The sequence below is a fragment of the Propithecus coquereli genome, unplaced genomic scaffold, assembly GCF_000956105.1.
Source record: "Propithecus coquereli isolate 6110/MARCELLA unplaced genomic scaffold, Pcoq_1.0 Scaffold80, whole genome shotgun sequence".
In the NCBI taxonomy this organism is placed as follows: domain Eukaryota; kingdom Metazoa; phylum Chordata; class Mammalia; order Primates; family Indriidae; genus Propithecus; species Propithecus coquereli.
In genome coordinates, this window is record NW_012154174.1 from 2,284,441 (window position 1) to 2,392,428 (window position 107,988).

The following is a 107,988-nucleotide window of genomic DNA, read 5'->3' on the forward strand; positions in this document are numbered from 1 at the left end:
AAAATGATATCTTTTTTCAAAACACTTCTTCGAAAGGAAATGTCAGATGAACATTTTCCCCAGTTAGCAAATGTCATTGATGAGCAGGATGATATATGCAAATCATCTGAAGAATACACAGTTGTTATAGACCTATTAATTGGAAAATACAATGAAAGTTTCACTGGCTTTGAGAATCATGACCTCACAGCCAAATTAGCATTTCAGCCTCATGTAGTTGATACCACCAAAGCACCTATAGAACAGATGGAATTGATTGAGCTCTCAGTAGAAGGCATTTTAAAGTCATTGATGCTAAGAAAGATCCAACCGAAATATGGAAAAATGCAGTAGAACACCCACACCTTTGGCAACATGCCCCCAAAATGCTTTCTTGCTTTTCAACCACTTATTGCTGTGAATCTACATTCTCCTACCTAACTCAAATCAAGACGCCCTTAAGGTCACAAATGACTAATACCCATCTAGAGGATCAACTGAAACTGCGGACTTCCATGCTGCAACCAAACATTCAAATCCTTTCCAACAGAATTCATTAAAGAAATGAAGCAACAACAACAACAAAAAATCCTTTCCAACAAAAAAGCAGACACAACAAAGTCATTAAAAGGTTAGTTAACTTTAAAATTAACAGTTTTCATTTTTTGAAATTATTAAGTACATAGTAGCTAGATTTTTACAAAATAATGTACACTTTTAAGTATATCTAATTGAAGTTTCTTGAATGTGGCCTTATTTGATTACAGCTAAATTAATTTGGCCTTCCAACATGAAAAGGTCCCCCACTCCAGGGTTAGAGAGTGCCTTGGGAAGGTGGATATGAGGCTGGGGTGGCAAATAATTTGCATCTTCTGAGTCAACTCCAGCTTCTTGTGTGTGGCAACATGGGCACCGCGTGGAGGAGGAAACTGAAGTCTTGTCTGGGAAGGAGTTCTGCACTCACTGATGTCTGTCCCGGGCGGGGGTGGGGCAGTGGTGTATGCAAGGAGAGTATTTGCCATTTTGCCATCTCTGCTGTAAACTGACACCTTCTGTGTCGACACATAGTCTAAAGGAACTCAATGCCCTGGCCCCGAGGAGAGGCAAATCTTAGCTCTGCCAGCGCATACTTTTCTGTTCATTCCTGACACATGGAATGTGGGATGAGTTCGAGAGGTTCAGTGGTTCCTTTGCATGATAAATCATCATAGGGCATTTTTTATTTTTAGAGAAACAAGAAGCATCGGCTTGCCAGGATTGGGAAGCCCCATCTTCTACCCCTGTTCATCTCTGCTTGCCATTCCTACCCACATCAAAGGCTGACTCCCCTATAAAGACCCAGCCTTTCCTTGTCTTTCTGAAGTTTCTCCTGCTTCTCTGAGCTTCAAACTCTTGGTTTGAAACTCCATCAAACACCTATCAGACCTGTTGCCTGGGCAATGTTAGAAGCAGACATTTCCCTACCTGCTCCCTCCTCCCCCAATCTCTGCAGATAAAATGAATATTACTGTTATTGAAATTATCAATACCACCACCCCCCATATGGCTGCTTACCCACAGCTAGGAAAGGACTTTCCTGTTCTCATCCTCACTTGACCCTGTTAGTCTCTGTAGCAGTTGGTAGGGACGGGATCTACATTCCCATTGATAACTGGCAAACTGAGGTTTACAGAAGGGCGGAGACCTGCCCACGGTCACTAAGCCAGGCTTCTTTCCTCCAAATCCTGTCTTCTCTCCTCCAAATCCTGTCTTCTCTCCATCCTCCCATTCTGGAGACCATGGATGGCGTCAGCAGATAGGGAAGGGGGCGGGGACTTGAGCCTTCCCTGGGAGTTCTTGCCTACCTTCGGGTCTGAGGACAGTATATGGGGCCAGAGCTGCCACACCAGAAATCTTCTAGAGTGGGGCCAACAAAGGGAGAGCTAGGATTTGGCAGTGGGTTAGAAGCAGCTGGCTTAGCTAACAGGCTCACTGGGTGACCCTGGGCAAGTCCCTTTCCTTCTCTGGGCCATGGTCCCTCCTCCTTTGTAAAGTGACGCCTTGGGCTAGAACTTTTGACATTTTAAATGCAAGCCTTCTTGGCTAGGCATGGTGGCTCACACCTGTAATCCTAGCATTCTGGGAGGCCGAGGCGGGTGTATCGTTTGAGCTCAGGAGTTGGAGACCAGCCTGAGCCAGAGCAAGATCCTGTCTCTAAATAAATAAATAAATAAATGAAAGGCTTCTCAGCATGTATATGATAGGGTAGGGAGGCACAGATATTGGGCCTGTCCCAGTCTTCTGGCCTGGTACCTAGGCCTCTGATACCCACCTGGTCACTCACATACACTACCCCCAGGACATGTTGTCTCAGGGAACCCTGAAGCATACGTCCCCAGCAGCCGGCTAAGGAGCTAACATTAGGTCAATCCATGGCTATCCAAGCAAGCTGCCTATAAGTTGCTCAAATTATATTTATTGATCACCTACTGGGTACAGAATTCACATGTTGAAGGGGCAAGGGAAGAGAGAAAAGTACGAAACCAAGCAAGCCATTCAGGCTTCAAAGAGAAGCACAATTTGGCCATCTCCAACCATCCATCCATCCATCTTTCCATTCATCCATCCAATCATCAACCTAGCACATATTTCCCTGTCATCTATTATCTATGCACCAGGCTCTGTGCAGAAACTATGGGGGTGGGGGTGACGGAGGGAAGAAAGGGCAGGGACCATCAGTGTGGTCACTAGGTATGACAAGCACACTCACATCATCAAATCACTCTGTAGGACAGGGAAGGGCCAGAGAAGGTGTATCTCTAAGCAGGTGCCAGACTCAGTCTCAGGCTGAGAACATGACAGAGGTGTTTTGTTTGGCTAGCATTTTAGTTCTCCACAGGTCCCATCACTACCCGATTCTTGTTTTAAAAGTGGAAGGCAGAGACAGAGAGCTCTGGGCTGGAGTTGGGTGCCTCAGAGTCTCCTGTGGGTTCCCCGACCACCTGCTTGTACAATTGGAAGATACCCCCTCTCTGAACTGCAGTTTTCTCTCTAAAACGAGGGAAGGTCTAGATCAGTGGTTCCAGATCCTGCCCCTTACTCCTGGAAGCTCAAAGACAGTAGCAGAGTTCTAGAGATGACCAGTGAATATTTCTAAGAGTAAAATGGTTGTCAAATTTATTTCCATCAAATGTGCACCCTCTCTTTAAACAAATAGGCTTAACACTGTTTAAAAATATAAACAGTACTGTTTGGATGTGTCTTGGATGAATAAAAATATTAAGATATGATTGGTATATGTATTATCATTTGTATTAATCATTGCAAATTGTTTGATAGACAAAATCTTTGCAAACATGGAGATCAAAGGGGCTCTTGGTTGGTGGGAAGGGCAGCACTTGTTGATCACTGAAGGCCTTTCTGGTCCAAGATCCACAGGTGTGCTTGGGTGCCCTGCCTAGAACAGGTAATGGGAGAAATCCTCCTGGAAGGGTATGCTGGAAAGCTGTCCTTTGTGGAATATCTTCTGCTCAGCAAGCCCAGGCTGGTAAGCACACAAACATCCCTGGAAGTAGGGCGATGACGATTCCCATTTTACAGAAGAAAAAACAGGCTTGCTTGCAGAGGTTAGTTGCCACGCAAAGGTCACTCAGCTGGAAGGTGGCCCAGCTGGCACACGAACGCGGGGCGGAAAGGCTCCAGAGCCAGAATGGAGGTAAAGAGGTGACTGCTAGGTCCCGGTCTCTGCTGCAGCGCAGACTACCCCGAGACTGGGGGAGAGGGTGAAGGCTGGCAGCTTCGGGCGGGCGGGTGCTGGGGACATCAGGCGGAGGCGGAGGCGGGAGCTGGGCTCCCCCCAGGCAGACCTGAATTAGCTGGGTTGTCCCTGGGAGGTGGGTGACAGCCGCTTTTCCGAAATCCTCTGGCCCAGGCGGGGGTCCTGGCGACTCTCCAAGAATGGGGCTGGCCGGGGCCGAAGCTGGGACGGAGGAGAGGGGCGAGAAATAGGGCGGGCCCAGGGCAGAAATGAGAGAAGGGAGAGGGGAGGAGGAAACGGGGAGAAGGGGGCGGGGAGCCTTTCCTGGGGCAGGAACCCGGGCCCCCTTGGCGCAGCCGGCCAGCAAAGCGATTCTGCAGATGGAAGGCATTAAGTAGGAGGGGGAGGGTCCTACGGTGATAGCGAGGGAGGGAGTTAGAAGTGCGTGTGTGTGAGAGTGTGAGAGTGTGTGAGTGTGTGTGTGTGAGTGTGAGGGTGCGCGTCTGGGAGCGGCCGGGGTAGGGGAGACAGAGAAACATCAGACGAAACGAAAATAGAGGAAACCGAGAGAAAGAGAAGGAGAAAGGCACACGCAGAGAGAAACAGTCGCAGAGAAAGGGCCCCAGACCAACGGGGAGCCGAGGGACGCGGGAGATTTCAGTCTAAGACATAATAAGAAAGGAAGGAAAATAGGAAAGGAAAAGCGAGTGAAAAAGAAATAACTGGAGAGGATTTGGAAAGAACGAGGCAGAAGAGCCGACAACGGAGCAAGCCGAGATTGATTAGGCCGGGGAGACACCGAGCTCCCCGCAGGCTCGGGGAGCGCAGTTGACCCGGCGCGGGGGCGGGGACGGTGGCTGCGGTGGGCGGGCCCGCAGAGTGCTCCATATGTAGATAAGCCTTATTTCCCCCTCTCCCCGCCCCTTATTTTCCATATTCAATGACACAGCCAATGGAGGGCGAGCATGGTGTCGGGGGCGGGGAGTGGGCGGGGCCTCAGTGGACTCCACCCCCGGGCGGCAGCCTGAGGGGTCAGCGCTGAGGCAGATAGCGGATCGCGGGGCGGGGCGGTGGCGCGGAGGGGGCGGGGACAAAAGTTTCCTGCCCAACTTTCGCTGCCTCCTTCCTCCGCCCGCGCGCGCCGGGCTGCAGTCGGGGGGAGGCGGCGGCGGCGGCTGCAGCGGCTGCGGGCAGCGCGCAGGACGCAGGGCTCGGGGCGATCGCAGTCGGGGCTCGGCCGGCGGGCGGTGGGCGCAGGCTCCCCGGTGCCCGCCCCTCCGCTGGAGGGGGTCGCGAGCGGGCGGCCGGGGAGGGGCCGGCACCGCCGCGGCAAAATGAGCCTGCTGTCGGCCATCGACACTAGCGCCGCCTCGGTGTACCAGCCGGCCCAGCTGCTCAACTGGGTCTACCTGTCGCTGCAGGACACTCACCAGGCTAGCGCCTTCGATGCCTTCCGGCCGGAGCCGACCGCCGCCGCCGCGCCCCCGGAGCTGGCCTTTGGCAAGGGCCGCCCGGAGCAGCTGGGCTCGCCCCTGCACTCCAGCTATCTTAACAGCTTCTTCCAGCTGCAGCGCGGAGAGGTGGGTGCCCCCGCGCGCGTCCGCCCCGCCGCGCCGGGCCGTTTCCTATCTGCCCCGCTCTTCCTGGCCTGGCCCGGCCCGGCTCCGCATTGCCCGGCCCGGCTTGGCTTGGCTTCGTTCAGCTCTGCCAAACTCGCCGCACGAAGTCCCCCGGGCGCCGGGAACGCGTCACCTCCCGGCTGAGCCCGGCCCAGAGCAGCTCAGGCCCGGGCGGGGCCCCCCGCCCCCTCTCCCAGCCGGGGGAGCCCTTCTCGAAGGGGGCTGGGAGAGGGAGTTGGGGGGGGTTGTGTCCGGATTCTCTACAGACAGCTGGGGTGCGGCCAGGGCGGGGAGCCCCTTCCAAGTGTCCTTCCCACGCCCAATCCTATCAACCTCCTGGCCGCCGCTGGCTGAGACCGAGAGTGCAGATTCTGCCTGGAGCTCCTCTGGAAGGCCTAAGACCTTTTCTCCTCCGACTTCTGTGGTTCCCGACCCGAGGGGCACCCCGAAGAGCAGAGAGTGCCGAGAGGGCTTTTCCTGCTATTCTCACACGGGGACCCCCAGATACATCCTCCAGCTGCTCGCCCTCCCCCAGTCACATAGGAAGTGGTTTTTGAGGGCTTGACCCCGCAGACTGGCAGACTGCGCTGTCCCCTGCCCTCCCAGCCTGGAAGGAAATGAAAGGGAAATCCTCTTGAGCTCGTGGGAGGGGGACTAGATAGCGGGAGAGGTTCCAGCTGCCCAGCGCCTTCTGCAGAAACCTGGGCCGGCCGTGTTGCAAAGTCTGCCTGTTCGGTGGATTCAGTTACAAAGTCGACTGGGCAGTGCCTCTTTGCCAGCTACATAAATACAGATCGCCAACCCCTCCCAGACACTTTTGAGGAGTCCCCCCCAGAGCCTGCCCAGATACCACTCCTCTCTGGCGATAGGCTAGCTCACTGGGACACCCCCTCCTCCCCTGCCCCCACTCACTCCTGCCTCTTTTGGGAATCGCAGACGCCCATCTGTGGCCTTCATTTCCTCCCCTTGTGGGGGCTTTCTCTGCAAAGGTGCAGGAGGTGGGGCCAAGACCCACATGGGCGTCACTTTCCTTCTAGACCTGGGGACACAGGTTAGCTTTAGGAGAGTGAGAGTCCTGAATGGGTTGGGGGCAGGCCCAGGTGTGGGGATAAGAGAGGGAGGCCTCATGAACGTGTTCAGCTCTGCTGTTATTTAGTTATTTACTGGGAGAAACACCGGCATATAAAATGCTGCCCTAAGGCCAGCACCACCTGGGCTGACCTGTTGACCTGTGCAGGGGGCTGGGCACAGTGGAGGGAGATGGGTCTGGAAGGGCACCCTTTGGTGCCAGGCGAAAGCACTTGTATGCTGAAACTCCTGGTAAACTGTAAGGCGTTCTCTCCACATGAGGAATTGCTCTTGGCTGGGGATCTTTCTTTCTTGTAAGAGAATTTTCTGCCTCTTCAGGGAACTGGCTTCAGGTGACCACTGACTTTGGAGGACTGTTTGTGGGGTGTTTCTTCAATGGTTTGTTCTCTTACCAAACACTTGTTGAGCTCTGGGTCGGCCCCTGGGGATTCACAGCGCAGGCTAATGGGGGCCACAGATGAGCAGACAGATGAGCACAGTGTGAATGGTGGGCGATTTGAGGGGGGGCTGTGGGAGCCCCAGGTGAGCTTCTCCTCCAGGGCAGGAGGGTGACCATGACCCATAGGTCAAGTGGGGGTCCCTAATTCGCTTCTGCTAGCCTCCCCCTGCTCCCAACCCATGACAGCCTTGTTCCCTGCCTCTGGATCTGCACTGGGAGGGCCTGGGAGTTCTTGGCCATCATGTGTCCCCCGAGAGAGTACAATGTTATGCTTCTTCTTGAAAATTTCTGGCATCCAGGATCCCAGCCTCCTGTCTATTCTTGCTGCATACCTCAGTTTCCCCGTGAAGGGGCACAGTGTGGAAGGAGCAGTAAAAAGTTATGCCGTATAGTGCAATGATGGGAAAAGTCTCTCATGGCCTGACTTAAGGGAACGCCTTGTCTCTCTTGGACCTCAGTTTACCCATCTGTTAAATTTAGTCTCTGCTGTCCCCCAGGATGGTATGTCTGGGATTTAAGACCTGTTCGAATAAGGGAGGATGTGCCCGCAGACAGGCTGGGTTTGGGGAGGAGAGAGCAGGGGCTTCTCTTACGCTCACAGGCCAGTAGCCTCCTCGGAGGGGCTGGAGGGCTGTGCCTGCTGACTTCCGGAAGGCTCTCCTGGCTTCAGGCTCACTCGACCTCACCCTCCACCCACTTTGCCTCCTAAACACTCTCAGAGCCCCAGCTGTGCTCCTGGGGACAGGCCTTTCCTGCATCCAGGGCTTAGCTGGTGACCTAATATGGCTCCAAAATAGCAACTGGCTAAGAAGGCAAGAAAAAATACCCCCCACCTCAATGCCACCAAGGGGCTGGTCAGAGAGGAAGCAAGTCGTGTGTGGGCCGGAGGGGACTCTACGAAGGGACCCAGGGGGCCCAGGAACGTCGCCATTCTGTGCAAAGCCTGGCAGGCCCGGTGGCAGTGCCTGCGGATGTGACTTGCATGCTGACCGCTGACCACAGCCTGTCTGTGCCAGCCCCTGTGCCAAGAGCCCACCCCCTCCTGCACCACCCCCAGGCTGCTCCCACCACAATAGCAAAACACCATGAATGCAGCTGGGATTGGGTGGGGGGGTGGTGAGGACATGGGGGCACAGAAGCCCATTGTGCCCCTGGAACCTCGGCTCTGGAAGCTGAAGATAAGCCAAGGGTTCTGAGTGGCACACTGGCCCTGGGAGCAGAGAGGGAGATGGCAGAGTTCACATGCAAGTGCAGGAGCAAGCACCAGGAGGTGGCTTGGGTTCTTGGGGCTCCCCAGCTCATGGTGGGGGTGCTGGGCCAAAGCAGGCACATCTTGTGCAGTCTGGGTCTAGAAACTAGGCCCTGTGAACCCCAGTTTCAAAAACCTGATCTATGGCAACAACTATATGCCTTTGGAGAAGGATTCCTGTGGCCCTTGGCCGAGGCCCTCCTCTTTCTCCAGGTCCCCAAGGAAGGCAGTTCTTAGAAGTAGTGGGGGTTGGGCCACATGGGATCTTCCCTGCCAAGTTTTGTTTGGAATTTAAATCACAATGGTGTAGAGGCTGTAGGATTCCACCTCTGGAAAACTTGAATTATGTCCTTGTTAAGTATTACCTCTTGGGCCCCTTGGAGCGGTGCTAAGAGCCCCTCCTAGGTAGTTCCTGTAACCCCTTTCCCACCAAGGGGATGCGACTGTCTTGTTGCATTCGGGTTGGATTCTGAGGGCAGTTGTTTTCCTTCCCTCTTCCTCCAGGGTCACAGGTAGCTGGAAGGTATGACCCTACTGTCTAAAGACCCCTACTTTGTCGATGTTGAGGGAAAGACTTTGGAGTCAAGCACGATTGGAGAGCACAGTATACTGTGTTTCCCTTGGAGACACACAATGCCTGCTACTACAGTCAAGGCTCTGAGAAGGCCTGCAGTACAAAACCTATTAACCTTTCTTCAGGCAACATTTCCCATATCTATTTGACCAGAGAATGTTTTTGGCACAGAACACCTGCCGGTGTTCTTCCAAACATCCCTAGGACCAGGGATGCTCCACTGAGGCAGACGGCTCCCTTGTTAGAAGCTCTTAGAAAGCTCTTGCTAGAGCTGTTCCAACTTTTAGGAAGCTCTTCCTAGAGCTGTTAACTCAGGTGCCCTCCCCTAGGTCGAAGCATTATCTTCTGCAGCCCTGAACACCCCCTCCCCTTTGCTGCTAAGGTCCACCCACTGGAGATTTGAGAACAGCAGCAAGGGTGTCATGAGACAGCTTAACAGACGGCTCTCCCAGGGCGTTAGCCCTTCTGTACAGACTGGCTGTTAGAACCCATAAAGGAGCATCTGTAGCATCTTGCTTTAAAAGGCCCCAGTCTTGATAGTTTTCTGAGGGTTCAGATGTGTCACCTGTGCCCTTGATGGGTGTAAATGAGCCCAGGGGCTGCCTGATCAGTGTGGATGTGTAAAACAAAGCCATATTTCTGCCCAAGGATGGCATTTGCCTGGCTGGGGCTGAGAGTGGGCTTCAGGAGCTGAGGCTGGTTCCCAGCAGCCTTTATGGGCTGTGTGGGTTGGGTTGTCAGGGGCAGCTCCGGGGCCTGGAAGGAACAGTCAAGAGCTTGGGTGGATGCCCCAGCTCCCTTGGCCACCCTTGGAAAGCTGAGCTGTGACTCAGGCAAGGAAGACCGTCATTTGGGAGGCTGTTGGCTGAGGTGGCCTGACCCTCCCTCTGTCAAATTAAGTTGACGGGGCAGGCGTGGACTCAGAGAGAAGACCACACCTCACGGACCATCTGAGTCAGGTGGGAGGGAAGAAAGCAGGTGACCTTAGTAATTAGTAATTAGAAGCAGCAGAGAGCCAGGTGCTGTCAGCACCCAGAGGAGGGACCATGGAGAAGGTGGCCCTTGCATACGGTCCCTTACTCTCGAGTGGTGCTTTATTCTTGGCATCTCTTTCCTCGTAGCTCCCATCTTACAGATGAGAACACAGAGACCCGGCAAGTCACTGACAGGGCTAGATCTAGAACTCTTCTGTGTTCCAGCCATGAGTTGTTTCTGTGATTTGTCCTGCAGTAGGCCCCCAGGTTAGCTCTCACCTGGGTCAGTCTCTGGGCCCCAGCGCAGGGCAGGTGGTAACCTATCTTGACACGGGTGTCCTGTCAAACCTTACCTTAGTGGGTGACATTTTATCCCCGATCCCAAACCTTTCAAGGAGTGGTAGGCATTGATCATGGGTACTGGCTTTCCTGCCACGTGCCTGCTCCAGTCTCTCCCCAGAAAGCCAGCACGGGGCTCCATGAGACACGAGTCCAAGGCTGGCCTGGTCTAGGAGAAGCCAAGGAGATGGGCACTGAGCGCTTCCTACTGCTTTTGTACCCACATCCTAGCCTGTGTGCAGCATCCCCAGTGTCCAGATGGGGAAACTAAGGCTCTTCGAGTGGAAGATGATGGTTCAGGAAGTCAGTGGCAGGGCGAGGGCTGCAGCCTAAGTCTCAGGATACTCGATCCGTCTGTGTGCGCGCGTATGGCGGTGGTGTATAATCCTCTATTCAGTCCTCCTGTGGCCATACTGGTCTTCTCGAGGTTTCTGAAAGCACCAAACAGTCCCACTCCTCTAAGCTTTTGCACTTGCTATTGCTTTTACCTAAAATGCCATTCCCTGCCCTTGTACAATGGACAGATATGACACAACTGGATGTGATTCCTCCGAGAGGCTTTACCTGGCTGCCATGGGAGCAGACCTCCCTCCAGCTGCTGTGATCCTGTGACAGATAAGTTGTAGATGCCTCTGGTAAAGCGTGTTTAACAACCAGTCTTGTCCTGTATTATGCAAAGTGTGTCTGTCTCAATAGCTAGATTGTCAGCACTCTGAGAATAAGAATCGTATCTTTTCCCCATAGCAGACACAGCCTCTGATGCTTAGTCAGTACCCAGTATATGCGAGGTGCTCAGTTAAGGTTTACTAGATGGGTGGGTGGGTGGATGGCTGGCTGGCTTGACCCATGGGTGACACCTCTCTTCTTCTCTCCCATCTCTGGACTTGTGACTATTCTCTCCAATCTCTTAGCCTCTCGTTTTATCTCACAGAAAAGTGTATTGATTGCTTCATTCATTGGAATGAGCTGACTTGGGAGACAGTGAAACCTTGTCCCTTGAGGTGTCCCAGCAGAGGCTTAGGTATGCTAATGGTGCTTGGCTTTCTTTGGTTACGGACCTCTTCGTGAATCTGAAGACAGCTAGACTTCTTGTCGTCAGCACAATGCACAGAGCATAAGCATGTGTGCACATACATTTGCACGTGATTTGGGGAATCATGGACACACTCATGCTGACAGTGGATCCCAGATCAAGCCCTTGCCCCGCTATAGAGGCTGCGAGCTTCAGTGGTACCCCAGACTGGCTAAATATTAGGGTCCTTTCTGGCCCTGGGATTTTCATATTCATGCTTTTTGCTTTCATTTGAAAATAAGCTCTGGCAATGAGAGGCAGCCCTGTCCCCAGTGCTCATGTACTAGCTGGGCAGAGGTCACACAGCTGTGTAATGTGAGCACCTGTCAGGTGAGTGGTGACCCTGGGTGGGAGCTGGAGAAACCAGGAGGGAGGGGATCCCCCTGGGTCTTCTCTGCTTTGTCCTGATGCCACTGCCTGCTCCTCTTACCCACTCCCCCGCGCCGAAAAGAGTATGGACTTGTTATTTAAATTAAAATCTTTTACTGAGAACTGGCTGTGTACAGGGAACTGTGTTTTACATGTGCTGGGTGAGTGGGCCTCCAGGAGGCAGTGGTGCCCTGTGGGGTCCTGGGCGAAGGGGCACCGCCCCATCATGACAGCCCTGCACCTTCCTGGGCCACAGGTCAGCTTTAGACCTTAGGAACAGGAGCAGAGCCGGGGGCTGAGTGCTTTTGGGGAAACCTTGGTCAAGGCGTGGCCTCATTTTCCCATTGGCCTTCTTCCTGCCTTGTCCACAGTTGTGTCCATCTGTCTCTGGGCCCAGCTCGAGCCCACCATTGTGTGTACAGGGCATGCATGTGTTTGACTCCCGTGGACTGGAGCCCCAGATAGACCCTAGGGGTAGAAGAAGTCCAGATCCCCTTGGGAGAAGGGGTGGAGTCACTGTGGGATGAATGGTTTCTTGTCCCAACCAGAGGAGTGTGGGTGCGTGTGCATGCGCGTGTCTGTGGGGGGTGGGGTAGGGGTGGCTTTGGGATAAGAAAGCAGTTGTTCAGCTGATGAAAGGAGCCCCCACAGAGTTGGGGGTTAGCATCAGAGAGTTCCTCCTCCGGGGCCTTCTCGGGACTGGGGAGCAGGACTCAGTACTTGGCTTCTGCCATCGGACACTGCTTTTGCTATGGCCTCTTCCACTGCCATATCCTTCCCAGCGGATGCTGCTCCCCATCTCTGCCTGCTGTCCCGGCCTCTCTTGTCTGTCTCTTGTCCTGTCTCTCTGACCTCCCTTCTCTCTCTGGGCTGCCCTCAGAGGCTTCTACCCCCCTGCCCTAATTCCTGCCCACCCCTTACCTGCTGTGCCCTCTTACTGTCCCAGCGGGGAAGGGAGAGGGGGAGAAGCACTGCTTGGCAGGCTTGCCCTGGGGAGCACTGGAGTCACTCCTGGAGATCTCTGCCTTGTACCCCATATTCCATAGCAGAGCCACCATCCCCAGGGCCCAAACCGCTCATGCAGCCCAGAGAAACTGGTCCCTCATCTTTCCAGGGCTGAAGGGCTTAGCATATGACATCATAGGGCCTCTGTGCCAAGGAGAGTGGTCCACACCTGGCATTTTCCTCTGGCTCCCCTTCCTATAGGAGAAGCCAAGCCTAGGAGGCCGTGCAGAGGCTGAAACTTAATAGGCCAGCACACAACTGGCTGTGTTCCCTTGGGCAAGTTGCTCAGCTCTCTGAGCCTCAGTTTCTAGCTCTATAAAACGGCGCCGATGAAGCCAGTTTAAATAGTGTTTGTGGCCAGGAGGTGGCTCATGCCTATAATTTCAGCACTTTGGGAGGCCAAGGTGGGAGGATCACTTGAGGCCAGGAGTTTGAGACCAGCCTGAGCAACACAATGAGACCCCGTCTCTACAAAAAATTTAAAAATTATCCTCATGGGGTGATGTACGCCTATAGTCCTGGCTACTCAGGAGGCTAAGGTGGGAGGATTGTTTGTGCCCGGGAGTCCGAAGTTACAGTGAGCTGTGGTTGTGCCACTGCACTCCAGCCTGAGTGACAGAGAAAGACCCTGTCTCTAAAAACTAAAAAATCATGTTTTTGCCAGGTATAAGTGAACTAAGAAAAGCAAAGGATCTAGTCAAATATATAACACATGATACAATCGGGATAAACTTTCCCTAATAGCCAAGCGAGAACCTTGGAGAAGTTCCAGCAATGGGCAGGAGTCCGAGGCTCAGTCCCTCAAATATGGTGAGAGGGTCCCATGCTTCCTGCTAGCTCCTGGGGTCACTGAACCAGGGAGGAAGGAGAGGTAGCCTCTTCCCCAAGGCTGACGATTTGGGCCAGGATAGCCCAGGGGCTTCCACCCACCACGTAAGTGGGGTTGTCCTCCACTCGTGCCTGGAGCAGCCTAATCTGGTCAGAAAGTATCCTCCTACCATCCACCAACACTGAGACCCCAACCTGAATGCTTTAAGGTGTTAGGGCACCTGTCACCCTCTCTGTCACTGGGGCTCCCAGGCCCTGCCCTGCCTGTGGCTGTCTGCACCCAGGACAGGTATCAGTGCAGCCTGGGCTCTGGGCGATGGAAGGTTGCAGAATCTTTGTCTTCAGGGACGTTGAGCCTCGTGGGAGAGATGAGGAAGCATCACTCGTGTAAAGAGATTAGAGAGAGATGTCAGAACTGCACCAGGCAACTGCAGACACAGTCGCATGGTGGTCCCTGCCCCCTGCCAACCACATTGCTGGACTGACCCGCAGCCGGGGGTTAGGGAGGCCCCTGGAGGAGGCCTCTGTGGCCAGTGGGGCCTCGGGAGCACCTTAGACTTGTGCTTTTCACACCGTTCCTCGTTCCTCGGAGCCTGAGTAAGGGGAAGGGAGTGTTCAAGGCCACAACACTGCAGGTAGAGCTAGTCTGGACTCAGGTCCTGGAGGGGGTTCAGATGGAAACAAAGAGGGGTGCTCCATGGAGGGCAGCAAATGCAGAGACAAGCGGAGTTGCTCTGAGGGGACGGCAAGAGCAGCAAAGCTAGGCTGACCCAGAAAGGCTCCTGGGCCTGCCTCGCCCTCCAGCCGCCGAAGAGAGGACGAGGAACAGGTGGTGCCTGTGTGGACCGAGTGCCTTCTGCATGCCGGGCTTGGGGCGTCTCTCAGTACCTGGTGTCTGCGCCCCAAGAACGCATGACTGCGGGGATCATCAAGGGTGCCCTTCTTTTCTGCTCCATTCACGGTGTACAGATGGGAAACCCAAGAGGCCAGGCCCCGGCTCTGCACAGGGAGGGACGGAGCTCTGTGTCCTGGCCTCGGCTCTGGCCAGTCCCCACAGGCCGTGCAAACAGCCGGGAGGCCGACTCGCCTTTCACCTCCATGGCCCGAGCTCAAACAGGGCTTCAGAGAGGAAACAGCTTGCTGCCCCGCCCGCCCTCCGCGCCGGCCAGGCAAGCAGGACTCCTGGCTTTGAGGCCTGGCTGGGTGCCCTGGTCTGTGTCCCTGTGCCTCTCTGGGCCTCAGTTTCTCTATCTGTAACTTGGGAATGAGGCTGGATCAGCTGACAGTCTCTGCCCTTTCAGCTCAAAGGTGGTGTTCATCTTGAATTGGGGCTGCGGCAAGGGAGGAGGAACAGCCCTTGGGGACAGGCCAGAGGACATTGGAGGTGGGGAGGCACTGAGGAGGGGGATCTCTGGCCTTGCTTCTTTGAGCACGGAGCTGCCTGTGGGCAGGGGGGAAGCTGTGGCCTTCAAGAGGCTGTGGGTGGAGTATGCAGCTGCCTGCTCCGAGGCCTCTGGCTGTCCAGGGATGCCCATGGGGCCACCCGTGGGCAGGGGAGCGTGGCCACAAGACGGGAGAGAGGCTTTTCAGGGTGTAATTAGTGCACTTTTTGGCACCCACCAAACTTCCCCTTCCTCTTGACAATTTGCTGCCAAAACAGTCCTGATTCCTGTGGACTTGCTTAAATCTTATCCAGAAGAGAAAAAAAAAAAAGAAAGAAAGAAAGGAAGGAAAGAAAGAAAGAGAGAAAAAGAAAGAAAGGAAAGAAAGGAAAGGAAAGAGGGGGAAAATAAGAGGGTTGTTATTTGTGAAATTGCATTTCCCGGCCATGAGGGTGAGTCACACCATTTGGAGCTTCAAGTTTCTTGTTTGGATGAACTTTTCTCTGAGAAGCTGGGGCCGATTTGGGGGTAGGAGGGGTCTCCTGGTTTGGGGAGTGTCTTAGAGTCAAGATAAGAAGAGACCTTGCTGGTTGGAAAGTCTGAATGCTCTAAGGCGGGGTAGGGCCTGGCTGGTTGTACCTGAACTGCCCCCCAGGAGGTGGTGTGGGGGGGCTTGAAAAATACCCGCCAGGCTGGGGGAGGGGGAGGAGCTGTTGTTTAACGGGTACAGAGTTTCAGTTTGGGAAGATGAAAAGGTTCTGGGGGTAGACAGCGGAGATGGTCGCGCAACCTTGTGAATGCACTTAATGCCACTTAAAATTGTTAAAATGGTAAGTTTTGTGTACTTTACCACACACCAAGAAATGCAGATCTGGGGCCCTGGGGCCCAGGTAGCTGGCTGCTGGGGTAGGTCTGAGGTGGGGCCCAGAGAACTGTGTTTGTCGCAGACTTCCCAGGTCGTTGAATACAGGTTTGAACACACTCACATAATCCGTAAGATGGGGACAGTGACTCATAGGGTTGCGGTAAGAATCAGCTATCTTAACATGTGTAAAATTTCCAGTGCCGGAGACACAGTCGATGCTTGGGATATGTTACTGTTATCATCTAATCCGGTTTCCATCGGAACCCTCCCCCACGCCCCGTAAGGCCGACCCCCATTGGCTCACACACCTCCAGGGCTGGGGGACCCTCCGCCTCTCGGGTCGGACCCTCCATCTTGGGCTCCTCTGAGGGCAGAGCCCCCTCAGGCCGAGTGCGGGCTGGTGTGGACTGCTCCGCGGGTGCTGGGTCGCGTGGTGGGGCCGCGCAGCGGTGGAGCAGATACGGTCTGTGGGAGCCCCGTCACTGGAGCCCGACTGTGCGTTGGGCCTGGGGTGCCCCAGCTGTGGTGTCCGTACCTTCCCTTCCACGTCCCAGGCTCTAGTCCAAAAGTACCCAAAGGAGAACAGAAGCCCAGAGAGGGAAAGAGCTGTGGCCACACAGCAGTGCGTCCCGAGGGACCAAGCACGGTAGCCACGCCCGATGATGAGGGCTGTGTCTGCTAGGAGGGGAGTGGCAGACCCCTGAAGTTGGAAGCCGCAGGGAGGCCGCGGGACACAGATGTGAGGGATGGGCTCTGTCCCGGCTGGCGGAGGGGCCAGCTCTTAACCCACCTCCCTCCCCTCCCTACACTGAGGGGAGCCGGAAAAGCCTGCCCCACTCTGGGCCCGTCTACCCCGTCTGTCAGGGAGACTGAGGCCCTTCCGTTCAGGGGCCCTGCTTCCCCGACAGCCCGAGGGCTCCCAAGAACAAGGCCTCGTCTCCCGTCACACCCAAGGGCCCCAAGGGCCATTGCTTACTCCTGCAGGTTTGGGGCACCTGAGCTGGGCCGAGCATGCCCAAGCCTCACGCCCAGGTTTGTCGTTCACCCTCCTGGGGAAGCTGCCTCTTTCCAGCCTTGGCCTCGCCCCAGGAAAGGGGGACCCATGGCCGTTCCTCGCCAGCCTCATCGGAGGCCCCACCTTCGCTAAATTCCAGCACACCAGGCTGCTTGGAGCCCGTGACTCCTATAAATAGAGGCTGTGTACACCAGGAGGGGGCCTAGGCCACATCTGCTTTGAAGCTAAGTGAGATGTCTGGTTTCTGTCATCTGGAGGTGAGAGAGGTGGGCCACTGCCCTCCTCAGGCGCCCAGAGAGGTGGCTTGGGCCAGGCTGAGGGCTCCCCGGACACAGTCCACGCTGTCTCCTGTACAGGCCTCATGCCACAGGAGACCAGGCAGAGGTTGGACTTAAGTCTTCTCTTGTGTAAAATGGAGGCGATGCTGCCAGCTGATGTCCCCCTTCCTTCCAAGAGGGGAAACTGAGTCAGCAGTGGTTTTCCTAAAGTCACTCCATCAGTTAGTGACAGGTTGCTTTCTACCATACCTTCTTATGTCGTGGCAGTGCGTAAAGAAGAAATAAAGGTAATTAATAATAATACCCATTATCATCATCATCGTCACCATTTACTGAGTGGTTGCCAAGTGCCAGGCACAAAATAAAGTGCTTTACACTCATGACCTCATTTTAGCCTTAAAGAAACCCTAGTTATAGCAATCATTATTCCCATTTTACAGACAGGGCCACTGAGGCCCAGAGTCGTTAACTGGCTTGTCCATAGACACACAACCAGAGTTAGAATTTGAACTCAGGCTCCTGGAGGCCAGAGTCCTTGGGCAGCTGAAGGTTCAGTATGACTTTGTGTGTGTGTATGTGTGTGTGTGTGTGTGTGTGTGTCGGGGGGTGCATGGAAACTCCCCCAGGGCCGCAGCTGTAAGCACGCGTGCCTCTGTCTCCCGCAGGCGCTGAGCAGCAGTGTGTACAAGAGCGCCTCGCCGTATGGCTCCCTCAACAACATCGCCGATGGCCTCAGCTCCCTCACCGAGCACTTCTCTGACCTGACTCTCACGTCCGAGGCCCGCAAGCCCAGCAAGCGTCCCCCGCCCAATTATCTGTGCCACCTGTGCTTCAACAAAGGACACTACATCAAGGATTGCCCCCAGGTAAGGCAGCGTGGCCCGGGAGGGGCTGTCGGGCTCCCTTGCTGTCCTGCAGACTGGCTTCTGTGGGTGGGACGGATGCAGTGGCCTCCCCAGCAGCCTGTCCACCAGAAAGTGGCCCTGGCCTCTGGTCTCTACCTCTTGGTCCCCTCTGGGGTTTCGGAGGCCAGGCTGGCTGGTGTGGACAGGACAGAGGCCCAGCTCGGGCCCATGCTGGCTGGTCGGCAATCTGGGTGAAGGTTCTTTGGACCCAAACTGGGCCCCCAAATGGGATTCTGGGCCTTCAAGTCCCCACCAGTCTTTTTGGGGTGGGGCCCGTTATGAGGGGCAGCCTCTGCGCGGCTCTCGGCTCTGGCTCCCGGGAGGCCGCATCCCCTCACACTCACAGAGAAGGAATGTGGGCTCTGGGCCAGGAATCCAGATGTGCAGCCCCTCCCCCACCTCTGCTCCTCGGCCCCTGCCTCGAGGGAGGAGGTGACTTCGAGGGAGGAGGTGACTTCGTACCCCCAGGATAGGTCTTGGTGAAGGCCTCAGGCACTGCGGGGCTGGGCCTCTCTCTTGGGGTCGGGGGTGGGGCTGCTGGGTCATCCCACTCACAGATGCCCCCAGCTCACTCACAGACATGGCCGTGGGATCCGAGGTGTGCAGTCATGTTAAATACAGCGTGAGATGATCAGTGATTGTTTCTTTTTGCTATTAGTTTTTCTTATTTTCCAATTTTTTACAATGTGGTACTACTTTTATTTTATATATGTAATGGAAATGGAATCTTGGAAACTCTGAAAATCCATGTGGCATCACCCTCCAGATGGTGGAAGCCGAGGCACGGTTGGGTGGGGCTGCATCCTTCCAGGCCCGGTGGGAGGCTGAGGTGTGCGTGTCGCTCATTACCCGTCCGTGCGTCAGGGCCTTGCCGCTTCAAGTGTGGCCCAGCACAGCTGCGGCTGTGCCTCTGGGGAGGTTGTTAGGAATGGAGAACTGCGGCCACCCTGCACTGCATTTCAGTAAGATCCCCCGGTGAGTCGTGTGCCTCCCCCACCCCGGACCCTGAATGGTGGCGCTGACCCACTGGTATCTTTCCTCCAGACCCCACACCCCTCAATATATGCAGCGAGCAAAGGCCCTTGGCATGAGCAGATGCCAGCAGAGAGTGAGCCCCCTCCCCAGGGTTCTCTGGGTAGGAGGAGGGGCAGATGGGCAGCTAAGGATCTGATTGGGCCTCAAGGGCATGCCCATGCCCCCCAGTCCACAGCGCCATGTGTGCTGCCCAGCTGCGCCCCAGCACAGGGTCTCTCAGCTCCTGTCCACACTGTCGTCCACAACCACCCTCCAGCGTCCCCCGCCCACACAGCCTGGGGAGTGGGCAGAGCAGGCCTGAGCCCGGTAGGGAGGAGGCGGGCACTGTGCCAGATGCTCTCCAAGCAGTATTTCATTTAGCGAAACCACCCTATGCATTGGATGTTCTCGTTGGCCTCATTTTACATGAAGAAACAGATGCTTCTGGCAAGGAGGGAACTGGCACAGGATCATTGAGCTGGTCAGCGGGGGAGCTGGGATTCTAACCCAGGCAGGCAGGTGACACACAGACGCCAGCAGGGGCGATGGGGGTTTCAAGGATGTGCACTCACTCTGGGCTGGCAGCCGGGGAAGCTTCCAGGAGCAGGAGGGCTTGGGAGAAGGGTGACAGATCCTCCCACAGCGTGACAAGTGTCTAAGGGCAATGGATGGTGACCAGAGGTGGAGGGATGGTGGACGTGCGTGTGAGTGTGTGTCTGAGTGCGTGTGTACGTGTATGTGCAATCGCTGCCCTCTCTCCAGACAGGGCCAGAGCTCTTCTGAACGTTGGGCAAGCTGGGCACAGTGGTTCATGGGTGTAGCTCCAGCTACTCAGGAGGCTGAGGCAGAAGGATCATTTGAGACCAGGAGTTCAAAACCAGCCTGGGCAAGATAGTGAGACCCAGTCTCAAAAAGAAAAAAAATCTTGGGACAGAGAGTCCCTCCTGCTTTCCAGCACAGCATTTACACTGGTTCTTCCTTTATATGGATCATTGTCTTGTGTAGGGCTCTCAACTCTATGGCAGATGTAGGCGTAGTGGCCCCATTTTACAGTGGAAGAAACAGAATCTCAGGCACAGCGCGGAGGAGAGGGCAGGACATGCATGAGAGCTCCAGAATGGGACACAGTGTTCTTTGCCTCCTTGCGCATCCATGCCCCTCCAAGCTGAGAAGTGGTGTGGTCTGTGGAGCTTCAGTTTCTCCCTTGAGCTGAGTGAGGGCTTTTCCCAGCTCCATCCCAAACCTGCTTCTGTCCAGATCTCCAGAAGGCCCAAGGATCTCCCTCCTCCCCTGGGGAGTGCTGGGAGCACCGACTCATAGCATCGATTTCGTTGTCTGTCACATGAGGCTAATGGGAGCATTGACACACAGGGGCGTTGTGAGGATGCAATGGAACAATGCATGGAAAGTGCTTGGCACGGTGCCTGGCACACAGGAAGTGCTCAATAAATGTTGGCTAGTGTTATTTTTTTTTTTTTCCTTTGGATCACTGCAAAGAGTGCACCCACCTGGCAAGGTCCTAGGTGTTTTGGCAGGTTGGAATTTAAATTGGATGCTGCGTACCCACCACCTGACCAAAAGCTGGGCAGGGGCAGGAGCTGGGCTAGACTCACCCCTGTGTCCCTGGCTGTGTGAGCCTGTGCCAGCTTGAGCTGCCCCGCGCCGCGGGTACTCGGTGCAGGTCTTCTGCAGGAAGGCGCAGTCGGCAAGGCTTTTAGGAACCATGGGAAGAAGCCCGTGTCGCAAATGAAATATCATGTAAGAGCTTAACATATATATTGTTAAAAGCAGAATGATTTTTTTGGAACAGCTTTAATGACATATGATTCACTTGCCATATAATTCACCCATCGAAAGTGTACAATTCGGTGATTTCCAGTATATGCACGGAGTGGTGCAGCTGTCCCCACAATCGGAGAATACTTTCGTCACCTCAGAAAGGAACTTCATACTCTGCGTTCCACCTCTTGATCTTCCCTCCCCTGGCAGCCATAACCACTCACCTGCTTTCTCTCTACACAGATCTGCCTGTTCTGGACATTTCGTAGAAAGAGAATCATACAACACGTGGTCTTCTATGACTGGCTTCTTTCACTTAGTGTAATGTTTTCAAGGTTCGTTCATGGATCTTGGATCAATTCCCATGATTGTGGAAGTGTCCCGTCATGCTCTCTTTTCTGGAAGAGTGAAGCATTAGTATTCGTTCTTGTTTAGACGTTTGATAGAATTCCGCTGCGATGCCATCTGAGCCTGGGCTTTCCTGTGTGGATAGATGTTTGGTCACTAATTCTATCTCTTTACTTGTCATAGATCTGTTCTGGTTTTCCATTTCTTCTGAGTTAGGGATTGTAGTGCGTGTATTTCTAGGAATCAGTCCACTTCATCTAATTTACTGATTTATTGGCACATGGTTGTCCATAGTATTTTCTTGTAATCCTTTGTATTTCTGTCAGGTTGGTAATAACGTCCCATCTTTCATTTCTGGTTCTTGTAGTTTGAGTCTTTTCTCTTTTCTCGTGGTCAGTCCAACTAACGTTTTGTCAATTTTGTTAAACTTGTCAAAGAACCAATTTTGGTTGAGTTGATTTTCTCTATGCTTTTCTATTCTCCATTTCATTACTTTCCACTCTAATCTTTATTTTTAAATTGTGGTAAGATACACATGACGTAAAATTTACCATCTTAAGTATTTTCAGGTGTACAGTTCAGTGGCATTAAATGAATTCGCGTTACGCGAGCATCACCATCCTCTGTCCGCAGAACACTTTTCATCTTGCAAAACTGAAATTCTGTACTTACCAAACAATAATTTCCTCTCCTCCTCCTCCCCTCACAACTACCATTCTACTTTCTGTGCTGTGAGTTTGACTTCTCCAAACGCCTCAGATAAGTGGAATCACACAGTATTTGTCCTTTTGTGACTGGCCTAGTTCACTTAGCGTAGTGTCCTCAAGGCTCGTCTATTTTATAGCATGTGTGACAGTTTTGTTCCTTTTTCAGGCTGAATAATATTCCATTGTGTATATACACCGCACTTTGTTTATCCATTCATCCACCAGTGGACAACTGGCTGCTTCCACCTCTGGCTATTGTGAATGCCGCTGCTATGAACGCGGGTTTGTAAATATCTCTTCGCCGTCCCTGCTTCCGGTTCTCCGCTCTAACCTCCATTATTTCCTTCCATCTTCTTTTTCTAGTTTCTTGAAGTGGAAGGTTCAGTTACTGGCTTTACATCCTTCTTTTGCTTAACGTAGATGTTTATAGTTATGAATTTCCCTCTGAGCTATATCCCATAAGTTTTGGGGTCTGCTGTGTCTATATTTTTCTTTGTCACAGGGTATTTTCTCATTTCCCTTCTGATTTCTTCTTTGACCCACTGGTTGTTTAGAAGCGTGTTGTTTAATATCCACATATTTGTGAGTTTCCCAAACATCTTTTAATGATTTCTAACTTTATTCCGTTGTGGTCGTAGAACATACTTTGTATTGTTTCAGTCCTTCTAAATTGATTGTGGTTTGTTTCCGAGCCCAGCATGGGAGCTGTTCTGGAGACTGCTTCGTGTGCGCTGGAGAGGAATGTGTTCTGCTGATGTGGGGTGCTGTGAGGTCTAGCTGGTTTATAGCGATGCTTATCTGCCTAGTTCTTCTGTCCATTATGGAAGCAGGGATATGGATGTCTTCAACTATTATTGTTTAATTGTCTGTTTTTTCTTCAATTCTGTCAATTTCTGCTTCGTGTATTTTGGCCCTCTGTTATTAGGTATAACTATATTTATACTTGTATCTTCCTGATGGAATGATCCTTTTATCACAATAAAATGTCCTTCTCTAGTAATATTTTTTGTTTTAAAGTCAATTTTGTTTGATATTAGTATAGCTAGTTTTCTGATGGTTGCTGTTTGCATGATAGATATTTTTCCATCTGTTTACTTTCAATGGTGTTCGAATCTAAAGTGTGTCTCCTGTAGATAGCATATAGCTGGAACTTGTTTTTTGTTGCCCAATCTAAAAATCCCTGCCTTTTGATTGGATTACTTAATCCATTCACATTTAATGATACAGTTGGGTTTAGATCTGCCATTTTACTGCCATTTGTGCCTTTTTTTCCCTCTATTCCTTCTTTATTGCTTTCTTTTGCATTCATTTTCTAATGTAACATTTTAATTTCTTTGATGATTTTTTCACTGTATTTTTTTAGTTATTTCTCAGTGGTTGCTCTAGAGCTTGTCTTATACATCTTGTCTTACCAGAATGTGCTTCAGATTTGTAATAACTTAACTCCAATGAGATACAAAAATGTTCCTCCTGTATTGCTCTATTCTCTCCTTGTCTTGGCTTTCAGTACTTTTATTATCTTTTATTATCCTGTGTGTATTTGCAGATCTCTTTATGTTTATCCTCCTTGGAGTCTGTTGAGCTGCTTGGATGCATTGATTAAAATTCTTCATCGGATTTGGGAAGTTTTTAGTCATCATTTCTTCAAATATTCTTTCTGCTCTTTTATCTCCTCTCCTTCTGTGGAATGATTTTTAAATGATCTAAATGCTTTTAAAATCTTCAGTGGTCTAATGGGGGTGGAACGTGTAGAATCCTACTAGGTCAGCTCTGCCTGGGTCCTGAGGCGGCCCATGGAGCCCCAGGGGTCTGAGGAGGCAACCGTGGAAGTGAGGGGCAAGCCTTCAGTGCCGGTGGCCCTGGTGGTGGATGCAGGAGCTGGGGGTCGGTAATCTGGTAGTTGGTTCTTCTCCACCTTAAGGGTAGGATAGAGGCATCCAGAGCTCAGCTCAGCAGAGTGATGGGGCCTCTCACATGTCCCAGGGGCAGAACGAGGGGTGTTGCCCACTGGTAGGAAGGCTGGGAGCCCTAGAGCAGAGGCAGAAGGTGTGGAGAGCGATTCTGAATGTTGCGCAGAGGCGGTTCCGCCTTGCAGGGTAAGGCTGTGCCTGGGCCATGGTCCGTCTCCAGCCAATGTCAGCACTGGCCCGAGAAGGCTTAGGACCCAAGAGTGTCTATCACTTGGTTCTTGATAAAGCACCCTCTGTTGTCTCCCATAGTGTGCCAGCCATCCAGCCCGAGGGCAATAATAATATTAACAACAACAATAATAATAGCTGCCAAGTATCGAGTTTACCACTGAGTTCGGCATGCCGTATGCATTAGCTCATTTAATTCTCTCGACAACCCTCTCAGAGAGGTACTATATATATCTCTATATCTATATCTGTATCTACATCTACAACGATCCCAATTGCCAGATGATAAAACCAAGGCCCAGAGACATGAAGTGACTTGCCCAAGGTCACACAACTAATGACTATGGAAGCTGGAATTGGAACTCAGGTGTTCCTTATTCCAGAGCCCACGCGTTTTCAATTACGTCTGCCATCACCCTTAGCATCTGGACTTTGATCTCCACTCATTCCCAGGAAGTCAGGGTTCTTTGAAAAGATGGCTTTCTGGACAAACAGTGTGGGCAGAGGCCACACCGGGCCTGGTCTGGCCAAGTCTACGTGCCTGGTTACCCCGCCACCAGTCCAGCCTCGGGGTGTCTGCTGCCCCAGTGCAGTCAGGGAGGTTGTGGGTGGGTTGGGGCCGCCAGCTCCAGTGGCAGCCAGAAACCTGGCGACAGCAGGGGAGGCACGGCTGGTGTCTGCTGGGCCTGCCTGCAGGGTCGCCCGGGTATCGCGGTTGGCTTCTGCACACAGATGGGGCAGGACTGTGAGGGCCTGAGCAGCAGCGTCTCACTCGGAGCCGGCTGCAGCTGCCTGCATGGTTCTGTGTATTCGTGTGGGGACTTGGCGTGGCACCACATCTGTGCGCAAGAAACACCGTCTGCCCGGGACAGAGCAGGGCCCAGGACATACTCCCCTCACCCAGCCCTTCCCCAGTGCTTCCTGTGCGCCAGGCCCATGCTAGATAAGGCCCGACCCCTGTCCTCGGTGGGACGGACAGAAACAGTGTTGGCCACGCTGGGGGCCGAGGGCTGTAGCTGAGGTTTGCCATGACGGCCCAGCTCGGCCTGAGGCTTCGGGGGAGGCCTCAGAGAGGAGGAGGCTGGACTGGGGTGGGGAAGGCTTCCAAGCGAGCGTGTAAATAACAGGCGCATGATTTCCGGGCACCATGAGCCCTGGGTGACAGCGGGCGCTCCTAGGGGCGGAGCGGGGGTGCAGTGAAACAGGTGATGAAGGCCTGCGTGCCAGGCGGTGCAAATTGGGACTATCTGCAGGGCAGGGAGCAGGGTCATAGTGACAGGCTCAGACTGGCATTTTGAAAGGTCCTGCTAGTGGCAGGCTGGGCAAGCCTGCGGAGGAAGCCGGCCCCTGAGCCCGGATCGGCACTGATGAGACTGGATACAGGGCAGGGGTGAGCAGAGGTCAGAGGTAAGGGACGGATTCTGGAAACTGAGGAATTACCATCTGTGGGGCGTGGTATCCAGACAGGGGAAGAGGGAGAAGACAGCAAGCCGGGCGACCAGATCTTTGAGGCCACCTGGGCAAGTGGGTGCCACCAGCTGGGTTACAAATTCACCTACAGATAGGCTCGCCTCCATCCATCCATTCAGCAGATATTTACTGAGCACCTACTATGTGCCAAACATACAGTAGGCATTCGAGGACGCCACAATGCGCGAAACAGGACAGGTTCCCGCCCTCCTGGAGTCTACATGCCAGTTGGCGAAGTCAGGCCGCAAGCGCAAAACAGTAAGAAAACAGGGAAATATCGGATCAGGTGAAGAACATCAAAAAGGTGCTTTGACTGAGTGGCCAGGCCGCCTTCTCCGTGAGAAGAGGCTGGCATTCCACGAGGGCCCATGATACTTTAGGAATCTGCAGAAATGTTTCATTTTATTTATTTTAAAACCAGAAGAGAACATGAATATAATAATGATGAACATGTGATTATGAATCCAGCCTGGAGATCTGCCCTTATACTAATGCAGTCAGAAAATATAATTTTTAATCATTTTTTATGGAGGAAGGGCAAAGTGCCTAGGGCCCACGAAAGCCATAAGGTGGCCCTGAATAGTGTCTGGGGGCAGCTTGACATTGGGAGGCCACTGTAGACCTCGCTGGTGATAGCACATGAAAATGCCAGATAATACCGTCCTCTAAAGCTCAGGCAGGGGTGAGGGTCCACATGCCAACAGTGAGGACCCTGATGGTGGCAAGGGGGATATTTTGTGGAGGTCAAAGGAAATAGCCTGAAATTTATAAGTTCAAATTCCAGCTCTACCATTTTGCTGCTGTGCAGCCTTGGGCAAGTTGCTTAACTTCTCTTAGCCACCTTTCCTCATCAGTGATTTGGGATTGGCGCAGGGTTCCCTGCCTTGATGTACTCAGCACCTCTGTAGGAATGGAGGCTGGGGTGGGATGGGGGCCATACACCAGGACCCCATGTCCTTTCCCTAAACCCTCCCCTTACCCTCCTTGGCTGTGAGGCCCAACCGTGCCCAGCCTGGCATCCACCCCTCAGGCGCTGACCTGGGAGCAGAAATCCTCTGAGGACTCAGCCTCTATCACTCCCAAGACACTTCTGGGGAGTGCTGGTTCCTCTTTGAAGAAGGTCTGAGGGGTGTTGTCATCTGTGCCTCCTGTGTCCAGCTAAGCCGGGCACTGCGCAGGTCTGGGGAGGGGCTGAGCGCAGGGGAGCTGCCGTTCCGAGTCAGCATGCCCGGGGCTCCTAATGAAATCCAGATGTCAGACAGAAAACAATCATCGCCCCCACCCATCTGCAGCTCGGGTTTCGTGGAGATTGCAAAAGAAGAAGGGAAATAGAGCCAGAGAGAATGGAGTCCCAGAACAGCTGAGATCTTGGAGGTGGGATGTAGCTAGTTTCGGGGTCGTGCTGGGGGGAGGGGCAGGAGACCAGGGGAAAGAGGGGACTGGCCCAGTCTTCCTCCCTCACCCCGGGCTCTGCAGCTCTCAGACCCCAGCCCCTGTGCCCCTCCCCAGGCCAGAGCAGGCTGGTTGGTCCCTGGGGGTTGTAGGGTGTCAAAGGTGACAGACAGGGCTTAGGCCACCAGTCCATGTCTGACCCTTGCCTGGGGTTTCCAAACCCTATATTCCAATCCTGACCTCACTGCAGGTCTGGGCGTCCTCTGGGGCCAGAGTAGCTGGAGCCCAGGAGGGGTCAGGCAGAGAGGGACTAGAGTATGCAGAACTCTGGGCCTGGACCTAGAAGCTTCTCCTCCGAGGCCCAGAGCTGAGTGGTGTGGGGATAGAGGATGGGGGCTTTGGTGGGCCAGTCCGGGGACCTAGCACCTTCTTTCCCCCAGGGAAGCCCCACATAGCAGGGAACGTGCAAAGAAAAGATTCTCAGGCTGATAAGGTTTAAAATCATTGATCAGTTCAGACATCTATGTCTGGGGAAACTGAGGTTTTCTCAGAGCACCCGGGTTAAGGACTATGTGTTATAAAAAATCCATAGAGGGAGGGAGGGAGGAGAGGCAGAAAGATAACAGCACAGACAAAAAGCCCTTTTAATGTTGGACGCTGGAATTAGCAAAGCAGGCGTTGTGCCCCATCCTATACTCGTTATAAAACATCCAGAAGGAAGGAACGGCGGCAGCATCGTTGTGGGATCCCTTTGAGGAAGGGCTGGGCCCAGGGCAGTGCCTAGCAGGGGCTCCACGCTGCAGGCGATGTCGCAGCGCTTCCTCTGGAACCAAGGGGCCCGGGCCACGGTTTTCCAGCGCCCGGCACAGAACCTGGAATGTCGTGAGTGCTCGGAGAATGTTAGCGGGGATGGGCATTGCTGGGGGCGTTGTGCCTGCCATTTGGCAGGGGGTGACTCTGGCGGGGGTGCTGACGTGAGGGCAGTGCCCCAAACCCAGTGTCATGGCCTCAGGGCTTCCCCCCCTCCCCCCAGGCCCTGTCCCTGCCGTGCAGTGGCTTCGAGCGCAGCCCCGGAAGCCGGCCTACCTGCATTCGCCTCCCGACACTGCCTCTTCACGGCTGTGTGTCCTGGGAACAATTCATCCAATCTTTCTAGGCCTCAGTTTGCTCTCCTGTAAATTGAAGATGCTAAAACACCCTACTCGTGGGATGTCGTGAGGCTGAGTGAGTTATTTTATCCGAAGTGCTTATCAAAGTGCCCGTCAGCTTACGTGCCCTGCAAGCGCTCGCTGTTAGGAGTCTGTTAACTCCCGTCGTTATTATGATGCCTCAACTCAGCTCTTTCAAACTGGTTTGAGATGTCCCAGAGGTCAAAGAGAATGCTCAGGGCTGTGGGGTCCACAGAGGCTGTTGTGGTCCCCCTTCCCACCTCGTCCCCCGAGAGGGGGCTGCCTCTGGGATGAACGGCAGAGAGGCCGGTGACGAGGCTGTGCTTTCTCAGCAGCCTTGGGAGGGGGCAGGGAAAGCCTCTGCTGAATTTGGGTCACCCAGGTTGGCTTCAGGGACCGAGTCCTGGAGGCTCTGCCCTGCCCAAAGTGGGTGCTCTGGGAGGAGGGGTGGCGAGGCAAGGCTGGGAGTGCCCAGGGCCACCTGTGGGCTGTCAGCTCCCCTCTGGCCCAGGCAGACGGATGGACTTGCCAAGGGCTTGCCCTGGCTCAGAAGTGGGAGCAGCTGCCGAGGGAGGGGTGGGGGTGGGGTGACAGCAGGGTGGGGCGCCGGGCGTGGGGGTTCACGGGCAACCACTTTTACATCCTTCCTGCTGTCTTGCGCCTGGCAGGAAAGTGCCTAGGAGGGCCAGTTTCACATCCTCAGCTGCCAGTTCTCCTTTTAAAGGATCACAGATGGTGATGAGGAGTCCTCAGGAATCTAGATGTGTCAGTGGCCTCACCCTCTCAATCCTCTGCCCCTGGGCCCTGAGGGACAGGGATGCTGGCGGAGCCTGGGAGTCTGGAACTATGTGCAAGGCCTGGTGAATGCAGCGCTTGAGCAGAACAAGTGCGTCCTTGGGCTGAATACCTCCCGGTGTTGCCTCCTTCAGGAAGCCCTCTCTGATTTCTCCTGTCCTCCAAGCTCAGAGGGACTGCTCTCCTCTGAACGCTGAAAAGACTCACTCACTCACTCATTAACTCCTCACTGGCCGAGGACCTCCGGTGTGCCAGGCTCTTGGCCTGCCCCTCTCACATGGCTGCCTCTCGTTTTGGAGTAACTCAGGTCGGAGCTGGCTCTACGGGCCCTGTGGAAGGTTCTGGCTGGGTCATCCCTTGGTGCCCTCAACCCTGGTGAGGATGGGAGAGCCCGGGGCAGCTGAGTCTCACTGGGGTGGACTCAGACTTCACTTCTGCCCTTTCCCAGCTGTGTGACCTTGGCCACGTTGCCTACTTCTCCCGGGCATCTGTAAAATGGGTCCACCCACCTTGTGGGGTGTTTGTGGGGAAAGTGTGTGCGAAGCTGCTGATACAGTGCCTGGCGTCCCACAAGTGCCCAGTAAACGGCAGCTCTCGCGTTTAGTGTTCCGTGTTGGGCTGCGGGGCCCGCTGAGCCGGATCTGCCCTTCTTCGTAAAGTGGGGCTCACGTGCCTGCTGGGGGGTCGGTGGGAGGTAGATGAGAGGCAGCCTGGGGCAGCAGGGAGGTAGCAGACCAAACTCTCCCTCTCCTTTCCCTGCCCCACCCCTGCATCTGTGACCATGTGTGCACACACGCGTGCACACACGCGTACACACCTGCACACATGCACACACACCCCTGGGCTCATGCTGTCCCCGCGGGCCCACAGTGCTGTTCCCTGATCTCTTCCCTTCCTTCCCCCCTTCAGAGCCCAGCCTGAGCCTGTCTCCCTCGGGGCGTCTGCCCAGCTATCCCAGCCCGCGGGCTGTCCTCTCTGCACCCCACTTGTCACAACAACACCCCCGCCCTGGGACTTGGCTCTGAGGCCTGCAGTGGTTTCTCACCTGTCCTTCCCCCTCATCTAGTCCCTGGAGGACAGGGACGCCCCCTCCATGGGTAGGTAGGCTCTGCTCTGCCCTGGAGTGTGGCCCCTGCCTGGGTCCTAGGAGGTGGGCCCCAGTGCTTGCCCTTTGACCCCTGCTGAGCTTTCTCACCCCCTAGAACTCTGCCTGTGCTGTGGCCTCAGCCTGTCACCCACTTATTTTCTCCCTCTTCTCCTCCAAGCCCAGCCCAAATGTGCCCTTCTGTGCCCTGGGGCTGGCTCCTACCCCATCTTGCTGAGCCCTGCCCAGCCCAGGCCTGAACCTGCACGAGCCTCTCCTACTTCCTGGGGGATCCTTCCCAGGTGGGGTCTGTGTCTGCGAGGCTGGCAGAGGGAGCATGGCACTGGGGTCAGACCGCTGAACTCTTGCCCCAGGCCTGTCACTCAGTAGCTGTTCAACTTTGGCCAAGTCGACCTTGCCCTGGACCTGTACACCCTCAGGTATGAAGCAGGGTCACCCACGACGCCTGTCTCTCAGGGCTTCTGTGAGATTCAGAGGCGATCGGGCAGGCAGATGCGCTTTGAAAACTGTGAGGTTGGCCCGTTTGCTCCACTGGCCAGCAAGCAGCCACGTGTGCTGGGATGACCGGAGGGGAGCGGGTGAGGGTGTCTGGGCTTCTGCAGCAGGTGTGAGCCGGGGGCTGTCCTCCAGCGGCACTGCCCCTTCCCACCACATCTGGGGTGGCCACCTGCATCCCTCCTGCACCCTGTGGCTTTGTCTGGAGTCGGGGGCAAAGTAGCCGGGGCCCAGCTGCTGGGTTAGAGGACCTGGTACCCCTGCCCTGGCCTGCCTTGGAGACCTGGCTCCCCTCAGCACAGGCCCCCCCCATTCCAAGGTTAGGGCCTCGGAGAAATCAGGCAGCAGGTGCAGGGGAGAAATGCACACGGATGGGATGGGGGCCTGGAGAAACCAGACCTCCCTCCTGCCTGGCTTGCAAAGTGCCTTCGTCTCATTGCTCGCTGGGTTCCCACGCTGCCGGGATGTTGTCCACGGCCCATCTGCCCACCTTTCTTCTCTTTCTTCATCTGTCTATCCCGTTCTTCCTTCCCTTTTTTCTTTTGTAACAGAGTAGCACAGAGAGGCCCCTCAGCTGGTTAGGATAAGGCCAAGTCAGTCTGACCACAGGGCTCAGCCTTTCCCACGACCCCCCTGTGCCCACAAGAATTGGGATCCGTCCACCAGGACACGCTGTGGACCTGCTGTGCTTGGGCGCCGGCTGAAATCCGGCTGCGGGAGAAAATGTGCACCCCAGGCTGTGTGGGAGCCAGGTAGCTCTCTCCTCCCACAGGTTGAGGTGATGGTGAGGAGGAGGGGGTGACCCTGGGCCATGAACACGATGACAGGGGGTCAAACCCCGAGCTTCTTTGCTCCTTGTTCGGGAGTGTGAAGCTCAGACAGGGCCTTGCGTCCCCCCTCCCACAGGCCTCTGAGCCCTCCCTGTGCATTAGCCACTCCTGCCTCTGTGTCCCCAAAACACCCTGCACAACGAGCTTAGTATTTTGTGTTCTCTTTTGACTGTGATCTCCAGGGGAGTGGGGGCAGGAAGTCACTTAGCGTGGTGCCTGGCACAGAGCGGGTGCTCCAAGTGTGAACGATGGCTGCTGCTTCAACACTCCATCCCCAGCGTCTGCCGTGGTGCCCGCTGCTGAGCCAGGCCCCAGTCATAAGGGAGATGGCACGAACAGTGCGGTAGCTGGCACTCGCGGGAGCCTTCACGGTGGCCCAGGCCCTGCTCTGAGCGCTTGACACATATCAACTCCTCTGACCTTCATGTAGCCCTCTGTGCTGGGCACTCTCGTTTCCACTGCACAGAAGAAGAAACAGAGGCACAGAGGGGGTAAGTGACTTGCCCAGGGTCACGCAGCTTGGATGCATTTCCCAACAGTCTTGCGTCAGAGGCTGTGCTGTCATAAATGTGTGCAGAAGAAAGGAAGAAATGATTAAGCCATGGTTGGAATGTGGAGAGGGAAAAAAAGGGCAGGGTGCTGATGTTGATGGCACGTCGTCTGTGTACCAGGGGTGGCGCGCGTCATCGATAGCCCCAGAGACGGCGAAGGATTTGCCCCAGATTACACGGGAGCCCAGGGCACGGCTGCAATTTGAACCCGATGAGTGTGGCTCTGTGGCCTGCCGATTCCTAATCCCCCCAAGCCCGTCCCACTGGCTCAGGCCACAGGGAGCCAGAGCAGTCGCCAGCACCATTCATCCAGGGCTCCTGGAGGCCTCAGTCCCACACAGCTGAATCGGAAGCAGGACAGGGAGTCACTGGGTGTGGCCACTCATTGCCAAGGCTTTTGGTTCTAGCCAGCTACTCGGGAGGAGTTTGAGGAAGGAGCATAGCCAAGTGGGTGACCTTGAGTAAGCTCCTTGCCTTTGCTACACCTCAGTTTCCCCTGCTGTGCAGTGGACGCAGCAATATGCATCCTGTCCCTTAGGGCTGCCACGTGGGTCTCACAAGCTGACAGAGCTGGAGATGAATGGCAAGCAAAGCCGAGCAAAAAGTAAGGCGCTCTTAGGGATCAAAGGCTTTTATTTGTGAACATCTAAGGGTTTGCCTGAAAGTGTGGTCAGTGCACCGGCAGCAGTGGCCGCGCTGGGAGCTTATCGGAAATGCACAAGCTCAGGCCTTGGCCCACCCCGGACCTGCTGGGTCAGAATCTGCATTTTTCACAAGCTCCTCAGATCACTTGTGGGCACATGAAAGTTTGGGAAACGCTGGTCTAGGAATATCCAGGATCCGCTTCCCCATTCCTGGAGGCTGCGTCTTGGGCCTTCTTTCTATATCCTGCTAGGGGTTCTTGGCTGGAAATTCCCATCGTGTTGGAGGAGAGACCCCGGCCCAGCCAGACCCCTGCCCTGCCAGGCTGCTTAGGAGCCGGGAGTGCACGGGGGTAAAATTGAAATTGGGCAGAGGCTCTGATGGCCTCTAATGAGGCCACCCTCATTTGTTTGGGAGTGTGGCTGCCACCAGAGTCAGCAAGGCTGGCCAGACCTGGGGTGGGACGGGGACGAGGGGCACCCTCAGGCAGGGTTCAGGAGGGCTAGGGGGTTTCCTTTGAGCAAGCAAAAGGCGTTTGTGCCAGATAGTGTCCATCTTCATGCAGGAGGGCTAGGGCTGAAACTGCAGCTGGAATGTCTAAGGTTAGATGTGAGAAGCAACTTCCTCACTGACCACTGACCTGGAACAAGCCAGCAAAGGATGCTGAGGGCTCCGTCCCCTTGAATGTGTGGCTATTTTGTGTGAGGTCACAGGGCTTCTCCGTCCAGCCTCCTGCCTTGACATCATTTGATGCAGAGAGGCCAAGGGACTTGTCTAAGGACCCCAGCGAGCAGTGACAGCGAGGACCCTGGCTTCTGACTCCCTGTGCCTCTCTTCATTACCGGCCTCCCTGGAGGCTGGGGATTGACCTTGATGACTTTTGTGGCCTTCCCTTAAAGCAACCTAGAGGGGCCTGGGCATGGGCTGAGGGGTGGGGGTGAAGGGAGGGGCAGGCTCTGTGAGCTTAGCAGCTGTGCATGTCTCACTCTGTCCTGGCCTGTGTGGTACCCAAGACCATTAGGAACACCGTCGGGGCAGGGGTCCTCTAAGGCAGATGCAGTGAGTTGGGGACAGGACCACTAGAGCCAAAGGGGTCCAGGCAGAAGAAGCAAGTAGAAGCCTGGGGGCCCCGTCCTTAGTGTAGAAGCTAGGGACCACTACTGTGTGTCCTTGGGCCAGTTACTTGCAGTCTCTGTTTCCCCATCTGTAATATGGAGGAGAGGTTGGATCAGATCAGCGATTTTCAACTAGGGTGTCACATTAGGATCACATGGGGACTTTTGTTTTTGTTTTGTTGTTTGGTGGTAGAAATTCTGATTCAGTAGATCCAGGGTGGGCCTGGCCGTGGGCATTTGCTCAGCTCTCCAGGTGATTCTGACGTGCTGGGCAGAAGCATATTGCCGAGTCTGAAATGGCTGGGGGTGGGTGCAGGTGAGCATCACTGCGATTGTCCTGAGGCCCTGGGAGTGCGAGATTACAAGGTCCCATGAGACTCAGAAACGGATATTCCAGGGGTTCCCGTTTCTAACACTGTCCGATGTTTGGTCCCAAATGTCTTAGATCATGTGACTGCAGTTTTATTATTCTGGGAAGCTAGGCTTCCCACATTAGGTGATTCGGACACTTGGTTGTTCCGAATGTTGTGATTTTAAGAGTCTGTGGTTCTATAATCATTCCATACCTAAATTATGTGACTCTGAACGCTTCCCCATGTCTCTGTGTTCAGTGTGCTGTTATTGTTCTTTGAGATGAAGATTCTCCTTGTCTATGATTGTAACACATTATTATCCCGAATTCTAGAGATTCCAAGAATCTAAGCTATGGTGGCGCTAACATTTTTTTAAAAGTCTAAATTCAGCAACTCTGCGATCTGTCATTCCATCTGGGCAGTTGGCCACCAACGCCTGGGGCCTGGCCTTTGTCTCCCCCAGACAAGGTGGTGATTGTGTAAGCCTGGACATGTGCCCCTCCCCTCCTCGGCCTCGGGGGGCCTGTCCCGGGGGAAGCGGTGGAGTGGGGAGAGCAGAGACTCCATGGAGCTCTGTCTGCTCCAGCTCTTCCTCCAGTACTGCAACAGGGGAGCGGAAGGCGGGGCAAGAGTAAGGGGCACACGTGTCTGCGCAGTGAGAAGGGTGGCGTGTTAGATGCGCAGCAGCATCTCTCAAAGCCCCATGTCATGGCAGAGCCATCAGTTCCCAGAGTGTCAGATTTGGCTCAGACATTAGAGGCTATTGCATCTAAAGCACCTCCCTAAACATTCTCTCTCTCTCTCTCTCATACACACACACACACACACACACACACACACACACACTCACACACTCTCTCTCTCTCTCTCTCTCTCTCTCACACACACACACACTCATACCCCAATCCCAGATGGGAAAACTGAGGCCCAGAAGGAGGAGGTGACTTGCCTGATAGAGCTGGTGCTCAAACCTGGGGACTCCTACCTCCCAGCTATCATTGCCTGGTCCTTGCCAGCCTGTCCTTCCCAGGCCTGGCTTTTTGCACAGAATCATAAACTTTCTGTAGGAATAAGTCAACCTTCGGGTCCCTCCGAGGTGACAGAGACCAGCCCTGCGACTCGGGATGACACTTTTAAAGCCTGTAGCCTGGCAGATTTCACTAGGCCCAGGCTGGGCTCTCCCTGCCCCCATGTGGCCTTCCCAGGCTGCCTCCTGCCTGCCAGACCACACTGTCTTCTGTTCCACTGCCCCAGGCCTGGTGCCCACCATGTGCCAGCACACATCAGGCTTGGAGGCTGCAAAGAGTTAGGCTTCGGGTGGGGGGAGCTGCCACTCACTCACTGTGTGACCTTGAGAAAGCCCCTTCACCTCTCTGGCCCTTTCCATGCTGGGGGCCAGTAGAGCATAACTCACGGAGTTGCTGGGAGCGTTAAATGAGATCCTGCACGGGAAAACCGTGTGCCGGGTTTGGCAGAACTGGCCGCGTGCAAAGCCAGCTCATCACGCTCCGCACAGAGCCTGTCTTGGACGCGGGGCTTGTGTTTGTTGAAAGAGGCTGGGTGGACTTACTTACATTCACTCAGAAGGTGAAATGTTGGGTTTCAGAGACTTTCCTGGGTTTTCAGAAGATTGGGGGGATAGAGGAAAAAGAGTGTAGGGGCCTTGGACATCCGAGATTTTAGGCGAGCGTCCCTAGAATGATGATGATGGGGGCGATGATGGCTACCAGTATCGAATTCCAACTAAGCGGCAAGCACTTTACACTCATGAGCTCATCACATTTTCTCAACAACATGCCTGATAGATATTATTATCCCCACTTACACAATGGGAAACTGAGGCTCAGAGCATCTCAGAAACTTCTCCGAGCTCTTGCTGCCGGTAATGGCAAAGTCAGGATCAAGCCCAGGTCTCCAGGGCTGCGCAGCTGGAGCTCTCTCTCATTTGCACTCGGCTGGGTGAGGGGATGCAAGGCCACAGCCGGACAGTGACCAGTGCCCCACATGGCCACAAGCAGCCCACGGCCAGGGAAGTAGAAGGACATTTTCCAGACAAGATAAGAGTGGTTGGATTTTCTCCTCCTTCGGTGCGATGCTCCTAATTTTCCAAGCAGCTATTTTTATCATTTTGGGAAATCCAGAGCTTCCTGTGGCCGACCAGCCCTGGACCTGCCCCCAGCCCACCGTGGCCTGCGGAGGTGGGTACAGAGCAGGGGCTCTGCCCAGCCGCATGCACGTACACGCACGTACGCCCTCAGCGACACGCTGTGCACACTCACACAGAGGCTCCTGTGGGTGCTCGCTGCTGCCAAGCCCAGGGACCTGGGAGGTTAGCGGGAAACTCCGACAGCCACCTCCCTGGGGGGTCTGGAGCAGGTTCAAGGAGCTGCTATTCCGCCCTTGCCACTTGCTTGCCTGTCAGTGACTTAAAGCAGAGCTGGCAGGTCGGGCTACGGGGCATGCCTGGGGAAGCACGCTGCCGTAGCACGCTGCCATGTCACTCCCCATGTGCGTGCTCGCCTGCGCGTCTGGGGACCTGTGCCTGCCCAGGCCCAGAGCAGTGCGCAGGCTCACCGCCCCTGGGTGGCGGAGCAAGGAGACTTTGCTCCTGGGCTCGCACACGCCGACACTTCCCAGGTGGCTCCTTACGCTCCTGAGAGTCCGGCCGTCTGCGCTGCTGGGAGCAAGGCAAGGGCAGGAGAGGCAGTCAGGGCACTGTCAGGAGCACATGTGGGTGGGCTCCAGGGACCGGGGACGGTTGACTTGCTGCGGGTCCTGCCCTGGTGCCACCCTAGGAAGGAACATGGGCGCCTGGAGACGGTGCTGGGGGCAGGTTGGAAAACCCTCTCCTGTGGCATAGCACAGGCCTCTGGGGTCGAGGGGCCCTCTCGGAGTGGTATGGTAGGGTCTCAGGGCATGGCGGCTCCAGGGGGACTGGGAGCCCTGTCTGGAAGTTGCCTCCATCCCCACGGTGCGTCAGACTCTCCCGGAGCACTGGGCGGAGTGGGATCCAGGAGGTCTGAGCTCCAGGCCGTGTGGTGCGGGAGGCCACTCGGCCGCCCTGGAACTCAGCCTCCTGCCCCGTAAGGGAGGGCCCGGAAGTGAAGCGAGACCGTGCAGTCCCGCGCGGCTACGTGCCGTGCCTGCGCTGTGTGCGCACTGTGCAGCTGTGTCCCTCCAGACCCCAGGTTCATCCTCTCCCTCCTGGGTCTCCTTCCACTGTAGACTCGACACCTCTTCCGTAGATCCCTTCTTCTCGACTCTGAAGGACTGTTTTGGAACAGTGGGGAAAGCCCTGTGCCTGCCTCAGTGGCCTGCGCTCACGTGGCCTGCGCTCACTTGGCCTAGCCATTTCTAGCATGGCCCTTTTCCCTCTGAACTCTTTTGCTCGCCTACAGGGCAGTGTGTGTGTGTCTGTGTGTGTGTGTGTGTGTGTAAGTGTAATTACAGCACTGTGCCAGGGTGCCTGGCCCACCTCCAAATCAGCTTTGGGGTGGAACCTCCCCCAGGGGCACTTTATACAGGCTCAGGTGACAGGTTTATAGGTGACTCCTGATGACAGGAGCCAGGGCAGATAGTTATCACCTGTCTGCCCCATCCATCACTGTTGCCTGCTGCCCAGTTATGGCCAGGCACCCCCCCATCCATCACTGCCAATGCGGGACACAGCCATCACCTTCCCTGACCCCACCGGCCTTGTCCTAGTCAGGGCCAGGGCTGTCACGGGCCAAGAGGGGGGCGCCCGGCCCGCCCCACAGCTGTGTAGAATGTTTGTTGCCAGACACCTTGGGGTTGTTCCTGAGCCCTTGCTCTCCTCCCCCAGAGCTAGCCCAATCCTGTTGACTCTACCTTCTGCCTGTCTCGGAGTCCCTCACACTTCTGCTCTCTGCCACCCTTGCCAGACCACACCACCATTGCCTCTCCCCGGCCATGTGGCAGCATCCCCCATCTGGTGTCCTCACATCCGGTCCCTCGCTCCGACTCAATCCATTCTCCATGCCCAGCCAAAGAAATCTTCCCAAAATGCCAGGCTAACCTTGGCATCCCAACTCAAACCCTTCCCTGTGTCCCCATTACTGCTGGGCTGACATCCATCTCTGCAATGTGGTCCCAGGGCCCAGAGTGGCCTGGCCTCTGCTGGCCTCCAAGCCTCAAGCCCTCTGTGCTTCCTGCTGTCCGGCCCTTTGCATAAGCCGCCCCAGTCACACGGAGCCCTTTCCACTCTGACGGCACCTGGCTCTTCCTGCATGCCCACGACCTCCTCCCCAGCCACCCCGGCCAGATGCTCCCAGAACACGGGGCTCCGCACATCTCTCCGTGTGTAGGTCAATGTTCAAGTGTGCCACTTTTATCTGTTCATTCTGCATGTATTTATTGAACATCTGCTATGTGCCAGGCACTGCTCCAGGCACTGGGGATGTACCGTAGTGAACAAGAAAGACAAGGAAAGAAGGCGGCTCACATTCTTGTGGGGCAGCAAACAGTAAAGAAATAGCCACAAAGGGATATGCTATGGTGTTAGGTCAAGCTTAAGTAGGGTTGTCAGGGGTGGCGTCTCTGGGGACGTGACAACCTGAATAGAGATGAATGAAGCAGGGAGCAAACTGGGTGGAGATCTGGGGGAACAGTGTTCCTGGCAGAGGGAACAGTGAGTGCAAAGGCCCTGAGGTGAGGCACGGGTGTGCTTGGGTTGTTTGAGGAAGAGTAGGGGGGCCAGAGTGGCCCTCCTGACAGGTCCAGCTCAGGGGGAGAGCTAGTTGGGAGGGGAGGGGCTGAGACACAGGATTTAGCACGTCCCCAGCGCCACTCTCCCTTCTCCCGCCTCCTCCCCCAGCTGGGCAGCTCTTCTCTGGGGGACACAGATGGGTGCTTGTCCTGAGAGCCCCCCTCCTCCCCCAGCCCCTCCGAACACTCACAGTGGGGACAGGAAGTGTCGGCTCTCGCCTCCCAGCTGCCCGGCTGGGACACCACCGAGCTGGGCCGGCCTGCTCAGGGAGGGACAGAGGCCCTATTGAGCCTGCTCTCGGGACCATCAGAGACAATGGCCACACTGAGGACCAGGAGCATCGGCCGGCATGCTTGTCCAGGAAGTTGCCAGGCCGCTGCCCAGCCCCCTTCCTCATGAGCCAACCTCTCTGGCTTTCCTCCTCGGGTGCTTATCTCAGTCCGATAGGAAAGTCTGAATGGTCACTCTGTCCTTCACCTCCTCCCTAGAGGTTGTCTGCCCTGTGCCAGACCCATGCTGGGCCCAGGGCAGCAGAGGAGCATCCTCCATGGGTTTTCTTCCTGAGGAGTGCGGGGAGTTCCTGGGGAGGAGGGGACAGGCACACAAACCAAGTGGCGCGTCCTCAGAGCTTCTTGCAGAGACGCACAAAACACAGGTGGCCCCTGGAGCTGGGGAGATGTCTGCAGGGAGGGCTGGTAGGGAAGGCTTCCTGGAGGAAGAGTCATGGTTCTAAGGAGCTTCTGCAGCCAGGGGCATGTTTTGAAGGCACAGCACCCACGTGGCACCAGCAGGGCAAGAACTAGCCTCTGTTCCAGGCCCAGAGCGGGGAGGGAGGGCCCAGGCTGGGACTCGGACTCTGCCTCTCAAGCCTGTGTGCTGTCTGCTGGTGGAACATTTGCACCAGAAAGATCTTTAGTGATCACCCAGGCCAGGAATGCCAACACAAGTCACAGGTGCCTGCCACCCATGGCCACAGTGTGGCGGCACACCAAAATCCCACCATTCTTGCCTGTTGAGCTTGGATGCAGCCGCAGAGTCTTTCTGAACACAGTGCTCTGGAAGCAGGTAACTGGAGTGGACCAATGAGATGATGCATTTGATTTTTCTGGTTCTACCCCGTTCCCTCATTGACAGATGTGGAAACTGAGACCTGGGCAGGGGAGGGATTTATCCCAGGTCACAGGGCTTGTTGGTGGCAGTGCTTTGGGGTTGGGGCAGGGGCGGGAAGGAGGTAAGAAACACCCACCTTGAGGCAGTTTAAGTTGTGAGACGTCAGAGACTAGGCGGGTCCAGACTGCCCTGGACAGACCCTGCTGTGTGGCCCCACTCTGAGTAAGAGCTCGTGTCTGCCGTAGCACCCCATGCCTGCACAGCTCTCATTACAGCTGTGATTGTTTAAATGAGATACTTGCTTTTCTTCTCTTTCCCACCTGGCTGTAAGTGCATGGGGGCTGGGGTTACGTCTGTCTCGGTTGCCACCCTCCTCTAGAATATTTGTTGAGGGCGTGAATGGAGGAGCCGGTGGCAGGCAAAGTAAATGCTCACAGCCACTGTCACCCCAATGCCTTCCCCGCTCCATGGCTGGTTGTTTGGCCTGCAGAGGACAAGTGGGAGCCCTGCGCACAACTTGGATCCAGGCATCAAGCCACTCAGATACACAGAGAGCAGCAGGCCTAGCCAGGGTAGTCCCTGAGCTCCCTGCAGGGAAACTGAGGCCCAGGAAACTGAGCTAAAGTCATGAGCCGGGAGTCTTGTACACAGCGCAGGGAGCTAAGCTAGGGTTGCCTGGCTTCTGTCCAGGCTTCTGGGCACCCAACCTAACCCCCAGCCCTCATGCCTGTAGCTCAGGGGCTGACTTTTCCCGACAGCTGGGCCCGTTGGGAGCTGCGTGTGCCGGTGCCAAGGCAAACATCGTGGTGGAGGTGGGGGCGGGAGGTGCCTGCAGGCCCCATGTTCCTTTGCTTTCCCGAGCAGCCAGGCCTCCTGCTCCACGATCATTGTTCCCTGTGATGGTTTCCAGATGCCGAGGAGTCACAGGTTTGGGGCTGGGCCAGGAGAGCCAGGCCAGCCCTCCCCCAGCACCCTGCTGCCAGTGACACCACCAGTCCTGCTTGTAAAGAGATACCCCCCACCCCCATTCCAGGCTGTTGCCCTTCTCGAGTCTGGCGGCCTCACTGTCCTGCACTCAGCCAGCTCCTGGTGTGAGGAGCCCTGGGCTCCACTCCCAGCTCTGATCCTAACTTCCTGTATAACTCGAGCAAGTCCCTTGCGTTCTCTGTGCCTCAGTTTCCCGGGCTGTAGAATGGGCATGTGGGGGCAGTGTGGAGGAGACAGTATCTGAGAACCAACCCTCCTACTTTAACAGACTCTGACCAGGATCCTCTAGGGCAGTGGTTCCCAAAGTGCGTCCCCAGACCGGCAGCATCAACATCAACCAGGAATTTGCTAGAGATGCAGATTCTCGGGCCCACCTGGACCTATTGATTCAGAGACTTCAACCCTCACCCGGGGGGTGCGGGGCAGCAGTCTGTGTCACAGTGACGCCCCGGGCGGCCCTGATGCATACTGAAGTGTGAGTGAGGAGCAACCTGTGCTCTAGAACCAGGAGCTTGGGTGTCCGGAGTCAGAAAGACACACGCAGACTTCGCAGCTGTGTGGCTTGGGAATGGGCTTCCTTTCCTGGTGAGGAGAAGGCACCGATACTACCACCACATGCGCAGGTCGGCATCTGGCAGGCTCGCCACCGCGTCGGCACTTTAGAGGGGCTGGCTAGACCCCGGCAGAGGGCATGTGCGTGTACAGGCTGCAGGGCGTGTGCGTGGCTTTCCTTCTGCAAGTGTGGTGTGGGCCCGGGGGCTGCTGGAGGGGTCTATGGCAGAGAGTGACAAGATGAGCCTTGGAGGTGGGGGCAGAGGGGTGGGCACAGAGACCAGAGGGGTCTCTGCAAGCACGGCAGTGAAGGAAGTTTCCAGGAAGAGGTGCAGGTTGCACTGGATTCGGTTGGGAGACAAAGTCTGCTAAGTAGGGTGACTGGGGTGTGCAAAGGTGGGTGTGAGGACAAGCATCGCCGAACAGCCCCTACCCTGCAATGGCGCACGCTCCCTCTCCTCCCTTCCCAGGGCTCCAGCAGGACTGTCATCATGTGGGGGCTGTCCACAGACAAGGGCAAGGAGAAGGCCAGAGTTCAAGGCCATGCGGGAGGCCTGCAGTGCTGTGGGAGTCAGTCAGGCCTGGGTTTGGATCCCAGCTCTTGCTACTTCCTGGCTGTGTGACCTCAGGCAAATCTCCCAACCTCTCTGTGCCTTGGATTCCTCATCCGTAGGGGTTATAGGGAAGACGGAATGGCTGGTGGCAGTAACCCTGCACATGGCAGGGGCTGTGAGTGTTTTAGAGCTGGGGAACCTGGGGCCCAGGGAGGGGAACAGACCATTTGGGAACACTCCATCACCTGCCTCCTGCAGAGCTTCCTGCACTGAGTACCCTGGCCCTAGGGGACAGTGAAGGCTCAGTTTTGCAATGACTTTCCAGCCTCTGGGTGAAGAAGGAGGGTCAGCGGGATCGGAAAATGTCAGGCTTCCTTCCTCCCTGCGACCCCCTGGAAAAGTCGCCCTTCCTCTGCAGGGCCCCCACCCTGAAGGGGAAGAACACCGTGAGCTCTGTGCTGCACGTTGGTGCCCTGCAGTGACCACGAGAGCCACCAGCACATGCATGACATGCACAAACACACTCCTGTGCACACGTACCTTCCTCTGCACAGCCCGTTCTCCGATTTCCAGCACCAGGGAACCGTGGGAAGAGCTGGCAAACGCCCAGACTGGCCTCAGAAGCCTCTTAACCCCTGCTCTGCCTGACTGAAGTTGCCGCGGGTGACCTCGAACACAGTCCATGGCTTTCTGGACCTCTGATATCTCGCTCAGCAGTGAGGGGATTGGACAACAGCCATAATAAAGGCCAGGGTTCAAAGCCTGCCACTTATTTCCTGTTTGACCTTTGACAGGTGACTTAACCCCTTTGGGCCTCCATTTTTGCATCTGGAAACAGGATCACAGCAAAACTATTAATACCTCCAAGTCCAGCGTGTGGCCAGGCACCGAGAGCAGAGGTTGCTGTGGTCTCCTAAGTGCTGTGAGCTCCAGTGCTCACCCCGTGGACGCTCTCGGGGTGGAGAGCTTGCTTCTCTTTGTGCCCTCACTGGCCAGATGAGGAGATCGAAGCCCAGAGGGAGACGGTGATTTATGCGAGGACCGAGCGGGGCTGGAGGTCAGGCCCACAGCCTCTCACCAGGCAGTAGTGGGGGCCCCAGCCCCCCGGCTCCTGCCAGAGTGGCCCCGAACTGCTGACTTCAGCATTTCACCGGCCAGGGCAGATCAGATTTCTTTTCTGGCACTTGGCCACCCTCCACACCCTTCCCCCATTGCTATTTTTAGCTGAGAGCTCCCTGTCCCCTCCTCCCCGGGCTGTGGCCCTCACACCAAAGCCTCACTCCAGACTGAGGCCTTTCCACCTCTTAACCCGCCACCTTCCGGCCCCAGGATGTGTGCAGAGCCTCCCTCAAGCCAGGTAGGGCTGGGCTGGGCTGGTCACAGCCACGTCTAGCCAGGCCTCGCCAGGGACGGCCTCAGATGCAGAGCCAGGGGCCAGCTGGCCTGTAGAAATGGCACCACCGGCCTGAGACAGCCGTCCAGAGTGGTTAGCACAGCCCGAGAGGGGCGTCCTGGGAGTGGCCAGCCTCAGCATTGCCACCTCCTGCCTGCGTGACCTACGCCCTGTCCTTTACTGTCCACTTCACACCCACCTATCACCGGCACTGCCCACACCTGGGGTCCCCTCCTGCTGCCGATGGGTTCTGAGCCCAGACTGGGTCTGCCTGGTGCTCCCAGACAACTGAGAGAAATGGAGGGCCGGCGCGGCCAAAGCACACGGAGAGGCTTGTGGGAAACAAGAGGGCAGTTTGTGAAATTTCTTTAAATTCGAGATGAACTCTCTGATTCTTGCAAGTTGAAGGCCAGGTCAGAGCAGGACATGACCCAGAGCTAAGTGAGCGGTGCAAACCACAAAGTCCTCTGGAAGTTTGGGGAGCTGGGCCTTCTCCAGGAGAAGGTGGCGGGTGGCTTCTCAGCCAGGGCTCCAGGCAGCCTGGGACTCGGTGGCAGGGTGAACACCTGAGGAGGGCAGTTAGCCCTGTCTGTGCCCCTTGGACTTGCCCCGAAGGGGACATGGACTGTGACTGGGTGGAGAAGTGTCGGGGGCACAGGGAACAGCAAGAGAAAGGCCCAGAGGCGCAGCATGCCACTCACAAGCAATGGCTCTTCTTCGAGCGTGAGTTTTGTAGAAGGGGGTAGCGGCAGCTACGGTCAGAAGGTCAGCTGGGGCCAGATCGGGAAGGGGCCCGAATGTCCTGTGTGTTTTGTGGTGGTGGGGCGCCAAGCCTGAGTGGTCATCCGAGTACCGGGGAGACCCCACCTGGCCCACCTGGAGCTGTGGCTGTAGCAGGAGAGAGAGACACAGTCAGCAGAAAGGGCTTGCTGAGCAAATGGGACCCAAACTCCGACGCGCAGGGACCTGGAAACGCACTCAGGGGAGCAAATCGCCTCCGGCATCAGCAAACCGCAGGGCGCTTGCAGATCTCACATCCACCCGCTACGGGCGACCAGCAGTCCGCAGAGGAAAACCCGTGTCTTTAGCAATCCCTGCAATTCGGATGTTTTCCACCCCTCTGCACTGGCCCCTCTTCCCCTGCCCGCCCTGAGCTGTGCTCCATGTGGTTTGCTAAGGGAGGAAAGCAGGAAACAGATAACTTAGGGAGTGGCTGTCCATGTGATTAAAAAGTATTTTGCTTTCCAAAAAGTTTTGCCTGAGATTACTCCAGATCGCCTGGCCTCGGGGTGGGATTTGGAGAGGGGGTTTCTGTGGCCATGTGGGCGGGGGCTCCCCGGGCCCGGCACAGGGCCTGGAGCACGGCGTGGGGGATGTGTAGGGGTCTCAGCACCCCCTGGCTCCTGGGGGGCCTCTTGGTCTTTATTGGGCGCCGTCCCTCCGCATGTCCCTGTCTCCTCTTCCCTTTTGTTTCCCCATCACCCCTCTTGCCGCTCCTGTCACCTCATTGTCCCCACCCTGTCCCTTATTCTGACATCGGGGCTCTCTTTCCCGACTCTCTCGGGTCTCTGTCCCCCAGCTTGTTCTCTCCTCTCTATCTCAGCCCCTTCCCTCGTCTCCACACCCCCACCCTGTGCCCCCCTCCCCAGGGTTTTCCTGAGGCCTTTTCCTGTCACTGTGAAAGCTTTCATTGTTCCCTGCACTTTGACAAACCCTAGTGTTGTGGAGTCAGGATGGCATTTTTGTGGTGACTTTGGGCTGGGAACTGGGGTGGGCCTTCTGGGCCCATGCTGGGCTGCGGCAGGAACCCAGAAAAGGGGAGGGGGCCTGGCGAGGAGGCCAGGACGTCTGTGCTCAGACAAGGAGGCTCTTGAGGCTCCGGAGGAAGCCCCGGGTGGCCTCTTTCGGCATCCTTCCTCCCTCCCAGCATCCTGCAGGCCGCGGCCCAGCCCACCTGTCCCCCTGACCGCCCGCTTCCTCTGGGGCCTCCGTGGAGCCTGCAGCTGCCTGGCCCATGCTGCAGAGCGCGGCGGCCCTCCCGAGGCCTGCGAGGCCGTGTGTGCGGAAACGTGAGTGTGGGGTCTTCGGAGGGTCCCTAAAGCAGTGCGCAGAGCACAGAGGGGAAGGAAAAGCACGGGCTTGGGCCCTCGACAGACTTGACCTCAGATCCCAGCTCCTCTGCTGTGTGATGATGTGACCTTGCCCTGGCCCCGAGCCTCAGTTTCCTCACCTGTTGTTGGGGTTAAGAGTGCTGCTTTCGGGGCTGTTGCAGCAATTGAGCAGATAATTTCATGCGTCATGCACTGGCCCATGCCTGTCACCTGGGAGGCCTGTGTGGCCTCTGCCTGAGGACGTGGGTACAGCCATGTTTCCACAGGTGCGAGTCTGACTGGGGCTTGAGCCCGGGAGTGTGTGGCCAGGGGCGCTCGAGACTGGTGTGGGCCGTGATCGATGAAAGGGTCACGGAGCTGACCCCTTCGGAAGGCCCCACACTGTGAGCTCTGTGAAATCAGGGCATTCCTCATCTATTTCCCTATTCCTGGAATTTTCTACAGAGCCTAGTGCAGAGTGGGCGCTCAGTGTTAGGTGAATGAATGAATACTGAGGTGGTGGCCGGGGCTTAGAGGTCAGAGGTGGGGTTGTGCTCCCCGGAGCAGGCTTGTCCTCTCATTTTCTCACGGCCATTTCATGGAGAAGCCACGCATCCGGTGGAGAGTGTCGCTTTGGAGTCAGCAGATGGGGCCCCAGTCTCGGCTCTGTGCTGTGGGGCCCTGCACAGGTTGCTTGGCTTCTCTGGGCCTCAGTGTGCTCTCCCGTCAGAGGCAGGGGCTGTGCGGTGTCAGGTCAGGAAGTGCGTGGCACATAGTAGGTGCCCGTTGGATGTTAGCGTCCCTGGCTCCTCGAGAGCAGCCACCTTACGTCACAGATGCAGGAACTGAGGCTCCAGGATGGGCATGGGAGAGGCAGGGCTCACCCTGAGCCTCCGACCCCCAGCCCCTGTCCCTTCCCCAGGCTCAAGGAGAGACAGCAGGGGGAGCAAGGAGAGGGGGTTCAAGAGAGGAGCCTTCTGCCTCCTGCAGGAAGGGCCTCCAGGCAGGGCCAGCAAGGCCACAGAAAGAGCCCCAGGCCAGGCCGGGCCAGGAGTCCGTGATCAGTTCCCATGCCTCCTCTGCTGCCCGAGCGGCAGTGGACCGGTTGGCCCCCTCAGCCGATGGAAAGGCCATCTCAGACTCCTGAGACCAGGACTCTTCCTTCCTGGGAAGGTGGACTCGAGGCTGGGCCACCTCAGCGGCCAGGCTGCAGGGAAACGCGCAGACTGGGCAGAGCAGGCAGGACAGGGCCGGCAAGCGGCTCATCTGTGCTTTATTTCCTCCCCCTGCTCCTCCTGGCTCCAGCCCCAGCCTCTCAGCTGGCCGCGAGGTGGGGCTGGGCTCGCGCTCCGTGGGAGGGCGGAGTGAGTGGGCCGCCAGGCACACGCTGAGTTATGGGCCTCCTGGGAGGCCAGTGACCCTGCCCCACGGTCAGTCCCATTCCTCCTTCTCGAGATGGGAAAACCGAAGCCCAGGAGGGGAAGGGAAGCCCCGGTGTGCCAGGACCCATGACGGCCGCAGTCCCTTCCTGTCTCCCACCGTCCCAGCTTGGTGGGCTGTCTTCCTTGTGCAATGCTGGCACGTTGCACAGCGGTTGAGAAAGTGGGCCCACATCAGACGGCTGGGTTCAGAGCTGGACTCCCCCACTTCCTGGTGGAGCAGCCCTGGGCACGCTCCGTAACCTCTTAGTGCTCCACTGTTCTCATCTGGAACACGGGACCGATCGTGCTTAGCTCATAGGTGGTTGTCAGGACACAGAGAGGGCCTGGCGCTGATGAGACACCTAATGACGAATGACGGCAATTTCCCTAACCGACGGCTGGACAGGGCACAGGCCTGCTCTCGGGCAGGTGGAGGTGGTGAGGCCAGATCTGGGGGTCTCTAGACCCACAGCCGGAACCCCGTGTCTGCAGAGCAGAGGCCGTGGGTCCCGGGCAGAATCCGGCCTGGAGTCATGACAGGCAGGGCACTGCCACAGCCCCCAGCACTCCACTCTGCTGCCCTCCTGGCCCTGGGGTCCCTGCGATGCTCCACCTTGAGCTACCAAAGGACACAATGCCATCTCTGTGCAAAGGACTCAGTCTATAGGGTCCACAAGGGGACTGAAGGTCACCCTGAAGGATTACTCACTCATGGTGGGACTGAAGGCAGCAGGGGCGGGGACATGGACAGCCAGAGTGACCAGTCACACTCTGTGTCATGTGACAACGTGTGGGTTCTTCTGGTTTCCCCTAAAATTGAGGGAGCAGATGGGATCCAGGGGTGGGGAGTGGGTTCCATGGGTGGAGGCAGGTTGGCTCTGTGGTCCAACAGATCCAGCAGCCAGAGACCAGCCAGCGCCTGGTGGGCAGGCCCCAGGGTCCACACCTGCAGGGGCAAGGAGGGACAAGTATGGACAGAGCCGCCATCTCCCGTGGGTTCCCACAGCCGCGGGACAGCCCAGCGCGCCTCCTAATGGGCAGGAGGGGCCTGCAGGGAGGGAGTGGGCCGCTAGCCACCGTCTTCACCCGTCGTACCTGCTCCCTGCAGACAATTCATCAACTGGGACAGAACGCGAGAAGCAGAAATAAAAGCAGCAGCAGCCCTGCCTCTGAGCCCTTCTGGCTGACTTCCTGCCTGCCCTTTTCTTGCGCATTTTTCCGTTTCACAGCTGGAGCAGGGACTCTGCTCAGTTGTTTATCCTGCTTTCCTTGCAAGCATTTTCCCAAACCCTTAGCAAAAATCATCGTAACGATTTTAATGGCTTTGCTGTCATTCATCCAAAGGGTGGAACGTAATTTAGGGAACCGGGGTGTTGTTGGATGTTTAGCTTGTTCAGTTCTTCATTGTCTTAACCAATGTTGTGAACATCCTTGAACACCCTCTGGTCCACATCGCCGGTAATTTCCTTAGGACAGATGCCCAGAAATGGACTTGCCTGGGGGAAGGAGTGGACATTTTTTAAAGTTTGAAAGCTAATTGCCAAGTTGCCCTGTAGAAATATAGTAGAAAAATATACCTGTTCGGCCTCCCACCCCAGCAGCATCTGAGAGCACCTCCTCGCCACACCTGCCCAGTTGGCCTTCACCTGCTGCAAGGGTTGGGGGGGCTGTGGAGTTGGAAGTGCCCTCAGAGTCATCAGTTCCAACTGCCTGACCAAGGCAAAGGTCCTCTCAGCAGCTTCCCTGATAGCTGGTCACTCAGCCTCTGCTTGCATACGCCCAGTGACAGGAAGCTCACCACCTCTCAGCCAACCTCAAGAGATCTCATGACTTGATGGGAAGAAAACACTGAACCGTTCTGAACAAGTGCCCAGATAGTGTCAGCATCTTCTGTGTCTCTTCCCAGGCTGCTGACTTGCCCGGGTGACTCCTCCCACCTCCCCACCCAGCTCTGCCTTCTCTGCCCCTCAACTTGGGTCCTCCTTCCTGCCCCCATGCCAGCCATGGCCTCCCACTTCCCAGGCTGCCCTCCTGTGGCAATCCTACCCCAGTCTGGAAGTCCCTCCCCCAGCTCAGCGTGTGTCCCTGAGTAAGTCCCCTTGCCTTTCCCGTCCCCAGAGGGCTCGTATGTGCTTCAGAGGGTGGCTTCTGAGCTCTGCCCCAGCTCCTGGCAGATGGGATTCCCCAGAGGGGTGCGTGGCAGGGGCCTGGGTCAGGAGAGCTGGTCAGGCCTGGCGTCCTTCCCAGCCAGGCGGGTGGTGGCCCCTGCGGAGCTGTCGGCGATTACTGTCTGTTTCATGCTGAAGTTTATGAGAAGAGGCCAAGCCTTTCTGGGAGAAGGCAGGGGGAGTGTGGGGGTGTAGAGAAGCCTTTGTTCTGTTAGAAATTCCTTCTCTCTTTGGCCCTGCCCTCATTTGTAAGCATAAACAGTGCCGGGACTGAGCCCTTCCAGGAAGTGGCTCCTCACTGCTGAGACTGCCACTGGCCTGTCTTCCCTCTGTGCCCTGCCTCTGCACCCCTGCCCTGCAAGCCTAACCCTGGACTGGGCTGTGCAGGAGGCCCTAGGACTTTTCTCATATAATTCCTGCCGGGGGCTCTCTCTCCCGAAGCAGGGGCCTCAGCCTCACGGTGGGGACATGCTTGGGGGTGACAGACGGAAAGAGTGAGCCCCAAGTGTGCCCTTGTGGAGGAGCCGGCTGGGCCTAGCCCCCTGTCCCTCACATACTGGAAGCTCTTTGGCAAGTCCTGCTCCTTCCCTGTGCCTCAATTTCACCATCTGTTAAATGGGTTGGTGATGTTCCCTGCCAGCAGCATCCCCAGAGCTTTGCAGCTTGATCCTTCCTTGAGAATTCCAGAAGGTGAAGACGCTTAGTGCCTTGTTTTGCTTGCCACCCCCACCCCCAACCCAGGGATAGAGAGCCCACCCTCTACCCAGGCCTCCTTCCCATCTCTGGAACCTTCCTCTTATGATATGCCTGCTGGTCTCAGCCCCGGCCTCTGCACTGCCTTGAACACCTCTGCTCCCTCTGCCTTCGCAGGCCTGGGGACAGGATCGTGCGGAAGTGTGTGCAGCTAAAGGTTACTGAGCACGTGCGCTGTGCCAGTCACTGAGCTAAGGCCTTTATACGCGAGAGTGCATCAGATCCTTCCAACAGCTTAGGAGCCCGGCCCTTTGTCATCATCCTTGTGTCCAGATGAGGAAACTGAGGCACAGAGCGGATGAGCAGCTTCCCGCCCCACCCCCACGCCACTCACAGTCACAGGCAGAGCCAGATGTGACTGCAGGCATCGGCCCTGGAGTCCGCAGTCTGGCCGCGCCCCATGCACCGTGGTGTCAGAGCTGGGCTCCCCCAGCGCCGGCGCGACGCAGCCGTGGGAACCATGTGCTGAGGACGTCTCGTCCCGCAGGAGGCTGGAAGCCCTGTCCCCGGGCCCTGCCAAGCAGCTCACACGCCCTGACGGACAGCTCCAGACGGCTGCTTTTCTAATTACACGGTGCAGCCGCGCGTCCTGGCTCAGCCCTCGCTCTTCTCTCTCATCTTCCTGTTTCTCCCCTGGGCCTGCGCTCGGTGTCTCCTTTATCCCTGTGGTTTTCCTTCCCCCTTGTTTCCGAAGCAGCGACTCTTTGGGACCTGAATTCTCAGAGCCCATCTCCAGTCCGGCCCCAGCCCCCACACCTCTCTCTGACAAGTGTCCTGGGGTGACAGCACCCCTCCCCTCTGACACCTTGACCCCTGCCCTTTGCCCTGGCTGTGTGAGGCCGGCCGCCAGGTCCTGTCGGCTCTCTGAGCCAAGAGGCTTGCAGAGCGACACACCAGAGTGGGCCTGGCTGGTCCAGGTCCCCATATCCCCCACTTCAATCAAGGCGTCTCAGGTCCCACCACTGAGGAGGCCCCCGCGCCTACTCCCTTGTCCCCTCTTCCCATGTGGATGCTTCTAAGAACGGAGACGTGGGGGAATGAGTTGAACTGGTGCTTTACTTCAGGAAGATTGAGGAAGGGAGGCTGTGGTGGCCATGGCTGCTTGGAAGCCGTGGGCACCAGCTGGAGGTGACGGTGGCACCAGAAGGGGTCGTAGGGACACCCACTCGCTTGAGACCGACAGAGCTCAATGTGCCTTCAGAGGCACAAGCTGACCCCTCTACTGTGGATTGGCTGGACCCCAGGCTGTGACTGCAGGCCAAGTGGCCCCTGCTGTGACGGACCTGTCCCTCGAAGCTGCCCTGCCTGCGGCCCAGGCTGAGCTTTCTCCCTGGGAGATGGCAGCGGCCAGGACGGCTAATCAGGATCCGATAGGCCTTGGGCAGTGGGCCCAAGAGATCGGGGCGGTGTTGTTGTCGCATTCTAAGTTTAGATTTACACACTCAGCACGTATGTCCCTTCTTAGCGTTTTGCCTGAAATCCTAGTAGGCTGTCACCAAGTGGTAGTAATGGCTCCTGGGAAAAAGAGACCTGATTATTAAGGAAGAAGTTATTATTTTATATACCACTGTTGTTCTATGTTAATAAATAATACGAGTACTAGTACTCCTGTTTTGCCTTCTGTGTGCCAGGCAGTGTTCTGATGTATTATCTCATCTAATCCTCAGAACAGTCTTAGATGGTAGTTACTGTCATTATCCTTGTGAAGTAACTTGCCCAAGATCACAGAGGATTTGGATCCAGAGTCTGTGCTCTTAACTCTTACGCACTACTTCATAAATGGGCAATTATCCAGGGAAACGTTACCATGGAAACAGGTCATCTCATAGCTCAGTGCTTCTTTTTTTTTTTGAGACAGAGTCTCATTCTGTCACCCTGGCTAGAGTGCAGTGGTATCATCATAGCTCACTGCAACCTCAAACTGCTGGGCTCAAGCGATCCTCCTGCCTCAGCCTCTGAGTAACTGGGACTACAGGCCTGCACCACCACGCCTGGCTAATTTTTTTGTACTTTTTGTAGAGATGGGGTCTCGCTCTCACTCAGATTGGTCTCGAACTTTTGGCCTCAAATGATTCTCCTGCCTCAGCCTCCCAGAGTGCTAGCATTGCAGGCATGAGCCATGGTGCCCGGCCAGCCCCGTGCTTCTTAAACTTAGTGGCATAGGAATTCCCTGGGACTTGTGTTAAAATGCAGATTGTGGTTCAGTAGCTCTAGGGTGGGGCTTGACGTCCGACATTTCTAGCAAGCTCCAGATGATGCTGTCCGTCCTGGTCTGGGATCCACACTTTAAATAGTCACCGTGGAGAGCCTGTGTTTAAGCCTGTGTCAAACTCAAAGCCTTCGAGGGCCGTATAGGTGACATAAATGCATAGAGCAGCTGGTGGGAACAGAGGTGACCTGGAGGGTGTGTGTGCTGTCACTGATGGGTCAGCCACTCCTCAACCCTCAGCCAGCGGGAATTCTGGTCCAGGGTGATTCTGTTCTCCATTTCCCATTTTCAAATATCAGGGCAACTCATCCAACGTTTAAAACTCTCTGCACCTTGTACATGAAGTTCATAGCAGCTTTATTCATAACAGCTAAAAATTAGAAACAAGCCAAATGTCTATCATCTGATGAATGGGTAAATAAAACATGGCACGTCCATACAGTGGAATACTATTTTGGCAATAAAAAGGAATGACGTGCCGACACACGCTATCACATGAATGAACTTGAAAACATTGCCCTGAGTAAAGGATGCCAGACACAAAGGGACAAATATTGAATGTTTCTACTTATGGAAATATCTAGAATAGGGGAATCCATAGAGACAGAAAGTAGATTAATGGTAGCTAAGAACTGGGTGGGGTGAGGAGGTGGGGGTAGGATGGGGAGTGATTCTTAATGGGCACAGGGCTACTTTTTGGGGGTGACAAAAGTATTCTAAAATTAGATTGTGATGATGGTTGTATAACTCTGTGAATATACTAAAAACCACTGAATTGTCCACTTAATGGGTGAAATGTAGGATATATGAATCATATCTCAATAAAGCTGTTTAAAAAAACAGCAAGAGACAGTGAATTTCTTCAATATGCAAAGTACAGTTACAAATCAAAAAGAAAAATATCAAACCCCTCAGGAAAAAAGGATTATAAAGGATATGAACAAACCATTCACAAAGAAGACATAAATGGTTCTCAAATGCATGGAAAATTTTCTCTTGCTCATAATAAAAGACACACAAGTCAAAGCTACTCTGAGAAGATTTTCTACCTTTTAGATTGGCAATAATGAAATCTCTGTTGATGAGTGTATGGAATGTTAAGTTGGTATACCTGCAGTATGTGGGGGTGGGGCTGTGGCAATTTGATATTATCTTTAAAAATTAATGATGCACAAAAACCGGAAGATGCAGATGCAGATGTATAATCTGTTTCTATTTGCATAAGGGGAAAGAAAGAATGTATGTACAAATGTATATGTTTCATACATGTGTAAATGCGGAGCCCACCTTTGGGGTAGTATGAAGGAAATAGATTGCCTACTGGTAGGGGAGTTGATAGCTGGGTATGGGGGAGATTCATTTTCATTGCACACCAGTTTCTGTGCTTGTGCTGCCTCTTCAATAACCATTTAAACCACACTGCTGCGTGGGCCAAAGAGCACCTGTGTGCAGGTCCAGGGCACTGCCAACTGCCCCTTTGTAACATCTGAGTTAAAGAAGTAACTCCTAGCTGAGTGCAGTGGTTTGGTGGTTCATGCCTGTAATCCAAGTAGGCTTACTTGGGAGGCTGCGGTGGAAGGATCACTTGAGATCAGGAGTTTGAGACCAGACTGGACAACATAGCAAGACCCCATCTCTACCAAAAAAAAAAAATGGAAATAACTCCAAGCCACCATTGAGTACTTCACTCCTTGAATCTAAAAGAGATGAATGCCACCCACCACCTCCTCTGTTCTCAGTCCCCCGTGCAGGTCTCCTAGCCTTGGGATTCCTGTGTATACTCTGGGGGTGACCCTGGACTGGGGATAAAAGGTGCCTGTACACAGAGACACAGGACATGAGGACTGGAGGCAGAGAGCAAGGGGACTCCATGGGGGCATCATGTTGGCCTCTAGACCCCAGTCTTCTGTGCTTGCTTCCTGTCCTCCAGGCACGCCCCAAAGGCGAGGGTCTGACGCCGTACCAGGGCAAGAAGCGCTGCTTTGGCGAGTACAAGTGTCCCAAGTGCAAGAGAAAATGGATGAGCGGGAACTCGTGGGCCAACATGGGGCAGGAGTGCATCAAATGCCACATCAACGTGTACCCGCACAAACAGGTGAGCCGGGGGGGGCCCTTCTCTGATGGACTGCAGGAGGTTGGCTGTTCCCTTGTTGGGCCTCAGTGTACCCCTCATACGATAAGCATGAGGCCAGAGCTCTCCAAGTTGGCCTTTCTCCCCCTGTCTCATCTGAAATGGGGGAGAGGGAGAGAGCCCATCTCCCCAGGAAGGGAGGGAGGGTGAAGGGGCGACTACACCCAGGGCCTGAGACCGGGGGCCCAGGGGGATTTTTAAACTAATGTGGAGGGGTGGGGTGCCTGTTGTGAGACAAACAAGGACATGATGGCAGCAGGAAGCTGCAGAAAGCGTGCATTTCATTCCTTTACCCGTCTAGCCGGCACATGTACGGGGGTTGGGGGGGGCCATGCACCAGGCGCAGTACACACGGACAGGGCAGAGACACCTGGTCCTAGGGAGGGCCCACCTGAGGCAGGCTGCAGAGAAAGCCACTCAGAGCGGCTGACATGGACTCAGGGACCTGGGCGGGTGGGGAGCTAGGCACCCCCATCACAAGTGGGGGGCCAGCCATCCCAGGAAGAGGGCACAGCAGTGCAAATCCCCCGAGGCTGTAAGGACTTGGGGTGCTGAAGGCCCACTGCCCAGTGAGGGAGCAGGAGAGTGGTGCAGAGGAATGAGGCGGGGAGCTGCACGGGCGATCGCCAGAGCCTTGGGGGCCACTCGAGGGGCCAAGGAGCAGCGGGACTTTCAGCCTCATCTTTGTTCCTCTGTGGTGTGGAGAGATGAGTCTGGGCATGAGGGGCCGAGACTGAAAGTGGGAAGACAAGTGGGAGAGCCGTTAGCATAGTCCCCATGCGAGCTGGGAGAGGGCTAACTCGGGAGGCGGCTCTGGAGCTAGATCCAACACCATGTGCCACCAGATTGGTGGTGGAAGGCGAGGGAAGGGCAGGGATCTGGGAGAACAGTCCCCCTGCAGGCTGAAGCACCTGAGTGGGTAGAAGCGGTTGTTCCTGAGCTGGGCAGCCTGGACTGCAGGCGTGGCGGATGGGACACAGGCATTGGAGATAGAAGTCTCGGATACACACGTTACGTGTGAGATGCTAGTAAAAATCCAATCAGAGATGTCAAGAAGGCAGTGGACGTGTTATTCTGAAGCTCATATGAGAAGGCAGGGTGTGCACACACAATTGAGTACCATTGACCTAAAGGTATTTAGGGAATGCACGTGATTTCCTGCCGAAAGAATGTGGATGAAGAAGGATTCCCCAGACTAAGCGTTCAGTGGCCGTTAGAGGAGACGCAGGGAGTGTGGGGTCCCGGAAGTCGGGGCGGCGTGGGGAGCGCCGTATGAGCATTGGTTGGTGGTTGGTGCTAAGACGTTAGGTATGATGACCACAGAGACGTGCCCTGGAGATTTAGCAACAAAGAGGTGGTCCTCAGACTTTGGGGAGCATCACTTTTACCCGAGGAACTTGCTGAACTACAGCAAGGTTTGAGAAGCACGGAAGCTGGTGCCCGGCAGCTCAGGCCGGAGTGGAGACGTCCATTGACGGCTGACCTGTCGGCCGGGGCGGCGTCTGTGGCGCAGTGACGGGACCCTTGTTTGGATCCGGTGCAGAGGGAATGCCTCACTGTCCGCTCTCTTGAGGGCGTTTGAGTGCGGACAGGATCACAGCAGCGGCTGGCGCAGGGCAGGAGGCCTTGGGCCGCGTGCTGTGAAGACGGCAGAGCCCGGAGCACAGTGCAGGCTGGTGAGAATGGCCCGGAAGGAAGCAGGAGGCTCATGTGCGAGGACAAAAGGGGCGATGCCTTCCCATGGGCACAGGAGGGATAATCAGGGAGGTTTGTGGGTTTGATGGTGCAGAGAAGAACTTCGTATCCAGGGCTTCTGCTTTCTCGGTGAAATGGGAGGCAAAGTTCTCAGGTAGAGAAATGAGCTTGAGGAAGGGTCCGCGAGGAAGCAGACCACGAGCGAGGCTGCACCGGGCTGCACGCACGTGCCAAGCCTGGGAGGTTTGTGACCCTAATGCCATCGAAGACGTCAGCCCAGTGCTGTGACTTTCCCCAGCGCTGCTCGCTGGGCAGGTGCGGGCCACACCCGGTGAACAGGAGGGTCCGTGGGGCAGAGGTTTGCCAGGAGAGTGTTCCAGAGGGAAGGTGGGGGGAGTGGGCATATCTGTAGAAGTGTGAGGATTGTGCGCGTCACCCTGGGGTGTCAGCTTGATGGCCGGGAAGGTCAGCCAGGGGGGCCCCGGATAGAGAGGGGGGATGTGCCGGGGAGGGTGGGCTGGAAGGAGAGGAGGTGGGGGCAGAGCTGGGTGGTGTCTGAAGAAGACCAAGTTCAGGGTGCGGCTGAGCAGGTGGTCACTGCCGACGAGGTAGTCAGGGAACTGAGGAGCCGGGGTGGGGGGACTTCGGGGGGTGTGCTGGGTCCCTGAGAAGTAGCGGGAGCAGCAGGGAGAGAGGAGACGGGAGGGAATGGGGGGAGGGGCTTTGGGAGCTACTGCGAAGGGCTCCCTGGGGAAGCGATGTGAGGCTGGGCTCTGGTGGGGGAGGGACACCAAGCAGGAAAGGGGCTGCCGTGGGGTGGCAGGGGAGCGTGCCCCTCTAGTGGGGAGGAGAGCAGCAGTGCAAAGTGAGGAGGGCAGCCCCCTGGGGACAGTGTCCATGGAGCTGTGTGGGGGCAGGGTGTGGAGGGAGAGGCCCGGCTCCCTCTGGCTGGCTGGGAAGCGGAGCTCAGAATTTGGTCTTTATCCTGCTGGGGTGACTGGGAGGGTTCATTCGTCCTCTTGCTGGACAGACTTCCTTGAGGGCTCCTCTCTGGCCAGGCCCATGCAGGCCCTGATGGAGGGTGCAGGTCCCGGGCTGCCAGGCATTCGGGAGCTTCCTCCCATCCTGAAGAGACAGGGTCAACAAAAAAGGGCAACAACTGGCAACCCGAAAAAACCCGGCCCGCCAAAAAGGGGAACAACCGCCCGGGGCCCTTGCCGAACCCCCCGCCAAAACCCCCGGGGGTCCCCCCCCAAAACCGGGCGGTCCTAACCCAACTCACAGGTAGGGAAATCACAGCCCCAACAAGCCACACGGTGTTCCCCAGGTCCCCAGGTGAGACTTGGGACCTCTGAGTTGAACTTGCACCTGTGTTTGGAGAGAGTCTGCAGGACTGCTGGGAGCCTGGGTTTGTGTCCCAGCCCCGCCACCTGTGACCTGGGCGCTGCAGCAATGTGCTCTGCTCGGCCGTGCTCCCAGGCACTCCTCTAAGGCTTTGTACCCGTCACCCTCTCAGCCACCCCATGAGGTCAGCTCTATTGTTTCCCCATTTTTCAGAGGAGGAAACTGAGGCACGGGGGTGTAAGTGATTTACTCCAGGTCAGTAGAGAAACTGGATTCATGAAGAGTGACTGAGTTTGGGGCTGGAGGGTAGTGTGGAACCGGAAGGGGGCAGATGAGTGGCCAGGGAGGAAGGAGGGCAGGAGGGAGGACAGACCACAGTGGCTGGCAGGGGAGAGGAGTTGGGAATAGCTCGATTTCTGCAGCGCCTCAGACATCTGGGGGCTCCGTGGGTCTGTGCTGACAGTCTTGGGGGCTCAGTTCTTAGGACTCTCGCTCCCTCTGTGACCTAAGCAGAGAAGCAGGTCCAATCCATGCACCCAAGGCCTGTGGCACTGACTCCCTACAGTGGCTCCAGCCTCCTGGGCCTCTGCCCCCATATTGTCCTAGCATCTGGCAGGGCAGGGCTCCTCACCATGTCCCTCCCACGAAGCCAGGACCATTCCCGGCTTGTACCGACATCCCTAGGCTGGCAGTGGCTGCACCTGCCCCGTCGTCTCCATCCTGCCAAGCTCAGTCCCACCCCATCCCCCATCCCTGTACTCAGGATTGGGGTCTCTAAGGACCCAACTAAAGGATCTTTCCAGAGCATCTGGTTCTGCTCTTCTCCTCTCCCAGTTGTTCAGCTGATGTTTATTGAGCACCTACTACGTGCATCGGGGACACTGAGGCCCCTAGGGGACGTGGGACTTGAGCAGGTGACTCAGCCAGCCTGCATCAAGGGGTCCTGTGACCCAGGTCTCTCACCACCCAGTCTCCTCTCCTGGGCTTGCAAGCTGGGGAGGAGGCGTGGGGTGGTGCCCGAGTAGTCAGGAGCCTTTGGAGATCTGAGAGGGGGTGCTGCTGAGCCCCTCCCCTTGGCGCCCCGCGATGGAGAGGGGCTGGTTTATTTCTCCTGCCCCCGAGCTCTGACCTGCACAGCGTCCTTCTCCTGAGAACCCTCCGCTTCCCCGCTGCTCCCGCCCCTGCCACATCTGTTTCCTGTCAGGCTCCAGCTGCGCCTCCCCCCTGCCAGCCCCGTCCCCCAGGAGAAGAAAACGCTAATGGGCTTTGCCTTGCTGCAGGGGGTGGGGGCGGCCCTCGGTGGCAATCAGTCCCAGCTGCTGTGTGTTTTCCCTCCGTGACAGCTCCCCGAGCTCCCCACCCGGGGCAGGCTGAGCAGGGCTGAGCGGTGGGGCCAGGACCCACGGGGAAGTCCAGGAGGGTCATGGAAGAGGAGGGGGCCTGGTGAGAACGTGGCAAGAGTGTTTCCACAGGGACTCGGCTGGTTCCCCTGCCCGCAGCCTGCCCCTAACCCTACATAATAATAGCAACAATTCATATTAGTGCCGGCCAACACTTCGAGTGCTCTCTATGTACCAGGCACTATTCTAATCACTTGTATACATTAACTTTTCACTCTTTACAGCAACCGTGTCAAGTAGGTACTCTTATTAGTCCCATTTTACGAAGGAGAAAATTGAGGCACAGAGAGGTTAAGTGACTTGCTAAGGGTCACACTGCAATTGCTAAATCTTACAGAGCTCTTTGGGCTATAAAGTGCTTTAAGACAGTTATCTCGTTTACTTCTCTCTCTACCACACATACAAAAACAAAAAAACTAGGAAAAAGAGAATATTAGGCCAGGCGCAGTGGCTCACGCCTGTACTCCTAGCACTCTGGAAGGTGGAGGAGGGAAGATCACTTGAGCTCAGGAGTTCGACACCAGCCTGAGCAAGAGTGAGACCCTGTCTCTACTAAAAATAGAAAAATCAGCCAGGCATCGTGGCGCACACCTGTTGTCCCAGCTATTCAGGAGGTTGAGGCAGGAGGATCGCTTGAACCCAAGAGTTGGAGGTTGCAGTGAGCTATGATGATGCCACTGCACTCTAGCCCCGGCGACAGAGCAGGACTCTGTCTAAAAAAAAAAGGATAGTGAATATTAACCTCCCACCCAGGTTACAGAAGGGCAAATTGAGGTTCTAGAGGAGAAAGATCTTGCTCAACAGACTTCGGCTGATCGGTGGCAGAGCTGGCGTGCGAAGCTCTGTCTGTCTGCGGTAATACCCTGTCCTATGGAGACATTGCAGAAGACACCAGCGGAAGAGTTTTCCAGAATAGTCTTCAGGACACACTGTATATGATCCCCAAAGGCTCCCTGGAGGCTCTGCCCTCAGCCCTGCCTGGAAGACAGACGCCCCATCAGGGTGGGAGCGGCTGAGCAGGCGCTAGCGGACTCCTCCCAGGGGAGAGAGGTGGGCTTGTGAGAAAAGCACCCCTCCCCCAACACGGAAAGCCAGGGACCGGGACAGGCTGGGAGGGAGCGCGTGCAATCTGGGGTGGGCACTGGCCCTAAGGGGCCCTAGTCTCAGTACCAGGCAGCCAGTGGGGCCAGCTGCTAGGCAGCAGGGAGTGTGCCCCACAGCGTGGGGATTGGGGACAGCAGGTGTGGCCAGGACGCCACACACCCACCACCTCCTGGCTGCGGGCCCTGGGACAAGACCCTTAATGTCTGGGAGCCTCAGTTTCCTGTCTGTACGGTGGATAGTGATATGCCACTCACAGGGAGGTCACGAGGTGAGGTGGCCTGACTTAGGTGGCAGTGCTTTGCCACGCAAAGTATAGGCCCTGGGAAGTGAGCGGTGTCGAGCCTTCTTACTCTGGCTTCTCCAGCCCCTCCCGGAAGGCTGGGTTCAGCAGGGGCCAGGCCAGCAGGGCCATGAGGGAGCGGCAGGGGGCTGGAAACCAGCTTGGGTTTGGTCTGGTGGAGGGGAGACTTCAGGACCACACTGTTAAGACCATCCTTCAGGAGCCAAGCAAAGTCTGTGTGGCACCCGTGTGGCCCCCGTGTGGCTGGGATCTCTCAGATGAGGGTGCAGGGACCCAGATTCTATCTCTAGTGGGGGAGCCTTCTTACAGTGCAAACAGTGAACTGAGCTCCCCAGCCCCAGGGGCATGCAAGCCCAGGGTGGAGGGAGGCTGCTGCAGGTCTCCACGGCATGTCTGGGAGAGCAGGGCTGTGACCTCCCTAGGCCCTTTCACCTTGGGATCCTGGCTGCAATTTTGAGTGACCTCTCCCAGCAGGTGACCCCTCCCATTAGTGAGAATAAACAATATTCTCAGCTTCTGTAGGCCGTGCCCTGTGCGCTCTCGCCACTGAGTTGTCTGCTAAGAACAACCCCACAAGGAAACTGATACCGGCATCCACTTCTGCAGAAGGATCAGAGGGGGCAGGTGGCTGCTCACAGTCACACAGCTCATGGGTAGCAGAGCCCAGGTCTGGCAGGAAGTCACTTTCCCTCTCCTGGCCAGGATAAAGGCCAGACGTGGGGGGCTGGTCATCTGAAAGCCCCCGAGGTGCCTGCCCTTGGTCACCTGTCCACAAAGGACAAGCCAGGCCTTTGCTTTGTGGCTTGAAGGCTGGAAGCACAGGAATGGGTTTTATGACCCCTGGATCAGAACCCTGCCTACCCACAGTCCCCCTCCTTGCCTTCTAGAACCTTCTGACTCTTCCCCAGACTGCTCCGAGTGTCTGCTTGGGGCCAGGACTGCACTCATCCTCAGCAGTCCTGGGTTGGGTTCTGCCTCCAGGGCCCCACCCCAGCTGTTGTTCCTGCCGCCCTTTCCTCAGCATGTGGCTCCCAGCTGGCCCCGACCACCTTCCTCTGAGTCCCCCCCCCCTCCAGTCTGTGCAGGGGACCTTCTGCAGGCAGGGACTCCGGTGGGAGAGAAAGCAACGTCTCTGTGAGGCAGCCAAGAAACCGTCTGTGCAGGAGGCGTTCCTCATGGCCGCCATAAATTCTGCAGGGAAACAAGTCTCTGCCGGCTTTCGAGAGCCAGGAAAGGAGGGAAACAGAGAGAGGGAAGCCCCCTGCCCAACAGAAATGTGCTTGTCCTGCCTAACACTGTCCAGGTCACAGACATCCGGACGTCTCTGCGGGGCCTCCAGTACCTTGCGTGTGAGGTGCTATGAATGGCCCACTTTACAGATGTGCAAACCGAGGCTCCCTGAGGCCACACAGTGAGCGAGTGCCATAACAGGCCTGGTGAGTCACCTTCCTTCTCTGGGCCTCGGTTTCCATGTCAGAAAACTGAGGTTCCAGTCATGTAGGCAGGTGCTGGGCTGGCCCCGGGATGTGGGGTCGCTTAAACTCCGCTGCTGACCTCACGGAGCTAGCGGCTCACTCACCCCATGCCGAAGCGCTGCCACTGTGCCCAGGTTAAGCTTCCCTTGAATCCTGAGGCCGCACGAGCAGGCACAAGAGTGACATGTGGCCAGAAGCCCTAGATGCCAGGAGTCAGGGTCTGCCGTGCTCTGGGCCTCAGTGTCCTCGTCTGGACACCCTGTACCCATGTCCTGCCTCTATCCTGGACTTCTGTGAGCTTCAGGCGGTGGCTGCTGCGAGAGTACTGGGGCAGAGGGTTCTGGGCACAGGACTCCCTCCCGTAGCTCTGTCCCCAACCCAGGGCCTCAGCTACCAGGACACAGACGCCTGCACACAGGCCAGAGCAGGAGGGCCTGGGCGCCCCGGCCAAGGCCACCTCTGACCACAAGTGCTCTCCCGCTCCCTCCCTCTCTCTCTGTCTGTGTCTCTGTCTCGTGTGGACGTGTGTCTCTGTTGCTCTGTCTGGGCCCCCACTCTTCTGTCTCTGTGTGTGTCTCTTCCTCTCCACCCCCCTTGGGCCCCCTTCCTCTTTCTCCCTGCAGAGACCCCTGGAGAAGCCCGACGGCCTGGACGTGTCTGACCAGAGCAAGGAGCACCCGCAGCACCTCTGCGAGAAGTGCAAGGTCCTGGGCTACTACTGCCGCCGCGTGCAGTGACCGGCCGCCTGCCCGCCCGCCCGCACCCACCGCCCCCTCCTGCCAGCCCGAGGAGACATCACCACCTCCCCGTGCTGCTCTGAGGGGCTGCGTGTCCCCCTGTGCGTGGGGTGTCTTCGCAGGCCGGAGGGCTGGGCAGGGGGGTCTTAGGGTCCTTGCCTCATGTGTGTTGACAAACAGTGTTACTGACATTGCTGCCCCACAGGCCAGAGAAGGCAGGGTCTCTGGGGCTCTTTGCAGGTGGGCCGGGGGTCTCTGTGAAGGGGACAAAGGTGAGCAGAGGCCAGCACCCAGGACCCCACAAAGCCCTTGGTGTCCCCCGCAGGCTCTCCCGTGAGAGTCCCTTTGGGGTGAGCAGCCTTGTATTGGCCACAAGTGCACTAAATTTACTGTGAATCCCAAAGCCTGCAGGGGACCATCTCCCCGAGACCAGCCAGGCCCCCTTCTCCCACCCTGTGCCTTCCGGCTTGCCCCGTGTGGAAAGCCACTCTCAGAAACCCCTGTGTTTCTGTCCTGTTTAAGTCAGCAATCGTGGCAAGCGGCCATCTGTCCTAGCAGCTGCTGAGGAGGGGCCTCTCTGTCCCCTGCCCTCGCCAAGCCCCAAACCCTGACTGCCTCTGATGTCACTGGCATTGCACCTGGGGGCTGCACCCCGACCCCACCCCCATGGACCCAGACAGGAGGGGTCGGGGCAGGGGAGGCGCTGAACGTTGACAGTGCTCCAAGATGTGTCCCAGGAACACTGGCAGCACCTCCCACGACCCCCACCGGACACTCTTCCCACTGGCTCGGGTTTGCCAGGCCCATTCCCTTCCCCTCCTCCGCCTCCCACCCACACTGGGGGTCCACAACCCGATCAAGGTTGTGGGGCCCAGCGTGGAAGCCGCTCTGGCAGGAAGGACACAGGCCTGGTGTTCTGGAGACCTGGGCTCAATTCCTGGCCCTGCTGCCGACACACTGTGTGACCTTGGGCAAGGACTTCTCATCTCCGGGCCTCGGTTCCCCATTAGTTAAGTGAGAACATGACACTAGTCCTGATGTTCTGGGACTCAGGGTGGCTGGTGCCGTCTCCTGGAGCAGAGAGCTCATTTGGGGAGCTCCACCCAGGACGGAGGGAGAAACCTCCCAGGTGCCGGGTATCACACCAGGACCCCTCCGTCGGTCACTTAGGAAGTCAGGCTGAGGGATGCCACATCCTGCCCCCACCCCTGCAGCCCCAGCTCTGCTTGTCATCCTCCACCCCTACAAAAATGGAAAAGGATGCCCCCTCCTCCTCACCTAGGCCCCCAGCCCCTCACATGGGACCCTGGGACAAGCTACAGAACCTCTCATTGGTAAGATGGGGACGATGATTTCCTACCTCCCAAGGATGCAGGGAGGCCTCTTGGCGCATGGCATGGTCCGGGAACCGCTGTCCTGGCTGGCAGGCAGGAACACACGCTCCCCCCTCTCCCCCAGATGAGAAGCCCCTTCTGTTGTCACAGCCTCCTTCCTTTCTCCCAGGGAAGGGAGAGAACCCGCTGTCAGGACTGGGTCGCTTGATTTTGCCCCAACATTATGCCTCTGTGGGGGAAAAAAACAAACAAATCAGACCGCAATGTAGGCCTGAAATTCAGTGTTTACCATGGCTCAAGGACACCCAGCTGGTGCCCAGGTGCCTTTTGTTTTCAAATGAAGATGCTTTGTACAGCTGAGGAGTTATGTGAAGTGTTAACCAGGGGTCCAGGGGGAGAGTTAGAAGATGGAGCGAGTGCATTTGCAGCCGGGGGGCTGCAGGGTAGATCTGGGGGGCCCATACCCTCCGAGCACTTAAACAAGGTGTATTTGCTCTAGGCTGGGCAGCAGGCTACCACCCTCGCCACACTGGGGATCTCCCCTGAGGACTCCCCAGGCCCACTGCTCCTCTCCAGGGTGGCCAGGGGAGCAAGGCTTCTGCACCGAAGAGAAGCTGTCACTGACAGTCACCTTACTGCGTTTCTAAAGAGGACGTTCACAGTGGTGGGCAGTGCGCTTGTCCCAACCCTTCCGGGGACCTGGTCCCACTCAGACACCTTGGCCCAAGGCTGCCTGGGGCCTGCCCACTGGGCTGCAAATGTAGGGGACGCCCACGCCCTAAAAAGAACCCAGGCTCCAGACCGCAGGAACCAGGGCCTTCCACACTCGGGCCAACAGGAGGTAGGACATCATTCCAGCAGGTGGCCATCGCCTTCCATCTACGCATAGTCGGCCACCTCGGGGGCTGTGCCCACTCTCCGGAGGCCACCCTTCCGCAGTGCTGCCCCCCAGCCCTGGGCTCTGTTCTGGCTGAATTTGGGAGCTGTCTGTGGTCAGCAAAGCCACTGCTGTCCAGGCTGGGTGCTGTGAGATTTAAGTGCTCAGAGGGCCTGGGAGCCCAGGGGACAAGAAAGTGTGTGGTTTTAGTACGTTCAAAAGGGACAATCGCTTGCAGTTAGTAGATCTAGTGATCTAGTTGGGAGATAATGGTGTTTACCCCATATGAAGTATTCGATAGTTCTACATGTGAATTTGTATTTATTTTGAGTTATACTTGACACAGAATTCCTTTTTTTAAAAAAAAATACTATGTGTGTGTATTTTGAAAAAAAAAAAATTCATAGATGTTAAAATTTCTGCATGGTTACCAACTTTTCTCACAACACTGAATTTGGTAGCTTCTCCCGAAAAATCTTCACAGTGATTTTTGTCTGTATATATTTGAGGGCCTTTTTTTAGAAAAAGAAAAAGAAAAGAAAAATATAATTGCTTGATTTTTGAGATTAAAAAAAACAAACAAAAAGGGAGGCATTTTTTAAAACTTCAGAACTTTCAGGAGGGCAACAGAATATCAAACAAAGATTTCTGGAAGTATTTTTGCGAACCTTCTGGTTGAGCTGCGAGAAAATATTTATGGTGAGAACTTTTCTCTTTTTCCTGTTATTGGATTTTGGTTGTTTTTTTGTTTGTTTTTTACTATGCTTTGGTCTGTAAAAAGTGTGCAACTGAACTACATTAAGAAGGAAATATTGTCTACATAGATATTATATGAAGTTGGTACATAATTCTGATGAGAAAAACAAATCTTTGCAATTCTTTAAGCCATATTATTGTTATTCTGTGTTATTTTCCTTGGATGAAAATATCAGTATTAAGTAGCCAGCCTATTATTCAAGTGTTTAGACTTATTAATATGTTCTTGTCCTGTATTTATACATATGTGTATTTTGGAAAGTATTGCCTTTTGAAAGGGAAGCTATTATTAGATACATAGCGAAAAACGGAATGGTGCCTCTTCCGCAGAGGATAACAGACATAGCAATATAACCCATTCTCTTGCACCTTCTTTTTATTATCTTGTTATTATGGTTTTATTAATTTTGTAGGGGGGCAGGGAGTGGGCAAGGGGGAGAGGACGCATTGGACTCACCAGCCCTTCTGCGCTCTGCCAGCCCCTTGGCCTGGTTGGGGGCTTCCCATCGGCAAGGCCAAAGGAGGGAAGAGGAGGCAGGGGGCAGACTTCTCCATGCCTCCGTTGGAGCTTTGCCATCTCAGCTGGGCCTCGGGGCCATGCTTCTTGAACTTGGATATGTCAACCAGAGCTCTCCAGCATCTAATAGACTTGAGTCTACTCTAAACGAATATTTAATCCAACCTCACTACATCGTAGCCCAGTGCAACAACTAACCCTGAAGCGTGGGGTGTTCTGGCTGTCAGCAAGGTGGCCGAGCCATCTCCCACTGGGGGCTGGTGGCAGTGGGGCTGCCAACCTCACTGTCTGACCTCCTCCACCCCCGTGTGGTGACCCTGTCCGTGTCTGTATCTGTTAATACGTGTGAGTCCAGCTAAAAAGACAAACAGAACCCGTGGGCCCAGCTTGGAGGGGACGTGGAGAAGCTCCCGACTTCTCCGAGGGCTGGCCTCGGGATGGCATTCCGTTGTGTGCCTTATTCCTGGAGAATCTGTATACGGCTTGCCTATAGCAATATAGCCTTTTTATGCTGTATTAAAAGGACTTTAAAAGCAAAACAGGCTCACGGGTTTCCTTGTTTATGCAGAGTGCAGGGCGTCAGGAGGAGGCTGGATGTTTTTGCAGAGGCTGGAACGGGGTGGCGTGGGGGACGTGGGGCTGCCCTCCAGCTCCCACGGGTCTGGGCCGTCTTGTCCTTGCCTGGCCTCCACGCTATTGATTTGCACCCTCCCAGCCCCTCAGCCCCCAAGTGGACACTCTCTCCAGGGCAAGGGCCCTCCCCGAGTTGGGCCCCAGACTGGGTGAGATTGTCGGCAGATTAGATCACTTGTTAGCTCTATGGTGGGGCTCCCGGGTAACCATATATAGGAGTGAATCTTCCTTGGACGGCAGCCCTGGGCCTCGCCCCCTGCTGCTCACGCGTGGCCCACTTGGCCACATTCAGGATTTGGGCCCCAGACACGGGGCATCACACAGCACACCAAAGTGTTTAGGAGAGAGAGAGCAGGGCCAGGACCGGGCTGGACTGTCAGGAGGGGGGACTCCTGCTGAGGCCACAGACAAGAGCCACGGGAAGCAAGGCCATCAGAAGCCATCTGCCTCCAAAGCCCTTCCGCCCAGAATCAGTGCTCTTGTTTTTCTCAATCTTTTGGGAGCTTTAAAAACGCCAAAGCCTTGGTCCCACCCCAGAAAGGATGAAATTGGTCTGCGTGTGTCCTTGGACTTTTAAAGCCCTTGGGTCAGTCCGTTGCGCATCCAAAGTTAAGCAGCGCTGCGCTCGGAGATGGTCCCACGTGTTCCTGTGGGGCTGATGGTGATGCAGGGAGGAGGCCGGTGGGCAGCAGGTCCCAGCCCCACCTGAGGGGCATCCAGCCCCCGGCTCCAGCCAATTGTTGCGATCTAAGAATAATGCTGCGTGGGGCTGGGGAACAGGGAAGAGGGGAGAGGAAAGCTGGAAATCCCAGTTGTTGCGTGAAATTGTTCACGTTTTAAATCCGGCAACTAGTTCACTGAATTTTTAAACAGTGTGTAGGTCAGAGCCTGTGTCTGTGGGCCAGCCCGTGCCTCCAGACTGCAGCCTCTGAGATGGAGCAGAGAAAACAAGGGCCAGGCCTTGGAGGCAGGGACCACGAATGGGGCAAGGGGGTGACAGGCAGGAACAGAGATCGCTGAGTCCAGAAGCAGGACCTGTTGTCCTATTTGGGGTGCAGAGTGAATCCCTGGAGCCACCAAGCCTTGTCCTCAGGGTGGGAAATGGCAGGCAGGACCTGAGTCAGCCTGAACGCAGGTGGGCGCCAGTCCAGCCCAGCAGGCGAGTGGAGAGGGGACCCATCCCCACCAGAGTGACTCCATGACAGCTTCTGTTGTAGCGAGCACTCTGCCAAGCCATCGAGTTCTCCAGCAGCCTGGGGAGGGCTGTCACTTTCCCCAGGCAGATCTGTGGACCGGAGCCCCGAGTCTGTCTCAGAGCGCTGCTGCGAGGCCAGCCCTGCCCCCTCCAGCCGTGTGACATGGAGCAGCTTCCCCTGCCTCTCTGAGCTCCAGCTCCCTCGGGGATATTGTGCTGGTGAAACAGCCCAGTGAACACAAGACCCAGCCCACTGCCAAGCACCCAGCTGGGGCCCCGGGAATGTGCATCTCTTGCTCCCTTTGTCGGTGGCATAGACAGAAACATTTTGCCAGAGATCTCTCAGCGGAGTCAGAGGGGAGCGGGCCTCAAACCCAGGACCCTGGGCTCATTTGCTCACCCAGTAGGCACCGAGGCATGAACTGAGCACCCTCTGTGTGCCCAGGCTGGGGGGCTTCAAGGTCGTTCGATCATCTGCCCTTGACTTTGTGTGTGTCAGTGTGCAAGCGCCTGAGTGTTTGTTTTGTTTTGTTTTCCGTGGAAAAAAAACAAACCCAAGGCAAATACAGCCTGCATTTCGACATCTCCGGGAGCCGTGGAAACCAGTAATTCTCCTGGACAGGAAGGATTTCCGGTTGGACTCAGTGCCCATGTCTGCAGGCAGCGGCTGCTGAGGACCCAGGAGTCCACTGGGGAAAGGGGTGTCAGGGGACCCAGAGAGCCCAGCCCAGCTCTGGCCTGAAGCTGGGGCCCCCAGAAGGGAAGGTCGTGCCTGAGGCCACCCAGTCGGCAGGTGGCAGAGCCAAGATTTGAACTTGGAGTTTTCGCCTCCCAGTGTGGTGCATTAGAGGCAGGGCTGGGACAGAGACAGCGCTGCAAGGTGGGGCACCTGCTCCAGACACTGAGAAGGGAGATCAGGCCGGGGGTGCCCTCAGGTGACCCAGGCAAGGTGTGACATGGAGCCTCGTGTCCTCATCTGTAAGCTGGGGGCAATCAGGACGCCCCGAGCACTGCAGTGGACCCCTGGTCAGTCCCTGCACACAGCACAATGACGGCGCCTCTCTCCCCGCTGGCCCCCACCGTGGTGGTGGAGTTCCTCACACCAGGGGACAGGCCCGGCCACAGGCCCAAGTGTCTCCCGGCTTTCCGGCCTCCTAACAGTCCTGGCAGGAGCCAGGCCAGGGAACAACATGCCAACATGGCAGGTGGAGAAGCTGAGGCCCGGGGAGGGCCCTGCACCCCGGGCTCACAAGTGGGGTCCTCCCTGCACCCTGCCGCCTCCAGTCTGTGCTGTTTCTGATCCTGACACCACCCTGTTCAGTCCTTCAGCAAACCGCCACCTATCAGCCTTTCTCCCGGCCATGCCCGGAGCCCCGAGTTAGCTTCCGCCCAGAGGGTTTGCGACCAGCGAGAAGGGGCAGGGAGGAGCCCAGATGCAGGGAACAAGGGCTGGGGGGGCTCACCACCTCTCCACAGTCAGGCGTCCTGGCTGTTCCTCCAGAGCCGTGGCCAGAGCCAGGAGCCAGGAACAGACTGTCCTTAGGCCTCGAGGCTTCTCCCACCGTTTGTCCCGAGGCTGGATGCCTGTGGGGATGTCAGAGGCCACCTGCTCCCCTGCCCCGCCCGACACACTCACACTCGCACATGCTCACGCTACTCTCACACCTGTTCACACATTCGCACACACACTCAAGCATACACACACTCACCCGCTCCCACATACAACTCGCACACAGGCACAGCCCAGCACGGCAGGAGTCCTGGGGGCAGGAGCCCGGGGCTCCCCTCCCATCTGGAAGGCGCACACCCTGCAGCCCTCAAAGAGGCCACCAGCCCTCTCGGCCTGTGAGGACGCTCCTGCCCAGAAGGGTGAAGGACAGCATGTAACTCTGCCCATGTCCCTCCCGACAGGCCAGCAGTCCTTCCCACGAGCTGAGGACCCCAGGTAGGTAAGAGACCCCCGCCCCCGCCCTCAGCCCAACACGGTGAGCAGGATTCCGACCTCACATTCTGCAAAGTGGAGAGAATTTATATGTTGTTAGGTGCAATAACGGCATTGGGATCATGTGACAAATATCCTCGTCTGTTAGATTCTGGGGTATTTATGGGTGAGATGAGACAACACCCGAGCTTTGTTTTCCAGCAATCCAGAATATGGGCTGCAGGCGGGCACCTGGGATCTGCCGCTCTGTTCTCCGCTTTTGTGTCTGTTTCCACTCTTGGGCAGGAGATGAGCTCAAAGGTGAGCAGGCCAAGGAGGTGCCCCAGGGCAGAGTGGGGCGGGTCCCCCATGTCCCTCCAACGACCTGGCTGTCTCCTCTGCAGGGACTGCTCGGCCTCACTCTGCGTCTCCACTGTCCGGTGTGGGCTGGCACAGGGTTGGGTTATTAAAGGTAGAACAGACAAGTACGTGAGAGTTACAGCCAACGTCCCTGGAGCCTCCTGGGGTGACAGCCCTTGTGCTAGTGACTGACACACGTCGTCATTTTTGATCCTTGCAACAACCCTGTGAGGTGGGTACAACCATGAGTCCCATTTTACAGACGGAGAAGCTGAAGTTCGGAGAGGTAGCAAGGGGCAGAGCCCCTCCCTGCCCCCCTCCCAGAGACTCCCCACCTCCAACCCCCAGGGCATAGCAGGCCCAGGGTCTAATCCCTGCCATCCGCTGCAGCTGTGTGGCCCTCCCAGACAGGCAGCCGCAGGCCTGCCCTCAGCCCGCTCTGCTCTGCCCCTGGCCCCTCTCCCCTGCCAGCCTCCTGGAGCCCTGTACTAAGACTGTCCCCTCCCCATCCTCCATCTTTATCCAGGACGCGAAGGGGACCTTCCTCCCACTCCAAGCACTCAGATCTGGGGGCCGAGTGGCATCCAATGCACCACCCTCTCAACCTCCCCCCAGCCCCTCTCTGGTCACTAGGTTGGTCCCAACCCCACGGCCCCCCACACCCAGCTCCTGCAGACGGTGGGGCAATTTGGGGTCCGAGTCCTACCTTGTAAGCCCAGGACCACGGTGCCCGCTGCGAACTCCCTCTCTGCCTCCCCACCCTCATCCTGGGCAAGGACTCCGGGGCCGGCTGCACAGGACACGGAATCACAGCTTCATCAGGGTCTTCTTAAGCAAGTCGCTTCACCTCTCTGAGCCTCGGTTTCCTCCCTTGTAAAACGGGAATGCTAATGTGCATCTGCCTACCTGAGGGTCACTGTCGAGACTGATCCAGATAAGGCGGCAAGGCGCTTGGCACGTGGGACGTGCTCAGGCGTTGTGAGCTGGTCACGGAGACAGTGACAGTCCCCTAGGCCTGTGCTGCTTCTGGAATGGGCCCCGTGATTCCCTTGTGCCTTCTCCCATCAGACCCTGAGCCATGCATGCTGAAACCCCCTGACAGGGTGGCGGCAGTCCCGGGAAGGGACTCGGACCTGCCGGCTCTCCTTGGTCATTCCCCTCCCTCCCCCAGCACCCACGCCCCGTTAGTCCCGTTCTGACTGGGTTTCTGCCTCAGTTTCCATGTTGTGCTGAGGCAAAAGACCCTCGCCCAGCCTGTAACGGGTCCTCCTCTCCCTGGGAATCTGCCCCCAGCCCCCCACCACGTGGAGACGCCTTCAAATAGCGTCGCCCTGCCCTCCCCTCCCCCACGAACGTGCCAGCTCAGAAGTCCCCCGCTGTCCGCCCTCTTGCACAATCAGCTGGGCCCTGCTGCCCCCTGGTGGCTGAGGCGAAGAACCACAACTGCCTGCAGGCGGGCAAGCCAGTGCAGGGGACAAAGGGGATTTTGTTTTTCCTCCCAAATCCCAGGTGAGCCCTGACCTCCCCATGACAGGGCCACCCGGGCCTCATGCACCTGTGCTTGAGTAAAACCCCCAAATGGTAATATTGGTTTTTTCACCCTTGATTGTAAAAGCGATGCATGCACAATATGACGTGGAAACCACACAGGAAGATCGGAAGCAGGGCAGCCACGCTCTCCGTAGCCCACCTTCCCCACCAGACCATCGTCCAGTTTGGCCAGTGCCTTCCACAGGCCTTTTGCCTATGCACATGTGCACACACGCAATGCTAATGGACTACAGTTGACGCGCTGTTCTGTAACTTGCTTCATCTTGGTCATCTGCTTCCCTGTTAGCACAGAGACCTTTGTCACTTGTCTAATAGCTGGCCGTAGCCCTTGTTGGCTGACGTGTTTATCAACCCCACATTGAAAGGTTTAAAGCGTTATCATTTTGACAAATTCATCTTTTTTTCTTAATCACTTTTCCTTTTGGTGCAGTGAAAAGAGCTGGAATCAGGGCAGCTAGAGCTTGACTTGCCAGATCTCCGGCCACTGCTTTTTTGAAATTTTATTTTATTTTTAATTGACACATAATAATGATACATATTTATGGGGCACATTGTGATGTTTCAATACATGTATACATTGCATAATGACCAAATCAGGGTAATTACCTCAAACATTTATCATTTCTTTGTGGTATGAACATTCAGAATCCTCTTTTCTGGTTACTTTAATACATACAATACAATATAGTTAACTGTGGTCACTCTCCTGGGCAACAGAACACAGAACGTATTCCTCCTAGCTAACTGTAACGTTGTACCTGTTGACCAATCTCTCCCCTCACCCCCAATCCTCCCCCTTCCCCAGCCCCTGGTAACCACTATTGCATTCTCTACTTTTATGAGATCAGCTTTTTAAAATTCTGCAAATGAGTGAGATCATGCAGTGTTTATATTTCTGTTCAGGCCCTGTCTTCGATCACATCTTTTTTCTCCCCAGGCCTCAGTTTCCCAGTCTATCCAACTAGGGCATGGGCTCCACGCAGAGGCCTTCCCTCTGACAATCCCTCTGATCCATTATGCCATGTTGGTTTGACAGCCTACAGGGGGTCTGAGGGCCCACACACCTCCCTGAGGCCCGGGGTCCAGCAAGCACTTGGACAGTTATGGAGGGGAACAGTCTGAGACTCTGCCTGCTTCAACCCAGAAGGGCTGCTGGGGAAGACAGCGTCTGGGGAGAAGGCTGAGGTCAGATCCACCTTCCTCCTCGGGGGCTGGCTGCTTCCTCTTGGGAGGGGAATGTGGGCATCTGTATCCGGCTCTCTCCACTCCATGCTGACATTGTGTTAACATATTACCCAGGTAATAAGAGAATGTATTCTCCCGGCAAACAATTGAAACAATATAGAAGATTTCTGTTTCTATCTGAGAGTAAGACTGGATTTACCCTCCCACCTTAAATAACTAAATCAACAGACAAAATATTCAATGTAGTGGTTTTCAGACATTGGACAGAGGCAGCACAGGACAGGGACTTCTGCGAAAAGGCAAGAAAATGAATGAGCCCTAAAGTTGCCACAAAGCACTGCCTGGACAGAGTTTCCAGGTCCCAGTGCAGGGAAGGGGGACTTAGAGCCCAGAGAGCTCCCTTAGTTGAAGAGACAGAGTTAAGGATTGGAGGAGGCAGAAGTTAAGGTTGAATTTTCAGATCACAGTCTTGGAACTATTCACAGAGAATGGAGCATGGCCTCGAGAGGAGAAAGCCCACAGAGAGGGCTCTAGACGTGTGCAGACGGTTCCCTCCAATTCTTCAGCTCACTCATCTTACACGGCACAGCTTCTGTGCTGGGAGAGGCAAGCCAAGGATATCAGAGGCTACCACCATGCCCAGCTCCCAGAGCTGTGGCTCAGAGATTTTGCCCAGAAACAAAGGCAAAGAGCGGAGAGCTCCAAAGCTGTCCACAAAGGGACTTTTATTTTATTTTATTTTTGAAACAGAGTGTGTGGAAGCCTAAGGTGCTTTTGAAAACAAAAACAAATTGGACTTCATCAAAACTAAAAACTATTGTGCTTCAAAGGACACCATTAAGTAAGTTAAAAGGCAATCCACACAATCGGAAAATACATATGCAAATCATATATATGGTAATGGAGTTGTATCTAGAATATGTAAAGAGCTCTTATGACTCAACAATAAAGATACATAATCCAATTTTAAAATGGGAAAGGATCTGAACAGGCATTTATCCAAAGAAGATATACAACTGGGCAATAAGCACATGAGTAGATGTTCAACCTCATTAGTCATAAGGGAGTCGCAAATCAAAACCACAATGAGATACCCACTAGACTATCACACCCACTAGGATGATTAGAATTAAAAAACAGAGATAATAGCATGTGTTGATGAGGATGTGGAGAAATTGGAACCCTCATACACTGCTGGTGGAAATGTAAAATGTCAAAGCTGTTTGGGAAAACAGTTTGGAAATTCCTAAAAAACTTAAACATGGAGTTACCATTTGATCCAGCAGTTCTTATACTATATGTAAAGTAGTATAATACTATTTGCAGTTAGTCTGTGATCAGTTAAATAATATATGGTAAATGCTAGAGAAACCACTACAAATATAAAATGAAGAATTAAATTTAGTAAGTCAATAGGGGAGATAAAAATGGAATCAATTGAGAGAAAAAATAAACTCAATCCAAAAGAAGACAAAAAGAGAACAAAAGGAAGATGGGGCAAACAAAAAACAAATAGCAAGATGGTTAATTTAAATTTAACCATATTTATAATGACATTAAACATATATGTCTAAACATTTAATTGAAGGGCAGAGATTGTCAGATTGGATAAGAAAGCAATGCTCAATGCACCGGTTACCAGCTCATTGCTTGTTAGCTCTAAATCCTTCCTTCGTTGCCCTATTTGTAATACTGTAATAGTTCTCCCTTGCTGCCTGGAATTATATTAAGCTTTGTAAGTAGCGGGTATTGGAGAGATACTTTAGTCTTCAGCATTCTCTTTTTCCCTTAGTTGGTAAACCCCTGTTATAGTTAATAATCTTCTAAATTACTTTCCCTCTCCAAATTACTGTGTTGTTTTTGTCTCCTGTTTGGACCCTGACTGTATAGAATTGCCACCCAGGAGTGGTCCCAGGAAATAACTCCACAAAGATGGGATTTGGAGATTTGTTTGGCTGTGCCCTAGGACTTGAAGGCAGGGCTGAACTACCTGCCAGTGGGAAATGGTCTGCTAGTAATGCGTGGCACGCAGTGACATCACAATTAATTATGCTACGGCCTGTGGTTAAGTGACAAAGGAGGTGCCTTGGGAGACTAGGTGACTGCAGCACTCGACCATTATGGCAGTCATGATGACCATAAAGACCGTGATGTGGGATAAATTCTTTTGAGGATGCTTAATTGCTTGCCAAAAGAAAATGAAAAACTTGGGTCCTTTAATTCTGAACTTAACTTATAGTCTGAGAACTGGAAAGCTTCCATGACAACTCTTAAAAGATTCTCTTATCTCTTGTAGGCACTGGGCTGAAATCACTTAAAATCATCTATATCCTTACTGATACTACTGTCTACTTATTCCATCAATTTCTGAAAGAGGAGTGCTAAAATCAACAATTATTGTGGATTTCTCCATTTGTTTCTTTCAGTTCTATCTTTTTTGACTTCATAAATTTTGAACCTCTATTGTTAGATGCCTAACCATCTAGTACTGTTAGTTCTTCTTGGTGAATCCACCCCATTGTTATCATGTAATTTCTCTTTTTATCCATGGAAATATTTTTTTGTTCTAAAATCTACTTTGATATTAATATAGCCACTCTAGCCCTCTTTTAACTACTTTTTGCATGATTCATCTTCTGTTTACTTTTAATCTACCAAGTATAGTTGGATCATGCTTTTTTCAACCAATCTGATCATCTCTGCCTTTTAATTGCAATATTTAGACTATTTATATGTAGTGTTATTACGATATGTTTGGATTTGAAATTATCATCCAAATTATATTCATTCGTTTTTTGTTCCTTTCATCTCTCTTTCTACCTATAAATATGTTAACGTCCATGGCAAAAGAAACTTTCAAGATGTGATTAAATTAAGGATCTTGATATGGGGAGATTATCTGGATTATTTGGATGAACCTATTGCAATCACAGGGGTCCTTACAAGTGAAGGAGGAATGCAGGAGAGCGAGAGTCAGACAAGAACATGTGATACAGCAGAGATTAGAGTGGTGCAATGTTGGCTTTAAAAACGGAGGAAAGGTCCACAATCCAAGGAACGCAGGCAACCTCTAGAAGCTGGAAGAGGCAAGGAAATGGGTTCTGCCCTAGAGCCTCCAGAAAGAATGTGCCTACCAGCATCTTGATTTTAGCCTAGAGAAACCCACTTCAGACTTCTGACATCTGGAACTGTAAGATAATACATTTGTGTTACTTAAGCAACTATGTTTGTGGTAATTTGTTACAGCAGCCATAGGAAACTAATACATTATTTACATCTCTTTTAAAAATAATTTTAGTGGTTGTCCTCATGTTACAGCATACATCTTTAACTTAACACAGTCTACATTCAAATATACGACTTCAACCATAGCGTAAGAATCTTACAAGTTACTTCTAATTTCTCCCTCCCATTTCTTGTGCAATTTCTAGCATACGTTTGACTTTTACATATGCTATAAATTTTACAACACACTTTATAACAAATGGAAAAGCAGAATTATATTAAAGACTATTATCTAAGTCAAATAACATTGAAAATAATATTAATAAAAGAGGTACTTTTATATACTTGATTTTCACCATTTCCAGAATCCTTCGTTTCTTTGTGTAGATTCAAGTTTATATTTGGTATCATACTTCTGCTTGAAGAACTTCCTCTAATATTTCTCGTATTGTGGGTCTGCTAGCAGTGAAATTGCTCAGCATTTGTCAGAAAGACTTTTTTTTTTTTTTGCTTTCATTTTTGAAAGAGACTTTCACTGTGTATAGAATTCTGGTTTGATGAGTAATTTTTTACCCCACTCAGGACTTTAAAGTTGCTGATCCATTGTTTTTTACTTGCATGATTTCTGACGAGAAGTCTGCCGTAATCTTTATCTTTGTTCCTCTGTTAGCAATGCACTGTGCTCCTCCCCCACCCGCTCCTCCCAGACTGCCTCTGAGATTTTCTTCTTATCATTGGTTTTCACAGTTTGATAATAAGCCACTACGATGTGCATGTGTGTGTATATGTGTGTGGTGTGTATGTGTGTGTGTGTGATTGGGGGTCCCAGAGCTTCTTATATCTCTGATTTGATATGTCTCATTAATTCTGGAAGAATTTTAGTGCTTATTTAAATATTTATTCCTCTGCACTCCTTTCTCTTCTCATTCAGGGGCTACAGTTACACCTATACTAGACATTTTCATATTATTCCATAGCTTTCTGATGCTCTTTCTGTGTCTTTCACTGTTTTCTCTTTGTGTTTTCATTTGGACTAATTTATTTTGACCTCTTCAAGTTCACTGATATATTCCCCAGCTGTGCTAAGTTTACCTATAAACTCACCAAAGGAATTATTCATTTTTTATATTATATATTTTTTCACTTATAGCATCTCTATTTCTTATATTTTCTCTCCACTGAAATTATTCACCATTTGTCCACGCATGCTGTCCACTTTCCCCACTAATCCTCTAATACATTAATCTAAGTTATTCTAATGTCCCTGACTTACAAGGTTATATCTGAGTCTGATTTTGTTGATTGCTTTATTTTTTGACAGCGTTTTTCTCCCTTTTTCTTTTGTGTGTCCTTTAATTTTTTGCTGAAATTCACTTGTACAATAGAAGAGGCAGTGGCAAATACTATGTGTGGTTAATTAACTATGGTTAATTTTATATGTCAACTTGGCTAGGCCACAGTACCCTGATATTTGGTCGAACACCAGTCTAGATATTTCAGTGAAGGTCTTTTAAGATGAGATTAACATATAAATCAGTAGTCTTTGAGTAAAGCATACAGCCCTCCATAATGTCAGTGGGCTTCATCCAATCAGTTGAAGGTCTTCAGAGAAAAAGACTAAGGTCCCTCAAAGAAGGTGACATTTTGCCTCTAGATTGCCTTCGAACCCAAGCTGCAAAATCAACTCTTTCCTGAGCCACCAGCCTGTTGGCCTGCCCTGCAGACTTTGGATTTTCCCAGGCCCCCAACTCCATGAGCCAATTCCTTGAAATCCAGCTGCCTTCTCTCTGCATGTATGTATATATGCATCTATTGGTTCTGTTTCTCTGAAGAACCCTCAGAGAGGGTTCTTCAGAGTATGTACACCTGGACACGGGCATGCCATTCATTACTTCAGGCCTTTATTGTGGGGCACTGAGTCAGTCTAGTCAGGAGTTGAGCTGGATGGGGTTTTATGTTGTTCTTACTTTCAGAGCTCCATAGGCTTCAAATTCCTTAACTGTTAGGTTACTGTTGCCTTGTGGTTAGGGTGGAGCTGGGGTGCCAAAGGGTTTTTCTTGGTGTTCGTACTTGATGCTCAGCTTTCTGCAACACAGAGGGTCTCTCTCTCCACGCCCTTCCCCCTCCCCCAGTGGTCAACTAGGCCCATAGTAGGGGCAGGAGAGTTCTTTGTTGTCCTTGTCCAGCCTCAGTCTTAGGCATGTCTTGGGTGTGAGTTTCTTGCCACCATCCCCCGCCCCCTGCCCCCGTCCCTCCTAGTGGTAGCTGATTTCTGGTTAGTATCAGTACAGGATCCTGGGCCCTGGATGGCTTCTTGCCCCTCCTCTAGGGATACAGGGATTTTTTTGTACCTTTCCTCCAGGCACAGTGAGCTTTCACACGCTCCTTGGGCTGAAGGGTATATTGCCCAACTCCCTAATGGATTTAGAATATTGCTGCGTAGGAGGCAAGAATCTGAGGAAGTGGGCAAGCCTTAATGCCTCTCTCCCGCAGCTGAAGGTCACCTCCTGCAGGCCTGGACCACCAAGGCAGCCTCTCTCGGGCCTTCTGTCCTGCCTCAACCTTTCTCCTGAGCTCCCAGTGGAGGCCTAGGGGGAAGATCTAGCAGATGAGGGGACCCCGTTGCATCTGGGGTCCCCAGCTATTCCACACTGACACACCAGCCTCCTCTTGGCCTTTAAAAATTCATTAAAGTGTTACCTGATTTTATCTTACCCACTTGTTCTGTGTTATACCTTCCTGCAGTGCTCCGCCACAGATGAGATGGTTCGTGTGTCCTGTCTCTCCTTGCAAGGGTTTGCTCCTCTTTAGAATCCAGGTTACTTGGTGCCTTTCCGATGAGCTCAAGAAAAGTTATGATTTTGTAGTTTATTCAGCTTTTTCTTATGGCTAGGGTAGGAGTGATGTTCTTTGCAGCTAAGCAAATACAGAAATCTATACCGACTATTCATGCGATAGGATTGTGGGCAATTTTAATTCTCCGTACTATATATTTATGTAACATTTGAATTTTTACAAGTGCATTTTGGTTTTATAAATAGAAAAATAACATTGAAAATGTGTGTATTAGCGTTCTCCAGAGAAACAGAACTTACAGGAAATATGTATGTGTACACACACACATATATATACATATATGTCTTATATATGATATGTCCGATATAGGGCTATCTATAATATAGGAATCCATATGATATCTATATGAAATAAGAAATTGGTTTATGTGATTATAGAGGCTGAGATGTTCTAAGACCTGCAATTGGCAAGCTGGGACCCAGGAGAGCTGAAGGTGCAGGTCCAGTCTGCGCCCAAAGGCCTGAAAATTGGAAGAGCCAATGTTGTAGTTCCAGTGTGAAAGCCGGCAGGCTCCAGACCTAGGAAGAGCCAAGGTTTCCGCTGGAGTCCAAAGGCAGAAAGTACCAACGTTCCGGCTCACTGCAGTCAGGCAGGAGGAGTCCCTCTTACGTGGGGCCTTTTGTTCTATTCAGGTGTTCAGTTGATTGGATGAGGCCCGCTGACATTAGGGAGGGCATCTGCTTTACTCAGCTACTGATTCAAATGTCCCTCTCATCCAGAAACACCCTCACAGACACACCCAGAATAGCATTCGACCAAATGTCTGGGCACCCTGTGGCCCAGTCATGTTGACACATAAAATTAACCATCATGATATGATAGGATGACAATAATGGTACTGTCCTAACTCGAGACAGCCTCTACAGGCTGAGACTGATCTGGGATGCACAGTGGAACTGAGACTTGCTCTACCTGCCCTCCTCCAGGGGACCTTGGACTTCTGGCCTCCAAAAGGCACTCAGTGAGAAATGCTGTCCACCCTGGGCCCACCCAAGGCAGACCATCTTCCTGGAAGGCAAAGGGAGAGCAGAGGCTGGCACCCCAAGGGGTCCTTCCCTCAAAGGCACCTGCATAGGCCAAGGCAGCACGTGGCCACTTTTACCAGCGCTACGGAAGAACACGCCTGCCCTCCGGTCCCCACAGAGCTTGTGCTGAACAGGATGCACCCACCAAGTCGTCCCATAGTTATCAACCAGGCTCCTTGAACGAGCTTCATTTAGAAGTGGAGAATGTCACTCTAGAGTCCCAGAAAGTCCAATAAAAAATGTTGCTAGAAGTAAACAATGACCCTAGTATTAAGCCATAACCTTCCCTTTCAGTATTGCCCACTGTGGCCTACACCCAAATTCTTAACTTCAGTCGAATTATTTTAACATTCAGATTCCTAGATTCCATCCTCAGAGTTTGGTATTCGCTAGGTCTCAAGCGTAGGCCAGAAATCTGCGTGCTTAACCAGCACCCTATGATTCCTAGGAGAAGCATTGCTTTAGGCCTTACCAGACCTAGGAAGCAGTTACAGAAATTCCTTTTCATGGAGCAAATTCTATCAAAGTGTATTAGAATCTCCCACGTTCTCACATGAGCTACACTAGAGAAGCCAGACACAAAACAGTGAATCCTATTTGATACCATTGCTATGAAGTCCTACGACAGGCAAAATTATAGTGGTAGAATTCAGTGGCTGCCTGGGAAGGAGCATGGGGAGAACTTTCTGAAAAGATGGAAATATTCTATATTTTAACCTGGTGGTGATTATCACTCAATATATACATTTCAAAAGTCATTGATGGGCCGGGCACGGTGGCTCACGCCTGTAATCCTAGCACTCTGGGAGGCCGAGGTGGGTGGATCGCTCAAGGTCAGGAGTTCTAGACCAGCCTGAGCAAGAGCGAGACCCCGTCTCTACTAAAAAAATAGAAAGAAATTAATCGGACAACTAAAAATATATAGAAAAAATTAGCCGGGCATGGTGGTGCATACCTGTAGTCCCAGCTACTCGGGAGGCTGAGGCAGAAGGATTGCTTGAGCCCAGGCAGGAGTTTGAAGTTGCTGTGAGCTAGGCTGATGCCACGGCACTCACTCTAGCCAGGGCAACAAAGTGAGACTCTGTCTCAAAAAAAAAAAAAAAAAAAAAAAAGTCATTGATGCGTGCACTTAAAATGTATGAATTTTATGTATGCAAATTATACCTCGATGAAGTCATTTTGAAAAACTATCACATCGCAGAAAATAAAATTGATGTTTCATATTTTTTTAAAAATCAATTTTATATGACATCACTAATGATTACATCTATGAGAGCATGCATAAGACTAGGTGCTTCGTTTATGTATTAGGTACTTTCTGGCCAGCAACAAGCCAATATTTTAGTTGTACACTACGCATGCTCTTGCTTCATACAGGAAATGAGACCAGGCTCAGGCTGTCGTGGGGCGTGCTGGGAAGAGAACCGCAGGGAATAGGCCCTGCTTGCAAGGAACTCCGTTTTTAGAACATCCCTGCATGCGTGCTCCACTTCCACCCCAGCTACACTCCTCTGGATGAAGAACACACACGTGTGCACACACACATGCACACACTCCCTCCTCAGCGAGAAGGAAACGCATGGTGCCAAAACATGAGTTCCACAACCTCTGCCACCCTGAGACCCCTCAGAAATCACCATGGAGCCAGCAGGTCGCACCTCGAGGAACTGCCCCTCACATGGTACACTGCTAGCCAGGAGTGTCCCAGGTCAGCAGGAAACTCCAGAGGGAGCAGAGCTGTGGCTTTGACCTCAGAGATCTGTTGTACTCTGAATGCATGCGGCCTCAGGATGTTTGGCGACATGTCCCCAAAAGGAGGCTGTGCATTCTCAACGGCCTCCAACAGAAATCTCTCTGGCAGGGGCCCTCGGTTCTAGCCCCTGCTCAGCCAATTGACTCACAGGGTCACCTCACAATGGGCAATCGTGACCCCTCTTGGGGCCTCAGTCTACCCATCTGCAAAATGTGGGACTGGATGAGTAATTACCAATTACTGTTTGGCTCAAGACCCCATTCTTTACATGAAATCCCCTGCAGAGCCCCAGTGTAAGAAGAAATGGAGAGGATCTATGATTGAAAATGGGATTCGGGGGCCCATGCCCCTTATCTCCGCTTGTTCTACTCTGAGGACCCCTAAGGCTCTTGAGAATTGTTTGAAAACTACTAGTCCTGCTGAGCTCCCAATCCATGCAACTGAACTGACTTCATGGAAACTCTCCATGACGATGAATGACACGACGCCAGCCACCATGACCTCAGAGTGACTGTGTTAATCTGTGACCACACATGACCTGACTCAGGGAACACCAATGTGAAACTAGACACCCCACTGAGAGCCCAAATCCCCTCTGAGAACTGCCTGCCTGACCACCCCATCAACACCCAGCCATGCTGTGGCCCAGGCTATTTAGGGAAGCCCTCAATCCCTCTCCCACCCCCCCAATTCTGTCCTCCCTGCAAATTCAGAAACACCTATAAGTTAATTTCCAATTTAACAGGCACATCAAGGACAGTAAATTCCACTCCTGACCTTAGAGAGCGAGGCTCCTTTGCTCAGGCATTCCTCCTCTCTGCTAAGACCACGACACGTGGGCAATGTCATCATCCTTGTCATTCCAGAGCGCTCATTAAGACCATGTGCCAGGCACCACGTATGTGCTTCACACGGATCACATCCAATCCCCTCCACCTCGTGACGTGGGCAGCATCATTACCCAACCATGCAGCTGAGGAAGACTGGGACTTGGGGTCACTAAGGGGCAGAGCTGGGATTCAGGGTGGAGTCAGTGCTCGCAGTCTAGGCTGCGGATGCTGAGATCACCTGTCTGAGCCTCCTCACCTCTAAAGCAGGGATGACGATGACAATTCTCTCAAGAGTTGCTGGGGTGACTAAATGGAACAGTCACATGAAAGTCCTTAGCACAGCAGCGGGGCTTGGTACGGACGTGGTAACTCAATAAAGGTTGGCCCCAAATACTTAAGCACAGACACTTCTTCCTAAAACCGCAGACACCAGTCTTTCATAGAAAATAGGATTTATTAACACATTTATGGTGACCACAAATAGATGTTCCAGAAATGTTTCATATACATCATCAGTAGATTTAATTTATTTAACACACAGAAAAATCAAAGCCCGCCAGGAAATCTTTTCTTCCAGAACACACGGCGCTTACAGGCCACTGTTTCCAACACGGGAATTCACATTGACTAGGCACAGCTCAAGTTGGGTTTGTTCCCAGGTTCAACTGCTTCTACCCCCACGGACCCTCCCCAAAACCACCGCAGCAAACCAACAGGATTCACAGTAACCCGGAGGGAAGGCCTCGGCCGTGGGAAAATTCACAAAAGCCCTGAGTTGTGTTTCAAAAGGCAAGCTCTGGGGTTCTGGGTGTAGTTACTGTCACAGCTTCGTTTCTAGTCAATCTTGTTAATTAACTTACTGCAATTAGGAAGACGACATTAAACAGGTATCATAGCCTGTCTGCAGCAACTGGCTGTCCCCCTTGGCCCAGAAAAAGGCAGAAACCTTCACTGGACGCTAAGTCATCCCCGCCACCAACGTCCAAGGCACAGATGAACTGGGTGATCACAGGCAATGCTTGAAGGGTGGGTGACACCACGTCCACAGCGGATGCCAGAGACGGGGTCACGAGGAAGGGTGGACCTGTGAGAAGCGGTCTGGTGGGTCCCTCCCAGCAGAGGCCGGATATCCCTGGGCAGCACACAGTGATGGTGAAGGAAGTGCAGGCAACACTTCGGGGCACCTTTGCTAAGAGCCCGAGGTGGCCACCTGGGTGAGTGAACACACGTGCGGCTGCCCCCGTCCTAGCACCCCGGTTGCAGGTTAGCTCAACTGGCCACAGTCGGTGATGACAATCTTCTTGGATGTCTTCCCATTCTTAGAGCCGAAAGATTCTATTTTCTTCACGACATCCATGCCTTCTTTGACGTGGCCGAACACGACGTGCTTGCCGTCCAGCCTGTGAGCAGGGAAGCCAGGTGAGCAGGCAGAGCACTGCGACCAACCCAACCCCATGGCCTGTCGGTCGTGGAGTTATTTATCTAACACTGAAATTCGGAGAGGAACCTACAGCAAATGGCTGGATCCACCCCCCAAAGCTTGATCAAATCTTGCTAAGCTCCCCAAATACACCCCAGAGGACGCCCAGCCTCCAGGACATGTTCTGCCACTTTCCTGCTGTGCAACCTTGCCCCAGACCACGGAACCTGAATCCTAGTGACCTCATCTATGAAAAGCGGATTATTCTTGTTCTGCATAGGGAGATAACAGGGTACTTAACTACTCTGAGGAACTGAAAAGTCTGTACAAATGGAACCATTTTAACAGTCATGAATTTTGAGGCGAGAGCCAACGTAGCAAGTGTGGTGAAACTATAGGAGTCCTGAGCAGCTCTCGATTAGACAGGGATCCAAGAACATAAAAGGCGGCTTAGTCCAGCTCTGGCGAAGCCAAGAGTGGTTACAGCCAACGGCACAACTGCAGGATCCATTAAAGGTTCCATGCAGGAAGCAAAGAGCCGGGAGAGCCCAGCGCTGACAGCCACATCTTTCTGGCCTGGCCGCTAGAGACTGCCAGTGTCCACCCCGCCACCTACGTCTCCCTAGAACCCTCAGAAAGGGCTTTATCAAGTCAGCTCCCAGCCAGCTGTTGTCCCCTCAACCCCAGATGCCCAGGGCTAGGACATTTGAGACTCTGGGCAGAGAAATTTACCCCTTAGTGGAAAATTTACCAGGGAATGGACATCCCTAAACCCATCCTTGGGCACGTGGAAAGAGGGCCCTTGAAGGCTGCTAGCTGTCTGCAAGCCTGTGCCAATACAGGGGGTTGAAGAAAAACCTGCCGACGTCCAAATGCCTCCCGCAGCACGTCCAAGGTGCAGCCCACGGTCGACGTAAGCCTGGGAAACACCAGGTCAAACCAAACAGACGGACTTCTACTCAGGTCATGCTGAGGCTTACTATGTTCTGCAGCCTTTCCCAAATGTATCTGGTAGAGGCTCCCTTTTGGAGAAAATTCCAGGTGACGGCGACAATGGGAAGCCTCATTATGACAGAGTTGCAGGAACAACCCAAATTTTCCTTCAATCCTTTCACTAACTTTCTCTCTCTCAGACACACAGCCCGGAGAGGGCCACTGTCTCAAAGCAGATGGTCCAGCCGCAAACTGCCTGTCCCTGCAAGTGCAGCAACTCCCGTCCAGGTGCAAGGCCACCCCTCCCTCCCAGAGGGCCTGGAGCAGGGAACTCACCAGTCTGTCTTTACGGTGCAAATGAAGAACTGGGAGCCGTTGGTGTTGGGGCCTGCGTTAGCCATGGACAGGACACCTGCAAACACAGGCAGGGCTGAGCCACGCTGCCCCAGGAGGCAGCCCGCCCGGGAAGGCATTCAAAAGCACAAACGGCTCAAAGAACATCAAGGACATTTGAATCTGCAGATCCTGGTGCCCAAAAGGGGAGAACCAGGGTTCGACTTGTCTGCCTTTGCTGCCTGCTGGGTCTCACTGGGGTGGCCTGGGGGGAAGGCCTTGAGGACGCTCTCGGTGGTAGGACTGGGGTGGGACCCCAGCCTTTCCCACATTCCACCCTGGGTCTCATAGGTGACACAATGCAGTAACTACCCTGGTTTCCGAATGATTAGCTTTTTGTGTAAGCAAGATTTTAAATCCTCAAAGGACCTCAGGACCACTCTGAGATGATTCTAAGTGACACAGAATTTTCAACCTGTAACTCTTGGAGGGCAAACCGGGAGGTAGCCAGGGGCCTCTGTTCTGCTTAAAGGCTCTCCCCCGAAATTCCCAAAGGAAAGTTCGTTTTTTAAACTGAGAGCTCAGAAAACTCTAGGAAAACTCAACAAGCCAGAAATGCTAAGCCAACCCAGACGGAGGGTGGCCGGAAGGGAGGGAGGCAGGCAGGAAGGTGCATCATCAGATATTGAGCAATTACTAGAGGAGCTTCTAGGCGCTGCCAGGTGTGGCAGAGGCTGTGGGTTCCAGGCCAGGTCAGAGCTGCAGGGCCACTCAGACCAGAGGGGAATGGTGGTGGCCCCCACATACCTGGTCCCACGTGCTTCAGTGTGAAGTTCTCATCAGGAAAGCGGCTTCCATAGATGGACTTGCCCCCCGTGCCGTTGTGGTTGGTGAAGTCGCCTGCCTGCGAGCACAGAGCACCTCCTGAGTGCTCGCCACACGGGCCTGGCAGCCCCCAACGTACCCGAGGCCCACCCAGCTGGCACCCCTCAGGCAAAGACATCAATCAGCATCCAAGGACATAAAGACTAACAAAATGATGAGGAAAATAGCAAAAATAAAGCAAAGCTTAAATATTTTCTGCTATAGTAACTACCCTGGTTTCTGAGTGATTTACTTCTTGTCTGAGCAAGTTTTTAAGTTACCCTCAAAGGACCCAAAAGTGGGACAATTCTCAGTGACCCAGAATTTTTAACCCACAGCAGAGAAAAGGCCGGGGCCCCCGTGCCCGAGTCTGGCTGGGGGAACAGCAGCAGTCAGTCCGGACAGCACCCCATGCCCAGCCCCTCCACATGCCAGTGTCTCCCCGACCACCCCCAGCAGTTCCCTGGGCCTTGCAGATCTGGGACAGAGTCCGCCCCAGGTCAGCATCCTTCCTCAGGGCTCGCCTGAGGCCCAGGCGGCCCAGGCCCTGGCCATGCTACTGTCATCCTGAGATGGGATCCTCAAGAGAGAGAGGTGACCCAACCAGCCCAGCTAAAGCATCAACAAGTACCAATAACGTGCCCCTGGAGAGAGATAACTCAAGATCCTGCCTTGAGTCACCACCTCATGCCAGAGGGCCCTCCAGCTTGGGAAGTCCCCAGCCTGGCTCAGGATATCCGCCTCAGCTCCTGCTTCATCCATCGGCCTGGGGTGGAGCTGGGAGCTTCTGCAGCAGGAAAGCCACAGGGCTGGGCCGGGCCTGTCCTCCCTGCCCTGGCCACATTCACCGCACATCGGCAGGCCCAGCCCCAACCCACTATACTGACCACGGACTATGACAACCACTGGGGCAGGGTTGAGGGAATGGCAGGGAGAATTCTGGGCCGAGAGGACTTCCAAGAGGTCATGACAACCACACTCCTATCTCTAGGCACAGTGGGCCCCAGGACACTAACCCCTGACCTTAACAGAGGACAACCCTCAACACCACTCAGGTCCTGACCCCTGGGAAAGTTCTTGCTGCTAACACCTATCCCAGAACCTCTGACACAGCAATACTAACTAGCTCTTGAGAAGCAGGCAAGACACATGACTAAAGCACATATTCATTTAACTGACAAAAATGCCCTTCTCTGGAAAGAGAAGCACCAAGTCCAGACGTGTGTGTTCCTGCCCGTGCCCTGTCTTCCTCCTCCTCCCTCCCTGCACCCTTAATCTCCCATGCCAAGTGCTCAGGGAGCATGCAGAAGGACAAGGTCAGAGACCGTCAGAACCTGCCAGTCCTTCAAAACCTCAAGGTCCATCTGCCATGCACATCATACCCAACCCAGTTCTCCCTCAACAGGCTCGACTTCCCCAGCCCTACTGGGTGGGGCCAACCTGCTACTTGGCCTGGTGCCTAACTTGTGGGGCAGCCTGGCCTCCGGACAGAGACTACCGCTGCCCTCTGCTCAGTACTTTCCGCATCCCAGGCATCCTCATAATGCCCCTACAAGGTAGCTCGTGCTGTCATCCCCACTTACAGAACAGGAAACTGAGGCACAAAGAGGGCCCTGTTACCTGGCACATGAAGGAGGGGATCACTCTGTGGAAGGTGGAACCTTTGTAGCCGAATCCCTTCTCCCCGGTGCACAGGGCTCTGAAGTTCTCTGAGGGAAGGAGGGAGAGGTAGGTGAGCAGAGCCAGCTCCAGCTGCGGTCACGTCGTTCCAGCCTAGAGCTCCACTGAGCCTCCCAGTAGGTGATCTGGGGGTAGAAAGACCTGGCCCACCTCCTGGGTCTGTTCTGCCCAACTCACTGTCTGCCTGGGACAAGTCATTTCCTTTTCTGACTTCGGTGTTCAAGCACTGTGACAAGAATACACGCTCCTGGCTGTGCCAACACCAGGTCAGTGAAGCAGGGAGTCCAGGGCTGTACCCCTGCCCCATCGAGCACAAGGAGGGAGAAAGGTGTCTCAGGGAATTTACGTGTGCCTTCCACTGGTTCTGAGGCTCCTGGGCAGAGCCAGTGCTGAGGCCCAGAGAGGGACAGAAGGCTGCCCCAGGGAACCCAGCACCAGAGCTACACATGGAGCTCCCATCTGCTCAGGGGTCTCTGAGCCCCAACTCCTCCCACCAGCCCACCTGCCTCACCCTGCCTGCCTCCCTTCCCTCCAGACCAGACTCAGAAGGCCCCACGACTCCTCTTACCAGCTGTCTTTGGGACAACGTCTGCCTTCAGCTGCGGGAAAATAAGGGAGACGAAAGAAGATGGTCAATCCAGAGGCCAGCAAAGGAAGGAGCCTCCTCACCACCCAATCCCCACAGTGGCCCAGGAGGCATGAGGAAGAACCACATGGGCATTCCATTCCGGTCACTGCCAACCATCGAAGGAGACAGCCCTAAGCGGGAGACAGCCTAAACAGCTATCGTGTCTGGCAGCTGCTTCCTCAACCCAAGGCTGGAGGAGGTGGCCTTGGTTTCCCAATCTGTCAGAGGAGATGACAGTGCCATCCTGGCCTACTTCCGGGGACAGAACTAGCAGGGCTCCTACAGCTGGGCTCACACATCAGAGACTCAGGGCCTAGAGAGAGGGCCCTGGGGAGGAGCCAGTCTAAGATCCTCCACACAAGGATGGGAAACTGAGGCCCACAGAGAGGCGGGAGAGTGTTGGGTGTTGGGGGAGGGGTGTTAAGGGGAGGTTGGAGCTGCATCCAAGCCAGCCTCTTGCCTCTCAGCATTAAGAGTCACCTTTGCACTTAACAGAAGCAGGGGGAGAGTGTGCTCCCTTTTCCAGAAGAAACTGAGACTTCAGAAACACCCAGGGCTCCCTGGGAAACTGGCCCGCCCACACCAATTGGCACCTTTGTTCACAGTGGAGCAGCCCTGAAGTCTACACTAGGGCTTCCCCGCGGTTACCCTGGCGACTATTTGCTTTAAAAAGGGCCCAAAGACAGTTAGGGCAGGTGCTTAGTGTGGCTCCCTGGAGGCTGAGGTTGGGGCTCCCCGAACACCGCCCCAGCTAGCAGCAGGGACATCCTGGAGTTCACCCGGTGGCGGGAGTCCGCGGCCCGCACGGATGCTCGAAACCACCTGTCTGCTCGAAACCACCTCTTTCCCGAAGCGCCCCAAGTGCAAGCCCCACGGCGGGGGCGCGGCGCGCTCCACAGTAAGCAAGGGCCGCCACGTGGGCGCCCGGCCCGGCCGGGGCCCCGACCCAGAGCCCTCCGCGTCCACCTCGGCGCTCTGGGTCTAGCCTCGGCCCCAGAAGGCTCCTGGAACCCCTTCCCCACCCCGGGGCCGGCCGGTGGGGCGCCGGGCCGTCACCCTCTACGATCTGACCTTGAGCTTTCTCCTTCACACATGCCCTTCCTCCTGCCTCCACGACTCCAAAGTTCCGAGAGGGAGACCAGAAGAGACCAATCTGATGCCCCTTCTCAAAGATGGGGAAACTGAGGCCCAGAGCGCGGGAGTGGGAGGCCCAAGGTCACTTAGCGCGCCAGCCCTGCGCCCGGCCTGGGCCAGGGCTCTCCCGGGACCGTCCCCCACGCCTAGGGCAGCCCTGTCCGGTCGAGAGGTCTCACCTCCAGCACCACGCGGCCGAGAGGCTGCCCGTCGGCGCCCACGTCCAGGTACACGAGCGGGTTCTCGGCGGAGGAAGAGGACGGGTTGCGGGCGCCGCCGCCGCTGCAGGCGCGGGCCGCAGAGAGGCGCAGCGGGGCGGAGCGCGGGCCCGGGAGCAGGCCGAGCAGGCGGGGGCCGCAGCGCAGCGCCAGCATCGCGGGCGCGGGTCGGGAGGGAGGCCGGCGGGGACAGCGGAGACCGACGCAGCAAGGGTCACGCGAGGCCGGAAAGCTAAGTCCTGGGCGGCCGCGCGCCGCCGCCTTTATTGGCCCGGCCGGCTTTGTGGGCCCGCCCACGCCACGCCCCCGTCGGGACTGTCCGCCGGCGACCCCTGCCGGCCGGAGCAGGCAGCGAAGCCAGCTCGTGGGCCGCGGGGCGTGAAGTTCATAGAACGCGACCCAACAGAGACCCAGAGGGACAGACCTGACCCCGCGAAAGGAGGCCAGTTCCATTTTTGTGAATGTATCAATAGAATTTTAAAAAGGGAAAAAATGCTAAAGCATAGTTAACTCCAAAATGTGAGCATCCATATGTTTTCATTTGAATGTAATAACAAAAGTCTCCTTTGAGCCCTTTTTATATGTAAGACTCAGGCCAAAGAGCCTCCCGCCACCCCTCCCTCCATAGGTTCTGCAGACGAACAGAGAGACTAAGACAGGCAGCGGGCACTGAGAGTTAGAGAAAGGTGAGATCAGAGGTGAGAGACGAGGTCGCAACAGGAAAGAGGAGATAAACAGAGACACCTCCCCTGGGGACCACCCGCCTGCTTGTCCTGGCCTGGTCCTGTCTCCACTTGCTTCTAGAGAACAGATCCTCTTCCAGCAAGACTGGAAATGCAGCCTGGGCCTGTCATGCGCCTGCCAGGCCCCCCGGCCCTCCACCAGGATTGGGTCCAAATCCCCTCCTCCTCCCGGGTCCCCGCAGACTGACAGCCCTGGTCCCCCATCGGCCAGGGCAGATGGCTGCTGACTCCCTACCACCAACACTCACCCTGGGAGGGGACTCAGTGGAGCCACAGCAGGGGGATTTAAACCCCACGTGCTGATAGTGGGTGTCACAGCACCCTGGGAAGGAGTGGGAGGTCCACAGTAAGTGAACGTGGGCAGGGGCCCTGTGAGAGCGTCTGGGCCGACACCTGTACTCTCCCCATGGGAAACAGAGGCCCGCAGAGAGGAAGGCACTGGCCAGGGCTAGAGAACCCTGGCGTCCTGCTGCCCCTGTGCCAGTTCTCCCAGGCCTCAGGAGGCCTGAGTTTCCCATCTGGAGAGTAAGGGTGTGATGCTAATCCTTATCTTGCTTTTTTCCCAGATCTCTTCTAAGGATAAAATGAACATGGGAGAGAGGGATTTGTCAACTGTTAAGTACTGTGCCTGTGAGCATCAGTGGTGGACAGTCCAGACTGTCTTTCTCGGGTTTCTCTGCTCTCAGAGAGCAGTGGGTCTCAGCTGCAGGTACCCAGAGGCCTGAGGGGCCTGAAAAGGGGGTGGGGACCAAGCCTTGGAGGCAGATGGGCTCGAGCTGGGGCCAGCTCTAGACTGACTCAGCCCAGATCCCGGGTCAGCTCCTAGGAACAGGTCAGGTAGCAAAATGCCGGCCCAAGCAAATTCATGCGGTCAGAGCAGAGTGTCCTAGCCGCCTGAGAATGCTAGCTTGGCCCCTCTTCTGCAAACTCACAGCCCCTTCTCTGACTCCTGGCCTAGGAGGGGCCTCGGCACTCAGTGAAGCCCCAGTGGAATGGCCCCCCCGGTGCTAGCCCAAGATGGGGCCCACCTGGCCCTGGGAGCAGCCCCTTCTTTCTCGCAATTGTGCCCTGGAGTGAGCAGGCCTGAGTGGGGAGCCCACTTGCCCCCTGTCCCACCTGAGCCCTTGGCACATCTCCCAGATCCCTGCTACATCGGTGCGTACTGTGGATTCGAAATAAGGAGAGGAATCACCCCACATGCCTCGAACGAATCTTTCTTAAAGCCCAAGGCTCCCTGCAGCCAGTGCCAGGCCCTGAGCCCACACAGCCCTCAGCCACACCAAGTGGCTCAGTGGTACTCTGTTGTCCCTCGGGCCTGCTCCTGGGGGGCCTCAGTTTATCTTCCACTCTGATGAAGCTCAAGCAGCCCTGCCCCAAGTGTAGGGCCTTCAGTCACCGACCACTTCACTTCTCAGAGCCCTTCCCCAGCCCGAGCTCATGCTCCCCGCCGCAGCCCGAGAGGCAGGGAAGCAAGGCCCCAGGAGCTGGGGACAGGCTGTCTGACTTTGAGCTCAGGTTGTTGCATGTCGAACCCTCTGTTATCATGGAGCTGGGCACTGGGACGGGTAGGGAGGGCAAGAGAGACCAGCCTGGGACAGACAACACAGCAAGATAGAAACTGAGGAGCTAGCCGGGGCTGTTGAGCTCAGGGCACAGGGGAGATGGTTTCTTCCTGGAAAATCGACCATGTCTAAGGGACAGAGGCACAAAGATGTGAAGAGGTGATTCCAGAGGGGAAATGAGCCAATGCGAGCCCAGAACTGAGAAAGGTCAGGGCAACCTCAAGGAAAGGTTGTGACACTGATCATGAGCTGAAAGGCATGTGGGGACCCAATCACAGGGGGCCCTGAAGGCCAGGCTGACGTCTGACATGGTTGGAGAGCACTGGGGAGCCATCGATGCTGCCATGCCCCGACCCCCAGGAGCCTGGACTGGGAAGCAGCTTCCTTCATTCATGTTACCCTTTCTGATCTCTTTGGAAAATCAAACATCATCACCACCTCCTGTCTGAGCCAGAGAAAAGGCCCGCCTTCCCCACAGGCTGTGATGTCATCCCTACGTGTGCCATCCTCAGTGGTGTCAGAAGGGGTGACAGTCCCTGGGTGGAGCCACGAGCTGAGCACATGCCCAGCCCTGGAGGGCTCGGGGCCCAGGTGAGATTGGCCTGTGTTATTAATAGCACTCACCTGGCTCCGAGGCTATTTATAGACTCGACGTCATCCCCAGAAACATCAGTGTTTCTCACTACTCAGCCCACGTAGTTTCTTATCCAGGGTACTGACGGTTTTGTGTCACCTGGGGACCCTGTAACACAGCCCTTAGGCCTCACGTCAGTTTGTGCTGGGCTCAGAATCACATCCAGGGGCTACAAACTCAGGCGCCTGTGGGAGCCAGGCAGGGGACCTACGTGAGCGGTGCAAGCTGGTAAGGGTCTGGGGAGTGAGGGGAAGTGGAACTGTGCCCAGATGGCAACGTATGCCCCAGTTAAAGGGGCAGCTGCTGCCCAGGCCGCCAATTGTCTGTGGGACGAAGGGTCCAGTGTAGCCAGCCAGGTCTTCTCATCTAATTACAGCTGAAAACTTTAAGTTTTATGGAAATCTAGTTTTCAAATCCTGGGAACTAATTTTAAAATAAAATATGAAACACTGAATGAATCATAAACAACATACCCACAACCTAGATGAGGCCTCTGAAGCCGGAGTTTGCAAACTCTGCTTTCCATTATATAGATGAGAGATTGCAGCTCAGAGAGGGACAGGGACTTGCCTGTGGTCACACAGCTGGGCAGTACCAGGACTGCGGTCAAACCCTCTCTTCACTCTCGCCAGGGCCCTTTCTGCAAGAGTCACTCAGCAGACATGTCTTCAGAGCACCTACCATGTGCCAGGCCCTGGGCTCTGCCCTGGGGATATGGAAGGACAAAGTCAGGGGCAGGCGGTGAGCATGCGGTGTGGCAGTTGTCCTGCTCAGTAAGCCTCTCCCAGCGGCCCTGTGCACAGCACGAGTGGACGCTGCAGTTGTCGCGGGGCACAAAGTTACAGTTGTCCTGGAGAGACGCCCCAGGAGGGGCTGGGGGTGAAGGCAGCCGCTGTGGGCACGGGGTGGGGTTGTTAGCATGAAGGCTGAGATTGTTGTCAGTGATGACCTGGGCTGCAGGCCTGGACACTGGTCCTTAGGCAGGAGGAGGACTTGGACTTCGTGTCTCTTCATTCTATTTGGAGAGTCTGAGGGGCCGGGAGAGCATCTGTTGTGGGCAGCAGACAGGAAACCAAGGAGAGAGGTTCCCGGGGAGAGCTCAGGGAGCGAGCCAGACCCTGCTAACGGCCACCGCGCTGCTGGCTGCTCTCTCTGGGGGTGTTCCCAGTGGTAGCCCCAGCCTTTACGGAGTCAGTACAAATGCCTCCGCCTCTCTCTGCTGGCTTCCAGGAACTGCGGGCAGGCTCTGAACCAGACCCTCTGGGGGCAGGGAGAGGCAGGGAGGGGAGGTTTCCACTGAGGCCTGGGGAGGCGGTGGGCACAGTGACCAGAGAGAGACCTCAAGGGCAAGATCTGGGCGAGCTCTCCTTCTAGAGTCCAGCTGGGCTTTAAAAGTCGCCAGTGTGATCTAGGTCACCGCAGGCCCCTGGCAGAGGCAGCCGCGTGGCAGGGCAGAGCTCGGCAGGGTGTGGCTCGCCCCCCAGCTGCCTGGCCGCAGCCTCCGCATCGAGGGAGCTCGCCTTCCAGGTGTGCCTGCCTGTCGCTGTGACCGGGGCAGCCCAGGGCCCCAGGAAGGCTTCCTGAGAAGCTGCCAGCAAAGGAAGGAGTTCAGGGCTCGGTGGAAGCACGCCCTGGGGACAGGGGCGTCTGTCACTGAGTCCTGGAATTGTGGGCTTTGGAGACCTGGCTTCCTATTTCATTCATTCACACAGTCATTCATTCACTGCACAGCCCCCTGCTGGGGGCTCAGGGGCTGGAAATCGGTGATCATTAGACCAAAAAATGATCATATATTCTCATGGAAAAAAGAGAAAACAATAAAGAAAAAAGAAAGAAGAAGATCTCAGATAGTGGTAGTACGTGTTGTACAAAACAGCAGGTGACGTGCTCTAGAGTGACTGGGGTTAGGGGTGCTTGGCGTGACCGGACCGTGGAGGAAACGTCTGGACCAGGGCTCACCTAGCTGTGTCCGCTCAGGGAGGTGTTTTTTTGTTTTTGTGTTTGCTTCTCTGAGCCTCAGTTTCCTCATCTGTAAAGAGGGGTTAATGACGCCTGCCTCGCAGAATTGTTCATATTAAGGAGTATGACATCATAAAGGGCCTGGAACATCCCAGGGGCTCAGTGAATAAAGGACCGAGTGAGTGCGTGAATGGACGACACCAGAGCCGGGTGGGAAGGGTGACTTTGAGTGAATGATCTTGTGCCCTGCGGGTGGGATCCTGTGGGGTTTTATGGGTTTCCACCCAAGACTGCCCTTAATACCGTAATGATGCCCTCCTTACACCAGCTGGCTGGCAATGTTTGGAGGCTTCCTCATTTGAAAGTCTGCAGAGCCTTGGGGTCCTCTGATGCACACGACAGCCTGTGAGGCCGCTGGACGGGGCTCTGTTCTTATTAGGGAGGGGCGGCAGGACTCTGACTGGTGACGTGGCAGCCCGGCTACACAGAATGCCAGCGCTTCAGCCAGGGTCCTTCAGTTTAGGTTCTTTCCACTCTATAAAAAAAGTTATCGTAATACTTTTTATCCCATTCCCACCCCCATGGAGGCAGGCAGTCTCCAAGATGGTCCCTGTGATCCCTAAGTCATGGCCTGGTGTTTTCCCCTTCCCTTGAGTGTGGGCTCCATCTAAAGAACGGGATGCAGCAGATGTCGTGGGTGCCACTTCCAAGATTAGAGTACAAAGGACCGTGGTTTCTGTCTTAGGTTTGCACGCATGTGCTCTCTCTCTCACACACACACAGACACGAGACACACATCACCGTCATCATCCTCAGCTACCATGTCACGAGGACCCCCGGCAGCCCACGGGGAGGCCCCTGTGGTGCACAGCCAGAGCCCACCAGCACCGCGTAAGTGATCTTGCCTGCCAGCAGCCCTGCGAGTGAGTTGCAAGTGGATCCCCAGCCCTGTTAGTCCTTGGGGTGCCTGCCGCTCGATCCCACCGCTCGACTGCAACCTCCTGAGAGACCTTGAGCCAGAGGTGCCCAGCTAACCCGCGCCTGGATGCCTGATCTGCAGACACCGTGAGAGAATCCACGTTTGTTGTTTTGTGCCACTAGGTGCTGGGGTTGTCCGCTATGCAGCAATAGATAACTATTACCCATCCCGCCCCCAGCCAGCGCCTTGGAAGATCCTATTGCTCCCTACACAGCCAGTCCCTGATCTGCCATCTCAGCAGACTGTGTCACTGGCTGCTCTTGGCAAAGACCTTCTGGGCATGGTCGGGGAAAACTGCCCCAAGAGACAAGGCTTCCTTGTCTTTGTAAAGACTCGGAAGTGGGCTGGCTATTTTCATCTTGTTCCCCTGAAGGAGGATGACTGGGCCTGAGAGGGAGGAGCAGCTGGGAGGACGTCCTCAGCGAGAGGGCCTGAGCTGGGGTCTGGGATGGGGACAGGGCCTTACTTTCCAACTCTGCACTAAGCACTTCACAGATGTTGCTCCTGAGGGTGACCCTGCCAAGTGGAGATTGTTGTCCCTGTCTTACAAATGAAGGAAAAGAGGCCAGGAGAGGGTGCGTGACTCTCCCCAGGTCACACCAGGGTGGAGAGGGGAATGCTTCCCCACTTGCCTCGGCTGTGTGTCTCTCTCCAGGAGTTGGTGGGCTCCAAGTGGCACCTCTTGGATAGATTGTGCCAGACATTGTCCCCTGTGTGCAGCCTTTTAGTCCAGCTAGCCTGCCACTGTGCTGAGTGATGTAGATTTATGATCCTGTCTAGTCCTCAGAATAACTCTGCAAGGGAGGTGTCTGCAGTCCCCACGGGATGGATAGCAGGTAGCTGAGCAGATTTGAACCCAGGCCTGGCTGACTCCAAAGCCTGCACTCTCCCCCACTGACCGGGCCTTCTTGCCCTAGGGAGTCCACCACTGGCCCCACCCCTGCAGGATGGCATCCAATAGTACAGCTGGGCGACATGCTGTAGAAACAGACAGTACCGAGTTCATTTACACAGTTCCCGCCCAGTGCCAACAGGGAAAGGAGCAGTACCCAGGCAGCTCCAGCCCAGCCCAGATTTGCCCTTTGTCCATGCCCCATTCCCTCCTTTATTTGCTGTTTACTGATTTGCAGTGGCTTTTCTCAATATATCATCATCCTAAGGGATGGGTCCCACAGCCAGGTTGCCTAGGAGTGGGGTCCGCGCCTTTGCCAAGCCTAAAATGCTGCTTGGTCAGACTTCTCCTGAGCTCTGGGCTCTTCTGCCCTGTGGGTACAAGGAGGCAAGTAGCCTGCACCTACCTTTTCCCTATCCTTTCCCCGTTTTGGTCTGTCGCCGTGTGCAGTTTTCTTGAATTTACTGACATGACCCTGTTAATCTATACTGACTAATATTGATACCTCTGCTTCCTCCTTTAGCATAGATCCTCTTCTAGCCAAGAGTGCTTACCTTGTCATCAATATTGTCTACCTTCTAATCAATACTGCCCACCCTTGCTGACAAGTGTTTGTCTTTTCTTCCAATGAAAATGACCGCTACCGTCTTAGATGCCCGATACAGTAAGGAGAAGAGCCACTTTACTGCACTTAACAAACTGCACGTGGGAAGGATTTATAATGTTATTTCCTAATCCCTGCATGACCCTTGAAACAGGAATGAGTAGTAACTGCTCTTTATAAATGAGGCCTCCGAAGTGGACAGAAGTCACATAAGCCGTCCAAGTTTTCGCGGGCCTCCCCCCATGCTAAGAGAGTGGCTGAGCAGCCTGTATTTGGCCCAGCTCTGCCTGATCCCAGAACTTGGCACCTGCCTCTAGTGCTATCTCTGCTCTTGTTGAATTTAGTACAAAAGGTCAGCAGGTCAGGCTGAGGGAGGTTTCAATTTATGTGACAAAGATCTCAGATTTTAGGTGAGCAGAGGCTTAAACAGTGGATCGAGTGACAGTATTCCTAAGATGAGGGTCTGTATCACAGGCCCCAGGGCTGGGATAGTCCAAGCACATCAGGGGATCACAGCAGAGGACAGGCCCAGCCAATCCAGTGGAAGACCTGGGGCAAGGGGAGCAGGGGACCCTGCGAATCACGTGTGCCCAGAGCAGCTCTAGCCAAGGCTGGTCACTAGAGGAGAGAGGTGCAGTGGGGTGGACGCAATGCCATCTCCAGAGTGGGGAGGGCTGCCCTAGGGCACAGACCACAGTGGCACTCCATAGGCCTGACCGGGACCAGCCAGAGCCAGATTTGGGCTTATTTAGAGGAACAATGTCTGTCAATCAGCGTTAGTGCAGAATGACACTTCGAAGCAATAAACTCCCCATGGCTGGAGGTGTGCAGGAGATACCAAGCAGAGAGGCCCAGAGGATGCCTGTTTGGTGGGACCAGGTGACCTGTCAGTTTCCTCCCGGTTCTGAGACTCTGTGATTTAGTCTCCCCAAGTCAAGGCTGCTTGGGGGAGCAGAAAGCACACAATGCAACCTCAAAGTCATTTATGAGCATATTGTTGAGTACAATGCAACACGAAACCATAAAAGCCAGAAGACAATATTGGTTTCAAAATGGTCCACGTTTTGTAAGCACAGAGGCAAATGCAAGGACGTGTAAGGGGAAACAGGCGACGATTTGGTGGCATACCTAGTTTAAACACCTGCGCTTCAGAGGCACCCTACCTTTGGTAGGCTGGGCTGATTAGTTCACTGGACCTCCCGCTGGGGACCCAATTCCTAGCTTTAGTGTCACAGGTGTAGACCTAGGTATAGCATGCATGTAGATACCTGCTTTCAACTTCAGGAGCTGGAATGAGATGGAGCCTGTGGGGCTCTCTGACTGTCACACCGAGCTTTCAGTGAACAGCAGCTACTGCGATCCTCATTTCCGTCACTGTTACGCCTGGCGATTTCCTCAATGGCACGCACCGGGTCTCCCTTGCTTCTCTCCCCCATCGTGCGTGGCGCATAGCAGTGGTCACTCCAACAAGTTGAAGGCTCCTAATCTGGAACTTCTCAGGGCATCTGTGGCTCCAACAAATGACGAGGAGCGTGGCAAGGGGGCCTCCCAGGACTTGGAGACCCTACACACTTCTCTGGCTTCAGGCCCAGGGCTGTTATTAGAGGATCAGAGAGGGGAGCTGGCCTCTCTCTTGGTGCCTGTTCTGGAGAAACGCCCACAGGATTGTTCTGGGCCATCATCTCACCAACCAGAAATGCTTCCTGGGACCTCTGCCTCAGAAAGTTCCAAGTCCCCACACTGCACAGTCTGTGGGGCAGGCTCTAAGGTGACAACTGAGCCGTCAGCACACACCTTCCCTGCACCCTGACCGCCACTCTCCCCTCAGCTCCCTCTCCCAACCCCGCCCGGCCCTGCTCTCTCGGGCTCCTTAGGGTGGCTGCTCTCTGGACACTGGGCTCTCCTGGGGCTGCACCTCCTGGTCTCCCACTGACCTCTCTCACCACCCCCATTCTCGTCTCCTTCTCAGTCCTTCCTCCCTGCCCAGCCCTGCAGTGTGGCCTTTCCCAGGCCTCTCTCTTGGCCCAGTCCCAGCACTTCTCTGGGCTCAGGACTCCCACCTCTTCGGGGCACACAGGGGTAGTCTGGGAGGGGCCTCTGGAGGGAGCAGTGAAGGAGGGAGCCAGAGGAGCTGAGCCTCTGGGGCTGGGCAGCTGTGTGAGCGTCTAAGCCACCGGCTGGCATTGAGAGGTCCCGCAGGGGCAGAGGTCCTGACTGACGTGTGGGAGGGTCTTGGAGAAAGCTTGATTGGAGCCCCCACTGGCAGGCAGTGGTCATCCACACAGGGTTTCCGACAGCAGGACCCAACAGGGACAAATCCCAGAAAGAGCAAGACAGCTCTCCATCCTAGAGCCTGAAGGGACCAGCTACACGATGGGGCAGAGTCAGGACACAGAAGGCTGGCGGACCAGGCAAGGTCCAAACATGAGAGCTGGGTGCAAGGTCAAGTGGGCCCGGGCCCCAGCTTGGCCAGGTGCCACTCTCCCTCCCTCTCTCCCTTACTTTTGCATTCACTCACTTCTTCGTCGAGCAGCTACCATTAAGACTCAACTATGTGCCATAGATGCTGAGCTCTTTGGCCAGGCCAATTGTCACTTGAGCTTCTAAACTTCCCCTATTAGAAATAGGGGTCATCTTTGCTTCTGCGGGGCTGAGCCTCCAGTGGTTCTTGGTGCAGTGGTTGTAAAACATGTCTGCAATTTCTTTTCCACTCCTAGCATTAAGAGGCAGAGTTGTGTTCCTCTTCCCTTGAATATGGGCTGGTCTCAGCGACTTGCTTCTAACCAACAGAATGTGGCTGAAGTAAGGCTGCGTGTTTCCAATGTAAAGTCATAAAAGCAACGCACCTTCCGCCGGACTTTTGCTCTGAGATCTTTCTTGACGTCCTACTCCCACGCTGCGAGGAAGCCTGGGCCACATGGAAGGGCCACAGTAGGTGTTCCAGTTGACAGCCCCTGCTGAGGTGCCAGCTGCCAAACATGTGAGCGAGGAGGCCCTGAGATGACTCCAGCCCCAGCTGCCATCTGATTGCAGTCACTTGAGATCCCCAAGTGAGAACCGCCCAGCTGAGCCCAGCCAGCCCTAAGAACTGTGAGATAGGATAATAATAAATGATTGCTGCTGTTTTATGCCACTAGGTTTGGGGTGGTTTGTTATGCAGCTAGAGATAACCAGAACTCCTGTTGTGGGAGGTTATGGATACCCCATGCGGACTGACAGGAGCCCTAGTCAGGCAACTCCTCTGGCCTGGGCCCTGCCCACGTGGTGGGTCTACAGAATCCTCAAATGCCCTGGCCCTGTGGGAACTCAGTATACGCCCCACCCCCAAACACCCCTCCTCCCAGACTCCCGTGTCAGAGAACGGCACTACCATCCACCCAGGCACCCCAGCTACAAACTGGGTGTCACCCTTGGCTGGCCCATCCCCATCTAATTTAATCCCATCCATTCATCCCTTTAGCAAACCTCATGGAGCACCCACTCTGTGTCAAGCCTGTGCCAGATCTGTACATATGCTGGCAAGCAAGACTGACCCTGGCCCTGCGCTCAAGAGGTTTACAGTAAAGCAAAGAGAAACACATCAAACTATTCATTACAAGTGTAGCTAAAATGTTAATAACTGCGTACATTAGTTAATCTGAGCACTGTGCTGAGGTCACATTCATTCGATCACTGAAAATTATTAGCTCCAGAGATCATTAGCTCCATTTTATAGACAAGGAAACCGGGGCACCCAGAGGTTGGGTGAGGTCCCAGAAGTTAGCATGGCCGTGAGGTTTCCATCCAGTCCACCCCTCTCACCCTGCCTCCCTCCTTTCTGCCGCTGCTGTAGTTCAGGCTGTGTCCTGTGGTCCTCCGGGAGGCACAGGCTGAGACAGGCTGGGAGTCCACGAGGTTGACAGGGAAGCGGTGCCCGTGGATCCGAAGCGCTTCGGATCTGCCCAACCCGAGCACAGGAGCTCAGATGGCCAGGCCCGCTTTGCACAGTTAGGGCTGGGGCTGTCCAGGAGAGCACGGCCTCTGCCTGACAGCTGAGGTGGCTCTGAAGGCGCTGTACCCCTTGCAGCTGAGCAGCAAATTCTTTCCTGATGGGAGCCCCCAGGGGCGCCCCCATGGCTGCCGTCTGGACGGTTAAGACAGCCATCTCTCTGGTCCCGCTCCCTCTGGGCACAGCCCCCTGCCCAGACTCTGTGTCTGGAGCAATAATGGCTCTATGACATCCCCCCTGGGACATCCACTGGGAGTTCCCCATTCCTACAGGGTGAGGAGGAAATTCCTCCTCCCTCCCGACCCCCTCCCCGCTGCAGCACTGATCATCTGGGGACACGGGCTGTGGGGTCAGACAGCCTGGGCTCACACCTGGCTCCTTCGCACCTGGGCTCCCCCCGATTTCCTGGGCGACCCTGGGGAAGCCACCGCATGTTGCTATTATTAGTACATCCTCCAAAGGTTGCCTTGGGGGTCTAATGAGATGCTACAGGTAAAGTACTTAGTGAGGTGCCTGTCACAGACGAAGGACAGGAAGGGTTCTCTTTTAGGCCCAGAACTGCCTCTCTGTCACCTCAGCCACTGGGCCCATGAGGGACTGACTTCATGTCAGGGGGTCTTTGTCTCCCCTGAGCTCTGAGAGAAGAGTGAGCAGAGGGGCCACTCTCGGGCTCTCTGCCTGGTGAGGGACCAGAAAGGTGTGTCCAGTCGCATTGGCAGGAGTGGATGTGTACCCTGCCCCCCCAAGCCAGAGCTGACAGGGTCACCCTGTGAGGGGTGGAGCTCAGGGTGGGGAGTTGGAAAGGGAGAGAGGGAGGAACCTCCATGTCTGGGGCACAAGGGGCCTGCTCCCAGCCCCAATCCTGGCCCTGGCTCCAGCCCCTTCAGGCGCTGCAGTTGGACTGCTGCTGCCTGCCCCGTCCTGCCCCCACCCAGTGGGGGTGGCCTTGTTTGCTGTGGAGGAGCCTTGTTTGCTGAGGTTCTTCGTCCCGCCTGGCGCCAGCCTGGCCCGCTCAGCTCAGCCCCTCCTCGGGGATGTCCCCACAAGCCATCTCCTCCAACAAAGGGCCAGTGTCCTTGGGAGGGCAGGTGCTGTCCGGGCAGGACAGCAGCCAGGCCTGCCAAGGAGTTCTGGGCGGTCAGATCTCAGAGTGGTGCCTAGAGCCCGGCCAGTTGGGGACAGGGCTGTGGGATCTTTATTGTTTTTGCTGGTTTTGAGCCACTGCCCCTAGGCAGAGGTCAAGGTGAAGGAGGTAGTTAGAGGCTAGGGCTGGGGACCCAGAATCATTTGCCAGGATGGTGGCTAGAGTCCAGATGGGGCCTCCCAGGAGGGGTGTAGGCCCTCTGCCCTCCCCACTGCCAGCCCCAGGCCCCACTTTAAGCCCCCAGGCCTCAGCCTGACCCAAGACCCAGCAGCAAAGAGCCTGAGTCCACCCCATTTTCAAGCCAGGAGGGAGACCCCCCCTTTTGCATGGTAGCTCATGCTGACCCCCTCCCCCATTTCCCTCCCTGCCTGCCCTGTTGAAAGGCCCGCTCAGGCCCACAGCCCACCTCTCTGCTGCCAGACTGGGCCACCTGCCAGTCCCACAGGCCCAGCCTCCAAACACTCACAGCTGGCCAGTCAGGCCTGGGGGAGGTGCCCCCCTACTGAGAGACACTCCTCTGAATACAGGCTGGTCACAGCAAGATTTCAGCCATTGATGGCCCAGGGCTGCCAACCATCTCAGGTCATGTCAATAAAGGCCAAGAATCTAAAACGAGGGAAATAAGAATCACCTTTTCTATTTCCAACTCAGGTCGGTGGGTAAGAAGCAGTCAGATCTACAATATGCACAAATATTGGAAGGAGTGTCACAGAACAAGGACAAATGGATGGAAGTGTGAGAGAGTAATGAATGAGAGCTATAGACTTCAAGACACCATGAGGACAGATAGAATCTGTCAAGGATTTTGTGTATGTTGTACTTTCCCCATCCAGATCACAAGCTCCTCGGAGGTCTTGTTCCTCTCACTCACTCTTCCACATCTCGGCCTCTTACTACTGTCATCACTCAGCTCACGATGACAGCGATAAATACTGGCTGAGTCAGTGAGTGGATGGATGGGTGACTGTGTGGGTGGGGGTAGCACATAGATGGGGAGTGAGTGGGTAGGTGGATGGACAGGTGGGCGGGTAAATTGATGGCCAGGTGGCTGCATGCACCGGGCTGCGCGAGTAAACAACCAACCGACTCCTGCACCAGAGCAGGGAAGGAATGGAAGCTGGCATGGCCCTTGCCAGCACAAAACGTGGGCTTCTCAAAGATTTCTTACAGAGGGTACAAAAAGCATTCAACACGAGAGAAAAGATGGATAGTGTAGACTTCATTAGCATTAGTAACTCTGTCCATCAAAAGACATCATTAAGCAAATGAAATTAAGAAATGAAACCACATAGTAGGAGAAGATACTCACAGTACATACATCAGATAAAAGTTCAGATCCAGTACATGTGAAGAGCTCCTATAAATCAACAAGAAAAGGTAAACAGCCCAATAGAGGACGAAAGACTTGAGCAGACAGTTCACATACGCACAAAAGGCATCCAATGACCCATAAGCACATGAGAAGGTGAACAGCATCATTAGTCACCAGGGAAAAGTAAATTAAAGCCCCAATGAGAGATGCTCACATACCCACTAGAATGGCTAAAATGAAAAAGGGCTGGTGAGGACGTGGCATAACTGGAATTTTCATACATCGCTAGTGGGAGTGTCAACTGGTACAATCACTTTGGAAAACTGGTGGGCAGTTATCTACTAAAGCTAAAAATATGCTTACCTATGACCTAGAAATTCCACCCCTAGGCATATAACCCAGAGAAATGAGTATGTATGTCTGCACAAATACTTCATATGAATGTTCACAAGACCTGCAAGCTGGAAACAACCCAAATGCCCATGAACAGTAAAATGGGTGCATGCGTCACGGTACACCCCGCAATGGAATACTATTCTGCAGTAACGAAGAACACACTACTGATACAAGTGGCAACGTGGATGAATCTCACACACATCATATCAAAAAGGAAAAAAATCCTGAGCGTATACTGTATGATTCCACCTACAGGAAGTACAAGAGAAGGTAAATGGTGAGAGAAGTCAGTCTAGGGATTACTTTGAGGGGAGGGATTTGCTAGAAGGGGGTTGAAGGGGGCACCAGCCTCTGGAGTCCTGGAAATGCTCTATATCTTGATCTGGGTGGTGAATATGTGTGTCGATTCATTAAACTTGACGTTGATGACCTGTGCACTTGCTATATTTTTATGTTATACCTCAATATAACATTTTTAAAAACATGGACACATTTCCTTTATTCTGGAAGGATGCAGTGTACCACATGGCAGCGTTATCTCGGCCGTGCAAAGACACGTGGTTCTCAGGACTCAGTATAAGGCATCTCAGAGAAGTTTTTGGGAAGAGGCTGAGTCCTTGTCTGAGGCACGAGGGCTGGGCCAGATGACAAGGAAAGGATGCTCTTATGGGGAAGTCCACAGGACGGGGTAGATGACAACAGGGTGACGCAGCCCGGGACTGTTTCACCAGCTCTGCCCCAGGCTACCACACACTTGGCCTGCTGAGACACACAGAGGGAGCCAGGTGTGGGCGTCTGTGCCTACCTGCCCTTCCCCTGCAGATCTCCGGGAGGGAAGGGTCTGTGTCGGCTGCTGTACCAGCTGCTGAGCTGAAATCAGAGGCGCATGGGAGGAGGTGGGAGAAAAGAGGGCCCGGAGCTGCCCCTCCCCTCCTGGGCCTCGCTCCTCTCCTCTGTTACGTGGGGAGATCAAGCTACACCTCCAAGGCGGTTCTCAGTGCAGTTTGGGAAGGTTCCCGGGGCACCCAAACCACCCATGTGCCCAGGTGGCTTCCCAGGCCCATCCTCTCCTCCCCTGCAGTGCAGCAAGCACATCTGGAGAGCCCAAGGGCTCTGTCTGCTGACCGCATAAAACGCAAGTCACCTGTGCTTCTCCTCCCATGAGTCAGGGAGCATCACAAGACACTGACATAGGTGACAGTCCGTGAGGCCTCCTGGTCAGGGCAGGGCAGTCCTCACACCCAGAAGTGAGCAGTCAGGGCCTCTTCCCGCTCAGGCAGGAAGCCCACGGGATGGAGCTAGACCAGGCTGAGGACTAACCTGTCACAGGTGCCAAGAGAGGAACCCGTGAGTCACCTTCACCCCCCCTCTCCCCACTGCCCCCACTCCTGCCAATCAGGCACCCACCCTGCCTCTGCCCCTCCTTGGCACCCCTCTTGTCCACCCATCCTCCCCATCCTGCGGTCCCCGCCCTATGTCCAGCCCACCTTAGAGACTGCAGGAGGCCCCTCCCTGCCCTCCAGCCCCAGCCCCGCAGTCCAGTCTCCTTGGTACTTCCAGGAGGAGCATTTCCCCTCCTTAACCAGCTGTGATTGACATTCAATAAAATGTCCAGATGGTAAGGGTAGAGTTTAAAGTGTTTTGACAAATCCGTACCCCTGTGCAACCAACGCCTGATCAGGTATAGAACATTTCCATTACCTTAGGAAGTTCCCTGGACCCCCTTCCAATTGCTCAGCCTACACCCAAAGCAACCTCCGTGCTGACTTCTATCCCGACAGATGAGTTTTGTGGGTCCTTAGGTTTCACATAAAATGGAATCTTACAGTAATTATACAGTACATACTCCTTTATGTCTGGATTCCTTCACCCAGCATGTTTTTGGCCCTCATCCATCTTTTGTGACTTCTACTGTTGGATAAGCTTCCGTTGTACAACATAACTCAATTTATTTATCCGTTCACCTATTGATGGACAGCTAGGCTGTGGATAATGCTATCGTGACCATTCATGTACAAGTTTTTGTGTGGACAAATATCTTCATTTCTCTTGGGTAAATATCTATAAACTGAATTGCTGGGATGTATAGTAAATATATGTTTACCTTTACAAGAAACAGCCAAACTTTTCCAGAATGGCTGGACCATTATAAACTCCCAACAGTAACATAGGAGCGTTCCAGTTGCTCCACATTCATACCAACATTTGGTATTATCAGTCTTGTAATTTTAGCAGTAAATCCCTACAATGGAATATTATTTGGCAATAAAAAGAAATAAGGTATCGATACATGCTACGACATGGATGAACTGCGAAAACATTATGCTAAGTGAAAGAAGCCAGACCCAAAAGGCCACATGGTGTATGATTCCATTTATATGAAATGTCCAGAATAGGCAAATTGATAAAAACAGAAAGTATTTAATAGGTCAGTGCTTGCCTGGGGCTGTGGGGATGGGAGAGGTGAAGGTTGATAGCTAATTGGTGTGAGGTTTCTTTTGGGGGTAATAAAAATGTTCTAAAATTGATTGCTGTGATTCACAAATCTGTGAATACACCAAATGCCATTGAATTAGACACTTGAAATGAGTGAATTGTATGGTGTGTGAATTGTATCTCAATAGAGCTGTTAAAAAAAAAAAAGCAAAACACCACATCTAATTAGGAAACTATTTCTTGTATCTCCCGAGTGTCCTCAGGGTCCAGCAAAGACCCAGATTCCCAAACCCAGGTTTATCAGCATCATCTTTCTTTCCTACAGGCGAGTGGAAATTCTGCCATTTCCAGATACGCCATACGGTGTCACGCCTCTGCGTGCACACACTGATGAGTACGTCCCACCTCATCTCTGACTCGCCCTTTCTGGTTCAGCTCACCTGACAGCTTTCCCTCCCCGTCTTCTGCTCATACATCCATTCATTCGTGCAACAAGTAATTATTAGGCACCTGCTGGGAGCCAGGCTCTATTCTAGGTACTGGGGACATAGCAGCTAGGAAAATAGACTGCATCCCTCATGCAGCATGTGTGTTGTCTGCACGAGCAAATACTAATTGAGCACTCAGTGGATGCGAAGCTCATGCCCAGCCGCTGCCCTGCTGGCTTCGTCTATGTCCCCCTAGTGCTTTGTGTGCTCATCTGTTTCAGCACTGACCATCTGGACATTCACAAGTCAACAGTGGGTGGCCCCCACGAGGTTGGGGACTCCGCGAGGGTGGGGACCAGGCCTAGCTCTCCTGGGCATCAGAGCAAGTATGTGCACCGTCCTCCACAGTTTATAGGGCCTGTCACAGCCCTGTCTCATGTGCTTGCTCAGCTCCCCGCTTTGGCAGGAGGGAGCTGTGGAGACGGGAGGAGGCAGGACACCCACTGCACAGATGAGGCAATCAGGCCCTGAGAAGAGAATGGCTGGACTGCATGAGGTCACGCAGCCACAGCTCTGTGACGCTGGTTCTCTCACTCCCTGTCCTGAGCAGGCTCCTTGTTACTGGTGTCCCCACACCAGGAAGTGAGTCCAGGCCCAGCTGGGATCATGGCCCTGTGGGTCACTGTCTTGCAGCAGCGTGTGGCAAGATTGCCGAAGAGCAGCAGTGTGTTTTCTGAGCCTCCTTCCCTGTCCCAGCCCTGCTCAGGTGAGTCACTGACACCTGAGTATGAAGTATGCCTCTCTCAGGAAGTGTGCAGTTTACAAGGGAAGCCCCAGAAGAGGGCCTGCAAGAAGGCCCCCTTAATGGTGTGATTAATGCTCACGTGGTGATGGTGGCTCAACGCACCCCTCAAGGTGACACTTTCCTCCGAGGCCTTGACATACACCTGGCTCCTCTTTGTCCTTGCTCCTTCTCTGACGGCAGCAGAGTCGGGGCTGGGTCTTCAGTGAGCAGTGGGGGGTATCTGGGACTCTCTGGAGCCTGCATCCTTGGGCCTTTTCAGCTTCTTTCTCTTTGGTTGCTGGTTTCAGGCCCCTGAAGGCTGGTGGGGTCACTGCCTGGGCTTCCTGTTACTGTCCATTCTCTGCCATGGGGGGTCCCGTTACACAAAGGGACCTGGAGGCTGCTGGTGCTCTTCTGGAACCTCCAGTGGTACCAGGAGCCTGGCCGGATTTGGACCCCAGACTTGTAGTTTGCTGCCCCCTGGTATAAATCAAAGGAGTCCCTGAGGCATCTTGCCCCAGACCCTTTCTCTCACTACCAGAAACAAAAAGTCTTCGGGGTATGGGGCAGTTTGCCTGTGACCTTGGCTTGACCAATCAGATGCTGTCTAGCAGGATGTGACACCAGGACAGGGGAGAAAAAGCTGGAATTCATTCATTCTTTCCTACATCAGTGCTTGATAAGGCCACCAGTTCCTGTCCCCAAGCCTCTCTGGGGCAGGCTCCTGTCTGCTCTGAGCTTCTTTTCCATTCTTCCCTCTGCGTCTCAGCTCACCCACATCCTACCAACGAATGCCTTTTGTCCCTTCCTTAAGGTAACCAGAGCTGGTTTCTGTTGTTGGCACTCAAAGTTCCCTGGCAGACACATACAGAGTAGTCTCATGTTTTCCATGTCGTCCAGCCACAGTGGAGCCTTCTGAGCATACGTTCTGGGATGCCGAATCTCCATGACCCTCAGCCTTGGCTGGTTGCTGTGGTCCCAGGCCCTGAGACCCTACTCAATTTGACCTTGGAGTCTCCAAGTTCTCAGGTGGACCCTAGGAAACTCATCCCTCTTCTTGGGGTGGGATGGCACAGCTGGAAGAAGGGATGGCTAGCACCAGCCTGCCCAAGTCCATCTCTCTCTCATA

The 107,988-nt window shown here is 54.5% G+C and overlaps 2 protein-coding genes across 4 annotated transcripts; one reads left to right on the forward strand and one right to left on the reverse strand.

Annotated features, from left to right (window-relative positions):
• Positions 1–4,869: 4,869 nt before the first annotated feature.
• ZCCHC24 (zinc finger, CCHC domain containing 24) lies at positions 4,870–63,015 on the forward strand. 2 transcript variants are annotated; one of them, XM_012663289.1, is made up of 4 exons: positions 4,870–5,295; positions 17,478–17,678; positions 53,514–53,678; positions 61,657–63,015. In XM_012663289.1, the coding sequence occupies exons 1-4, from the start codon at positions 5,050–5,052 to the stop codon at positions 61,768–61,770; spliced, it is 726 nt and encodes a 241-aa protein (XP_012518743.1). In that variant the 5' UTR covers positions 4,870–5,049; the 3' UTR covers positions 61,771–63,015. The 2 variants fall into 2 exon arrangements, with proteins under 2 accessions (XP_012518743.1, XP_012518742.1); XM_012663288.1 differs by lacking the exon at positions 61,657–63,015 and having other exon boundaries at positions 53,514–56,532.
• Positions 63,016–82,223: 19,208 nt separating this feature from the next.
• Positions 82,224–89,263, reverse strand: PPIF (peptidylprolyl isomerase F). Of its 2 annotated transcripts, none has more exons than XM_012663291.1 (6): positions 88,960–89,263; positions 87,587–87,617; positions 86,959–87,047; positions 85,282–85,378; positions 84,478–84,553; positions 82,224–83,188 (listed from the first exon to the last, which is right to left on the reverse strand). In XM_012663291.1, exons 1-6 carry the CDS (start codon positions 89,152–89,154, stop codon positions 83,053–83,055), a joined length of 624 nt encoding a protein of 207 aa, XP_012518745.1. In that variant the 5' UTR covers positions 89,155–89,263; the 3' UTR covers positions 82,224–83,052. The 2 variants fall into 2 exon arrangements, with proteins under 2 accessions (XP_012518745.1, XP_012518744.1); XM_012663290.1 differs by lacking the exon at positions 82,224–83,188 and adding an exon at positions 83,811–84,127.
• Between the last annotated feature and the right edge of the window lie 18,725 nt (positions 89,264–107,988).

Coding starts and splice junctions, on each gene's coding strand:
- ZCCHC24 (XM_012663288.1), top strand. CDS start 5,050: ATGAGCCTGCTGTCGGCCATCGACACTAGCGCCGCCTCGGTGTACCAG. Junction 5,296..17,477: donor TCCAGCTGCAGCGCGGAGAG/GTGGGTGCCCCC, acceptor TGTCTCCCGCAG/GCGCTGAGCAGCAGTGTGTA. Junction 17,679..53,513: donor ACATCAAGGATTGCCCCCAG/GTAAGGCAGCGT, acceptor CCTGTCCTCCAG/GCACGCCCCAAAGGCGAGGG.
- PPIF (XM_012663290.1), bottom strand. CDS start 89,154: ATGCTGGCGCTGCGCTGCGGCCCCCGCCTGCTCGGCCTGCTCCCGGGC. Junction 85,379..86,958: donor TCCCCTCCTTCATGTGCCAG/GTAACAGGGCCC, acceptor CTGTGCTCGCAG/GCAGGCGACTTCACCAACCA. Junction 84,128..84,477: donor TGCACCGTAAAGACAGACTG/GTGAGTTCCCTG, acceptor GGTGTTTCCCAG/GCTTACGTCGACCGTGGGCT.